Genomic DNA, 144179 nt, shown 5'->3' with positions numbered 1-144179 from the left:
AGTTTGATCCAGTGAGTTCCCAGTGTCTTTGCTTCGTTTGAAGGTTTTAAACAGGGACTGAAACACCATCCTAATGCTTGAGGCAGTACCATCATCTCACATCAGGGTCTTATGGTTACAACAGGAGCGCTGTTGGAATAAATATGGGAGCCAGGTGCTGCTACTGATAATCCCCAATAAAGGGCTCCGCAAGGCACACAATGATGTACTACCAGATGAATCAATGCCATCTGGATGTCCAACTCTGGCCAGGAGGGCAGTAAAGTTATGGTGCTCAGTATTTAATGTTAATTTCCCCTGAATAACCCAGAGTGAATTTTGTAATTTGCAATATTGTAAATTTTGTCAACATGTGGGGAACTAAAACGCTGTTTATCCTGTACACTCTGGCTAATCATACCCTGGCTGTCTTTCTGATTGCTGATTCATTTTGTTCATACTTAAAAGGGAATAAATGTATCCCAGAGAAAGCACTCATCTGGACGAGCTCTGAGATAGAAGCAAAGGCTGAACTATGGAGGATAATTGGGTTCAGAGCTGAAAAGTGATGCTTCCAGGGAAGAGTGAGTCTATCGATACTGAAGGAGTTAGGTTCTCAGGTATAATTGGGATCAGCACATAAATCTTGGAGTAAAATTCACCTTCCCAGACTCCCTGATCATTCAAGCCACTTGCTTGTCCAATGGTAAAAATATAACCCCTCTTACCAAAATTCTGTCAGCTAGAGAACTTTTAGTCAGAAATCTCTGTTGTTGGTGCTTTGCTAGTATAATTTGATATATACTATATGTAATGTATATGTAATTACATGGCATATAATCATATAGTATGGGCATGTTATATCATATAGTTATATATCATATGCTATATCAACTGCATTTATAATATGTAACTATTGGTGTAAAGTTGAGTATGTAATAAGTAATATGTAATACAAATAGTCATAATAAAGAACTTGTGGTTCAGTTAAACTACAAAGCATAGCTCTAATAACCAAAGAAATTCATTCATCATTCACCAAAGATTTAAGAAACTTCTGTATGCAAAATAAAACCTGGAATTTCAAACTCTGTTCAGTTAGTTCCCATGTTAAGAATATTTTATTGTATTTTAATTATCAAAGATTTGAATGCACATACAGGATCAGATTTGGTTTTTCATTTCTTAGTTCTTGAAGGCTGTACATTGAATGATCATATATGGTTTGATATATTATAATCTGTACAAGGTACATCTGCTGCTTTTGTCTGCCCGGCATGTCTTCTTCCTCATTGTGAATTGTGTCCCAATTCATCTTTGGAGAACTACCCTACCCCATTGCAAGCAGTGATATAATATATATTTAAAGGATAAATATATAATCAAATAGCCTCCACGAACAATTAACTTACTTTTCCTTTTGGATTATTTGCAGGTCAGGTGGTTCCCTTTTGTCTCCTTCCCAATACATTCCTTCTTCCCCACAAACCAATGAAACTGAGGCTGCTTGGGCAATCTTTTTCTCAGGTTCATAATCCAAGTGTTTCTTTTCTTCTCTATCTGCCTCACTCTCCCCCTCACCCCCACTTCTGACAGCTCATTATTTCCACTGAGTTTCCTTTACTTGCGTCTCTGTGACCTTCACTCTCCTCAATCAGAAAAGTAAAGAACAAAGGAAGTTGATAATAGCACGAGACACTTCAGCCTATTGAACAGGGATGTCCCTGAGGCTCCCGCTTCAGAAATTTTCTGATAGGTTTGGGGATATACCTGAGCTATCAGTCCTCCCTGAGCTGGGAGATCCAATCACCAGGTTAGGCTGAAAGACCTCATTATACAGTGTCACCTGTAACCCAAGCCTGCAGCCTGGACCCCAGAACTGTGTCCTAGGAGGAGGTGGCAGCATCATTCACCCAACTGGAGAAGCTTGATGCTTTAATATTTGCTCACTACACTGCAAGTTTTACATCCCAGTGACTTTTCGGAGATTAATTACCGTTTTCTCTAAAAGCAAATTGTGAAACTCAGCAGCTCACTTTACTTGGCTGCAAGAATAATTCTCATTTGGCTAAAATTAAGAATTTAAACAGGTGCCTTTGGAGCCCAGGTAGTTTAAGAACTCCCTGGGTCCTCTTTGCTGCTGCTACTGCTAAGTCGCTTCATTCGTGTCCGACTCTGTGCGACCCCATAGACGGCAGCCCACCAGGCTCCCCCGTCCCTGGGGTTCTCCAGGCAAGAACACTGGAGTGGGTTGCCATTTCCTTCTCCAATGCATGAAAGTGAAAAGTGAAAGTGAAGTTGCTCAGTCATGTCTCACTCAACGACACCATGAACTGCAGCCTTCCAGGCTCCTCCGTCCATGGGATTTTCCTCTTTACAGCTGAGCTATGCTCTGGAAAGTCCTGGTAGAGGAGCTACCTGTGACCGAAATGCCACGGAGACTGCTTCTTTAAGACACTTTATCAAGACTTCTCTCCCCAACTTCCCAGTAAAAACCCAGCAGTTGGGCGGCCTGTATTATTAGGGGACAGAGTCATCCCTGTTTAGGGACTCTACTTGATGGGTCCTCATTCATCTGCAAATAAACCCTTTTCCTCTCAATTTTCCTGTTGTGACACACTCATCTCTCTAATTCTCTCCTGCTCTCATTTACATATTCCCCACATTAGTATAGAAGATCTCTGAAAACAGAGAGGGCAAACATGAGCAGTTGCCTTGTCTGAATGTCTGGTTTGGATTAGAAAAGAAACACCTCCCCACCGTCCTATACCCTACTGAGTCTTACTGGGAGGGGCTCTGAAACTTGCAATAATTTGGTGGCTCTGGGAGAGAAGTCAGTATTTTACATCATCTACATCTAGACAAAATCCTTCTTTGTGTCTATTGTACTACATCATCAGTAAATCCTCAAAATAAATATTAGCTAAATTTTTAGTAAAGATCTAATGATTTAAATTCTCTGTGTTTTATAAATAAGCCACTTCAGTTCAGTTCAGTTCAGTCGCTCAGTTGTGTCCGACTCTTTGCGACCCCATGAATTGCAGCATGCCAGGCCTCCCTGTCCATCACCAACTCCCAGAGTTCACTCAGATTCACGTCCATCGAGTCAGTGATGCTATCCAGCCATCTCATCCTCTGTCATCCCCTTCTCCTCCTGCCCCCAATCCCTCCCAGAATCAAAGCCACTTGCTAATTGTGTAACCTTGGGCAGGCTGTTTCTCTCTCTGTTCCCCAGTTTTCTGTAAAATGGAAAGTAATGATAAGGGTACCAATCTCCTAGGGTGATTATGAGGATTCAGTGAGGCAGTTTGTGTGTTTACCCACCTGCTGCTGTATGTAGTAAGAGCTCAATTAATGTTAAGTATTTAACTGCTATGGGAGAGACCTTGTAATTGGATTCCCATCCCTGAGTCAAATATGCAACAGGCATCTACTATCCAAGCTTTTCTTGTCTCTGAGCTATTAGCAATGAATAAATTACAGTGCCTATTCTCAGAGAGCAAGTAGTTAGACCAGGGCAGAGCTACCTTTATGTAGCCTACAATATGGTTGGAGATAGTAATAACCTTAACATTTATTGAGTCCTTAATACTATGCTGGGCATTTTACATGGATTGCTTTATTTAATCGTTTCAGAAACTCATGTGGTAGACATAAGCTCTTGAAGAAACTTAAGAAACTTGTATTTATTGTTCAGATGAAGAAATTAAGGCTTTGAAGGATTAAGTAACTTCACATCTGTCAGACTTCAGAAACTATGCTTCTTACCATTTTCCTTTACTGAGTGCTGGAGATACAAATATGTACCATGTGCTAAGAGAGCCCACATACAGTGGAAATCATTGTGTTTTCAGAACCTGTGGACAGGAGGTGGCACATGAGCAGAGTCTTGACAGAAGAAGGAAAACAGCCAAAGAATGAAGGGGAGGGGGAAGCATTCAAAACCAGGCAGGCGTGGCCGTGACCAGATAGGACTGTGGGTGCAGAGAGGGGGCAGGGATGACGGGAATGGGCAGGCCTGTTGGGAATGGCCTGGGGCACAATGGGACAGAATTTGAATTCTGGTTGTTTGTTCAAGAGAGGTTTCTAAGAAGATATAACACAAAATGCCAAAATCAGGTGATCAAAACTCAAGCAAGCAAAAACTTTGCCAATATCAAGCAGGCTAGGTCTCAAGCCAAAACTCAAGAATGAAATGAAAGTCAGGGATCTTTCCACACGGAGAGCAGAGGAGCTCAGGCAGGTGAGTAGCACATTTATCTGTGTGTTTATTTGGCAACTTTCTGTCTCCCCCAACAGATTGCTGAGCTTATCAATGCAGCGACAAGGCTAATTTTGCTCACTATCTTAATTTTAAAACCTAACACTGTCCTAGTCCTTAGCAGATATCCTATAAATATACTTTGCCTGAAATTTTGGAGTCACTAAAAGCTCAGAAGAGGGGCTCCAGATATTGTGCATGGTCAAGAAATCAAAACAAGGCGATCCTTGTGCCGAGCCTTGAAGGATGATTGGACATCAACAGGCCAATGGTGGGAGAGGGGGACGCATTGGAGAGCAAAGGTCACTGGGCAAAAAAAAATGGAGCACAAGAGAGGGCAGTTGGTCTGGCTAGAGCAGGGTTTCTCAGCCTCAGCACTATGGACATTTTGGCTGATTCTTTGTCGTGTGTAGCTGTTCTATGCATTGCAGGATATTTAGCAGCACCCGAGGCCTCTGTCCAGTAGATAACAGAGGCAATTCCCTCTTTCGCCCCTAACCGTGACCATCAAAGATGCCCCCAGATTTGGCAAAGAATCTCCCTCTGCCAATTCAGACCCACTGCCAGGGTTTTTCCAGTGAAGAGAAAAAAAAAAAAAAAATACGGGGACATAACACAAGATGCTGCTAGAGGAAAAAGCAGAGGGAAAAGTTCAAAAGACATGTGTGTCATGGCCAAAGTGGATGGGCTTAACCTGAGCTCAGTGGGAAAATCCCTGAGGGATTGAAACCGAGCAGGGCCACGAACGCAGCCTCGTGTTTTGGGCAAATCACTCGGCAGAGTGGTTCGCAGAGGGTTAGGCATGTCTGCAAGGAGAACAGGCTGTTTCAGCCCTCCATGCAAGAAGACAAGAGAGCCAGAACTGAGACCACGGGCAGCAGAAGTGGGAGGGCAGAGAGAGCTTCTCAGGAGGTTAAACCCACAGTGTTTGGCTCTGAAGAAAGATGATATCAGCCGAGATGTGATGAAAGTAACCCCTTCAAGGATGGAGGGGAAGCTAAGCAAGAGAGGCTTGCTGGAAGCTAAACAGTTAATATCGGAGAAGGATGCTAATCAAATGAGCAAGTGTGAAGTGAAAATGCCAACTCAAGAGAAGAAATCCTGCCAAAGGTGGTGCAGACACACAGAGGAAATGTGAGCTGTGCTGGTGAGATGGTCCTGAACGTGGAGTCAAACTGCATGAGAGGATTCAGGCAGAGGGAAACAGATGGTCCTTGCGATGTCCTCAGTCACTTGACAAGCTGGATAAATAATTGTTGCCAGGGAAGAAATAATAAAAGCAGGATTCTGCCAGCATGAGCTGCTGCGGCTGCCATGGCCTTTGGTTCAGAGCATGCTTCTGGAGGCGAGGGGAAGGAAAATAAATATGGAATGACGGAGGGAAATCAATTAGCCCCTCACAGATGGCCTCCCACATCCAAGAGACAGTTACTGTCACTAACATGAAAGGTCGAATAAGGTAGGAAGAGAAATAACACGGAGAAGGCTGTGTCCAGGGCTTCGTGAGATAACCTCACAGAAGCAGGGGTGCCCACAGGGCTCACAGGACAGCTGTGGAGGACGGGACCCGGGCCAAGCCCGGCCAGGCCAGTGCCTGAGAGCTCAGGCCAAGCTTCCCTGACGGGGCAGAAACTCAGGCTTGCAGAACCGGACTGCGGCAGTTATGGACCCTGACAATTCTACTGACTGCAGAAACCCACAGGGTGTGGCAGGGTGGGGGGGTGCTTTGGTGGGAGGAAGAGATGGACTTCCCATTAAATATATTACATTTTGAAGTAAACAGCACAACAGGCTAGCTCATGAAATGGAAAGAGCGCTGAAAAGAGAATAATACATAATTAAAGCGAGCAATTGTATAACGTCCTTAAGCTAGACTCTGACCTCATGTGATGCTCAACAAATTAAGATGGGGGAGGAAAAGGGGAAGGGAGAAATGGCGGGAGGAGGAGGAAAGAAAAAGAAAAGAAAAGGGGAAGAGAAAGAAGAGGAACAGGGAAAAGAAATTTGTGAGCAAAACCGTCACACTGTATTATTTTTCTCCACCAGAAGCATGTTTATCAAGTTCGAACCTGGGGTAATAATCTGAGGTTTTGCTCATGTTTCTCTTTTATCATTCATAAATGAAACGTTATTGACATTTCTTGGGCATCTGAAGATGAGCCTAATTTATTTTCATCTTTTCTGAATCTGATATCAATAATATTCATGAAGCCACACAATGCCTAAATGAGGCCTCAAAAGCTGTTACTCTAAATAAAGAAATTCTTGCAGTTTTATAGTTCTTTACATGATTTTATTGGATCCTGACAACAACCCTGTGTGAGGGGCAAAAGGAGGTATTATTATCTTCTCTTTTTTTTCAGTAGAGGAAATGACAACCCACTCCAGTATTCTTGCCTGGAGAATCTGCTTGGATGGAGGAGCCTGGCAGGCTACAGTCCATGAGGTCGCAGAGTTGGACATGACTGAGTGACTAACACACACACACTAATATAGATTTACAAAGTCTAATGAGCTTTCCAGGGGCTTCCCTGGTGGCTCAGTGGTAAAGAATCTGCATGCAATGCAGGAAACCTGAGTTCGATCCCTGGGTCAGGAAAATCCCCTGGAGGAGGGCATGGCAACCCACTCCAGTATTCTTGCCTAGAGAATCCCATGGATACAGGAGCCTGGTGGGTTACAGTCCATAGTGTCACAAAGAGTCAGACACGACTGAAGCCACTTAGCATGCACACATGCACACAACGAGTTTTCTGAGCTTTCCTAGCTCATTGTATGAAACTTAGGGTTGAAAATCATGTCTTTGATTCTCCATTTAATGCTCATGGGATCTTAGTTCCCTTACTGGGAATTGAACCTGGGCCCTTGACAGTGAGAGTAGAATCCTAATCACTGGATCATCAGGGAATTCCCCTAACCACATCTTTTGATAGCAATAAATACAAAGCCCCTTTTCTCACTCTATCAATTTGCCTCTGAAAGCAAGGCCACTCCTGCCCCTACTGTGCCCTGACTTTTCCCATTAGCCCATAACTCTATTTTAAGACCAGGAAAGTTCACTTCTTCTAGAAAATTCTCCTTGATTAATTCTATCTTAATTAACCCTACTTTTAGACTAACAGGTTCTTAATTCTTCAGTTCAGTTCAGTCGCTCAGTCAAGTCCAACTCTTTGCGACCCCATGAATTGCAGCATGCCAGGCCTCCCTGTCCATCACCAACTTCTGGAGTTCACCCAAACTCATGTCCATCGAGTCAGTGATGCCATCCAGCCATCTCATCCTCAGTTGTCCCCTTCTCCTCCTGCCCCCAATCCCTCCCAGCATCAGAGTCTTTTCCAATGAGTGAACTCTTCGCATGAGGTGGCCAAAGTATTGGAGTTTCAGCTTTAGCATCAGTCCTTTCAATGAATGCCCAGGACTGGTCTCATTTAGGATGGACTGGTTGGATCTCCTTGCAGTCCAAGGGACTCTCAAGAGTCTTCTCCAACACCACAGTTAAAAAGTATCAATTCTTCAGTGCTCAGCTTTCTTCACAGTCCAACTCTCATATCCATACTTGACCACTGGAAAAACCACAGTCTTGACTAGATGGACCTTTGTTGGCAAAGTAATATCTCTGCTTTTTAATATGTTATCTAGGTTGGTCATAGTTTGCACATGTTGGGTTGCATTTTTTAAAACTAGTGATTTTATTACAGCTACTATAGTGAAGGCTTTTGAATACACCTTCATGTAGTAGGAAATGGTTTTTAAAATATTAAACAGTTTAGAATCAATATCTTGTAAGTAGAAAGGGCTGAATATCAGCAATTTAATATGAATCAGCTCAATCTTAACCATCATTTTTGTAGAGATTGCTTTTCCCCAGTTTTCACATCCTCTCATTCAAGAAACTGTGCTGGTCTGAGCTAACTGCTTGCCTCAGTTCCCAAAATAAAAGGTGTTAACAGAAAGCAGAAGATAAAGAACATTTTCTGCCTTTTTAGGTCTCAAAGGGTGAACCTTTAAGGGAAAAAATAAACTTAAGGAACAGGTAAAAGTTTGCAGAAAAATATTTTAGGCACAAGCAAAAACAAAACAAAACAAAACACTCTCTGGCACTTCCCTGGTGGTCCAGAGGCTAAGACTCTGAGCACCCAATGCAGGGGGCCATGGTTCAATCCCTAGTCAGGGAACTAGATGCCACATGCTGCAAAGAAAGTTCCCGCACGCTACAACTAAGACTCGGCACAACCAAATAAATAAATCAAGCCCTCTCTTAGCAGGGAGGGGAAAAAAGATTCACTGGGCCCAGGAAAAAGTGGGAGAGGACCAGAGCTAAAGGGATTAGAGTCAACTTCATGTATATGAGTATAGATGGTCTGAGCCAACAAGGCTGGATCTGCAGGAAGCACAGGTTGTGAGAAGATCCAGACGTGCAGGTCACCAGGCCCCTCTCAAGAGCGCACCGCCCATCATCCATAGATAAAAGCCCTTGGGCGGCTGAGGTGACACATGAGGTCCACTGGGATGGTCAGCTCCCAAGGGCTGCTGGCTCAAAGCTGCATTTCCTGTCCTTTGACGGTCAATAGCATGTTGCTCCTTGATCACCCCAAAAGGAGTCAAAAGGAATGTCTCCACTCTCTGCCCTGATTCTCTGCCTGGCCCCTGTCTACTTCTTCCCTATTCGCCTCCTCCCCTTGGCATCCAGAACCCCAGCCCCAGGCATTGTCTACTTCGTACTTCTGCAACATGCTTGATCAATTCACCCAAGGCAGAAATGTCTTTCAGGTGCACACGTCCCATATTATACTTGCATATAAACTTCCAACACTCACAGCACTTTTCTAACCAACCTTTCTTTAGATTTTTCCAACAGATTTTTCAAGTAAGTAAGAGAGAAAAAAAGCTAAGAATTAAATTCTCTCTTTTTATTGATTCACTGAGTTTTCATCAAGGCCTACTTCTCACCTGCTAGGACATACAACGTACCCCCCACCCCACATTTTAATGTTGTGTTCAGAAAAGGGAAGAGCCACAAAAACTCCATTATTGAGTTACTTGTGTTCCAGGGGCTTGCAAAAGATGAGTCTGACATTGGTGTGCAAGACAGATGAAGCAGAGAGAAAAAATGTATAGGGAGGGTTTGCTGGAATCCAGGAATGATGTGACATGCTCAGAGATGCTTATTGTACTGTGCTTTAAAAATGATAATAATAATTCTTTTAGTGATTTGTTACCTAAAACCTGGGCTAGTCACTAAAACAGATAAATTATTTATTCATTCATTGTTCATTCCTTGGTGCCCCAAAGTTACTGGGCCAGAAAAGATTTATGGGACGCCTTTAAAAGCCCAAGACAGACCATTGAAAGAAGGGAGATCAAGTTCCTGGAAACTGTCATTAACAATCTCCTGCCTCTTTAAACTCTTTCCCATGTGGCATCTTAGCAGCCGGTCAGAACCCACATCGGAATAGGAATTGTAAAAGATTCCGGCTTCATAGCTATTTGTGATAAAACAAAAATTGACTTTCAACTGAAGTTAGCATGGGGGAAGTCAAACATGAAAGACGGTGTAAAACCTCCAGCATTTTCATGGGCTTGGAAGGTACACTGCTGTTCAGAAACTGCTCAAGACTGAATGGGTCCCTGCTCAGATATCAGTGGGCTGTGCGTATAACTCCACTTATAAAGCACCTGGGCATTGTTTATCTTGAACTTTATTTGCCTCTTTATTGCCCAGTTGCTCAAGCCAGAAATAGGACATTATCCTCCTTTCTCTTCTTCTTCAGTGCAAACATCCAATCAATCACCCATTCCCACAGCTCAGTGGCTCAAATTTTAGCATGCATCAGAATCACCTAGTGGGCGGATTGTTGGGCCCAGCTTTAGAGTTCCTCGGATGAGGCCTGAGCATCTGGGTTTGTGACACATTTCCAGGGGATGCTTTAATTTGGAGACCACACATTGAGAACCACTGCTGGAGACTGGGTCCTGAGCCTCTATCACATTCATCCATTTTTGCTATTCCCATCCTGAGTATTTTAATCCAGGTCACCCATTGTACATCAACTGTTTTATGGCAGGGATCTTTTTTAAGACACAAATCTGATCATTTAGACCCCTGCTGAAAACTTCAGTGACTCTCTAGGACCCAAAAGATGATGTTCATCTCCTCTCTTTGCCTTCTTCAGAGGCAAAATTTTAATCCTTTATCTGATTATTTTGTTATTTAACTCCATATTTCAAAATAACATCCTTGAATTGCCATTCCTTACAATTTTAGTTTTATGCTTTACTATTGAATTACCACTGTAAGACATTCAGTTCTCTCTAGATATTTAATCCTTCATGAACCCTACACATTCTCCCATTTTCTCATACCATCCTTTTGTCAGCATTAACGGTAACTGCTTACATATTGTGACTATGCAAAGGATACTCACAGCTCAGCCATTTATGATCACTTTTTGTTTTGCCTATAGTGAATAATGAGTTTGGTCTTATTTGCTTATCTTTTATATACTTGTTATAGATTGTATATATATGTATGTATGTATGTATATATACTTTTATATCCTTTCCATGCTGATCTTCTGTATCTGGTGTGTTCTTTACCCCGGATTTTCTCCATAGAGTTTGTGAAACATATCCTCCAGTAGTTTTCAAAGCAACGTTGCATGAGAAATAAGTCTCTTGAAATTTTGTATGTCTTAAAATATTTTTAGTCTATCCTGATGTTTAATTGACAGTTTGGCTCAACTTCAAACTTGAAGTCGAAAATAATTTCCCTTTAGATTTTTGAAGGTACTTGTCCATCACCTTCTAGTTACCAGCCTTTCTTTTGATAAAATTTTTTAACTGTGACTTTTTATGTCCTTCTGGAAATTTATAGGATGTTCTCTGTCCCCAGCATTCTCAAATTTCTCTATAAAGCACTGTGGTGTGGGTCTGTTATGTCCATTGTGTCAGACACTTGATGACCCTTTTAAACAAAAAACTGATATATTTCAGTTGTGGAAATTTTCTTCACTATTATTTTAATTTTTCCTACTTTCCATGTTTCAAACTTATCTTTTGTGCACCTTATATATATTTATGCTGGACCATTTCTTTCACTATTATATAATAATTTTCTTTATTTCTAACACTGATTTTAAAGCAATATTCTAATAATAGAGTCATATCAGCTTTATTTAGGTTAGTATTTTATATTTATAAAATAGTTTATATTTTTATATTTAAAAATAGTTTATTTCAATATTTGGAGGTCATTATATTTAACTGTGTCTCTAAAAGAATATAGATCTCTCTATATGCATTTATAATTGTCACTGATCAATACAAGTTTATTTCTCAAATCACATTTTAGGCTTTTTTTAAAAAAACTTTTTTTTCTCTTTTTTCTGCCTTCTATTAGACTGTTTCATTTTCTTTATCCACTTATTTCCCTCCTCTAATGACTTAGAAGTTTCATAATTTATAATGCATTTCTATTTAGATTGTAGGGTTTTCACCTTGAGCAAGTTTGCTCATCTTTCTGTATATTTGAATTTCCCTATCTGTAGAAAGGAGTTGATAGTGAAATATTCCTTAACGGAGTTACTGTTGAAATTTAATCAGATAATAAATCTAATACATTCAGATATTTAGCATGTTGTGTAGCTCACAATAAACACCCCATAAAAAGTAGGTGGTGATTATTACTAATGTTTTGTATATTTAACTTTAAGTGACCTGAAAATCTTTCCAGACACTCCACTAACTCAAAACTTCTGAGAAGCAGATTGTATATTCAAGTGCAATAGTGTAGTCTACCTGTGTGCCGGGAGTCTAATTATCTACCTTCCTGCTAATGCCTTTAGTGGGAAGTCAGACTATCAGCACTGTGGGAAATTGATTGATTAACTCAATCAAGATCATCCTCAAAGATGACTCCAAAAATATCTCTGACGGCTTGTGGTTGAGAAAATCAGTCAGCATTTTGGGGGGGGAGGAGGAGGAGTCAGGCAGAGGGATCACTTTCACTGAATTATGAGTCCTGTACAAGACAAATGTTATGTGATAACCCCATGTGAAAAACTCTTCCTGTTACCTGCAGAGTTTGGAAAATAACTCTTCAAAATTCACTCGAAGAAGATTTGTGCTTCAGCTTCTGGGGCTTGGGGTATTTATTTGCCCTTCAGACAATATTTCTAATATATAATATATGCCATAGAATAAACAGTAACTTTTATGACACTGTACTATACTGAGTGATTTGGAGAAGGAAATGGCAACCCACTTCAGTATTCTTGACTGAAAAATCCCATGGACAGGGGAGCCGGGGGCGCTCCAGTGGGTCACAAAGAGTCAGACATGGCTGAGTGACTAAGAACGCAGAGTGGCCATTTTGAGGTACTGCTTCCTGCATAAGGAAGCATTTGTTTCAAGTAACCAGATACTAGGGACGCAAACCAACTGCCTGCATTTCTCAGTCCTGAAAGAAAGACACATACATTTAGATCAGGGCTGAAAGACTTAGATGGTGCGCATCCTTCTTTCTCCCCAACACATGTGACTAAATGGCTTTTCTAGTCAGGCTGATTAAAAGCAGAATTGAGAAGAGAACACATTTGTTTTCACTAGGACTCCATCCGCTAGATCTAGCAAACATGTGCCTGTACACACACACACACGTGCACACGTGCGTGTGCATACACCTACACACACCCACACACTCCTCCTTTCCATCTCTTACTTCTCTTTCTACTGCCATTGTCAAGAATCAAGTGGCATTTTCAAAAGTCAGCTCACTCCATTAGAGCTTGGGTACCTGTAACCATTAAAACGATCAAACTCTAACTCAGACATTCAAAATCTTAGCAAGATCTAACAACGTGTGTCGTCAGTCTTTTATCGTTATGCCTTCTGTGGGTTCACAGACGAGGTCTTGAGAAAATCTTGGATGGGATATATCATAATTCAGAGCAGAGCTGGTAATGGACCTCTGAAGACATCTCTGTTAATCGATACTCTGGATACAGTCATTCTAAAAAGCTCAACTTACGTTTCAGCACTTCTGCTTGAACCATTTCAGTGGCTCCCGCCATCTTCCCTTGTGTAACTGAAGTGTGTTCTATGAACTAGAGTTGGACTGCAAGCTGTTAATTTCCTTAAAAATATTTTTTTATTGAGGTATAGCTGATTTATAATGTTGTGTTTATTTCTGCTGTACAGCAAAGTGAATCAATTATACATGTACATATACCTACTCTTCTTTAGATTCTTTTCTCATATAGGTCATTACAGAGTATTGCATAGAGTCACTGTGCTACACAGGAGGTCCTTATTAGTTATCCATTTTGTATATAATAGAGTGTGTATGTCAATCCCAATCCCCTAATTCATGCCTCCTCCCCTTTACCTCCCAGTGACTCTAAGTTTGTTTTCTACAATTGTAACTCTATTTCTATTTTGTAGATAAATTAATCTGCAGCCTTTTTAAAAAATATTCCACATATAAACCATATCATATGGTATCTATCCTTCTCTAACTTACTCCACTCAGTGTGATAAGGTGCTTACTTGCAGTCTGCATCAAGGTTAGTACAGAAATTGAGAATAAGTATAGTTAGTGGAAAGAGTGATTTTATGTCAGTTGAATCTCATAATTAAAGATTTGGCTAGTATTTTGTGTCTTTCTTTTTTTCTAATTATTCATTTTACTGTGTTTCACAAATATATTTGATTGGTCAGTGATAGAATAAAAATTTAAGAAATAAAAATGGGTCTCTGGCCAAAAAAGTTTGAGAAGTGTTGATTGACAGGATAAAGTCCCAGCTCTTTGTAGGATCTGCAAGGTCACAGGTGCCCCGACCCCTGCACGACTCTGCAGCTCTTCAGCTTCACCACCTGCCACTCCCCTCCCTTCACAGCACTATGTTCTCGCCATATAAAATCACAGGCGCTGTCCTTTTACAAATGCTGGCCCTCCTGCCCGGAATGCTTTTTATATTCTCAGTCGGCTGCTAAATTTCTACACATCAATCAAGTCTAACCTTTCTAGATGAGTCAGGACCCTTAGCTGCAAGTGACAGACATGTAACGAATCATTTAAACAGAAAGGGATTTAGGAACAGAGGTGGAGCAATCTTGAGACTCAGTAACATTCACAGACGAGAATGATTTCAGCTAGCTTTCTCTCTTTCTTCCTCCACCCCTATTTCTCTTATCCCTGACATTCTCTTGGTATTACTTCTCTTTTACCGCAGATGGGCTTGTTCTATATAGCAGCAGACACGGCACAACCAGACTCTGTTGACCCAACTTAGCAAAGCAAGAGGATACAGAAGACACCTCTCTTAGCTTCAGAATAAAACCATCCCCAAAATGATTCGTATTTTCATCAAGTATCCACAGTGACCTCTGGACCAATTAATGTGGGCAGAGAGAAGGGATAGTCTACGTAGTCCAACTTCTACCCTTTTATCAGAAAAAAATTATTCTAAAATATGATTACAAGTACATCTTTCCTCATTTTAAAGACCTTCCCTTCCCTTCATCTGCAGAAGAGAATTCAGGATGTTTCATCCTTCATAAGCAAAGTTTAGTGGTTCCCTCTACTTTTACCACTGGGGTGAAAGATACAACGATTTCCAGAACCTATGCTGTTCACAGGCTGAAGCCCTCCCCTAACAGTCCAGGAAGGAATCCCTATGCATCTCACAACAGAAACAGGTGTTGCTTCACTTAGTAAGTCTTCTCGAGTCATCTCTAAATATACTCACTATCGTTGAGATACACTTCATGGACTTGCAATACTCTTATGTCTTTCTTTCCTCATGCATTTTCTACTAAACTCTCTGAGTTTATTCACATTGTCTGACATATGTTTGGCACACAGTAGATGCCCAAATTGATGTTTGCTGAAACAAACTATCACATTGGTCCTCTTGTATTACAGTTGTATACTTACTTATCTTCCTTTCATACTAAAGTTTGATCTCTTTGAATGTGACGAGTCCTTCACTGCATCTTCAGAAACTAGCATAGTGCTTAACACATAGTAAGTGATAAATGAGTGTTGAGGACGAATAATTAAGCGAATAAATTAAGGGGAAATGACTATATATGGAGCACACTGGGTGACTTTACCAAGACTTAATTTGCTAATGAGAATTGACTGGTTACTGTGGGGTTACACAGTGCATGTCTTTGAGCCTCCCTTCTTTACAACTAATCTCATGACGAGTAGGGTGCAAGACAGATGAGAGAGGCTGTTTACCTTACAAAGACAAAATTCATTTCTGGCTCTGGGTCATAGCTGAGGGTCATGGCTACTTCCTAGTTCCACTCAGTGTTTATTCAATCACTCTCAGATCAACTCACATCCCTCTTAATACTTGAGGTTCAGAAGGCAGGTATCTTCTGCTCTGTACTCCTGATAACTACAAAGAAGCATTCATCACTGAGAGAGTCTTCCATATAGATTCTCACTAGGCATAAACAGCAGCTAGTGATCTGGTTCTACAGAGATGCTCATAGCAGGAAATGAGGTCTATCTACATAGGGTTGGGGTAGGCAGTAAGGAAGGGTGGGGGGATGGCTGCAACTTACCAATGTAAATGACAAAGTCAGGTCATGATAACCATTGCCTTGGCGACGAGTCATTTCTACCTCTCTAGCACGCACATAGTTTGTCATCTGTCATCATCTCCCCAGTGTCAGGTTGACATAACGTGAGAAGCTATTAACATCTAAAAATTGCAGGCCCAGGAGAGTGATACCTTGGTTGTTTATTTCTAAGCGAGACCCAAGAACAATATCTGGGTCCTTATTTGCAGAAATTTTGTATCACACTGGGAGACTGGAAAGCATATACATTTGACTTATGGCCTTGAAGTGTCTTGTTTGAAAAGATACCACAATCTGATTAGAAATATTCACTTCCAAAGGGGCTTTGTTATTTGTAAGAGGGTTTTTGCTATTACTGAACATTCTACATCTTATAAAAACACTTGGTAATTATTTTATTGGTCTTCTGTGAAACCCTCTGGAGAAGGTACCTATTGAGTTCACTCTTAGCTTAGTACCTACATAAGCACAGGGCTGTCTCAAAGTATATTTATTGTGCTAGAATTGATGTGTCCTGGAAAGTGCTAGGTTGATTTTGACCTGTAAAACAGAATCACATAAACTTTGTGTAAAACTTTGAAAAATTATTTTTATGATTATTACTCATTTAACTGTTAGACAATAATTATGAGATTTAACTATACATATGGGACCAATACTTTGGCCACCTGATGCAAAGAATTGACTCATTGGAAAAGATTCTGATGCTGGGAAAGATTGCAGGCAGGAGGAGAAGGGGACGACAGAGGATGAGGTGGTTGGACAGCATCACCAACTCCATGGACATGAGTTTGAGCAAGTTCCGGGAGTTGGTGATGGACAGGGAAGCATGGCGTGCTGCAGTCCATGGGGTTGCAAAGAGCCAGACATGACTGAGCGACTGAAATGAACTGAATGGGACCAAACTTTCTTCATTGCCTAACACATAGCAGATACTCAAAGATAATTGCTGAATAAGTAAATGAGTTAACAATTGCAGACCTGCCGGTATGTGTATTATTATAAACATAGTGACTAAGGTAAAATCCTGCAAAACACACAGTAAGAGTCAATGCAGTATCCAAACTCAAATGTTTGTTCTTTTCCAAATACTTAAGGCTGTCGAACCTCTAACGTCTACCTTTGTTCCTTCTGCTTTGAGCATCCTTCTCCACTTTGTCCATAAGATAAACTCTTCAAAAAATTTTTTTAATTAATTAATTTATTTATTTTACTTTACAATATTGTATTGGTTTTGCCATACACTGACTTGAATCCACCACGGGTGTACACGTGTTCCCCATCCTGAACCCCCCTCCCACCTGCCTCCCCATCCCATCCCTCTGGGTCACTCCAGTGCACCAGCCCTGAGCACCCTTATCATGCATCGAACCTGGACTGGCTCTTATAGTCATTCCTGATCTTGCTTCTCCCCAGCCCTAGCCCTTCCCACTGACCTCTCATAATGACAGAATTGGCTAAGCTCCCCTACATGCCACAGGCTTCCCAGGTGGCGTTAGTGGTAAAGAACCCGCCTGCCAATTCAGGCGACATAACAGATGCAGGCTCAGTCCCTGGGTCAGGAAGATCCTCTGGAGGGCATGGCAACCCGCTCCAGTATTCTTGCCTGGAGAATTCCATGGACAGAGGAGTCTGGCGGGCTACAGTCCAAGGGGTCACAAAGAGTCATGACTGAAGCAACTGAGCACACACGTACACACACGTACACACGCCACACTGCAAATTGTGAATTCCTGTCAGTGTCAGTTCCACTAACCACACTGGACCACAATGATCTTTTTCAAGGTCAGAAGCATCTCACTTAGCTTTGTATTTCCGGTGCCTGGGTAGAGACAAGGACGCAATAAAAGTTGGTTGAAAAAAAATAATTTTGGTGTACATGGGAACAAGATTCAAGTGCAGCTAAAATTTATACACTAGAAGAATAGTACATTGATTCAAATCTAACTATTTACAGGCCCATAGCATGTAAGTGGTAAGCCTCTGAAGACTCCCAAGATCTGAACCTGACTCCGTCTGATGCCAGTATCCATGTTCTTTTCCCTCATGTCTTGAAGGACACCCAAGGGCTCCGGGAGTACACTGGATCAAGGAGGGAAGGTTCCTGAGGGAAGTATTTGAATTTCACAACTGCAAGTGCTAGGGAAGAAGCTGATGTAGGGGAATGATAATAGAAGCTGGAGAAACAGAACTAGGATTCCGTTCCTTTAGATGTAACTAGGCACTAACAGTGGAGAAGCCAATGGCACCCCACTCCAGTACTCTTGCCTGGAAAATCCCATGGACGGAGGAGCCTGGTAGGCTGCAGTCCATGGGGTCGCGAAGAGTCGGACATGACTGAGCGACTTCACTCTGACTTTTCACTTTCATGCATTGGAGAAGGAAATGGCAACCCATTCCAGTGTTCTTGCCTGGAGAATCCCAGGGACGGGCGAGCCGGGTAGCCTGCTATTTATGGGGTCGCACAGAGTTGGACATGACTGAAGCGACTTAGCAGCAGCAGCAGCAGCAGCAGCAGCAGCAGCAGGCACTAACATGCCAGGCAAGGAATCCTATGGCATTTCATCACCCTCCACAGCTGGAGCGAGAAGGCAAAGGCACCTTCACTGTTCTGAAATTAGACTGTAGACTCCATGAGGGAAATTCAATTTTTGCTTCCCTCCAACTATGGGCACATAGCAGGCAGTGAATAAGTACTTCATCTTATCCCCAACCTTTTATGAAAAGGCATTTTCCAAGAGGTCCCTTAAATACTTCAGATCTCCAGGCAGTAGTACTTCAGTGTCTTTTAAAATATGAAAAGCTTTTCCCCCCTCAATCTTTCGCTTGGCTCTCTCTCCAGGGTGGCTGGCTGAACGGCACAGCAGCAGCTCAGCTGCACCTGTGTTTGATCTTGCACACGCTGAACTGCAGTCCTTGGGTCTTGGACTGCAGACAACTTCCAACACGTACATGAAAGTCTACCTGGCGCCCTCTGCCAAGGACGTGGGAGACCTTTTTTTTTTTTTTTTTTTTGGTCAAAGAAACAAATACATGCCGTTTCCAGAGGTAGCATGAGGCAAGGCCACGTTTCTTTTTTTCTTCCTTACCTGTTCTTTTTACTCTGTCTCAGGCTGAGAAGTAGCTAATTATCTACCAGGGCTTAAGGGAGCAGCCACAAGAATCACAGCCTCACATGGACACTACGCTAGAAGGAAATCTAGGTCAGGCTTGCCTTCCAGAGATGCAGATTGAAATAGCCTCTGCCTGCGTGTCAGGGCGAACAAGCTTTCAAACGTGGTGGCAGGGGAGGAAATGTCGTTCGCGGGCTCACAATTGGTAAAAACGTACTCTTTGATCGTCTGGCGATAGAAATTGATTTTCTGAGCCTTTGTGCATTGTCCCCAAATGCCTTCACTGTTAAATCTCTGAAGTGTCTACATGAAACAAGAAGATCTGGGTGCCAGGATCGAACTTTCTTTGTTCTTGAAGATGATCTGAGCGTCTGGTTTTCTACCAGGAGCATCAGAGTCAGGCCTGGCCTAGGAGCTGTCTCAGTACACGCCAGACGCAGCTGAGCAAACTTTGTTATCAGATTTAATTCCCGGTCAACATCTAAGATACAAAAACATTTGTCTGGTAGAATTTAGTACAGCCTGTGTGGAATCCAGTTCACATAGGAATGAATATAAACAGAGAAATCATCAGTGGCCTCTTTTCCACTTACTGACATCTGGAGATTTTTGCCTTGCCTGATATTTGAGGTCATCCCATCTTGGTAGGATTTTCTCTGATCTTATATTTCAAATTGCCTACTTTTTAAAGAACTATTTATTTTGCAGATGCCCAAACTCTACTAAGCATTTTACAAATATTTCAATATTTGTACCTTTACGAATATTACAACTTTACAAAACACTACAAATATTTCATGTACTTCATTCAAAAAATATTTTTAGAGCACCTACTATGTGTAGGCATTGTTCTAGGTAGGCCCCAGTGCTAACACTTCAGAGAGAGCTTACAGGCTAGTGCAGGCACAGACAATGTTAATACGTAACTTATTAATTCATTTCAGAAAATAGATGATAATGAGAAAATAAACTCAGGTGAGGGTAATGAGACACCAGGAAAGGCATTTAGTTTAGGGTGCTTCTATGAACACTCTAACTAAAACCCCTCCTTATGCTCTAATTGAATTATCAAAGATGTGAGCCATGCGAAAAGCCAGGAGACCAAAAGCCCTGGGCTCAGATCTTAGTGCATTCGAGAAACTTCTGGAAACAATAGGGGGAAAAAATCAACAAGAGTTGAGGTCAAACAGAAGGGGACCTGATCATGTAGGGCTTTGGAGGCCAGGGTAACAAGTTTGTCTATCTGTGAGTTAATCGCTCTGTCATGTCTGACTCTTTGTGACCCAATGAACTGTAGCCTGCCAGGCTCCTCTGTCCATGGGATTTCCCAGGCAAGAATACTGGAGTGGGTTGCCATTTTGCTCTCCAGGGTCTTCCCAACCCAGGGATAAAACCTGAGTCTCCTTCATTGCAGACAGATTCTTTACCATCTGAGCCATTTGCTTCTATTTTCAAATTAATATTTAAAAATGATGTTAGATCATTCTTTAACACCATGCACAAAAATAAGCTCAAAATGGATTAAAGACCTAAATGTGAGACTGGACACTATAAAACTCATAAAGCAAAGCACAGTCAGAACATTCTCTGACATAAATCACAGAAATATCTTTTTCGATCCATCTCCCAGAACAATGGAAATAAAAACAATTGGGACCTACTTGAACTCAAAAGCTTTTGTACAGCAAAGGGAAATGATAAACAAAATGAAAAGGCAACTCTCAGATTGGGAGAAAATATTTTCAAATGATGTGACCGACAAGGGATCAGTCTTCAAAATGTACAAACAGTACATGACACATAACAGCATCAAAATGAACAACTCAATCAAAAAATGAGCAGAAGACCTAAATAGACATTTCTCCAAAGAAGATATACCGATGGCCAAGAGGCACAAGAAAAAGATGTTCAATACTGCTAATTATTAAAGAAATGCAAATCAAAGCTACAATGAGATATCACCTCACATCAGCCAGAATGGCTATCATGAAAAAATCCACAAACAATAAATGCTGGAGAGGATGTGGAGAGAAGGGAACCCTCCTACACTGTTGCTGGGAATGTAAATTGGTACACCCACTATAGAGAACAGTATGGAGGTTCCTTACAAAACTAAAAACAGAGCTACCATATGACCCTGCAATCCCATTCCTGTATAGGAGAATTTCATTTCTCCTGTATATCTGGAGAAAAACATAATCTGAAAGGATACATGCACCTGAATATTCATTGCAGCACTGTTTACAATAACCAAGAAGCAACCTAAATATGCATCAGCAGAAAAATGGAAGATGCAGTACATGTATACAATGGAATACTACTATAGACTACATACAATGGAACACTACTTAGACATTAAAAAGAGGGAAATAATGCCATTTGCAGCAACATGGATGGACCTAGAGACTGTCATACCGAGTGAAGAAAGTCAGACAGAAAAGGAGAAATATCATATGACATCCCTTATATGTGGAATGTAAAAAGAAATGACAGAAATGAACTTACAAAACAGAAAGAGACTCATAGGCTTACAGAATGAATTCACGATTGCTAGGGGAAAAAGATGAGGGGAAGTGATAGTTAAGGAGTATGGGAGGGACAAGTACACACTGCTGTATTTAAAATGGATAACCAACACAGACCTACTATATAGCACATGGAATTCTATTCAATGTTATGTGGCAGCCTGGACAAGAGAGGAGTTTGGGGGAGAATGGATACATGTATAAACACGGCTGCTTCCCTTGTGGCTCAGCTGGTAAAGAATCTGCCTGCGATACAGGAGACCTGGGTTTGATCCCTGGGTTGGGAAGATATCCTGGAGAAGGAAATGGCAACCCACTCCAGTATTCTTGCCTGGAGAGTTCCATGGACGGAGGAGCCTGGCAGGCTACAGTCCATGCGGTCGCAAAGAGTTGGACTTGAGTGAGCCACTTTCACTTTCACTTTCACAAGTATGGCTGAGTCCCTTGGCTGTTCACCTGAAACTATCACAACATTGTTAATCAGCTGTACCCCAATATAAAATAAAAAGTCTAAAAAATAAATAAAATAGAAATAATAGGGAGACACTATATAATTTAAATATCATTGCATCAGCAGCTGAGTGAAGAACAGATGGTAACAGGCAGGAGTAGCAAGAGACAGGCGGGCTTCCCTGGTGGCTCAGTGGTAAAGAATCAGCTTGCCAATGCAGGATATGCAGGTTCAATCCCTGGGTCAGGAAGATCCCCTGGAGAAGGAAATGCAACCCACTCCAGTATTCTTGCCTGGAGAATTCCGTGGACAGAGGAGCCTGGCATGCTACAGAGGGTCACAAAAGAGTTGGGCATAGCTTAGTGACTTAACAACAACAGAAAGAGACAGACAGGAGGCTTGAGCGGAAGGGGAGATGACAGTGGTATAGGCTTGTGGTGGTGGCGGGGAGCAGTGGGATGGCTTGGGGATAGAGGCATAGCCAGGACAGGCTCATTTGCTCAGACAACAGTTCTAAGAAATGAAGAAGCTGAGATGGTAGATGGAACTGTGATACAGTGGATTAGCCAAAAGGTTCGTTCGGGTTTTTCCAGAAGATAGTACAGAAAAACCCAAACAAACTTTTTGGCCAACCCAATATCTGAGAGTGGCTATGATAGGAATTAGCCTTATAATGATCCAGAGAGGTGAAAAACAGAGCTGAGAGGGAAGGCAGTCTCTAGTGAAGATTCAAGAGCAGAATGAGGGCAGTTAGAGAACTGAGGCTAAAGCAACCCACAACCATTTTTTCCAATTGTTATCTGGAAATTTCCAAAGGATCTTTTTCATTTTGGCATTCTTGCACCTCATCATTCCTTTACTTGATGTGTTTCTGCACTGAGAAAGACTCAGAAGCTCCACAGTTTGTTTCTTCCTTATTTAGGTGGTTCATGTTACCATTTGATGTTTGTGTCTCTCATTCTGCAGATGAGCCACCAGAAATAAAAACCCACAAAACTGCTTTTGCGAACTTCCAGAGCTTGCCTTTGTTGCTCTGTGTTGACAAGAAAGAGAACGCTGTTGGCAAAATCTGATGCAGCTGGCTGTTTGTTTTCTTGGAGGATGCAAAGGTGAATATAAATAATTTAAAATAGCTTTAGAAAAAATGATCTGTTTCTGCATGACAAAATTAAAGGAATAATACCAAGACTGAAGAGAGAGACATATAAAAAATATTTGAAGGAAAACATAAAATTTGATTTGGCCTAACAAATATTTATTGAGCAGTCACAGTGTACAAAAATACAAAGACTATATAATTGCTGAGTACTTGGTTCCCACGTACACTAGAATCCTGCAAAGACACAGTGTCCTAGGTACAATTTTTATCATTTTATAGATGAAGAAATAAAGAGGTCTAGAGACATGAGGGAAACTGCTCTTAACTCTTATATCTGGAATACAGCAGAGTGGACCCCCACCTATGCACCTGCCTGTTCTAAAGGTCAGGTTCTCAGTGAGGATGTGGATTGCTTCTCAATTAAGGGGCTCATCAAGCATTCACCATCTAGTGGTGTGGGATGGGGACAGACTGTTAACAGCCAGAAGTGATTCAAGGTCATCAAGAGAGGTTACGGAGGAACTGTCATTTATGCTGGGAGTATGGAGGAAGTACCTGATTTAAACAGAAAGACGGGGTGTCTCCTCAGGCTTCAATAATGGGAAAAAATGAGGAATCCAGGTTATCGCCTAGTAACTTCTCTCTTGATTGCCAAGCAACATTTTTGTTGCATACCTACTCCCTTTAATGATAATGCCTATGTATAATAATATAATACAATGCATTATAAGTAACATTGTGATGTTACTTACAATATTGCAAGTAAACTAATATCTTTTATATATCACATAATGCTATAAATAATTTGATATGAATGTATAACTTTACATAGACCTTTAACATATATATTCATAATACTTACACACATATTATGATATATAAATATCAGTATATCTCAATATGTATATTGTATTTTTTTCACGTGTACTCAGTTGTATCCGACTCTTGTGAACCCATAGGCTGTAGCCTGCAGACTCCTCTGCCCTTGGAATTCTCCAAGCAAGAATACTGGAATGGGTTACCATTCCCTCCCCGAGGGGATCTTCCCAACCCAGGGATCAAACCCAGGTCTCCCTCATTGCAGGCGGATTCTTTAATGTCTGAGCCATCAGGGAATCTCAGACGGTATTTTTTTTTAGACCTGACTAATTGACTTGGTTTCAATCTGTGTAACAAAGAAAGAACTAGATTGGAAGTCTGAAGATGTGTTTCCCTATTTTTTTCAAGCCCCTTAATTTCTCAGGTTTGAATGGTCTTCCTTCAGATAATTAAAGGGTTGTATTAAATATTTCTAGGGTCCCTGACAGTTTGAAAGTTCTTGGTTTTGGACATGAAAACCCAGCTCACATGCTCTACTACTTGGTGACTGTCCTCGGTGTTGGTGCTGGGTGTGTATATGACCTTGTTGTACCGACTTGCTTGTGTGCCTGTCAGTCCTTCCAGACTGTGAGCCCCCTGGGGCCAGGGATGATGTATTATCCTCCTTTAACTGAAGCAGCTAGCCTGCGGTCAGTGCCCAGTGCCTATTGCTTTTCTTGTGCATTTTGCTTTCAATGATTCTATATCATTTGTTATTAGGAAATACCACTCCAATTTCCTGATGCTGGGTAAGATTGAAAGCGGGAGGAGAAGCAGGAGACAGAGGATGAGGTGGTTGGATGGGATCACCAATTCAATGGACATGAGTTTAAGAAAACTCCGAGAGACAGCAGAGGACAGGGAAGCCTGGTGTGCTGCAGTCCATGGGGTCACAAAGAGCTGGTCATGACTTGGTGACGGAACAACAACAACTCACTCCAACTATGCTTCATCCTTCACTATTTCAAAGTAGTTCATTTCCAGCCTGAGACAAATAAACAGTTCCTGTCCTTTGGGGTTTACTTTGGAATCCCTCATCAGAATGTTGCTAAAAAGGGTTCATAATTACTACATATTTATCCTTTCGATAAGAGATCTCAAAACAATTTACTAAGAAGGTTATTACTTTGTCATTCAGACTGAGGTACAAAGAGATCAGCAACTTATTAAAGGTTAATAAATTATTCACTGATTGGGACTTGAGCTTCTGATACCCAGAATCACAAGTTTCTATTTAAACCCCAAAGAGCAGGCAAAGGAAACATTCAGTGGTGCTCCGTACACAGCGTGCTTAGCATAATCAGTTTACCAGTGTCAATTTCATTATCGTTTATAAACAGAGATGCTGCCTCGTGGGAAAAGAAAAGCTCTCCTACTCTTTTTCCACCTCCAAATGGGGTAATTCACCATTCAAATCTATTGTGAAAGGGGCACAGAGTTTATTTCAGCAGGCTTGGAGAAAGGACGCAGCTTGCTGCAGAAGCCCCTCTGGGATTCGACTGGGGTTGAGAGACTCCAAGCTTAGATGTTGTGTCCCTAGACCACTCATTCTGGATGCCTTCTTCATCAGAACCTTATTTGAAAATCCTCTTATCCTCCTTTGACCCTGAAAGGCTGTTACCCAAAGGAATATATACTCTAATCCTCCTCAGCCTGTCTGAGGAGATTTAGCTCTCAGTCAAAGTAGTTTCAAAGAAAAGATTTTCAGCAGCCCTCCTGGAAGGGAGATGTGTTGTTGACTATAAAGAAATGGGTCACGTTTACATGTTTTTGTGAGTGACTTGGAGATGTTTCTGGAAATTCAGAAACCTGTGTGTGTGAGTGTGTGTGTGTTTAGAAACAAATGTGTGTGTGTGTGTGTGTGTGTGTGTGTGTGATGATCACTTCAATATCTGAGAGAGAAAAGAATCAAAATTTTGTATAAATTTGAATAAGGCTCCCTGAATATTCTGGAAGAGTTTGAATTAAGGACTATTCAGCACCAAAGAAATGTCCTTTTGTTACTTCCCAGCACAAAATTAATTCAGACTAAGAAAACTGTGCCTAATGAAAGTCTTAAGGGAACTGGTTTTTAGGGGTAAAAAAGGATTGCTTAAAATTAGATTAACTTCCGAGTAATATAGGACATGTTTTCTCGGGGGTACTTTAACAATGTGACTCATGCTTTGTCTCACTGTTGTTTAAAACTACTTCTTCTACAAACTTATTTACACTTTTCAACTGCACAAAATTTGTGTCTAAGAAAATAGTATCGGGGGACTTCCCTGGTGGTCCAGCGGTTAAGAATCCGTGCTTCCACTGTTCAGTCCTGGTTGGGGAACTAAGATCCCATATGCTGTCAGGGGAGGGAGGGAAGGATGGAGTGGAGGAAGGGAGGGAGGGAGGGAAGATGAAGGGAAGAAGGAAGGAAGGAAGGAAGAAAATAGTGCGGAGAGATGGAAATTGTGTCCTGGAAATCAGACACACTTTGGAATCTCACCTGGTTCCAATTCCAACTTTGCCCCTGCCTGATTGGGTGGAATCTGGGATGTTCCTTAAACTCTCTGAAGCCTCAGATTCCTCTTCTGGAGAAACGATGACAAAATACTCTCCGTGAGAGATTGTTGTGTGAATGGGATAATGTATTCACAGAACCTAACAGCTGGTGGAAATTTTTAAGATGTTATTTTCCATTTATAAGCTCAGTCTTGTCCCAGTTTTCCTAAATGCCGAAACAACTGAGATTGAACAAGCAGGTATTTACTCTGTGTTATCTGTGTTTATCTCTTTGCTGTGCTGACTTATCTCTTTCCCCATGGTTTAGGCATTTTATATATCTCCCACCATGTTTCTCCAATAAATATTTTAAAAATGTGACCTGTGAAAAGGATAATTAGTTTTCGTTTTCCTTTGGGAAAGAATATGTCAAGTGACAACACTGGAAAAGCAGTCAACTTTCCCTAACTCTAACCTATTGCCAGTTTACAGATATTCAAACTCATAGCTATGTAATTTAAATGGCAGATATGTGAATCTGGGGATTAATGTGATGGAATAACACATACTAAATTTTTCCATCTTAATAAACTCTTTGTTTAGTTATCAATGAGATGTGTGACTTGGAATTAAACTCCTGAATTCTATGAGAATCTAGTTCCTCAGCAACAACAACAACAACAACAAATTAGAAAGTATTATTATAGAGATTAAAACCCAGTTGGATATGATATTATGTTGGCAACTAATTAAAATTTTTTCTTAAAAAAGTGGTCCAACCAGCGGCCTTCACTTTGATGATCTTTTTAGTTTCCTCCTGCTAGGATTCATCGGAAATGGGCTTTGTCTATGATAAATGACGTTAATAGACTCCCTTTCACAGAGCCCTATTTGCCTATTATTGCTGATGTTTTGTAAGAATCAAAAATTCCTACAGTTTCTGAACATGGGAGATCATCAGAGACACAGCCTATCTACACTACAGCCTAAGAGGAAGAGTGATGAATGGAACGTCTCTAAAAGGTCATTTTAAGACCATGAACCATGTTTATTGCTTTCAAGGAGGAAACTAGAACTCCATGGTATTGATGACTCCCTGGAATTCTTCCCTGGACTTAGGAAACTCAGCATCTCACATGCAAATAGCCAACTTGTCTTGATCCTCCTTTTCCACCTGCATTGGATGTTATGATATTTGCTTCTTTACATGAGAAAATGTACACGTATTTGAATATATAATTAACTGCCCTATTTTCTGCACTAAAAAAACAGGCAGAACCTGTATTTTTTCTTTTTTATTGGTATCATCACTCCCAATGATACTGTATTTTAAGTGGTTTTTTTAAAGTGAGTACTTGACCTTTAGTGATTAACTTAAAACCTATGAGTCTTAACTGTGAATTTTGTCTACATGCATATAAGTACTCATATCCAGTGACATAAAAGCCTACAGGAAACAAAATACACTGATCTATTCTACCTCTATCACTCTAAACAAATAGCCGACTTGGAATCACTGTTTTAACTGATACAGCACTGTAATATAACTGCTGAACACAGTCTGTTTAGCACAATAAGGCAGGAAAATGCACGTTTGAAGGATGATTATTGGTGGTGACTAAGAGAGTATCTAAGAAACTAATAAAGCCTCGATACAGCAACAAGCATTTTATTATTAGATGTTAAAGAAACTCAAGGAAGATTTATATGTTCTTTGAACTTCAAGCTCAGACACTTTTCAATTCAATTGCTGGGTTGTTTTAGAGGAAAGCAGAAGTTCAAGAGGAGAATATCTTTCAATGGGCTGATAATGATTTAGAGTAAGTTTTAATCATTTTCTGCTATCTCCAGGAAGATTACTGACATGACTAAAGCAGAATATACACTAATTTCATCCCCAGAGAAGAGGGGAGATGTTAAAAGCTCATTATGAACAAATATGCATTTGCATGCAGCCTGTTTCTCATTCAGAGGGAGCAGAGATTCACAACATAGAATTCGAACCAGAGCATTTAGAATGTAAAACATGGTGCGGCTCCTAACAAATAAACAGAATTCCTATAGCCTCAAGGCGTTTAGCGTAAATGAGCTCTAACTGCAAACTTAATACCCACCTTAAGTAAATTTAAAATCTGCATGTGTATCTGAATGAAAAGCTTTTCAATGAAAAAACGGTAGATCCCCTGCCTGTCTGGGAATTTATTTGAGATGTTTTGTTTTCTGAGTATAGTCCTTCATCTTAGACTCCTCCACTTCTCACACCCTACTTTCCAGCCAAGGGAAACGATCTCAAATTCCCTATATTCTGAATGTGCTTCACCTCCACTTTGAGCCATTGATAATGGCTGCTCAGGAATGTTCTTCCCACCCATTTTTGCATGCATAAGTCCTAACTATCCTTCCCGGCCCAATTCAAACATTACCTCCTTCAGAAAACCTTCTCTGTATCCCCAAATGGAAGCAGAAGTCTGCTTCTGAACTCCTGTAGCTTTAACATGTGCATAATGACACCACATTCTATGTTACACAATGGCCGCATACGCATCACGTTCCTTGTTTCCTCTGCTGGTTCCTCAAAGGCAGGACTGAGCTCTAATTCAACTTTGTATCTCTCACAGGACCTAAAATAGCCTTTTGCCCTTAGTAGATTTTCCCTTAATGGCTGATTCATGTTGACATTTGGTATAAACCTATGCAATACTGTGAAGCAATTATCCTTCAATTAAAAATAAACAAATAAATCAAGTTGAGGAACCTAAAATTTCAATCACTGATATTCCTAGGAAAAATGCTATGTGATGGTCAGTTTTCATTTATTTATTCCACAGATATTTATTGGATACCATCTGCATGTCCAACAGTGTCCTAGATATGGGGAATGAATAGATAATGAGATCACTCATCTTCTGGTGAGCAAATAAACAAGAAAAAATATATAGTCATCAACGGTATATCACAATTAAGATAACGTGATAGTGAATGGGCTGCACAAAGGAGTGCTACTTAAGCTGCAAGCCAAATGACTTTTAATCACTTGCGTTATGTGAAGATAGAGAAAAAAAAAAAAAACATTCCAAGAGAAAGGCCAGACAGAGTGAAGTTTTAAGACAATAAAGATCGACATACGTATCACAGTCAGCACTTGGACAGGAGAGAAAAAAATCATTCTAGGTATTTAAAGAAAAGTGATTTAATACAGAGAATAAGAGGCTTTCTATTCGACAGAGGATGAGATGGTTGGATGGCATTACCAACTCAATGGACATGACTTTAAGCAAACTCCTGGAGAGAGTGAAGCACAGGGAAGCCTGGCATGCTGCAGTCCATGGGGGTTGCGAAGAGTCAGACACGACTCAGCGGCTGAACAACAATGTTTACTTTTGGATCCCCTCCTGAGAATTATTAGACATCTTGCTGGCAATTGTCTTTGCTTCCTCCATGTGTACACTTTCCAAATGCTACATGGGAAAAACACACATGGAGGAAGCAAAGAAAACTGCTAACAAAATGTGTAACTCTCAGGAGGACATACACAAGCAAATATAGGTGATCTTACAATAGGTGTGCATGCTGATGGAAATCATTCAGGAGACAGGAATAAATTGAGAATGCTGAGGGAAAGTGTAAAATTTCAGATATATTGTCCTTGCAGAATCTATAGGAAATGGGACCTGGCGCACAAGTGGAGGGTTTGGCTTTTGATGGCAGTGAAAGCATTTCTTTCAGAGTGAAGAAAAGGGAAGGAAGAGGTCATAGGAACAGAAGCAAGTGGCACTGTAGCTGCTGAGGTAGGAAAAAGACAGTGTTCCTCTCTAGCAGCTCCTCTGTTTTTCAATGATGTAAAGACAGTAGCTGAGAGTGTGATTTTGGCAAGAAGAGGTCAAAGGATTTCAGGTGAAAAAAGAAGCCATCAAATAGCCATCTTGGAAACGAGAAAAGCTAGGTAAGTGATGTAAAGTTGAACAGCAGTGTTGAATACCCCATGTGATTTGGAACCATGAGTTTCAGATGAAAGCAGTCATCAGCAAATTCGTTTTTTTTCTGCAAATGTTACTTAGTACAAGCAAAAATAGGTAGATAGTTTGATTTAATTAGACTTGAGACTTTGCCAAGTAAGCACAACATAGGAAGAGAGGAAAGAGCTGCCAAGAAGTTAAAGTATTTGCAAGGATGTGATGGTAATAATGAACAATTGAAGCTAGGGAGGAGAGCTGTGAAAATATGAGAACGTTACAGGAACAGGCGGTGATCGAGATTAGATATTTCATTAAGATCTGAAATTGGCAGTTAGAATCTTGGTACAAGGGTGTTGGAAGTACCAGAGGAAGTGGTCAGAAAGTGAGTGAGAGATTGGGCATTTAGTAAGGATGAGGTCAAGGGCATGTCCCTGAAAAAGTTTCAAGTTGCTCAATCTTTGTGAAGCTATTGGGGTAAAAAGATCCAGCCCTCTCATGTTGTGAGTCAAGATTTCCATATGGCATCTGATATTAGTGTGTTTTTTTGCTTACCTACTTAAATGAATCAAGATTTAAGAGTAAGTTAAAAATTAACAGAAAAGAAATAAAAGCTAGCATGAGATACCAGATAAGATGAATTCTAACTTTTTAAAGTACCGATAGGGACCCTTTACCTGAACTTAAAGACCTGAGATAAATTAACAATGCCCCGTGCAATAGCAAGCTGAGTCTTGGCTCCAGGAAAAAAAAAATCCACAAGAAACTGGGTCACAACCAAGATTAACAGAATCACATGCAGAGGACCCTTAGCCCTGCACCTTAGGCAGGAGTTTGAATTATAATAACAGCAATAATTTAAAAGGCGGTGACACTGGTGCTGACGACAGCACCAACTAGGAGTGTGTCAAGCACTTCATATCAGATTGTTTTTCCATTTAATTGTCTGAATAATCTATTTTACAGGTGAAGAAAATGGAACTTAGAGAAGTCAAATAATTTGCCCAAGTAAACAAAGTAAGTTTGAAACTCTAGGCATTTTGACTTCTTGATGACTTCAGTGACCTATCGCCTACTCCACTGTGTCCCTCTGTGAGAAAAACAAGAGCAATCGATTCATCTAAACTCCAGGTCAAGCCAGTCTGTTGTGATAATTAACCGAAGACTGACAGGTCAGGGGTTATGATGGAAAAAGCAAAGCCACAGTCTTCACACAGACCGGAACAGGAATTATAGACTAGCCACATATTCACCATGTGATTTGGGGCAATCTACTTGATCTCTTAAGTAGCTTCTTGTCTGTAAAGATGAAAAAAATATTGATGCCTTACTAGTGTTAAATGGAAAGACTAAATGAGATAAGACTAAATCATATCTATACGGTTCATGGTAGATTTCTTACTTTCTCGGAGTGAAGGGTATGGATTCTACTCATCTTTATTTTCTTTTATTGGAGTCTAGTTGCTTGGAAAATCCCATGGATGGAGGAGCCTGGTGGGCTGCAGTCCATGGGGTTGTTGAGAGTTGGACACGACTCAGTGACTTCACTTCCATACATTGGAGAAGGAAATGGCAACCCACTCCAGTGTTCTTGCCTGGAGAATCCCAGGGACGGCGGAGCCTGTTGGGCTGCCATCTATGGGATAGCACAGAGTCAGACACGACTGAAGCGACTTAGCAGCAGCAGTTGCTTTACAATGGCTGTGTTAGTTTCTACTGTGCAACAAAGTAAATCAGCTACATGAATACATATGTCCCCTCCCTCCCATCCCATCCATCCAAGTAATCACAGAGCACGCGCTGAGTTCCCTGTGCTATATAGCAGCCGCCCACTAGCCATCCATTTGACACATGGTAGTGAATATATGTCAATCCCAAGCTCCCAATTCATCCCACCCTCCCCTTTCCCCTGTGTCCACCTATCTCTTCTCTCTGTCTGCATCTCTACTCCTGACCTGCAAATAGGTTCATTCTGTACCATTTTTAAAAATGGTACCTAAGTTATCTAGTAAGTGCCCAGGGTTTAAGGAAGACAAGACAATGAATGGATTGATGGATGACAAGCTTGAGGTGATGGTGGATAAAAGAGAAAGGGGACTTCCTTGGTGGTCCAGTGGTTAAGAATCCACCTGTCAGTGCAGGGGACATGAGTTCAATCCCTGGTCCGGGAAGATTCCACATGATAAGGAGCAACTAAGTCCATTTGTCACAACTACTGAAGCACAAGTGCCTACAGCCCGTGTTCCACAACAAGAGAAACCACCACAATGAGAATCCCATGCACCACAACAAGAAGTAGGCCCTGCTTGCCACCACTAGAGAAAGCCCTCACACGGCAACAGAGACCCAGAACAGCCAAAAGTAAATAAATTAAAAAAAAAAAAAAGAAGAAGTGTAAGAAAGAAATGTAAGATATATCACTCATTGACTCTCTCTGCCCTCAGACCCACATTTCTCAGCCCTTTTGCAGTTCAGCAGCGTTGTATAACTAGATATGGCCAGTAGCTATGAGCAGAAGTGATGTATGTGACTTCGGGCCCAAAGCATTTAACAGCCAGAGTCACTGAATGACTTTCTCATCCTTTCTTGCTCTGTGGCAACAACTTGAGGACCTATGTTGAGACAGAAGAGCCGTAGGGTGGGAGGATCCAGGAACGCCGAGTCTTTCCGGGGCAGAAACCTGCCCTGGAGTTACAGGACTCACACCAGACTGTGAATAAACTATGATTGTATTGAGTTAACTTGTTTCTGCAGCATAACCAAGCATACTCTGCCCCTTGTAACACAAATATTTGAGGCCAGAAAATCATCTTTCTGGCATACAAAATTGTTGACTTTATAAGCAGCCTCAAACTACTTAGAAGCAACGTCAAAAACAAGAAAAAACACTTGGAACAGAGAAAATGCTTTGGATAAAATTTGGTAATGTCAAGTTTCATAGAACAAGCCATTGATGCTATATAAAAACACAATTAGAAGCACATCTAATTGAAATTATGAGATTCATATTTCAGAGGGTTTGGATACTTTCTAGAGCTCATTTCCTCACAGACCTCAGAAGCTTAGGTATAAAGCAATCACAAAGGTCATCAAGAATGACCTCCTAACTTTACTAATGAAAAATATGGGGTTCGCAGCAGTAAGCTGATTTTCCCATGGTGTTTTAGCAACTCAAGGCAGAACTAATGTTAAACACCCCATCCATCAAGCTTCAGCCCAGTATCTTTCTAACCCTGCTCTTAAGAGGCTTTTTGTGTTATTACCACTGCCTGGTGATACCCGTATGCTGGGAAAGAGTTAATGTATCTTGCGAAGGGTTGTTTTTCTCTAAGTTCTGAAGAAAGCCAAACTGAATAAAAGCCATTTGATCCTTCTTGAGGGTGTTCATCCAGAAAATGTTAGAAGATGGAAGTTATCCAGAGAGCATCTTGGTAAAAATACTTACAAGGAAAAAAAAAAAAAAAGAATTCTAGCTACCCAATTGAAAATTTACATAAGTCTTTAGAGGATTGATGCCAGTGAAGTCAGCAGTTCCCCGGGAGGATAATGGGATCATGCCTTAATTCTCTTCATTTTTCATTTTTGAAGTTCTACCACTAGGTAGATCTGAATGAGTCAGCAGAAAGTGAATCTCGTTAAAGAGCTGCTCTGTGAAATGCATGGTGTTTATCACAGTGATTACTTATCTGTTGCTAGCAGTTCTCAAAGTTCTCTGCTGTGCCCAACTTTTTCTCTTTCCTGGTTTTCTCTGCTTCCTAAAGAAAATGGGTCTGAGGTCCCTACCTAAAGTACATTCTTATCTTCCTTCCAAAAATTCAAGAGATTTTGTTATTCAGAATAACATGAACAAGTGCCAATCTCACATTCTCCTCACACTTCATTAGATTTTCAGAACCTCCTGATTAACTTAGGTCTCTAGGATAGCAAATGTCTTGTGAATAGAAATAAAGCAAAACAAAAAATAAAGATCTAACAGAAAACAGCCTATGGTAACAAATGCTCTTTCCATGATGATGTACTGTGCGGAGGAAGCAATCACAATAGACAGAATGGAGTAAGCATTCTGAAGGTATTTTGAGTTCGTGTTTTGTTTCAGCTTTCTGATGTGGTTTATTGTGAGCTTTATTAATGAAGCAATATCAATTAAGTGAGGAGGAAAAAGAAAAAGGAACATGGCTCTTTCAGTAAGTTTGAAAATCACTGCAATCTGCCATCTGCCTCATTTCTGAGATTTTGATGGAGGTCTCTGCAATCTCTGATTCAAACAAGAATATGCCTTTTATTTCCTATCAAACTTTTAGATACTTTCAATTAAACAGTTGGTGTTATCTCAAAGCTTTAATTTGCATTACTTTGATTACCAGTGATACTAAGCATTTTTAAATATTGCTTACTGGTCACTGTATTTAAATATTTGCCTTTTCTTAATTTACTTCTTGAAAGTTGGACTACAAAGAAAGCTGAGGGCTGAAGAATTGTTGCTTTTGAATTGCGGTGTTGGAGAAGACTCTTGAGAGTTCCTTGGACTGCAAGGAGATCCAACCAGTCCATCCTAAAGGAGATCAGTCTTGGGTGTTCACTGGAAAGACTGATGTTAAAGCTGAAACTCCAATACTTTGGCCACCTGATGCGAAGAGCTGACTCGTTTGAAAGGACCCTGATGCTGGGAAAGATTGAGGGCAGGAGGAGAAGGGGACGATAGAGGATGAGATGGCTGGATGGCATCACTGATTCAACAGACATGGGTTTGGGTGGACTCCGGGAGTTAGTGATGGACAGGGAGGCCTGGTGTGCTGTGGTTCATGGGGTTGCAAAGAGTCAGACACGACTGAGCGACTGAACTGAACTGAACTGAGTTTACCTCTTCACTCTTTAGTTGATGAATTTTTTTTCATTGATTTATAGAATTCCTATAAATATCATTAACCTCTTGTATGTTAAGTATATAGCAAATATTTTTCTCCAGGTAGGTCATTACACATTAAGTTTGTATGCGGCTTCTTTGAACATACAAAGGTTTTTATTTGCATGATAGCCATATATGCCAGTATTTTCTTTCATGGCTTTGAGGTTTGGTCCATGCTTAGGAAATCCTGCCCTATTCCAACATATAAAAAATATCCTCCCAAATTTTCTTCTGGAAGTTTCTCAGTTCCCTCTGACGCCAACCCTCTGCATGTAGCCATAAAACCGTATTACATACTGTAAACCATATTGGTTAAGACCACAAACTCCAAAGCCAGTTGCCTTGGTTCATATTCCAGCATCACATATTACCAACTATATGACTAACATCTGGCAAAAGCAATAATAATAGTTTATATGAAGCTGTTCTTAATTCATTCCCATGAAGTATTTAGGATGGTGTTCCATGAATATTAGCTATGTGAGGGCACCAAACATCATTTATCTCTGTGAGCTTACCCTGAGCACAATTCCTGGCCTACAGTTCACACTCTACAAATAAAAAGTCAATTCACTCAAAATACATTTTTCCCATTTTGCTTTTTCATAACTTATTTATTACTGAATCTGTCTGGCCACAGTGTCCATAATCATTGCAGCAACTCAGCATAAATAGTTGTTTTGATTCTCGGTCAATCTTGAGGCTCTTAAATGCAAGAAGTTAAATAGCTTTGCCGTAAGATTTAAACCAATCTGTCGTCTTTCCTCACCAGCACCTGATCATGACCACAGTTCTTTGGAAGGCAACGAACATTTGTTAGCCTGAAGGTATAAATAAGATCCTTGCATCTTTTTCCTTCAGGGTTTACTGATGTGTTTTCATCTCAAGCCTCGACCTGGTAATTCAATGATGATTTGCGTGGCTATTGGAAACAGCTTCCCACTCTCTGGCACCAATAAATCAGAAACCAAACTATGGGATGTTGGAAGTGTTTCTTTTCCCTGAAGTATCTTATAGCTTTACAAGAAGGAAGAGAATGAAATTGAAAAGACAAAACCCCTAAGCTTTATCTATGTGATGGAGTTGCTTAAATGATTCAGAGAACTGAACCTGGGAAGCAGGGAAGTATATGCCTCGATTTATCAGACACCCTCCTTTCAACCCATGTCTTAACTGTAGAGCCTCAATGGATTGCTTTAGCTTCAGCTACCATTCATCTCTCAGGAGCCACTAGAGCCAAAAAAGATGGGCTTTTCCTTCTTTCACTGTTACACATTCTTTACAGACAGAGTCTCAAACCTCATGGCTTGGCCATCACAGAAGACACTTCACACAGCTTTGGGGCTTTGATTTTCTTATTAAAAAAATAGAACTAGAGGAATTTTGAAAACTCTGTATTTCTCAGAAAACCTAGTCGCAAGTTTTCTCCCTCCTGATAGTACTATCTGAAGTGTCAGAAGTTCAAGAGACTTCCCTGGTGGTCCCGTGGCTGAGACTCTGTGCTGCCAATTCAGGGGGCCCAGTTTTGATCCCTGGTCAGGGAACTAGATCCCACATGCCACAACTAAGGGACTGAATGCTGCCACTGAAGATCCAACATGCCGCAATGAAGATCAAAGATCCTGCATTCATCAACTAAAATCTGGCACAGTGAAATAAACAAATATTAAAAAAAAAAATCAGAAGTTCAGCATTACCTTGTTCCTTCTCAGTTCCCCCCAGTGGTAACGATGTGATTTCTTCCTGGTGGATGGATGCCTCAGTCCCACTAGGGAAAGGCCCATGAACCTGAAGAAGCAAAGGAGAAAAGCACATTAATATTTTCCCAGAACCTTATCCTAACTGAAAATGAATAATGGCTTTGAGGCCACCATCAGGCATGCTGTTTGAAATGGACCATAGGTAAGTTTGCTTGGCTAGAAGATAAGAGGAACAAGCAGGGGAGGGGAGTGTGGTAGGAAAACCATTTGGGTGAGGACCTTGAAGCCTACAAGACAACATTGGAGTTGCCTTTGATGGAGAACCAGAAGATTTTGTTCCCTTCCATGAAGACAGGTATTATGACTGAAATGACACTTTGGGACAGGAATCTTGTTGAGGATGAGAAGGGAAGAGAGGAAAGGGAAGTAGAGTACCTCAGAGTGTACTGAAATCATTCTGGGGGGAAAAAAGGCTCAGACCTCAACAAGGTTTGCAGACCATATGGAAGAAGAGATGTCAGGTGTCGCAGTCACCTAGGCACCCCTGGAGAAACAGTAACCAGTAAAATCTAATGTTTAGCTCAAAGTCCATGTCTCTGTAACAGACTTGTTGAACTTAGAGAACTGAAGCCAGGAGAGTGGTGTGATTCTCAGTTCATCAGATACCTTCTCCATCTTTATCTCATGCATGTGTTTTTTAGTGATCAGTAAAGGGCAGTGATCCTATGATGTAGGTGCTCTGATCATTTCTGTTCTACCAATACACAGATGAAGCTCAAGGAGCATGACCAGGGTCACAGAATTAGAAAATGGTAAAGCCAGGATTTGACCCCAACCCCACTGACTCTGGGGCTTCCTAGGTGACGTTGTGATAAAGAATCTGCCTGGCAATGTAAGAGACACAGGTTCGATCCCTGGGTCAGCAAGATCCCCTACAGTAGGAGATGGCAACCCACTCCAGTATTCTTGCCTGGAAAATTCCATTGACAGAGGCACCTGGTAGGCTACAATTCATGGGGTAGCAAAGAGTCAGGCATGACTGAGCGTGCACATACTCCACTGACTCTGGAGCCCTTAGGTCTCTGTAGAGACCCTGTGTGACCAAAGAGGAAACGAGGGACTTGGGGGAACTGACTGCAATAGCCAACAAGAAAAAGGATTTAAGATCATTTCAAAATTACTCATTGAACATGATTACCAATGGTGGTAAAACAAGGTGAAGGGAATTGGTAGTTTCACAGGAGAAATATTTAGGCTCTTCAGTCCTTCAACAATAATTGAAGACAAATGTATCTACCAGGCCCTGGTAGGTGCAGGTTTCTGGAGAGGTGAAGGAGAAGAGCCCTGACCTTCAAGGAGATCAAACTAGCAGGGGAGTTACATTCTTTATTTCTTACCATTAAGAATCCGCTTACATTTCATATAATATGCAAACTCCACAGCTCACGGTAAACATCCAGGGTATTATAGGATCTCAGAGGAAGGTATCTACTTGAAACAGGGATCAAGAAGGCTTCTGAGAGGGGTGCACACCTGGGATGTAGTGGGTAATAAACGGCATTAGTTGGCGAGGCAGTTACATGGCGGTGAGCAGAGAGACACAGCCCCAGTGAGGACAGCGTGGACAAAGGCACATGGACAAGAGGGGATAAGAGTCACCACCAGCTTGGTTCTTGGGCTTCACTTTCAGGGCACTGAGTGGCATCACAGTTTTGAGTAAGTGGGGCTCATGATGAGTTATGTGCTTTGGCCAGATCTCTTTCAGTGGCATAATCTAAAACGCAGGAAGACACACTGGGAGGCTTGTATAACTCCACATAAGAGACATCAGAAGCTCAAAATAAAAAAAGGGACCAGTGAATTTGGAGAAAGAAGGCCAGATACTAGAAATGGTCTGATATGCGGTTTGATAATTGACTGCATGACGAAGAAGAAGGGTGGGGGTGAGGTTGAGGAAAACAAGCTGAATTGTCTACATAAATAGTGGTGTTGTAAGTTAGAAAATATGGTCAAAGAAACATTCAGAGAGGTCAATGAGTTTAGCGTGGGGCACTAGAATAGTTTCCTAGGGATGTCACAATGAATTACTAAAAATCAGGGAGCTTAAAGCGAGAGAAATTTATATTCTTATAGTTGGGCAAATCCAAAATCAAGGTGATGTCAGGGTTAATGCTTTTGGGAGGCTCTCAGGGAGAATTTGTTCTATGTCTCTTTCCTAGCTTCTGGCTGCCAATAATTCTTGGTGTTTCTTGGCTTGGAGGTTCGTAACTCCAATCTGCGCCTCTGTCTTCACATGGATTTCTCTCCCACATCTCTGTGTGTCTTCTTCATTTCTGTTTATTGTAAGGACACCTGCTATTGGATTTAGCACCTGCTCTAATCCAGGATGATCTGATCTCAAGAGTTTTACCATAATTACCTCTGGAAAGATCCTATTTCCAAGTAAGGTCACATTTGGAGTTTCTGTGGGCATTTCTTTGGGGGGACTATTCTTTAACCCATACAGATACTTTGGGAATACCCAAGGGGTAAGTCAGAAGCCGGGATCTGAGTAAGCTGAGAAAAATCAGCATTTGAGTGTAATTGAAACCAAGATAATGAATGAGAAACATAGAAGGAAGGGTGTCAGGAAGCCAAGAACAAAACCTGGGGATATAAATACTTACTTGGTTAACAGCAGTGGAAAAGGTGCCTACCAGGGCAATAAGGAGATATGGATGTTTCAAAGAAAATCAAAGCATTGTTTCATGGTATCTAAATGTCTTGAGAGTCCCTTGGACAGCAAGGAGATCAAACCAGTCAATCCTAACGGAAATCAAAGGACTGATGCTGAAGCTCCATTATTTTGGCCACCTGATGCGAAGAGCTGACTTACTGGAAAACACCCTGATGCTGGAAAAGATTGAGGGCAGGAGGAGAAGGGGGCAACAGGGATGACATGGTCGGATGGCATCACCGACTCAATGGACATGAGTTTGAGCAAACTCCGAGAGACAGTGAAGGACAGGAAAACCTGGTGTGCTGCAGTCCATGGGGTCACAAAAAGTTGGACTTGACTGAGAGACTGAACAACAACATATATTTATAAATGTCAGATGACTTACTGTGTTCCAGGCATTATAGCAGTTCTTTATACTTAGTTCCCCAAACAGGTATTCACAACAGGTAATCTTATTTCCACTTTATAGATCGACTAAGGCTTGGGAATGTTAAATAACTTGAACAAGATCCAAGAGCTAATTAGCAATGAACTGAGAACTGAACATCTGTCTGATCCCCAAGTTTCAGCTCCTTTGCCTCACTATGCTTTTGTAACATTTCAAAAGTGCTAACTTTGTAGAAAAAATGATTTACGATACCATGGTAGTGACTGCGTTGTTTATTCATCTTTTCCCTTTCTAACAGAATCCTGGTGTTTTGGAGAAAGCAATGTGCCAAGTTTCAGAAGAATTGTCTCTTGTCTTTCCTTGGAGATACCACTGCCCTTACGACAGAATGGTGAGCAATGAGATAAGAAGAAATTGTTGGGTCTAGGGACTATCCTTCAAAGGAGGACTCCCTAAGCTGTAAGATGTCCTTTTGATACTCCACCCCTTTCTTTTTTCCTACTCTCAGGCATGCGGACATGCCGGCTGTGACCACTCTGATCAAGAGGCATCTCTTTGGAAGGGAGTCGAGTGCCAAGCAAAGAAGAATAGAAAGATCAAAGGGGCCTGGGCCATTGGTGCCACTACAGGGTGTCTGTACCAGACCGAGAATGTCTGTTCCTAATCTTGGTAACATGAGGGGAAAGAAAGCCCTAAGTTGTTTAAGCCGTTGCTTTATTGTACTCTATTTGAACAGCCAAAGAAGTGCCCAATGTACTGCTCCTTCCCACAGGGTCTGAAATGAAGGGAGAGGATCAGAAGATGGAAGTGGATATCAATAAGTTATGGGGAGGGAGGGGGGCTGTTAAAGTAGATTAAACTTGATGGCTTCAACTTTTAGGATGAAGAAAGAGGCAATGTCTGCTGAAACTGGGTGTAGTAGGGCTTGGAGAAAAGAGATTTGTAATCGCTTTAATGGTGTGCTAAAATAAAATACTGTGCTAACTCCTAACCTAATGTATCTTGCCTACTTTGTGCTATAACCTGTCTTCGAAAAAAATTGGAGAGCATTTCTCCCTTTTTGAACATAAATTACATTTGGTTTTTGTGGTTGTGCAGACTAATTCCATTTTGAAAGTTCATCGTGAACCTTTTCAATTTTTCAGTGGTAATAATAATAACCTGCAAGCTGGTTCAACCTGAAGAACATTCTTCCTTTTTTGTACTTCAAAAGAACTACTAAAACCTTACTTGACCTCAGAAAAACCTTCAAAGTGAATCTGGAGGCAGTCAGACAACAAGTGAAACTTTTGGGGTAAACATTAGCACTTTCCTGAAAGAGTCTTTTCAACATAAGCTTACAAGAAAGTGGTTGAGATAAGATGATTTCAAGGAAAAAACTCTAGGTCTGCTTTTTTCTTCTTCATGGCCTTTCTGGGATGTTTAATTAATTTTCTTAAGTCAGTTTTTCAGTCTACCTGGAATAATCAGTATTCTCAGAGTTTTATCACTAGTTTTTGGCTACAGTCCTTAAGTTCACTGCATCTTGATTTATGCTCAAGCCTGGTAGCCACGAGGTGAATTTGTATATCTGTTAGGACTATATTTAATTATAGGATCCCATGATATTTTCATTTTCCTAGCAAGGATCATATTCTTCTTAGGAACACACTCCTTAAAGAGGAAATGTTTTTATTCTCTCAAGTACTTTGCTAGTGATAATTCAACTTGAGATCTTACCAAATTTTAACTAATTATGCATTGAAATAATAATTCCAGAGAGAGAGAATATCATTGCAAAATCTGCAACATCACTATCAAACAAGATAACATACATATACACATATGCTGAAACTAAAAACAATAGATGATTAAGATTATTGGGTCTATCTTAATTTTAATTTTTCAATATCACTTATTTAAGTGTTTGTTCTTCCTTGTCCCCTGTGAGCTACCAGACAGCGAGGACGGTGTGTCTCTTCATCTTTGTCTCCTCAGTATCAAGTAAGCACAGTTCGAATAACAAAGCAAGTCTTCCATAAATGGGTGCTGGGTGAATTGTTAGATAATTGATTAGACAAAAGACATCTAACCCAATTCCTTTGATAAGCATTCCTTTGACATATATCCCATGTACATTATGTCGCTGGCTATGGCATTCAGTTCAGTTCAGTTCAGTTGCTCAGTTGTGTCAGACTCTTTGCAACCCCAGAGACTGCAGCACACCAGGCCTCCCTGTCCATCACCAACTCCTGGAGCTTGCTCAAATTTATGACCATCCAGTTGGTGATGCCATCCAACCATCTCATCCTCTGTCGTCCCCTTCTCCTCCCACATTCAATCTTTCCCAGCATCAGGGTCTTTTCCAATGAGGCAGTTCTTCCCATCAGGTGGCCAAGGTATTGGAACTTCAGCTTCAGCATCAGTCCTTCCAATGAATATTCAGGACTGATTTCCTTTAGGATTGACTGGTTTGATTTCCTTGCAGTTCAAGGGACTCTCAAGAGTCTTCATTTAGACACTGGGAATGGAATCAAAGATTAAGAAGCCACAGGCTACCCAGAACTCATACACACATGTTAATGCATGTAACACTACATGATTAGAGTGTCAATACAAGTAAATACCAAATGCAAAGGACAGTGTTGGAAACAAATGGAAGTCAAACTGCTAAACCTGGACGGTGAAGAGTTACGGAAGTGCATGCATGCCAAGTCACTTTAGTCATGTCCAAGTCTTTGCTAGTCTGTGGACTGCAGCCCACCAGGCTCCTCTGTCCATGGAATTCTCCAGACAAGAATACTGGGGTGAGTTGCCACGCCCCCCTCCAGGGGATCTTCCTAACCCAGGAACTGAACTTGCATCTCGGTGTCTCCTGAATTTGTAGGTGGGTTCTTTACCTCTAGTACCACCTGGGAAGCCTCAGTTAAGGAAGTATAGGAAGAATAAAGAACCTAGAAGGAGGCTGTGAGGTTGGTAGCTTGGTAATGACTGGTGGTACCATCAGCCAAGATATGGAATACAGAAGGAAATGCAAGTCTAAGAGAAAGGACACATTGGGTCATTTTTTTTCTTTTCTCTTTTAAAATAAAAATTGTTTACATTTCAGGTATATAACATGATGTTTTCATACATATAGTGAAAGATTAGTATAGTCCAGTGAATTAAATCTCTGTACACAGTTGTGTGTGTGTGTGTGTGTGCGTGTGTGTGTGTGTGTGTGTGAGGGGGTGGTGAGAGCACCTGAGATCTATTCTCTTAGCAAATTTCCAATATATGACATAATATTATTAACAAGAGTCACCACGCTGTATATGAGATCTCCAGAACTTACTCATCCTATGCAACTCTGCACCCTTTGATTCATATCTCCCATCTCCCCTGCCTCCTCACCCCTGGTAACCACCATCCAACTCCTTGATTCTGTGATTCCACATATAAATGACATTTTTAGATTTCACATAGAAATGAGATTATATATATTTTTTCCTTTATGTTTCTGGCTTATTTCATTTAGCATAATGTCTTCCAGTTTCATCTACATTGTTGCAAAGGGCAAAATCTCCTTTTTAAAAATATTTACCACAATTTCTTTATTCATTTACGCATCGATGGACACTCAGGTTGTTTCCATATTTTGATTCTTGTGGATAATGCTGCAATGAACATGTGAGCCCAGATGTCTCTCTGAAGTACTGACTTAATTTCCTTTGGATATATACCCAGAAGAGGGATTGCTAGATCATGCAATGGTTCTAGTTTAAATTTTTTGAAGAACCTCCAAACTGTTTTCCATAATGGCTGTTCTATTAAAATTTTTATGGTAGTAATGTACACTGGGAAGGAGAATGTGAGTCTGCTCCAGAGAGAGGCCCGGAATATAGGAATGTAAAGTAGGACATCATGAGAACATATAAAAAGTATTTGAAATGGTACCAATAAAAGTGATAACCCTGGAGGAGCAGGTAGAAACTGGAGAAAAAGCAAGGATGACATAGCGCCAATTACTCAGCCCTTTTCTATTTTCAGGTCAGAGGGTTATTCATTTCTTTAAGACCTAAACCATATCCCAGCTTCTCAATGACACCCACATAACTGCCAACACCCATGCTACTCCCTCCTCTCAGGATGCAGTACATGCACCATTTTGTCACCAGATTTTTTTAAGGAACATAAAGCAAATATTTATTAAATGAATGAATGAATAAAATAGATGCTGGGAGAAAATTAAGGGTAGTATTTATGGTACTACTATTATATTAGGTTTAGTTATAATGTGCATTGGTATATTGGATATACTGGAAAGTCATTTTCTCAGTAATTCTAGTTTGTTATGTACCTCCCCCCACCCCATGAAATATGTGGGTTTATGCCATTTTAGGTCCGTCTAGTCAAGGCTATGGTTTTTCCTGTGGTCATGTATGGATGTGAGAGTTGGACTGTGAAGAAGGCTGAGCGCCGAAGAATTGATGCTTCTGAACTGTGATGTTGGAGAAGACTCTTGAGAGTCCCTTGGACTGCAAGGAGATCCAGCCAGTCCATTCTGAAGGAGATCAGCCCTGGGATTTCTTTGGAAGGAATGATGCTGAAGCTGAAACTCCAGTACTTTGGCCACCTCATGCGAAGAGTTGACTCATTGGAAAAGACTCTGATGCTGGGAGGGATTGAGGGCAGGAGGAGAAGGGGACAACCGAGGATGAGATGGCTGGATGGCATCACGGACTCGATGGACGTGAGTGTGAGTGAACTCCGGGAGTTGGTGATGGACAGGGAGGCCTGGCGTGCTGCGATTCATGGGGTCGCAAAGAGTCGGATACAACTGAGCGACTGAACTGAACTGATGCCATTTTAGTGTACTTAGAAACACTTGTAACTCCTACCCTTTTCATATAGCTATTGAAGGGAGAAGAGAATCAAGAAAAATATTTGCTTCCAAATGATTTAGATTTCTTAAAGATTGGGAGCAGATTTCTTTCTGCCTTTGTATCTCACCCAAGGCTTTGCATGGATCTGTACTCAATAAATATTTGCGGATAATTGATGACTACCTGTTTTGACCATTAGATAATGCAAGCTTGTAACAGACGAGGAGCTTTAGCAAATGTAACAACCTAGATCACTGGCATCCCTAACACTTTGTTTATTAAGAAACAAAAAGTGTTGAAAAATATCCAAGCTCTGACTTTATCCACAGCAGCAGAGACCACATAAAAGAAACCAAACATTCTTATATACATTTTTATGACCAATTTTATAAAAGTTCCCAGCCAGGAAGCAGGTTTTTCCCTTAAGGCAGTTTCTGTTATACAAATCCAAATGCTGCATGGAAATTCTGCAAGTGAAACTTTCTGGTTATACTTATTCGACTATCCAAACTTAATTAAATCCTCAATCACCTTCCTGGGAACTGAAATGATGAGATGAGATCCAATGACCCGAAATTTCTGGAATCTCCTTTTATTTCCCCCACCCCTTTTCCCTGGTGAGTGAAGCATTAACAATTTTTTCTTCTAAGCTTCGAGAGTTGCTGTAAAGGACATCTTGTGTCTCGACTGGCAGTACCACTGTATCACAGTTTCTTTCCTTCAAGAATTCTCAGATGAATACCAGAGGAGACTAGGGATTTATTGTATCTGAGTTCCTTAAAGTTAGTCAGGAACTGAATCCTTAGAGACTAAGACACACTCGAATTTCCTATCAGGTTTCCTATAAAGACTATTTGAGTTAAAGAAATATAAAGATTCCAGCCTCTACTCATGGTGTTAGAACATGGTATCAAACATAGTTTTTTTCCCCCAAATGTGGCTTCTCCCGGGATCTTTGGCCACCTTTTACAAAAATAAAATATCAGACAACATAATTTTAATGACATATTTTACATTCCCATATTATTTTAGGATCCAAATGACCTTTCTCAGAGTTCAGACTCCTGTCCATTGTTCAGATGCTACTCTGGAAGCTGGTGAGAAAGTCTGACTTGGGGAGCACTCAGTCCCAGAACACTGCAGGGCTCCAGGACTTTTCCAGTAATGGCAACTATGCTTTGCATACATTGGATAATGGAGTGGACAGGTATTTTGCTATTTGTAATTAGCCATTCACCTTTCTTCTGGAAATAACACCTCAGTGTGAGAGGGCAACCCCTTTTCTACTTGTAGTTCATAGAGTTCAGATGACCCCAGGAGTTAATACATCCTGAGATGGACCAAACAAAGCACTGCCTCACCCTGGCCACATCAACTGATTTAGGGATGTGCATGTTATCCAGGCCAGACTAACACTCTCAGTCTTGGTTCCTCGTCGGCAAATTTTCTACACAGCCTCCAGAATGATCTTTCTAAAAAGTGACATTGTATTTCTTGGCTGTCCTCATTTCCAGGATTACATCCAAACACCTACCATGGCCTATAAAGCCCCTGCAATCTAGCTCCTGCCTATCTCACATATCTGATCATCTGCTATTGCTTCACATTCATTTCACTTGAATTAGAGGCCATGCCGATTCCCATTTTACAAGCTGCGCCTCTACTCTTCTTTCTCCACGCAATATTCTTTCCCTAGATCACCTGGTTGCCTGTTCTCATAATAGCTCATGTCTTAAGTCAAATGCCCCTTAAGATGATAGGAATCCCGGGATAATGAAACAAAAATAGCCGCTATATTTATGTTCTACCACATTTGCTCACTCACTCGCTTAGTCACCAGTCGTGTTTGACTCTTTGCAACCCTATGGATTGTAGCCCGCCAGGCTCCTCTGTCCGTGGGATTCTAGACAAGGGTACTGAAGTAGGTTGTCATGCCCTCCCCCAGAGGATCTTCCTGAACTAGGAATCGCACCCACGTCTCCTTTGTATCCTGTATTCAGGTGGATTCTTTACCCCCTGAGTCATCTGTGAAGCCCTCTACCACATTACCCTGTATTATTTTTTCATATTAATGACCCGAGCCCAAATGATTTTGTTTGTTTACTCATTTATTCTCTCTCATAGGATCAGAATGTAAGCTCTCTGAGGGCAAGAACATTAATGATCTAGTTGGTCACGGCCTGCATCTCCTATTTCATATATATATCAGGCTCTCACTAACTGTGTGTTGGCTGAGGACTCTCTCTGGCTGGGTTTGCTAAGTTGGCAGGATATAAGCCAGGAGCTGCTAGTGTCAAACTGTCAGCTAAAAAGCCAACAAGAGAAGTGAGAGCTGAGAAATGGAGAGGGACAGATTCCCAATAGTATAACCAAAGCCAGATACCCCAGGATGTCGGTTACACAATCCAATAAATTCTCCTTTATGCTTAATTCACTTTGGGTTAGATTTCTGTCACTCGTAACCAACAGAGTGCTTACAGAGAAGCGTGTGAAAGAACTTAGAAAGTACAAAGTGCCACTGTGTTATACAAACTCCATTTCCTTTTTCACTATACATCTTTTTCTTTTTCTGTCTTTGGTTAGAATTTTAGTTATCTGAAAGGATTGGAAACCGTATCTGAGGATATTCAGGTAATTCAGCAGTAGAAAAAATATTTTTTTTTTGCAATTTATCTGTAAAACACAACTTACATAATTAACTTAATTGGGGAAAACATTTTACAATGTGTATATATATTTTTTAAAAAATCACCCTGTATATCTTAAACACATACAATGTCTGTGAATCATACCTTAAGAAATCTGGGAAAAGTGTTTTAAAAAGAAAATACAAGTTACAGAATAACTGACTATAGTACAGTCTATGGTATTTTTATTGATGTGCTTTAGTGAATTATTTGGGTATCTCTCCTTCCAGGCATAATAGAGTAGCTGTACTAATTTTCTCTCACAACAAATGGGGCTACAAATTAGGAAATTAAAATCAATAATGAATAAAAATATATAATATATGCGATACTTCTGTTTTTTGGGTGTTTTTTCTTAATTGAACAAGGAGTAGTGCAGTATTGCAATCCTCATGAGTAGGGATATACACAAGAGAGGTATCAAGGTTATACCATGATCACCCAGACTTTCCCCCTTCTGCAGATTAGGGAGAAGTAGCCTGTGTGGGGAGAAGGAAATGGTAACCCACTCCAGTGTTCTTGCCTGGAGAATCCCAGGGATGGAGGAGCCTGGTGGGCTGCCGTCTATGGGGTCACACAGAGTCGGACACGACTGAAGTGACTTAGCAGCAGCAGAAGCAGCAGCCTGTTGGGGGTAGGGATTTCACTGGGCTAGTAAAGGAGGCAGAGATTGGAAGTGCCAGTTTCTGAAGTGGCTGAAATTTGTAGGACAGGATACCTGATAAGAGAGAGCTGCAAGGAAATGGGGGTGGGAGCGGCACAGGGATTCCGTAGTCACATAAAATAAAAATGGATTAAATAAAAAGCAGAGATTTTCCCCGAAAAAGAAAAGACCTAAGCATTTCTTTCTAAAAAAAAAATCCACTTTGGATACAAAGACAAAAAGAACTTAAAAATGAAAGGGGAGAAAAACAGATATTAGGCAAACAGTAAAGGAGTCCGTCAAGGCTGTATATTGCCACCCTCCTTATTTAACTTATATGTAGAGTACATCATGAGAAACACTGGACTGGAAGAAACACAAGCTGGAATCAAGATTGCCGGGAGAAATATCAATAACCTCAGATATGCAGATGACACCACCCTTATGGCAGAAAGTGAAGAGGAGCTAAAAAGCCTCTTGATGAAAGTGAAAGAGGAGAGTGAAAAAGTTGGCTTAAAGCTCAACATTCAGAAAACGAAGATCATGGCATCTGGTCCCATCACTTGATGGGAAATAGATGGTGAAACAGTAGAAACAGTGTCAGACTTTATTTTTTTGGGCTCCAAAATCACTGCAGATGGTGATTGCAGCCACGAAATTAAAAGACGCTTACTCCTTGGAAGAAAAGTTATGACCAACCTAGATAGTATATTCAAAAGCAGAGACATTACTTTGCCGACTAAGGTCCGTCTAGTCAAGGCTATGGTTTTTCTGTGGTCATGTATGGATGTGAGAGTTGGACTGTGAAGAAGGCTGAGTGCCGAAGAATTGATGCGTTTGAACTGTGATGTTGGAGAAGACTCTTGAGAGTCCCTTGGACTGCAAGGAGATCCAACCAGTCCATTCTGAAGGAGATCAACCCTGGGATTTCTTTGGAAGGAATGATGCTAAAGTTGAAGCTCCAGTACTTTGGCCACCTCACGGGAAGAGTTGACTCACTGGAAAAGACTCTGATGCTGGGAGGGATTGGGGGCAGGAGGAGAAGGGGACGACCGAGGATGAGACGGCTGGATGGCATCATGGACTGGATGGACGTGAGTCTGAGTGAACTCCGGGAGTTGGTGATGGACAGGAAGGCCTGGCGTGCTGCGATTCATGGGGTTGCAAAGAGTCGGACACGACTGAGAGACTGAACTGAACTGAACTGAACTGACTGAACTGAAGCATCAGAAAGCTAGCGTGGCCATCTTAATATTAGACAAAACACACTTTGAGACAAGGAGTATCTGTAAATTTAAAACCATGAATTTATACTGAAATGTTAAATTTCAATCCAAATCCACAAGTTACCTTCCATTCTTCTTGATTTCCACATTTCTAATTCCCTTCCAAAAGAGTGAGAAACCTGGCTTTCATTTCCCACCAAATACTACTCATTTGATTAAACCTAAAGAATCTGCCTGACAATCCAGGAGATAAAAGTTCAATACCTGGGTCAGGAAGATCCCCTGGAGAAGGAAATGGCAACGCACTCCAGTATTCTTGCCTGGGAAATCCCATGGATAGAGGAGGCTGGTGGGCTACACAGTCCATGGGGTCTCAAAGAGTGGGACGTGACTTAGTGACTAACAACATAGAATATAATTTCAAAAGGACTAACAAATATCGTTATGAAAAGCAAGCCTGACGGGGCAGAAAATACACAAAATGAGCTTTGAATATTGGTGGTGCCAGAAAATAAGAAGTGCTCAAAAACAAACAAAAACCACATTTATAACAGTATGCCAAATGGACAGAGGGGCCAACTGCTGGTGCTCACAGTGACCAAGACTGAGCAACAAAATAGTGTTGGATTATAACCCAAAGCACAAAATAAATATTCATGAGGCCATGCACATATAAATAAGTAAGTAAAAGGAAAAGAGACATACCTCTCACAAAACAATTTCAAATAATTTATGTAGATACTGCAGGGTCAAGAAGCAGAAGCAATGTGGGCTTTAGGCAGAGACTTTCTTTCAACAAGTACAGTATACAAGGGGTGGAAAGATAACATTATTATGGAGAAACTTTTTTTGCAAGGTAATCAAAGTCAACATCAACAGTGAAAAATGATATTGCTAGTATGTACCCTTAATATGATATGATGAAAATGGACCTCTGAGGTCATTCTCTAAAAACACATGCAATCCAAGTCTATTCATAAGGTAAAAAGACAAGTGCTAATAGAGGAGCATCCTATGAAATAGGGGACTAGTCGAACTCAAAACTGTCAAGATCATAAAAAATAAAAAGAAAAAAGAAAAGTTTGCGAAACCACCAAAGTCAAGAGGAGCATAAAATGAAACGATAACTAAAATGCAATATGATATTTTGGATGGGACTCTAAAACATAAAAAGAACACTAGGTAAAGCTAAGGAAATCTGAATAAACTACTCATTTTAATTAGCAATGATGTATCCACATTAGTCCATTAATTGTAGCAAGCACTACAGTAATGTAAGATGTTAATAATAGGGAAAATGGGCATGGAGCACAAGGGAACTCTGTACTATCTTCCCAAATCTTAGTTTTTCTGTAAATCTAAAATTGTTCTAACAAAATATGGTCTATTAAACAAAATAGATTTAGTTATGATTGCTGAATAAAGCTAGTTCAGCATGAAGAAAATGGTTCTAAATCTTATTTTTTCTGCAAAGTGGAAATAAATATCCACCCATTTTCTAAAATCAAACAAAGCTACTAGTTGTTGAAACAAAGGAATACATGTGTGTACTTGTATATTATATCCTAGCTCTCTACTGAGAAGTCACAAAAGTAATAACACTCCAAAAGCAATAAGCGTATCTAGTGACTGGTTTCTAATTACATTCTCCTCTAAAAAGTAACAAGTCTCCTTGGAGAAAAGGTGGATTCCAGGGCTCAAGTGCAAGACAAGCCTGGAATATTTTTCTACACCTAAAAATACGGAAGATGATGAGAATGTGTAAACAGAACATGGGAGTGAGCTTGAAAGGACTCCACTGGCCAAACCGGAGTCAAACTGAGCCTCAACATAAATGAGGCTATAAACAGTTTATAGTATTAATACACTGAATAAAAAGAATATAATTTCATAGTAATATAAATAAATAACCCAGTTTTTTTTACAGTAGAATGCTAACTAATAAATAGAAAATGAATGACTTAAAAAAGTCATCATTGGATACTAAAATTTGTTTGATGAGGAACAGATATATATAAAAATCAAAAAAACTCCCCACAAATTACTTACAAAGAGGAAGGCAGACATTTTGCAGGAGAGAAACATGGAAAACACCACTGTAGGCAGATGATCAAAGCAAACATCACCAACACGGGGAGGAACTGGTGTCACAAGCCTTCTGATGTGATTATATTGCATCTATGCTATTCCTGCTATCAAGAAAAAAATCAGAAAAATCCAAACTGAGAAGCATTCTATAAAGTAACTGGTCTTTAAAAGATGTCAGTATCAAGAAAGATAAAGAGAGACTTCCCTGGTGGTCCAGTGGTTAAGACTGAGCTTCCAATGCAAGCCGTACAAGTTAGATCCCTTGTCAGGGAACCAAGATCCCACATACCATGTGGCATGGCCAAAAATAAATAAATAAACAAATTTTAAAACTAAAATAAAGATAGATCTTACACCCAAGAATTATTACCTTAGAGAGAATGCTGCAACCTCAAAATCTGTAAAGCCTTAAAAAAATTGATAAGTTGAGGAAATAATAATACAGATGAAAAGAAACTACAGGACGTGACAACCACATGCAATGTCTGATTCTGAGTAGGATCCTGAAGCAGAAGAAGATAGTTATAATAGACTTATCAGCAGAAAGGAAATAATTTGACTATTACTGCAGATGATGTCATAATATTTTCATCAACATTTAATTTCCTGATTTTGATAATTGCACAGCGGTTATATAAGAGAAGCAATGGCATCCCACTCCAGTACTCTTGCCTGGAAAATCCCATGGATGGAGTAGCCTGGTAGGCTGCAGTCCATGGGGTCGCTAAGTCGGACATGACTGAGTGACTTCACTTTCACCTTTCACTTTCATGCATTGGAGAAGGAAATGGCAACCCACTCCAGTGTTCTTGCCTGGAGAATCTCAGGGACGAGGGAGCCTGGTGGGCTGCCGTCTATGGGGTCGCACAGAGTCGGACACGATTGAAGTGACTTAGCAATAGCAATAGCAATATATAAGAGAATGTCTTTGTTCTGAAATCTGTCAACAACCTAAATGAATTTGGAAGTGGACTTCTCCCCAGAGCCTTCAGGTAAGAGGCTGGCCCATTGGAATACTCTGAACTCAGTCTTATTAAATCCTAATCAGAGAACCTAGCTTAGTCAGCTTGGACTTCTGACCTTCACAACTGTGAGCTATAAATGAGTGATTTTTAAAAAAAATTATTAATTTTTAACTGGAGGATAATTGCTTTACATTGTATTGGTTTCTGCCATACATCAATATGAATCAGCCATGAGTGTATATATATATATATGTATACCTGGGGGTGTTCTTTGAAATCATTAAGATTGTGGACATTTGTTAGGGAGTAATAAAAACTGAATACAACCCTCTACCTACCCATACAAACACACACATGTACATAAATTCACACACATACACTGTCTCACACATAGCCTACTGACAGGTATAAATTTCTCTCCTACAATGCGTTGAAATCAAGAAATAGTTACGGATAAAAGTCAAACAGGCTCAAACAGATTAAAAAAAAAAAATCAGGGTGGTAAAAAGATTGTCCCCTCCAAGACTGACTGTTTCGGACACCTTCAACTCAAGGTGGAATTTCTGATAAAAGATAATGATAAACGATAGTCCTCAAAAAACAAGAGCCAGAGTATACATCTCTTCTTGATCCCAAACACACAAAATAAGACCCCTGAGCACACATTCAAAACTATGCTTGGAACCAAAGGGTTTCAGGGAAGGCAGGAGAGGTGGGCATAAGAAAGCCTGAACCCAAATGAGAGGCTAAGTTAATGCTATGCTCAAGTTAGTCGAGTGAAGGAGATTTTGATTTATAGTGCATTCTCTTCCCAGGGGTGCCAAATTCTTTCATAGCTGTGACTGCATTTACCCTCACAATGACCCATTCAGTCCTTCATTTCTCCTTACAAAGCTAACTTTTAAAATGTTGGTTCTGCCTTGACCATGGGATAAAATCCAAAACTCTTTCCAGGGCAAAGAGATTTATACCAACTTACCTCTCTAGTCTTATATTCCTGCCCCTACCCACCCTCACCCTGTAGATGAACACCACAGGACAAATCCTCCAGTAATTACCTTGATGGTTAATGTCCTCCTGCCTTTGTGCATGTGTGTGTGTGTGTGTGTGTGTGTGTGTGTAGATTATAGCTCAGCTTCAAATGCACTTTTCAATTTTATCATCATGGTAAAGCCTCATGTATCCTTCATGACAGGAAATAAGGGCCCTGATTTGCATCAAGTCTCCTGGAGAGGGATGGTTCCAAGTATAGAATGAGTTCCTCCTTGCTCCCAGTTTATTATGCCCTCCATTCTAGATTAGATTACTACTCACCGTGGGACAGTTAACACAATAGCTGTTAGAAAACTAATTTTAACATACTTTGAAACTTGCTAGCAAAAGTGAATAAGTAAATAAGTGAATCAAATAAGAAAAGAATATTGGGGTTAAAAACCTGGTGGTAAGTTGAGTTTTGATCATTGAATCTTCTAGGACATTTACAGTTGACACTGAAAAGGTAAGAATTCTTCCCAGCCTCATTTTTGGTCACTCCTTAATGTCATATGGGGCTTCCCTGGTAGCTCAGCTGGTAAAGAATCTGCCTGCAATGCAGGAGACCCCGGTTTGATTCCTGGGTCAGGAAGATCCGCTGGAGAAGGAATAGGCCACCCACTTCAGTGTTCTTGGGCTTCCTTGGTGGCTCAGCTGGTAAAGAATCCACCTGAAAAGGGAGAGATCTGGGTTCAATTGCTGGGTTGGAAAGACCCCTAGAAGAAGGGAACAACTAACCACTCCAGTGTTCTGGCCTTGAGAATCCCATGGACTCTAGAGTCCATGGGGTCACAGAGTCAGACACGACTGAGTGACTTTCACTTTAATGTATTTTCCATCAGGATGACTTCCTGTCTGTCAATTCCCTTTTTAGAAATAGAGTTATTGAGATATAGTTCATATACCATAATTCATTCACTTGCCATGTATAATTCAATGATTTTTAGTATATTCACAGAGTTGTGCAATGTCACCACAATCTAATTGTAGACGACTAATTCCCTGCTGTGCTTACTTTGATCTTACTCTTTACTATTCATTTATTTATTTATTCAATCATTCAACATGTATTTAGCCAGACAGTGTTCATTCTAGAGAAACTTTGATATGTAAAGAAGCAGTTAAAATACCTGGTGATAAGTCCGATAATGGGGGAAGAAATAAAACGTATCTATGGCAGGATATATACAGTGGTACCCAACTCACTGATGACGGAAGGTCAGAGGCGCTATTCTAGAAAGAAGTGAGGCTTTTGTAGAGACAGGAAAAGTAAAATGGTACTGGTCGCATGAAAGTTGGAAGGCAGAGGAGGCATTCAGAGAAGAGCGTTCTAGGCCTGGAAAATGGCATCTGCTAAGGCCCAGAGAAAGATGGAAATGATGGACGCAAGGGTCTAAAAAGAGTCTAGCCTTTTCTGCTTATAAAACCTGGATGCTTAAAAAAAAACCCACTTTTTTAACATAAATATTCATAGTAGCCTTATTGTCAATATTCAAGAACTGACCGTAGCTCAAATGCCTATCACAGGTGAATAGATGAATTAACTGTGGCATACTCATGCAATTCAATACTATCTAGCGATATACAGGAAGAAACTACTGGTGCCCACAACAACTTGGAGTGAATAAACAAAGCCTGACAAAAACCAGTAAACACTGCACAGTTCCATCAATATACAACTCTCAAAAATGAAAACGAACCCCTAGGGACAGAAAGCAGATGAGGGGTTGCCTGGAGACAGAGGTGAGTGGTGGGTGGGGATTATAAAAAAGCATGAGAAAACTTTCAGGGGTCATAGTATTACTTTGTGGTTAATTGCTTCAAGGGTGAATACATAAATCAAAATTTATTAAATTCTATATTCTAATACATAGGTTATTGTATATATCAACAATATCTCAGGAGAATTGTTTTTAAAAAAGACGCCTCTGGTTGGTGATAAATTATTAGCTCTCCCTATTAATAAAGGACCTGACATCTAGGGAGTGCTTAATTAGTGCTGGGTATTAGTTTTACTGCTAGTGTTAAAATGTTAGTGTTATTCTACCTGCCACAGTCATGAAGGCAACAAAAATGAAGCTGGTTCTGATGTGCAGACATCAGATTAGAGACAGTAGGTCTGGTTGGGCAGTTGGCAGGGGGGAAGCGGGGGGTGGTCGAGTGGCTGTGGAGACAGTACAGGCAGGGTTAAGATCTTAAAGGTTTTTTGGGTGGGGTGGAGTGATCATAATGGTTAAAATTCTAGCTCTGCCATTGACAAGCCCAACTCATATGTCACTTCCCCTCAGAAGCCTGATCTGTTTCCTCCACTCAAAATTAACCATCTCCTTTTCTTCATTCAGTTAGCATTTTGTGAACATCTCAGTACAGCATTTCCCTTGTCAGAGAATACAACATTCTTCAATCAGACAGCCACTGTCCACCAAACTTTGATTAATCTTCACAGACAGTAAGATAATGTTAGGCAATAATATACTTAGGTGGAAAAGAAAAAAAAAACTCTATTCAACGTGAAGTGGCAAGCAATACAAAGAATGAATAAAAACCATGAGAAATGATTTCTATTTTACCTCTTTAGCTCAAGAATATATACTTAAGTTGTATTGTTTTTATTACAAAAACAATGTCTACCTGTTATACAGTTATAAATATTACAGAAACATTTAATATAAAAATTTTACAAGGACGCTTCCTGTATATGCCTAGCTGCTGCTGCTAAGTTGCATTAGTCGTGTCTGACTCTGTGCGACCCCATAAACGGCAGCCCACCAGGCTCCTCTGTCCCTCGGATTCTCCAGGCAAGAATACTGGAGTGGGTTTCCATTTCCTTCTCCCCTATGTGCCTACAGTGTGGGGGTAAATAACTTTTTACATCTTAAAGGTAGCTCATTCCCCAACAAGAAGGTCATGTTCCAAACAGAAATGATCTGGAAAAGGGAGGGCTCAACTATATTATAAGAAAAGGAATGGCTGTGCTACTTATGACAAATAATTTAAGCAAATGTTACGTTACACTGAAGTCATTTCAAATGGCATATAACACCTTTCTTGAGTTAACAATGCTGAAATTAGGAAAGATTTTTCTAATTACTGTCATCTTTGAAAAGCTCACTGTTTTCAGTTCAATAAAAAACTTTTAAGATAACATCAGTATCTTCTAAACCTGGAGTCAAACTTTTCAACACTTTTGAAAGAACTTCCTGCAGGTTTATAGGTGAGCCACTCCACCAGGAAGTTGGCCTGCATTCTTTTAGGAGATACAATAAGTCAGTTCATTTTACTGATGTGGCTATCTCCATGTTTTCAAAAGTCCTTAGAATATAAAATTTTAAAGTATAGAAGAAACCCTGCATATTATTTTGTCCCAATTTTTTACTTTAGAGATGAGAAAAGTAGGTCCTAGAGAGAGAGCGATGTGACCAGACTCGCAGAGCAATGAGTAGCAGTATGTGGTCTAAAACCCTAGATTCCTAATATCCAATATCGGTGCCTCTTCTTGATAAGAAACCTGAAACTTGAGCTAAGTGTTTTTGCACAAGGCCATCTTTGATTGGGAAATTGGTTTAAACACAGCTGGATACCAACTCAGGTTTGGTGTCTTTTCTTTTTTAAATGATTTTTATCATTGCTGCATGACAAATTGCCCTGTAAAGTAGTGGCATAAAACAATTACCATTTTCTTTTGCTCAAGGTGTTGCAGCCAAGAATTTGGGATGGGTTTGTCTGAATAGGTGGTACCTGGAGTCTCTCATACAGCTGCAGTCAAATACTGGCTGGAGTTGCAGCCATCTGAAGGTCTACTGTGCAGATCCTTCAAGAGGGCTCACTCACATGAGTGGCAGTGGGTACAGAGATCTTCTGGGGGCTCAGCTGAGGCTGCTAGCTAGAGGATCTGCACACGGCCCCTCCTGCATGCTCATGCTCATCTCAGATGCTCTCTCGTGGAGACTGGCTTCCTTTAGAGCAAGGATGGTGAGTTATCCAGGCAGAAGGTACAAGCACTTTTCAGAATTATGCAACATCACTTTTGTAAAGTTATGCACTCTTACTTCTATTGCTTCTCCTACAAGCAAATTACTAAGGCCCACTTAGATACAAGGGACGAAAGGAAACCCTCTTCTTGGTATGAATAGTTTTAGATAACTTGTAGACATATTTTAAAACTACCAGAGGCTCACAGAGGGCTTGTCAGGTAGTTCAAATGGTAAAGAATCTACCTGCAATGCAGGAGACCAGGTTCAATCCCTGGGTTGGGAAGATTCCCTGGAGAAGGGCATGGCAACCCAAGCCAGTATTCTTGCCCGGAGAATCCCATGGACAGAGAAGCCTGGCAGGCTATGGTAAATGGAGCTGCAAAGATTTGGACACGACTAAGCAACTAACACACACACATAGGGTCACAGACAGTGACATCTCAGGTAAGTTAGGAGATACGATATAAAACTAGGAGAACTGATCAGTTGCCTACACCCACCAAAGAAACTGGAAACTAGGACATGAGTCTTCCATTTGTTTATCATACATTTGTTTCCTTACAATAAGAAATGTAATTGAGTGATTAATTCAGCTTTGCCTAGTTTCCAAGACAATGGGATTGACAGTCAGCATAAAGTTCTAAAAAGGATATGACATAGAAGGCAAAATAATAATATTCAAGGTCAGGAACTTGAGCTGCAAATCAAGTGTTTCACATTTGAGTTTATAAAAGACCAAAGAGACCTTTTATCACTCCACTCATGAGTCTGTTGAATTAAATTTTATGGAATGTCTTGGAGAGTGGTGGTTCTGTCTTTTTAATTTAACTTGTATGGCATTCCATAGAGCCCAATGTGGAGGTTAGTGCTTAACAAATTTCAGATAGATGATTTAATTGGAACAGAGTAGTCAGTAAATACTTTGGTCCATAAAAACACCAAGGAGCCTGTACTATAGACTTCTATGAGTCCAAGATTTGAGATGAATAAGGGAATATTTTCAAGCATTTGTGATTTCAGAAACTGGAAAACTGGAACAATTGCTAATGGTACTGATAAGGATCAAAAACACCTTTTGGCATGTTAAACTATGTCAAAAAAAGGAGAAAAGAATCAGACACACATTAGGGAATCAATCAGGATGCTGAATTTAAAAATCCTTTTCATTTTTGACATCTGATGGTATTCAGAAATAGCTTAGAAAACATAACGGGTAAGAGTTCTCATACCATGAGGAAGGGAGCTATTTGCAGAAGTCATAAAGTGATTTTCCCTCTTTCAAACTTCACCCTGGTCAGTAGAGAGGTAAAATGCCTCAATTCCAGAAGGTTGATTTAATTTACTGTGAAAATTATTTAATTTAGGATTTGAGGTCTTCATAGCCCACCACCCAAAAACTCAAGTTAAAAATCAATAAAAGGGACTTTCCTGGTGGTCCAGTGGTTAAGACTCCATGCTCCCAAAGCAAGGGGCCTGAGTTCTATCCTTGGCCAGGGAACTAGATTTCACATGCTACTACTAAGAGAGCCTGCATACCACAACGAAGACCCAGCACAACCAAATAAATACATTAAAAAAAAAAAATCAATGGCATATCATTCCTTGTAATTCTTTTGCTGATCTCAGCTGGGCTCATTGACATGCCTGCTTTCTGGGCTGCACTAGAAAAGCCAAGAGGGCCTCTCACTCCCATATCTGGTACTTTGGTGCTGGCTGTGGGATGGAGCTCCTTGGTTCTCCTGTACTTGGCTTTTGCGGTAGACAGAATAATGGTCCCCAAAAGACATCTAAATTCTAATCCTCAAAACCTGTGAATATGGATACGTTACTTTCCAGGAGAAAGGGGATTTTGCAGGTGTGATTAAGATAAAGATCTTGAGATGGGAAGATTATCCTGGATTATTCCCAATCTAGTTATAAGAGTTATTTTAAGAAGGGGGGCAGGAGAGTCAGAGGAGATGTGATGAAGATAAAATGGTCACAGGGATGCAAGGAAGAGGTTAACCAGCTACAGAATGCAAGTGGATTCTAAAAACTGGAAAAGGCAAGGAGATGAATTCTCCCATAGATACTCCAGGAGAAATTCAACACTGCTGACCCATGATAGATTTCTGACCTTGAAAATTATAAGACAATAGATTTGTGGGGTCTTTTAGATCACTGAGTTTGTGGTACTCTGTTAGAACAGCAATAGGAAACTAACACAGCTTCTTCTCTATAAGCTGTATTATGTCTTGAGTGGTGTTTCCAGAGAGGCCGAGAAACTGCACATAATACTTCCAAAGCTCCTCCTTGTGTGAAATCCCTTTTGCCAGAACACGTCACATGGTCAAGCCCAAAGTCAACGTGAGAGGGACTTTGACTCCACTTCTTGAAGGGAAAGGTGGTGAAGTCTCAAGCTTGCACGTTGGGATGGCAGGAAATTGTGGCTATTAAATAAATCTGTCTCAGGGGAGATAATATGTTCTACGTGAGTAACTTGGCTTCTGTTTTAAAAAAATCTTAATGTTTTGATTCAGTCTCTTAGCCTAGTGCTTAAAGTTTCGATCTTCCTCTGTCAAATATTCCATAATGTCTAAGTCAGTCACCACTCTGTTACGGCTAAAATTCAGATTACGACTTTTTTTCTTTTCTGCTCTGTCTTTGGCCTTCTCCCAACTTCTCCTCTTCCCATTCTTTTCCATCTGAGCACTACTTCCAAGTGAACTTCTCAGACTGCTGAGCCACTGGACCATGAGGGCTTTACAGACTCTACATGTTTTCAAGCCTTCTTTTCCCTTAAGGAAGTTAGTATCCATGCACTTTTATGTGGCAAATAGTTCTGTGACTCAATCCTGAGATATTCATTTGCAAGAAATACAATGCCAGCTGTCAAGGCCTAGCATTGTTATTAGCCATTTTTTTTTTCTGTGTATTTAACCTGAAGGGTAGCACTTGTTGGAGGCATTTTAAAAGGCAGAAAGAAAACTCCTTCAGTGTTCTTCAAATTTGCATTTTGCTTCATCTTTTAAGCCAGAAATAAAATACATTAGAACTCTCACATCATTAACAGAATGTGTGGGTAAACTTAAAATTTGCATTTAAACACATTCAAAAACAAAAATTTCTGCGAAACTTGCAAGTAGATCAGGGGAAGATGCCAGTGGAAAGAAAACGGTACTCCCTTGCCAAAAATCATCAAAACTGAATTTATATATGCTTTAATTGTCACATTTATTTTTAAAGAGTATATTGGTTCAAAATAGAACTATGAGTTTCTTGAATAATTTATTGTTGTTATCAGTTTTCTGCACGGGTTATAGAAGTTTTACAAATTAGCTGATTTGGCTAACTGATAAAACTTTATGGGGCTTTCATCAAAGTCAAAAGAAAGGCATTTTCCAGGGAATGCATGTGGCCATACCAAGCTGGCCAACAAACCTTAGAACATAACCTTAGAATGAATTTACTATAACCAGGGGCCTAATCCTCAGGCTTATAATTCCAGAGAGCAGATCTTAGCTGTTTCTAATAATGCCCTGGTGGCTCAGTGGTAAAGAATCCACCTGCCAGTGCAGGATACTCGGATTTGATCCCTGGATTGGGAAGATCCCCTGGAAAAGGAAGTGGCAACCCATTCGGACAGAAGAGCCTGGTTGGCGACAGTTCACGGGGTGGTAAAAGAGTCAGATATACCTTATCAACTAAACAATTAAAAAATTAACCTAAACTTCTTAGGACTATCTTCCTTTCTGGTATTTGCAAGATTGATGGATGAATCCAAAGGCCCTCCTGAGCACAGTATTTGAGCAAAGAAAAGCAGACTCTCTAGGGTCTCAGTGCCATGATGAAGGCTAATCAAATATGACCGACATTTAGCAGCCTTCACTCTGACCATCTGAGCCTCCCAGATTCTGAAATGAGCAGTTTCTACCCAAAGCTCCTTCTCTGAACCCCGTGTTTCTACACGGCACATTCTAATCTCTCTGTGCCTTCTTTTTCGAGATACGTCAATATTATTGATTAAGCCATGAGGAATGCGCCAATAGACACCGTGTGTCACCACTCTCCCTTCCTGAGCAAGCATTCATTTGGAAACAACCCCCTTCCCCTGAAATCCTGCTCAGCGGGGCCCTCCAGGCAGCCACTTCCAGTTTGAATTGATACACGAGATTCAGCCTAGCATCTTTGCCATCTCTGGTGCAGAGGCTCTTTCTAAAGACTTAGAAGATTCCCTGTCTCTTCTTATTAGCTGCTTATTCCATTTGACCATGAATTCAGCCAAAAATCTAGCTCAGTAACAATGACCAAGGCAATGGAGTCAGGTCCTCAGAATCCAGTCAGCTTTTCCCTGTCTCCTAAGTGTAACTGCACATTTCCTCCACGATGTTGTCTCGAGGGAGACAAAGCTCGGAGAGTTATCACAGGTTCATATTATTACAGGAATACACTGCCCATGTGTTTTCTCACTTACAGTCTGTTGTCCTCATGAGATCTCAAGCTCCGGAGAAAGTCTGTGCCTATTGTGTCACAGTGCTGACACGCAGGAGCTCAGCAAATGTTCTCATGACACCTTTTCCACGATGATACTAATGGCAGGAGTGTTCCAAACTGTGTGTCAAAAATAGCTTTAGGAATTAAAGCTACATTACTTCATTTGACCAAAATTTTCGATTTTGTGTGTGTGTGTGTGTGTGAAACAATTAAGGTTTTGGTTGCTGGCCTGCCTCCAAACAGTTTTTAGTCTAGGTAAAGCAATGACAGTTACATCATAATGATTGTTAAAATAACACAATTCGTATTCAAAGAGTATAATAGTAGCAGTAAACATGACAGGAAAAACACTTTCAGAAGGAAAAAAACATGTTCTCTAAATTTAAGATTGGAAAATATCACTTTTGTTCACGCTGATATACACAAGACATGGCGTAATCCCTTACGTAGACTGGATGAGCCACGAATATTGTTTGAATAAATGAACTGATCAGTGAGTACTAAATAATTATAGTTTCATGCTATTCTTTGCACATTGTTAGGGTTTAGTATGAACTTTATCCCCAGTACTACGACTGACTCATGGTGATACAGTCTCTGAAGTTACCCCAGAGAAAGGCTAAAGGATTATTACTGAGTCCACTGCTCCTTGCCCCCACACATGTAGGGGGACATCTTTTCTACTCTCCTAATAATGCTAACCATTCACTTTCTCCTCTATACCTTGCCACTACCTTTTGACTCTCAGAAATGCTCGCCTTAACTTGCTCTCCTTTGCCTCCCTCCTATCCATCTTCTAAGTGCCACCAGAATGACCCATCTAAGAGCATATATGATCAAGATACTGCCTTTTAACATAATTTTCCATGGCTTCTCATTGATGTAAATTCCTTGGTATGGCACACAAGACCCTTCTTAATCTGGTACGTGCTTGCCTTATTCCTCCACTGTCATCATCCCACTCTAAATTTCAGCCAGACAGCTTCTTAAGTGGCCAAGTGACAGCTCTCTCTCCCATAGCAGTTGGGTTAGCATCCTCTTTCCGCTAGTTTAGACTCCATCTGGCTCCCCCTGGCTCATTTCTAATTGGCCTTGAGATCTCCCCTTTGTCTCCACTCCCAGCAGAAAATGCTAAAGGGTTCTGTAGTCATTCTTATTGTAGCAACCATCACCTGTCTTAATCTCCTATTAACTGCCTAGGTTTCTCTCATAACTGAAGTACAGGTTTCTTGCCTAACCTGAATTTATCTTATTTACAGTTGTATCTTTAGCACCTGGGGCTTCCCAGGTGGCTCAGTGGTAAAGAATCCACCTGCCAGGGCAGGAGATGCAGGTTCAATCCCTGGGTTGGGAAGATCCCCTGGAGGAGGAAATGGCAAGCCATTCCAGTATTCTTGCCTAGATAATACCATGGACAGAGAAGCCTGGCAGGCTACAGTCCATGGAGGTGGGTCACAAAGGAATCGAATGAGACACAGCACTCAGGCTCACATCCTTAGTGCCTAGCTCATGGTAGGAATTAATTATATATTTAAGGAAGGAGAAGAATGAAGGGTGGCAAAGAACAAGTTATTTGTTCGAATTAGCCTTATCGACCTATTGCATTCTTCCCAGAAGCAGCTAAGAATCCTCATCTCAGGCATTTTTAGGACCTTTTCCAAACAGTTGCCAGGACCACACTGCTAGGGATGCTGAGGAACGTTAACAAGACTTTCAGGCCACCTTAAACTAAAGCTGCAGTGTTGTCTAGCAGATCTGCTTGCAGCGGATGGTCTCAGAGCCATCCATCCCAATAGTGTGTTTGAGAAGCTATAGGAGAAGAGCACCCAGGACTGCAGTTAGAGTCGGAGGAGAGAAGAGGGAGATGGGGGTCCGTGGATCAGTCAATAATCAGTGCACCTTCCTCCCCACCCCCCTCCCCGCCAGCATCCAGGGGTAGGCTGCAGCGATGGCTCCTCTGATTTTAGGCAGTACACTTCTGCCATCTAGTGGTTCCCTACACTTTCCAAAATGCCTTGAGCAGAAATGGATCTCCTGTACTGAAAACCCAGCAGAAGCAGAACCAAACCAGGAAGCCAGACTTAAAATAACTCACAAGTACCACCAACATCGAAACAGAAAACCACACTGTTATTTCTGTCCCTTTGTCCTTTGAGATCTTTTGAAAAGAGATCATCCTGACCAGTGTTCCATGGAATACAAGGTTTAATTTAAGGCTGTGTCACAACTGAGGTCAGAGTGAAATCACATTTGGAACTAGCTTTTATTTCACTGGGAAACAAGAGATGATTTTAGCTTATTGGTGAGTTGACTATGCTTTTCTCCCTTCTCGCAAATGGTTCCAAATAAGTTGCAAATATTGCCTAGAAATCATTTTTCCCCAACATTGAACTAGAGAATTTCAAAACTGAAAGAAAAAAGGCCAAGAAAGTGTCTGTTACTTTTGGCACACAAATGCTGAAAACAACCAAAGATGACAGTGCTGAGATTTAACAAGGAAAACAGTTCAGGGAGCAGGACTGGCAATGGATGAAATGCTCCTGGTTTTAGTCCTGGAGGGAAGCTGACGCTCTTACTGTTCTTTTTTTTCCCCCATGATGCCCCTAAGGTAACTCATTAAAATATTAATAGTCTCACTTTGCTCTTGGGTGGTAAACTGGGACAGATTCAGCTGCACAGAATCACATCCACACGAGAGACACACGGGTCTTGTCTGCACATACTCTATACCAGAGAAGATCGAGCCTGGAGCGATTCTTCAGACGACAGAGCAGCAGCTGGCCTAGAGACACACAGAAGGGACAAGAGTCTTCACCACCAGCTGGGGGAAAGCAGAATTTCTCAGGCAGAAAACAGATTTCTACTTTTACAGAAAACTTACATCCTGCCTCTACAAAAAACCAATACCCAGAGCAGCGATGGGGGCACAGATAAATGAACTCAGGAGAGACTGCAGCTGATTTAAAAACTGTTTTTTTCTTTCCCAGTGCTCCTCATTGTATGCATAGCACAGCTTCCAACAGTGCAGAGACCCACAGCGGAAACCCACTAACAGCTGACTCAGTTACAGGTCCCACTTGGTCGTTTCATGAGATTCCCATTTCCTGTATAGTCTCTACCGAAACAAGTTTGCTGTTTGTTTAGTAAAACATATAAAGAGGATGGGCCCTGCCTGAAAGAAACAACAATAATTAAATTGAGTTTAAAAATAGACATGTTTCTAAGAAAAAAAAATATCAGCTCATCCAAGTGTTTGATATCCTATAGAATCAATTCATTGCTCATCAAAAAAATTTAAATAAGCTGTCTGACCATGTTGACATTGCCTATGTTATAAAGAACTACTGAGAAATGGAATATTTTCTGCCACATCAGTAAACAAAGAATGTCACAGTCATCAGCTATTGCAGCCCTCCAACAGAAGCCAGTCCATGAGATGAGTTCTGAGGAAACTCAGGAAGCTAAGAATACCTGCCATCTAGCAGCTGTCAGACTGTTTCTACATGAGCCTTGAGGGAACTCAGGATGTGAAAACACAGGGTACTGGCCCCAGAGAGCTGAGGTGCATATCAAAGGTGAGCCCAGACTCTTGCATCTTTCCATCCACAGAAAAGTGCCAAATTCTATAACAGGATATCTAGTTTTCTTTAAACAGTTCTTTTGATGTTCTGACTACCTGCCCTTGGTTTCAAAACTCCTAAGTACCCTAGCTGCCCCCTGCACCTCCTCAGAGCAGTTTCTCAGAGCTCTCTGAAACGCCGTCTCCTGGGCTGTAGTCCTCATTTTGCCCCAAATAAAGTTTAACTTGCCACTCTCACACTGTGCATTTTTTTAGTCAACACTGTCTTTGGGTTGGCAACTGCCTGAGGGTGCTGCAGTAAAAGGAAAATAGAAGAACGAGTTTTTCTCTTTCCCTTTCCTGAAAGAAAGAAGATAAAGAGAACAGTGAGCAGTCCTGAACATTTCCCAGTTTTTTTCTTTTACCTTTACTGCTCCTAACTCTGCATGTCTGTAACTAAGTTTGCTTTTCTGCCCCCTAACTCTGCAGGAGATACAATTCACATTTTCTCCTTTGACTCTCTGCTAAATACACCCCGTATCTGGTGTCTACCCTGACAACACCCTTCCCCTTGTAGTTACATGTCAGAAAGAAGACCACAGAGCCACGAACTGCCGGCCTCCATCACTGGATTACGGGTGCCAGTTTATGTCTGTCGTTGGAACAACGCAAGAGGAAGGAATCATGATCCTATCACCTTCGTTCCTCATCACTGACTCCGACTTTGATCCCTTGCCTTATATAAGCCCCTAGACTCTTCATGGAGCAAGGGCACAGTTCTTGAGGCAGGAGCTTACTGTGTTCCCCTCTCTGCTGGCTGAGAATAAAAGCCACCTTATTATTTCCTCCAGACTCTATTTTTCATTTGGCTTTGGTAGGCAGAGAAGGCCAAGATTTTGGCTGGCAACAAGAGATATTTCCATTTTGTATAAAAACCACTCTTTTGGAGCCAGCTGGTGACTGCAGCCATGAAATTAAAAGACACTTACTTCTTGGAAGAAAAGTTATGACCAACCTAGATAGCATATTCAAAAGCAGAGACATTATTTTGCCAACTAAGGTCCGTCTAGTCAAGGCTATGGTTTTTCTTGTGGTCATGTATGGATGTGAGAGTTGGACTGTGAAGAAGGCTGAGCGCCAAAGAATTGATGCTTCTGAACTGTGGTGTTGAAGACTCTTGAGAGTCCCTTGGACTGCAAGGAGATCCAACCAGTCCATTCTGAAGGAGAGCAACCCTGGGATTTCTTTGGAAGGACTGATGCTAAAGCTGAAACTCCAGTACTTTGGCCACCTCATGGGAAGAGTTGACTCATTGGAAAAGACTCTGATGCTAGGAGGGATTGGGGGCAGGAGGAGAAGGGGAGGACAGAGGATGAGATGGCTGGATGGCATCACTGACTCGATGGACGTGAGTCTGAGTGAACTCTGGGAATTGGTGATGGACAGGGAGGCCTGGAGTGCTGTGATTCATGGGGTTGCAAAGAGTCGGACACGACTGAGAGACTGAACTGAACTGAACATCTTCTTAGTCTGGGAAAGTCATTCAGCTAGGTAAGGACATATGATTATAGGACAAATGATCAACTTTATCTTTCTAGACAAATAAAAGATGATTGCTGATGTCCAGTTTGTAAAAGCACTCATATTCACAAGACACCTTAGAGGAAGTTTCATTTTTAAAAGGATAAATCAACCAACCATTTATCTCATGGACAGACAGCCTTACTCTTAGAGAGTGGTAGGTATTCCTTGCCACAAAACAGGAAATTCAGAAGGAAATTCCAGTAAGGATATAAAGATTGGATTAAGGTTTTCTGAGAAATGCAAAAGGGATCAAAATGCTGCTTAAATAACAAACTCCAAGTTGCAAAAGCTTTAGGCTTCTCCATTAATTCTGTGATGGCAGGTAAGGAACAAGTGGCTTAAAATACAGTTACATTAGCATGACATTTTCAGTGAACAGGCTGTCAGGCAAGATGTCTGATTTTCTTTTGCAGGGATGGCTGTGGTCATCAAAGAGTCAGTGATATTCTTCTGCTGAGACTAGCCACTCCACCCCTCCCCTATGACACCCTTAAGGGTTTGGTCACAGGGTGTCCAGCCTCCAGGTCAAGCATAGCAACTAACCATGGATAACCTAGTCAGGCCTATTTAGATTTGAATCTCAGTTCCATTACCTATTAGCTATTTGCCTTTGGGCAAATTACTGACATTTTTTTCAGCCGGTTTTCCTTATTTGTAAAAATAAAAATAATTATTAGGCTAGAAAATGCAATTTTTGTAAGGCAGGAACAGTTGAATGTCAGCAGTTTATTAGTTCTACCTAGTAAGTTGCAGCTGTCATCAACCTGGGAAGCAATGGAGCAAGCTGACTGTGACCGTGACCTTACTGTCCATTTCTAAGCAGCTGATGGACAAACTGTGGGAAAAGTTTACTCAAAAAGGTCTCCACAAGAAAGGTTCACAACCAGTTTATCTGTCGGGATCTTTGTCAGCTATGTCAAAGAGCTATGTAAGTACACAAATATGTGAATTTTTTATCTTACACTGGAAGGGTGAAAAAAAATAGTGCATGTAAGAAATCAGGAATTCTTTTTGAGAACATCTTTTAGTAAATAGAGGGGTAGAGTTGGAATAAAAATAGATAAAACCCCTAATCTGCAGCAAACTAGCTGTGCGACCTTGACATGTGGGCTAAGCTCTTATTTTCTGCTTCCTCTTTTATATGATGGGAATAATAACTGGAACTCTAAAAGTCACACCGGTAGTGATACTACCATTTATTCAGTGCTTTATGCCAGGCACCTTACACGATCCCATTTATTCCTCAAAACAGCCGTATGAGAAAAGTTGCTAAAATCCCCAGTTTATAAATGGGAAAACTGGGGATCAACACAGTTAGTGCAAGACCACACAGAAACTAAAAGGTAGAACTGAGACGAGAACCCCAGCAGTTTCATTCTAGAACTTACTACCCTACCACATGCTTCACAGCTTTTAATCAGAAGGCTTCAGTGCTAGTCTACGTTCTATTACTCATTGGCTTCACTGGACGTTCATGTCCTCTTTAGCTCTAGGTAGGGATGAATCAGGTTCCAAATGGTTCATCTCAAATGCCCACCCTAATCACTTTTGTTAGAGGTTTCCAGGAGCATAGTCCACAAAAAGACTGCAAAAGCCAAATCTTGTTCAGTGGGAAATAATGCTGTGATTGACTAGTGATGTCTGCCAAGGGCAGATAGGTGCGGCACTTGTAACATTCCTGCCATACCACTTAGGGGAGGGGCGTCCCAAGCGGAGCTAGTGGTAAAGAACCCCCCTGCCAAAGCCGGAGACGAAAGAGAGGTGGGTTCGATCCCTGAGTCAGGAAGATCCCCTGGAGGAGGGCATGGCAACCCATTCCAGTATTCTTGCCTGGAGAATCCCATGGACAGAGGAGCCTGGTGGGCTGCAGTCCATAGAAGCGAGTCAGACACGACTGAAGTAACTTAGCATGCACGAATTTCATTATTCTATCCTGCATCTCCTCTCTGTAGCTGCTGAGAGAGTAACCAAGGGTGGCCTGGACAAACATGGGCTACTTGACAGGTCACCAGATAGAACAGGGCCGACTAACAGAATTTTCTGCCAACATGAAAACATCTACTACCGTGGCTACCAGGCACATGTGGCTTTTGAGTACTTGAAATATAGCCGAATAGATTATTTTTAACTTATAAACGTGTTTTTAATTAATAAAAACATAAACTTAACATAAACACCACTTGCAGCTGGTGGCCACAACATTGATCAGGGCAGTTGAGGAACAAAGGTCACTTGGCTATGGATGAATGCCTTGGACATGAAACCTGAGGGGAATTCACCCAGGAAGCTGAAAGTCAGGGCAACGTAAAGTTTGATCAAAGGGGATGATGAGGAAGGAATCTGAATGTCAAAGCAAATACGTGATGCCAAATTTAGAGGAAGGCATGGAGAGCAAGTGATTGGGGAGGGATAGGAGGCAAGAGTTACATGACCCGATTTCTCAGCTGTATAAATCCTGGTCTGGGGGCTTCCTACTAATCCTGCAATGGGCAGGGCATGGGCTTCAGTCATTTGAATGCCAACTGCCATGCTGTGCTTGGAGACCCTAGCCTCCTTACCCATTCCCATCTATCCCCGGGAATGTTCCCAGATCTTCACCATCCCTTAGCATCCTCCTAATAACCAAAGTCTACCCATTGTTTACAAGAAATAGTCCCGACGACTGACACCAGGTGAACTGTTCGCATGTTTAGTAGATAGTTCAATAGTTTGGGCTCTTTGGTACCAAAATTCAAATTCACTTAATCAAAATGAGGAATTAACAGGAAACACTGGAGCATCTCATATCAGTTTCGGATCCTCGAGTCACAGGAGTGGATACTGCTAGATTTCTACAGGATGTGAGGTTCAATCAGGACGGCCTGCCTTTCATTTTGAGTTTTCTCTTTCTTCTCTTTCTATACATATAGCTTCCCTTGCCTGGCCGTTCACCTGGCAGGAAACATGCCTTTCAAGAACTTCACCCAAGCTTACATCTTTCTGTCTGTTTCCAAGATTTAAAATATCAGGAAAAGAACTCTGACCCATCCTGGGTCTAGTGCCACTCCTGGAGTTATAGCGGGGATGATAGGAGTAGGATCATGACTGAGTACGGGCATTCCTAATTGAAAATCACAATACCGGAAGTGAGGGGAGGAGAAGTGCTCCCAGAAAAGGGGACAGTGGTGGTGTTGCCCCAGGAAAAAAGGAAGAGAAGCTAGGAAAACAAAACAGGTTTTTATGGAAGAAAGTGTGACGACATAACACAGACAACATATACGCATTAGCAAAGGCTTTTCTTTCTTATAAAGCAGATCAAGCACGACATGGAACTTTGCCAACTGCAAAACCAGGATGATTTTTTTTCCCTTATTAAAAATCAAAAGGAAAGCAACCCAGATGCCTTAATTACTTTGATTGTGGAGGTGAAGGAGAGCCTTGCTTTTAAACGAACATTGTATTTATCCATTAATTGTACCAGGAAATTGAAGAGACACTTTGGTTTTTATATGTGATTATCTTGATACCTATTGAATAAAAAAAGTAGTTTTGCCTCATTAGCAGTAAAGTATATAGGGATAATGATGGATCAGTCTAAGTATTATTTCCTTATTTCTGGTTCTAATCACTATATTTAATAAGGAAGAGCCAGGTTCAATAAAGGATGCATCTGGCTTCAAATGATTAATCAATTTTTATAGAACTCACATGCTGGCAATTTCTTTGAGAAACTAGACAAGACACCGTGAATCACAACTCACAGCACACATTCCTCAGCCCTCTCTAGCAGCTTTGCTTTTGCTAATCAGCTTCAATTGTCTATCTTGGGGCATTTTTTTAAAAAAGGTGCATCCTTTCTCTCTCACTTCCTGAATTAATGCTGTAGGTAATTAGCTCTTGGCGTTGAGGTCTCTTTCATCTGCATGCAAGTCAACTAAAAGAATTCCCTCTGCTGCTTGAAATAGGAATTTCTTCCTTTCGTTCCCTCTTTGACTCTTCTTCAAGCTTACTTTAATTAGGATGTCAAATTGTATCATACTTCAGGGAGCTAAACTTTTTGAGATTGTTCCAGGATAGACTTTTATTGAGTTGGGGGGACAATTTTTCTTTGTAATGTCAATTTTTCTTTCCAATTTCTGTGGGCAGGAGATGAACTAGTCTTGTGCATTAACCACAAGGAGGAAGGTAACATGACAGGCTGCAGAGGCTGTAGATTGAGATGAGAATGTGGAATCGTAGGAGACAAAAACAGGTGTATGCCAAGATGGGCAGAGCTTGAGTGACAGAGGACAGTTCTCAGAAAAGGAACATAAGCAAACAAACAAAAAAAAATTAAAGTCCTGTGAATTCCAGTTGCCGGGCATTTTGGCTATTTAAAAAATACGCATGTGTGTTATTTATTGCTGTATCTCTGGGGACTGGAAAAGGGACCGCAAATACCTGGTGAGTCTGCTGCCACTCCTGCCTTTTCCTTCCCCGCTAGCTGACATTACTAATCACTCACGACATCTTCCTGCTGAGCCCACATGTAGACGCAGACTGCTCCAGACAGTAACCGCCAATTGATCAGAGCTGGCACACAAGATGGAATCTATTTGCAATCCCTGTTCTAGAACATTGTAAGCGTTGAATAAATATGTGTTGAAATGCACAAATAAATGAAGACATACTTCTAGAGATTACGGGACTTCATTGGTCCCCTTCCCCCTTACATTTAGAGTCTTTTTTTAAAAATTATTTATGTTTTCTCAGATGGATTCCAAGGAATCAGATCCAATATTGTTCTTTAATTTAGATGCATCATACTACCCACCAGCATTATCTAAAGCAGGGATAAAAATATGTTACCCTCAAGCTGGGTTTATCCTAGCATTCAGGACATCTGGACACGTCTGGAGGACTGGTGGAGTGGGTCTCAGAACTGCATTCCAAAGCATGTAATCTGAGTACAGGAGTTTGGATCTAAGACAATGAGTCAAAATAGAAAGGAATGTATACGTTTCAAAGTTACATTTTTCAACTGGTCCCACCCTCTCCTTCCCCAACTGTGTCCACAAATCTGTTCTCCACCTCTGCAGCTCTATTCCTGAGCTACAAATAGGCTCATCAATTGAGAGGATGGCATTGAAATACATACACTACCATGTTTAAAAATGGGGCTTTCCAGGTGGCACTAGTGGTAAGAAATGCACCTAAAAATGTAGGAGACGCAAGAGATTTGGTTTCGATCCCCGGGTTGAGAAGATCCCCTAGAAAGGAAATGGCAACCCACTCCAGTGTTCTTGCCTGGGAAATCCCATGGACAGAGGTGCATGGTGGGTCACAAAGAATCAGACACAACTGAGCAACTGAGGACAGAGAGATATTTAAATTAGATAGCTAGTGGGAAGTTGTTACATAACACAGGGGTCTCAGGCTGGTGCTCTGTGATGACCTAGAGGGGTGGGATTCGAGGGTGAGAGGGAGGCTCAAGAGAAAGGAGATACATGGATACTTATGGCTAATTCACATTGTTGTATGGCAGGAATCAACACAACATTGTAAAGCAATTATCCTCCAATTAAAAATAATTGAAAAAATAAAAGAATAGAAGGGAGGTAAGATCATGAATACTAAATTCATCACTCTGATAATTCATCAGTCCAGTCTGACCTGCCACCTTCTAAGTGCAAGTGGGCTACAATGGAAGACCCAGTAAAAACTACAAAAAAGCTAATCCGAGAAAACAATCATGATATGATGCAAGTATCAAGCACTGGGGTCCCTTATTCACATGGTCAGTGAGGCTCTTTGGCAGTATGGGTGGAGACCAGAGATTGAAAGTGAAAGTTGTTTCCACCTCTTTGCGACCCCATGGACTATAGCCCACCAGGCTCCTCTGTCCATGGGATTCTCCAGGCAAGAATACTGGAATGGGTTGCCATTCCCTTCTCCAGGGGATCTTCCAGACCCAGGGATCAAACCCAGGTCTCTTGCATTGCAGGCAGATTTTGAGCCACCAGGGAGCAAAAGCTGTTTTGAAACCTTTTATCCTTTTCCTAAACAGGCACCATTGACTCAGCTGCTGCTTTGGGATTGACTCCACTGGGAGATGTCACTGCAGGAACCAGGAGTAGGACAAGAGAGCCAAATAAAAGGCAGACCCACAGGGCACAGAAGGGAACAAGGTTAATCACTCACAAGTGAAACACCAGTTGAGAACTCACAGCAGTACTTGGGAGAAATACTGGGATTGTGTGCAGGAATTTCTGGGAAGCATTTGGGGAGAGCTGAGAAGAAATGCCATTATGTTAGTGTGATATATCTTATCTTATATGGATGGAGAAAATAAGGTTGCAGGCATTTTGAAGATTTTATTAACTTGGGGATATTCACCTATAGGACCCCCCCCCCCCCGCCTCAGTGAAACATATACCTCCACAAAGTATATTTCAAAAAAGAAACAGTATTTTCTTCAGGGCAGCTTAATCATCAAAATGCACTAATTGAATAACTGATGGCTTACAGCATTTGGCTTCCTGCAAAGGGAACACCACAGAATTCAGCCTCAGCCCTCTAGGAGTGTGTACAAATTTAAAATACCTGTACACCTCCTAACAGCCATATAGAAACCTCAAAGCAATGCACGGATTGTTGGCACATTTCTGTCACATACAGGTCATTTTGCTAAGAGGATTGCAAGCTGCTTTTAAGCACATGAATATATTATCCAATTTTCTTGATAGAAATAAAAGCTAAGAAATTCAAAATGACAGGAGCCAGGTCTGTGTGGCTGTAGGGGAATCAAAGCAGTCTAGAAAATTTGATTAACTCAATTTGCCCCAGTTCCTTAGGGAAGCTTCCGAAATCAAAATTACTGTTTAATAGTCCAAATAGTCAGTTTGAATTGAAAAGACCTCTCTGACCTTTCTGTGCTTGTTTTTGAGACATGATCTTACCTGAAGGGTTGGAGCCAACAGAAGGAGAGACATAATAGCAATACTGAGCCTTCACAATACAAAGAAATTTCTATCGCCTCAGAACACTCAGGCCAAAGTAAGAAAGCAATGAAATCAAAGATTTCAACAGGAAACTTGGATGTCCGTGTGCTGTGTGCGCAGGCCCTCACTCGTGTCTGACTCTGAGGCCCTATGGGCTGCAGGCTCCTCTGCTGATGAGGATTCTTCAGGCCAGAATACTAGAGTGGGTTGCCATGCCCTCCTCCAGGGATCCTCCCAACCCAGGGATTGAACCCAAATCTCCTGCATTGTAGGCGGATTCCTCACTGTCTGAGCCACGAGGGAAGCCCAAAGTCCAAGAATATCAGAGTCGGTAGCCTAGCTCTTCTCCAGAGGATCTTCCTGACCCAGGAATTGAACCAGGGTCTCCTGCACTGCAGGCAGATTCTTTATCAGCTGAGCTACCAGGGAAGCCCCCTGGATTAGCCCTAATCCTCCCTGATTTCTCTAAAGAATGAAATCATATGAGCAGTGTGGCATAAAGCCATTCTCAACCTTACAGTTCATCAGGACTAACCGAAAAATCTGTTATAACAGAATTCCTGGACCCTACCCCCAGAGTTTTTGATTTGTAAGTCTGGGCTAGTGACCAACATTTTTCATTTCTAAGAAATTCTCAGATGATGCTTAAAGGAGGGTGCAATTTGAAAGCCACTTGTGAGCTGATTGATTACTACTTTCTGTCTGAATCAGTCATTTCACTGGGTTTGTAAAATGATGACTTCTAATTTTATCCTTTGGTTTGCATTTGTCTGCAGAAATTATTCTGTGTAGAAGAACTTTCCTTTATCCATGAAAGCTATGTGTTACCTTCTGAAATATACCTCAAACCAGAAAGGCAAGATAATTGTTTAATGCTCTTGCTTTGGTATGTATATATAATGGAATATTACTCAGCCATGAAAAGAAGGAAATTGGGACATTTGCAGAGATGTGTGTGGACCTAGAGACAGTCATACAGAATGAATTAAGTCAGAAAGAGAAAAACAAATATTGTATATTAATGCATGTATGTGGAATTTAGAAAAATTATATAGACGGTCTTAATTGAAAAACAGAAATAGAAACACAGATTTAGAGAACAAACATATGAATACCAAGGGGGAAGGGAAGGTGGGATGAATTTGGAGACTGGGATATACACTAGCAATACTATGTATAAAACAGATAACTAATGAGAATGTACTATATACACAGGGAACTCTACTCACTGCTCTGTGGCCAACTAAATGGGAAAGAAATCCAAAAGAGAGGGGAAACGTATATACATCTCTCATTCACTTTGCTGTACAGAAGAAACTAACATTGTGAAACAACTATACTTCAATAAAACATTTTAAAATGAATATCTTAGAGCAACTCTGAATTCTGATGTGAGTATCCAAGGAGCTTGGTGTTTTGTTTTATTAAACAATTTACCTGGACTCAAACTACAAAGTTTGTATCACCCAGAAGGTGTCCTTTTAGTAGTAGGTTTGTGATTTATCTCATTTCAGGAGGGTTTTTTTTTTTTTTTTTTGGTTTGTTCGCTTTGTTTTTTTACATACTGCTGTAAATGTTGTTCTCACTTAGGATCTCCAGTAGCACGTATGTTGGTTCTATTCTGCCTATCTTTCATATTTTCTTGAATATTTTTTGACTCTATTTCCACTTCATTATTTTCACTTCTTTTCCCTGGAACATATAGGTCCCACATTAAGCTTTCTTTGTCTACTTGCTTTTGCCTTCCTTCTAACTCAGTATTTTTTTTTCTGAAACAGTTCACACAATTTCTTTCATCTCTTTTTAAAAAAAAATCTCCTGCTGTTCAGCTACCTTATTTCTGAAATGCTTTAAGTCTTGTTTCTGTTTTTCTTACACTGTTTAGGTGATATCTAAGTTTATTTTTATTGAATTTGAAATATCTAGTTTCAATTTTACTATTCTTTGTGGACAAAAAATGTGTATTTTTTCCCAGTGTTTTTTATGTGCATGGAGGTCTGTGGTTCATCTTCATCTTTTGCCTTATAGTATCTTTTTGTAATTCTTTCTTTTTCCTTGGTTAAAAAACACTATTAGGAGGAAGTTCTTTTGCCAAAGTTGAAGGTGGGCCAGGGAGGCATTCTCAGATTCACAGCTCAAGGGAGCACTCATCTATGGTTTTTCAAAAATGGCATTTAAAAAATCTGTTTCTCGGCCTCTCTAGGCTCAGCCTAGTTCAGCAAACTTCCTGTTTCTCTCATCTTCTTTTCTAAAGCTTTGTCTTCTGCAGTGCCATCCTCACCTGTGCCAGCTTATACAGTTCTGTTTTGGACTATGCCCTCTGGATCTCTCTGTCTCACAAGTATTTGAACCTGCATTATCACTGGGATTAATGGTGTTCCCACCTTAAGCAACATGAATTTGGTTCCAGGTAGGTTTTTTCAGCATAGGTCTATGTCCTACTGATAGGATGTTCTGGGATTCTTGAAGCACTGTTTGAATTTCCTGTGGTTTCTATAATAGTTTTCCACAGTTTTTTTTTTTTTTTTTTTACTCATGAAAAAAGGAACCCTCTGAAGACTGTTCTAATTTTTCCCCAGTTCTTTTCAGATTTATTTACTTAGGTTTTTACTTACTATGCAGTTTTCACCTTTGGGAACACACTGACAATTTCTGTGTTAAGGCCAAGGGTTCCTTCCAGCCTGCTCTTTCTCTGTCACTGATGCTGCAGTGTTGCTGGTCCCTAAAGACACTGATCTCTTGGATTGAAAATTAACTCATTTCTTGACAGGCAGTCAGGAAAGGTTGCAACTGGATTCTATCACATAGAATTTTCTGAGGCAAGTCACATGACATGCATAGGACAAGTGGGAGAAAAAACTCCAAACATTCAAATGTTTGCTTATGTTTCTTTATGTAAATTCCTATCCATCTTTCAGGGTTCACTGCAAATGTTCCTTCAGGAAATCTTCTGTGGTCCTTGAGATTCCTGTCCACTGATCTTTCATTTATTTTCACAGTGCATATTTTTGTTAACCTATTTGTACACCTTTATTATGGACATTTTCATGTTTTATTATAATGCGTTACTTACATAATGATTCCTGACTAGATTTCAAAATACTCCAAGATATGTCTATATTTCAAATGTCTTTTTTCATATACCCAAAGCCTACTAGGCATCCAAGTGTTTAATTAAATTCATTATCAAATATTTATAGGACTTCCCTGGTGGCTCAGTGGTAAAGAATCCACCTGCCAAGCAGAAGATGCAGATTCCATCCCTGGGTCCTGAATATCCCCTGTAGAAGGAAATGGCAACTCACTTCACTCTAGTATTCTTGCCTGGGAAATCTCATGGACAGAGGAACTGGTGGGCTACAGACCATGGGGTCGCAAAAGAGTCAGACACGACTTAGTGACTAAACAAAATCAAATATAAAGTATTTGGATGGCACCCCACTCCAGTACTCTTGCCTGGAAAATCCCATGGACAGAGAGAGGAGCCTGGTAGGCTGCAGTCCATGGGGTCGCGAAGAGTCGAACATAACTGAGCGACTTCCCTTTCACTTTTCACTTTCATGCATTGGAGAAGGAAATGGCAACCCACTCCAGTGTTCTTGCCTGGAGAATCCCAGGGACAGGGGAGCCTGGTGGGCTGCCATTTATGGGGTCACACAGAGTCGGACACGACTGAAGTGACTTAGCAGCAACAGTAGCAGCAGCAGCAGGCACTGTTAAGGATGTTGAAAATTCAAAAATCAATTAAAAATGTATCTATTTGACAAACGTGGAGCAGTTACTATATTCTCCTAAAGTTTCTACTAATATACAAGAAAAAAAATGTCTTTGTGCTTTCTGTCTGTTTGTCTGATTGTGGCAGACAAGACTGAATGAGGAAAGACAGGGGAAAATCATAATAACACAGGGAAAAACAAGGAGGGGGAAGTTTTGCAATTCAGAAATAAACTTGTAAACAGTAAAGAGCCTTTTGCTTCCAAAAAAGAATAGAAAATTTGGGTTTAAAAAAAAAAAGTGAGTTGGAGTAGAGATGAAGATGCCAGAGTGGGAAGATGCAGACAGCAACTCCCTCCAGGAACATATCAAAAATACGTCTACACGTGGATCAGTTCTGACTGAAAACGAACTGGAGACTGGCAGAAAGGAAAATGGCACAGATGAAGTTGTTTGCAAAACAGAAATAGAGACACGGACATGGCTAACAAATTTACAGATACCAAAGGTGGAAGGGAGGGTGGGATGAACTGCGGGATTGGGATTGACATGTACACTGCTAGGTATAAAATTTATAACGCACGAAAACCTACCAAATAACATAGGGAACTCTACTCACCACTCTGTGGTGACCTAAATAGGAAGAAAAACCCCAAATGAGGGGATATATGTAAGCATACAGTTGATTCACTTTGCTGTACAGCAGAAACTAATACAAAATTGTAAAGCAACTATACTTCAATAAAAAAGGAAGAGATAAATAGAATTGCCAGGCCAGATAAACAAATTGCCTTTAGCCAGGCTCATTAAGAAAAAAAGAGAAAGGACCAAAATAAACAAAAAAAGAAATGAAAGAGGAAACATTAAAACTGAATCCCAGAGCTACAAAAACACATAAGAAAATACCATATTCAGTTACACTCTAACAAACTGGACAATCTAAAAGAAATGGACATATCTCTAGAAACATACAATCTTTCAAGACTGATTCAGGAAGAAATAGACAATTTAACAGACTGGTAACTAGTAGTGAAAGTGAACTACTAATCAAAAAATTCCCAGCAAACAAAAGTGCAGGACTGGATAGTTTCACAGGGGAATTCTAACAAACACATAAACAAGAGCTAATAACCTATCTTTCCCAAACTATTCCAAAAGGTGAAGCGGAGGTGACATTTTGAAATTCTTTCTATGGGGCTACCATTACCCTGACACCAAAACCAAACAAAGAAACCACAAAAAAGAAAATCACTGCATGGCACTGCACAATTTTTACACATTTCTTATTCTGTTTATTTCTTCCTAAATTATTTCAAATGCCTACATACCTACTAGTGTACACTCAATTCTCCTAAACTGTGTAGAAGAGGAAAACAAAGGTCATAGCCTATAAAAATGAAAAAAGGTATATATTATTGAATTATTTTTCAGCAAATATTCACCCTTCCTCTCCCTTGGAGTGAAGTATATTTTTCCCAGTCCACTGATACAAGGTTACACTATGTGCTTTGTCCAAAGGAATATGAGCAAAAGTGATGCTGTACCTATTCCAAACTGAGGTTTTAAAAAGTATATATAGTAAGTTTCTGCAGCCTTGAAGTGTTCCTGGATTTTGCCATGGGAAGAGCATACCCAGGTAGGTGCTGCCCCATGATCCTGGATCCTGGAAAGAAAGGTGCAAGGAACTGATATGAACCTGACCTTTAACCTGAAGAGAAGCTGGGCTCAACTCACCTGCAGTCTGTAAGCAAAAACTAATTTACATATTCACGAGTAAGAAAGTACTTCAGAGTATTTGCTATGTTTGTTGTTGTAAGCCATTGATAAATGGAGATTTCCTTTTATACAGTGTTATTGCAACCAGGCTTCCTCAGTGGCTCAGTGGTAAAGAATCCACCTGCCAGTGCAGGCGATACAGGTTTGATCCCTGGGTTGGGAAGAGCTCTTGGAGAAGGAAATGGAAACCCACTTCAGTAGGTCTTGCCTGGAAAATTCCATGAACAAAGGAGCCTGGCGGGCTACAGTCTATAGGGTCACAGAAGAGTCGGACAGAACTTAGCGATCAAACAACAGCAAAGACTGTAAGAGCTGTTGACTAACACTACAGATGTGTAGCATTTAAAGTTCTATGAATCTCTGCTCAGTGCTCTCAGAGATCCTTAGCTTGACCAAATCTTTCCCACTTGAGCAATGGATTCATATGGCTGAGAACAGATTTGCTTATTTTGAGTTCAAGACCTTCAGAGGAGTCAAGACTGATGGAAGGCCAGAGAATGGTCCAAGATGCAGGTGGCCATGCTTACGTATAAGGGGATGCATCATTAACTTCAACAGCAATAAATTAAAGTGATTTTTTCACTTGATTATCATATCCTAAATGAAATAAAATTAACTTTCTAATAATTAGCCTCAAATTTCTAATGTGTTTATTTTTACCATATGCTTCCCAGTTCTGCTAAGTTGAAAGCCTCAAATCTATCAACCAATAAATCGTTCCTTGGGTTTCACTTCAGGGACCAATTAAAACTATCAACATGTTTTCTTCCATTACACTGGGACTTTTACCTCCAGCTGTTGGGATCTGGGCTTCTAAAAGTATGAAGCATGATTATCCAGGGAGAAGGCACTTGAGACAATTGGAGGGAAACAGTCTGTTGAAAGCTGGTGTACGCAAGCGCAGTGGTTCTGCCCTCCCTGCTTTATTCCGAGGGCACATGCTTTACTGAACATTTGGTACATAATACAGCTGGCACTGCGGCAGGAAAGGTGCTGCTCCTAAAGCTGGAGGGAGAGCTCCTGGCAGATAATCCAAGGGCTGGTAATTTATCACTTACACAGGCAGAGCTCCTTTGGAGGGTCTGCTTTTGCATCCCCTGTTCTGTAAAACTTTCCACTCAAGACTTGGGTAAATGTTTTCCAGATGGTATCTATCATGGTGTTACCTACTAATAGGATTCAAAGCACAGTAACTGAATTAATTAGCAAGTCAAAAAGGAAAGGAAGCAGGACTCTGTATGAAAGAAGAAAAAGAAGGAACCTCAGAGCTCTCTAATCAGGAGTCAAGGTCATTGAGCAAAAAAGACAAACATTGTATGATACTGCTTATACTTGGAATCTAAAATAAAATGACACAAATGAACTTATTTACAAAACAAAAACAGACTCACAGACTTAGAGAAGTACTTACGGTTTCTGGAGGAAACGGGAGAAGAGGGGGCTAAGGATAGTCAGGGAGTTTGGGACTGACATGTACACACTGCTATATTTTAAATGGATGACCAATAAGGACCTATCTTATAGCACAGTGAACTCTGCTCAATATTATGGAACAACCTAAATGGGAAAAGAATTTGAAAAATCCCTGGGTTGGGAAGATCCCCTGGAAAAGGGAAAGGCTACCCAATCTAGTATTCTGGCCTGGAGAATTCTGTGGACTGTATAGTCCATGGGGTCCCAAAGAGTCAGACACAACTGAGCGACTTTCACTTTCACTTTCAGATACATGTATATATATAAATGAATCACTTTGCTGTACATCTGAAGCTAACACAACATTATTAATCAACTGTACTGCAACATCGGAGAAGGCGATGGCACCCCACTCCAGTACTCTTGCCTGGAAAATCCCATGGATGGAGGAGCCTGGTAGGCTGCAGTCCATGGGGTCGCAAAGAGTCAGACATGACTGAGCAACTTCACTTTGACTTTTCACTTCCATGCATTGGAGAAGGAAATGACAACCCACTCCAGTGTTCTTGCCTGGAGAATCCCAGGGACGGGGGAGCCTGGTGGGTTGTTGTCTCTGGGGTCGCACATAGTTGGACACGACTGAAGTGACTTAGCAGCAGTACTGCAACATAAAATTTTAAATTTTGAAAGGGTGAGGGTCATTTAGGAAAAACGGACTTGATTGGTCAATAAACCTGAGATCTGGCCATATCATGCTTCCTCCAGATCACAAGACTTGCATTCCAACAGACATAGGTTGAAATCTCAAATCCACTGTACACAATAGGCATGTCACTTGACTTCTCTGAGCCTCAGTTTCCCTACATGCTGACAAAAGAGGTAAAATAATGTGAACTGTACGCAAAACACTGCTTTACAGACTTTAGGTGCACAGGTGTTAACAACCTAGCACAGTATCAGGCTACTAGTAGGCATTCAAAAAAAAAAAGTCCATTTCCATCTGTGGTCAGTTGGATAATTGGTCCGAATTCTTCATGCTGCCTGAATTCACTGCATCTTTGGTAGAGTACATTTTCCTGCCCCTTGCTTTGGGGTTGAATGCATGACTTATTTTGACCAATAAATGTGGGCAGATGTAACAGAGACTTCTGAGATAAAGACTTAATGGGCCCTGGTGCATTACATGTTTCTAGTTGCCGTCTGCACCTCCATCTACCCTGTAGTAAAATACACTGGCTTCCCCACTGGGTCCAAGAAGGAATGAGAGACATGGAGCGGGGCTGTCCTAGCCCATCTGCAGAGCCACCAAGTCAAGCAAGCCCAGAGCATTCAAACTCCATCCAACATCTTTAAAGACATGAGTGAGAATAATGAATGTTTGTAACCACTGAGTTTTGAGGTCAGTTAGTTTAGGTTGCAATATCTCACAAGCATATGATCTCACATTCCCTCTCTGAGTTGTAACTGCATCTCTACCCAGGGGGCCTCCCAGGTGGCACTAGTGGTAAAGAATCTGCCTATCAGTGAAGGAGAGACACAGAGACATGGGCTCTATCCCTGGGTCGGGAAGATCCCCTGGAGGAGGGTGCAGCAACCCACTCCAGTATTCTTGCCTGGAGAATCCCATGAGCAGAGGAGCCTGGAGGGCTACAGTCCACAGGGTCACAAACAGTCAGACACAACTGAAGCAAATCAGCATGCAGGCACATGCATGCTCTACCCAGGACTTACTGAATGAATCTTTTGCAGTGCTAATATTACAGATGAGGCTCAGAAAATAGTAATCTTAAATGAAACCTCTGTTGTACAATAGTTTTGAAATCTTAATTTCTGAATTCAGGTGTGCAAGAAAAGCAGCTTTGTTATGATGAGACCTATTTTGTGCCACTTTTATTATAAATCCCCTATTATAATAAATCCCCTATTCTGCTGGGTAGCAGAACTATCCTTAGATCAGTGCCGGATTTCTTCTCCCTCTAGAGGAGGAGGAGCCAGGGGTTGGGAGGGACCACCTGGACCTCATTGTTCCCGTTGTCAATCTCTTCCAGTCTCTGCTGCAATGTCTTGGTCTAGGATCTTGAGCAAGGATCCAGGATCTGATTTCTTTTCAGCTAACCTCCTTCTGGAAGCCTAAGATTATTCTTAACTGAAGGGGGCTCGGAGCTGCTCACAGACATTCAAGGATTGTTCTACAGTAACTGCAGTTCACGCGGGTGAAGGGGAATACGACGCGCTGGTCTTGGACGTGTCTATCTGGCAGTTCCAGGTGGACATTTCCACCCCAGGCTCTCAGAAGAGGGAGCAGAATCTGCATGCAGATTCTCTAGACTTTCTGAGACCCCTGCCTGGACTGAGCATGGACTATAGCGGGATGAGTGTCCCGTTTCTTAGCAACCCAAATAACTCAAAATGTTTTCTTCTAGCTCTCCTCATTTCTTTGACTCTGGGGGGCTTTTTCTAACAGAGCTGAAGAGCTTTGCTGTTGTGCTGAGAGATCTAGACTTTTGAAACTCAAAAGCTGAGACCAACTTTTATTTACTCTCTTTGACATGGATCTTTACTACCTTGAAACACTGAGTATGCAAAATCCTAACTGTGGCCTAAGTTGGTTAAAGTGTCAAAGGGCAACAGGCAATTCCAAGAAAAACAACCACAAACCTTCATTAGTTGATATTTCAAAATTATTTTCCTTTTCAACTGTATGTACTTGTTCCTTGGATTGCAAAATAGTGAAAAAGGTGCAAGTGCTAGTCGGGAAAGAGTGGAACTGGTAGTCGTTCAGCTGTGTCCAGCTCTTTGGCACCCGTGGGATTCTCCAGGCAAGAATACTGGGGTGGGGTGCTGTTTCCTTATCCAGGGGATCTCCCCAACCCAGGGATGGAACCCTGGTCTCCAGCATTTCAGGTGGATTCTTCAGTATCTGAGCCACCAGGAAAGCCTAGGATTGCAAGATACAACATTGCTTAATACTACTTTATGTATTCATCATGACAGGCTTTTCATACATTCTACTGTTTTCTACCATTATACACTATTTACTCAAAGAGATGTTATGTAAATGAATTCATAAACTGGAACTTCTATATCAACTCTTGGTTCCAGTTATGTTTTGGGCTTTTTCGTTCATTTTGGATTTTTGTTGTTTTTGGATGTCCTTTCTCTGGCCCAGTTTCCCTTGCCTAGATTAACCAGAAAAGTTACCAGCTGTGATTTGCAGGTGTGTTCCAGTTCCACAATGCCAGAAAAAATCAATTATGCACACTAAGGGTCAGCTCTATAAAGCATGACCATAATGACACTTTACAGTGACTAGTGACTATCAGAACACTCAGCCAGGAGCAGATTGTACCTGCTTATAAAGGCCAAAAATAACCAGGTGTGAAACCTGTATTTTACTTATATTTACAGCCAAATCGAAGTAGGCAATGATCCAAACAATAGGTTGGCATTCAGCCCATTTCAGGCTAAGCAAGGGTGATTTCATGCTGCAAAGTGTGAACAAAAATGCAAGCCATTATGACATGTATTAAGAGTTCAAACAGAATAGAACCTCTCAGAGAAAGTGAATACCAAAGTGAAAAAGATGGCTTCTGAGTACTTACGTCAACTTGCAAATGGGTATCTGGGATAAGATAGGCTTGTCACAGGTAGTGGCATCCTATGAGGCATTCTCTGGAGAGCTACTTCCGGGCTGTTATGTTCCTCAAGCTATCACTACCCATCAAGTATTTAAGGAATTTTACATTTGGTTGTGATTGTGTATGAGGGAGAGGATTTCCTCTGTTATCTTAAAAAAACTAAAAAAACATAGAAATAATGGTTTCTCACAAAAGGGAACGGGGGTGGGGTGGGAGGAATTGGGAGATTGGGATTGATGCTTATACACTATAGATGCTTTGTATAAAATAGATTGCTAATGAGAATATGGCTTCCCTGATAGCTCAGATGGTAAAGAATCTGCCTGTAATGCAGGAGACCTGGGTTTGATTCCTGAGTTGGCAAGATCCCCTGGAGGTGGGAATGGCAACCCACTCCAGTATTCTTGCCTGGAGAATCCCATGGACAGAGGAGTTTGGTGTCATAGAGTTGGACATGACTGAACAACACAGCCTCAATGAGAACATATTGTGTAGCACAGGGAACTCTGTTTAATGCACAGTGGGGGCCTGAGTGGGAAGGAAGATCAAAAGGGGGGGATATTTGTATACCCTTGGACTGCAAGGAAATCCAACCAGTCCATCCTAAAGGAGATCAGTCTTGGGTGTTCATTGGAAGGACTGATGTTGAGGCTAAAACTCCAATACTTTGGCCACCTGATGAGAAGAGCTGACTCATTGGAAAAGATCCTGATGCTGGGAAAGATTGAGGGCAGGAGGAGAAGGGGACAACAGAAGATGAGATGGTTGGATGGCATCGTCGACTCGATGGACATGGGTTTGGGTGGACTCCAGGAGTTGGTGATGGACAGGGAGGCCTGGCGTGCCTGTGGGGTCACAAAGAGTTGGACACGACTGAGCGACTAAACTGAACTGAAAAGACGCTCACTCCTTGGAAAAAAAGTTATGACTAACCTAGACCGCATATTAAAAAGCAGAGACATGACTTTGCCAACAAAGGTCTGTCTAGTCAAAGCTATGGTTTTTCCAGTGGTCACATATGGATGTGAGAGTTGGACCATAAAAGAAGGCTGAGCACCAAAGAATTGATGCTTTCAAACTATGGTGCTAGAGAAGACTCTTGAGAGTCTCTTGGACTGAAAGGAGATCAAACCGGTCAACCCTAAAGGAAATCAACCCTGAATATTCACTGGAAGGACTGACGCTGAAGCTGAAGCTCCAATACTTTGGCCACCTCATGCGAAGAGCTGACCCACTGGAAAACACCCTGATGCTGGGAAAGATTGAAGGCAGGAGGAGAAGGGGACATCAGGAAATGGGATGGTTAGATAGAACCACTGACTCAGTGGACATGGATTTGAGCAAACTCCAGGAGATAATAGAGGACAGAGGAGCCTGACATGCTGAAGTGGGGTGATAGAAAGATATGTGAAGAAAAAAATATATCAAAATTTTTCCAAATTTGATGAGAACTGTAAGTTCACAGATGTAAGAATCCCATTGACCCCAACCATAATAAAACTACTCCAAGGCACATCAACTGCAGCCACAAAATTAAAAGACACTTGCTCCTTGGAAGAAAAGCTTTGACAAACCTAGACAGGGTATTAAAAAGCAGAGACATCATTTTTGCCAACAAAGGTCTGTGTAGTCAAAGCTACGGTTTTTCCATTAGTCATATATGGGTGTGAGAGTTGGACCATAAAGAAGGCTGAGCACTGAAGAACTGATGCTTTCAAATGGTGGTACTGCAGAAGACTCTTGACAGTCCCTTGGACTGCAAGGAGATCAAATCAGTCAATCCTAAAGGAAATCAATCCTGAATATTCATTGGAAGGACTGGTGATGGAGCTGAAATTCTAATACTTTGGCCACCTGATGTGAAGGGCTGGGTTATTGGAAAAGACCCTGATGCTGGGAAAGATTGAAGGCAGGAGAAAGGGGTGACAGAGGATGACATGGTTGGATGGCATCACCAGCTCAATAGACATGAGTTCGAGCAAACTCTGGGAGACAGTGAAGGACAGGGAAACCTGGTGTGCTGAAGTCCACGGGGTCACAAAGAGCTGGATATGACTTTATGACTGAACAATGACAACAACAGGGACATCAAAATAAAATAAAGTCAGTGATTAACATAAAATATTAAAAACAGAGAATATTAGACATATCTTAAATAAAAATAAAGAAAAAATGATTTTGGACTTCGTACTGGAAAGAATGCAAGCCTGACAATAGCAGGGTAACATCTTCAAAGACTTGAAAAACATTTTCAACTTAGAGCTCCATTCCCTGTGAAAATATCTTTCAAAACTAAAGATGAAATAAAATTTTTGTGAAAGACCTTGGGAGAGAAGAAGATGATGCCAGATAGAAATCTGGATCTACACAAAGATGCGGGAAACCAGAAAACCATATAAAAACATCTGAGGATTTCACCAAAAACCTGTTCATCCCAAGTATTAACAGAGGAATTGAGTAAGATTTTAGAATGGAAGATTAATACACAAATATCAATTGTATTTTTGCATACTGAAAACACCCAAAGTAAAATTAAACACAGTGTCATCAGAATATAGGAAATACTTGGAACAAATCTGACAAAAGATATGTACAACCTGTACACTGCGTACTATAAAACACTGAAAGAGAAATTAAAGAATGACATTTTATCATGTATTTTTAAAATATCAATTTTTCCCAAACTGATTTGTAGATTTAATGCAATCTCAATCAAAACTGTAGGAGCCTGGTAGGCTGCAGTCCATGGGGTCACTAAGCGTTGGACACGACTGAGGACATCACTTTCACTTTTCACTTTCATGCATTGGAGAAGGAAATGGCAACCCACTCCAGTGTTCTCGCCTGGAGAATCCCAGGGATGGGGGAGCCTGATGGGCTGCCGTCTATGGAGTCACGCAGAGTCGGACTCGACTGAAGCAACTTAGCAGCAGCAGCAGCAGCAGCAGCAGCAATCAAAACTGTAGCAGGCTGTGTGTGTGTGTGTGTGTGTGTGTGTGTGTGTGTGTGCGTGTGTGCAAACTAGCAAGCTGTTTCTAAAACTTAAGTGGAAATGTTAAAAGACCTAGATTACTCAATAACAAAAGAACAGAGTCCAGATATAGACCCATGTATATATGGTTAATTGACTTTCAACAAATGTGCTGAATTAATTAATGGGGGAAAGCTAATCATTTCAATAATATGATGTTGGGACAATCAGGTAGCCACCTGCAAATAAAGAAACCTTAACCTTTACCTCCCTATCTGTATTAAAATTTCCTCAAAATGAGTCACTGACCTAAATGTAAGAGCTAAAATTATAAAACTTTCAGTAGAAATCACAGGGGGGCATCTTAGTTTCCTTGAATTTGGCAAAACTTTATTAAGTAGGACATCAAAAGCACAAACTATGAAAGTAAAGCATCAATAAATTGGACTTAATCAAAATTAAATATGTTTGCTTTTCAGGAGAATATATAAACATTCATATACCTCAATAAGAAGAGAGAGGCAACCTAATAAAAAGAGAGGCAAGTAGAAAGTTCTCTGATGAGCTAGTGATTGGGATTTGGTACTTTCACTGCTGTGGCCCAGGTTCAATCCCTGGTTGGGAAATGAGATCCTGCAAGCCAAGTGGCATGGCGGAAAAAAAAAAAAAAAAAAGAATTGAATAAACATATTCAGATGGCAAAATAGCCCATGAAGTATTCTCAGCAAATATTCTGTAAATTAAACGAAAACCACAATGACACACCACAACACACATACTTAGATTGACTTGATTTAAAAGAATTTACCATCCCAAGAGCTGATGAGAATACAGAACAGCTAAATTCTCATACATTGCTGATGCAAATGTAAAATGGCCAGGAAACACATATATGTGTGTCTTTAAAAATTAAAGGTAACTTCCTGTGACCCGCCATTCCATTCTTGGGTATTTACTCAAAAGAATTAGAGTAGAAGTCCAACCCAGAGGTTATAGGCAAATGTTCATAGCAGCTTTATTTGTAATAGTAAAGAACAGACAAACATTCACTCAGTTCAGTTCAGTTCAGTCGCTCAGTCGTGTCCGACTCTTTGCAACCCCATGAATCGCATCATGCCAGGCCTCTCTGTCCATCACCAACTCCTGGAGTTCACTCAAACTCATGTCCATCAAGTTGGTGATGCCATCCAGCCATCTCATCCTCTGTCGTCCACTTTTCCTCCTGCGCCCAGTCCCTCCCAGCATCAGGGTCTTTTCCAACGAGTCAACTCTTCGCGTGAGGTGGCCAAAGTACTAGAGTTTCAGCTTCAGCATCATTCCTTCCAATGAACACCCAGGACTGATGTCCTTTAGGATGGACTGGTTGGATCTCCTTGCAGTCCAAGGGGCTCTCAAGAGTCTTCTCCAACACCACAGTTCAAAAGCGTCAATTCTTTGGTGCTCAGCCTTCTTCACAGTCCAACTCTGACATTCATACATGACCACTGGAAAAACCATAGCCTTGACTAGACGGACCTTTGTTGGCAAAGTAATGTCTCTGCTTTTCAATATGCTACCTAAGTTGTCATAACTTTCCTTCCAAGGAGTAAGCGTCTTTTAATTTCATGGCTGCAATCACCATCTGCAGTGATTTTGGAGCCCCCAAAAATAAAGTCTGACACTGTTTCCACTGTTTCCCCATCTATTTGCGATAAAGTGATGGGATCGGATGCCATGATCTTAGTTTTCTGAATGCTGAGCTTTAAGCCAACTTTTTACTCTCCTTTTTCTCTTTCATGAAGAGGTTTTTTGCGTATCTGAGGTTATTGATATTTCTCCCGGAAATCTTGATTCTAGCTTGTGCTTCTTCCAGCCCAGCGTTTCTCATGATGTACTCTGCATATAAGTTAAATAAGCAAGGTGACAATATACAGCCTTGATGAACTCCTTTTCCTATTTGGAACTAGCAAATGAATAGAGACTTCCTTGGTGGTCCAGTGGCTAAGAATCTGTGTTCCCATTACAGAGAGCCCAGGTTCAATCCCTGGTTAGGGAACTAGATCCCAAATGCCACAACTAAGGATGCTGCTTGTGCCTAATAAAGATTCCCCCATGACAGACGGGGAGCCTGGGGGGCTGCTGTCTCTGGGGTCACACAGAGTCAGACACGACTGAAGCGACTTAGCAGCAGCAGCAGCAGCATGCCAGAACAAAGACTGAAGATATAGAGTCCTGAACCCTGACTGACCCGCCATAGCCAAATAAAGAAATAATTAAAAGCCACACATTAATAGATAACTAAATTGTGACATATGGATATAACAGAATATTACTCAGCAACAAAAGGAAACAATGAATATATACAGCAACAAGGCTAAATCTCAAAATAATTATACTCCATGAATAATCATACACAAAAAGTGTGCTCTATTATTCCATTTATATAAAATTCTAGAAAACACAAACTAATTTAGACTGAGAGAAGACAGATCAATGGGGAAGAATTGGATTACAAAGGGGCACAAGGAACATATTGAGATGACAGACATGCTCACTTTCTTGATGGTGTTGATGGTTTCACATATGTCTCAGGCTTATAAAATTGTAAATATATTTACATATATTTATATTACCTTATACATATGTATGTGTCACACATATTTACATTACACACATACATTATATATAATAAATATATTAAATATATTTACATGTATATTTAGATATATTTGCATATATCTAAATATATACAGTTTATTTTATGGTGTGTAGGTGGCGCTAGTGGTAAAGAACCCACTTGCCAATGCAGGAGACATAAGAGACATGGGTTCGATACCTGATCGGGAAGTTTCCTTGGAGCAAAGTACGGCAACCCACTGCAGTATTCCTGCCTGGAGGATCCCATGGACAGAGAAGCCTGGTGGGCTACAGCCTATGGGGTTGCAGAGTTGTACACGACTAAAGAGACTTAGCATGAATGCACATACCTCAACAAAGTTGTTTAGAAAAAAAACCAACAGTGTTTTATGGGGAAAAAACACCAGTTTGATTGGTCTAAACAACCATGATCACCAAAACCCACTTTTTCTCCCGACTGCATACACAATCAGTCAATCAGTCTGCATGTCTGCACCTCCACGCTTACAGCTCTCTGTAGCCAAGTCACTGAGTTCTCCTGATGAAATCAATGAAATATGGCAGAAAAGATGGTTATCACTTCCAGACTGAGCCAAAAAAACCTTTCTGAATATGTATACACTCTGTCTTTTGAACTACATTTTGACAAAGTGGCGATTCCTCAGAGAATTCTAAGTATGACAGACTCATAAAATGGACTACGCCTTAAATCCTGGATCACTGTTGGAAGCATAACATGTGACTAGATCCACCCTCTTTGGACTGTTGCAGGAAGGAAAGATAAATCTTTGTTAAGGAATTAAGGGTTGGAAGTCTTTTTTTCTGTTACAGCAGCTGGCATTATCTTAACTAATAGAGAAGTTCACTCCTTGATTTTGGATCTTGCAATGACAAAAAAAAAAAAATGTACAAACAACAAAAGCCCTCTGTGACTGGCAATACTGGTCCAGTTTTACAAAGTGAGATGCTGTACATTTTCACAATTTGTCCAGATTTATGCAGCTAGTTCACCAGCTCTGCTGAGATGTGAATAGGTGCCATCTGATTCCAAGGGATTCCAGTGCTGTATTACCAGCCTTCCACTTCTGCAAGGGGCCCTGTGTGTATCTATAGACTATGTAGGAACATATGTTAAATGGACATAAAGGCTCTCATTTACCTACCTTTATTTGCAATTAAATTTTGTAATTAATTTGTTTTTAATTGGAGTATAATTGCTTTACAATGTTATGTTTCTGCTGTACAACAAACTGAGTCAGCCATAAGTATACACGTATACTTATGAGCCTCTTGAGCCTCCTTTCTAACCCCAATCCCACCCCTCAAGGTCATCAAAGAGCACCAGGCTGAGCTCCCTCTGTTATACAGCAGATTCCCACTAGCTATCTGTTTCACACATGGTAGTGTATATATATCAATCCTACTCATAAATGACGTATAACATTATATTAGTTTCAATTGTATAACGTAATGAATGGATCTTTGTATATTGCAAAATGATCACCACAATAAGTCTAGTTAACATTCATCACTATACCTAGCTACAAAATTTTTTAAATTTGCAATCATTAAGAAAAATGTTGCTTGTTGATCAAAAATACTTGCAATACAATAGAACAAAGCAGAAAATGTGTTACCAGCATCTTTCACAAAGAAAGGGTGTGCTCTCTAAGGATTTCTAAATATTCCTTGATTTCATGAGAAGGCAGCCTGTCTCAGAAAACTGCTGTCAACAGTGATGACAAATATTACCAGGTGAGATAAACAGATCTGAAAAATACAACCTATTAAGAATAACTTCACAATATAGACTTATACACCTTTCAATTTCAGAACACTTAACAGCGAAAAATTCTGCAGTTCTCTTTCGAGATTTAAAGAGGTGAAGAAAAAACAAAATAGACCAGGTAAAGTGAACTGTGAGGCAACAGCGCCTCCTACAGTATATGAGGTTTCCTTTTCTTTACTTGCTTTCAGGTCTCAATCCCAATTCAAATATGTTGGGTCTCCTCCCACTTCAACAAGAAGCCTCTCCTTTTATCAGAAACTACTGTCAAGATTAGATTTTAAACTCACACTAAGTGGAAAGTGTGATATCAAGGGAACATTTCACGCAAGATATCAAGAAAACATTTCATGCAAGGATGGGCAATATAAAGGATAAAAATGGTAAGGACTTAGTATAAAGGATAGAAATGGTAAGGACCTAACAGAAGCAGAAGAGATTAAGAAGTGCCAAGAATACACAGAAGTACTATACAAAAAATGGTCTTAATAACCTGAATAACCACAATGGTGTGGTCACTTACCTAGAGCCAGACATCCTAGAATGTGAAATCAAGGGGCCTTCAGTCAGTAAGTTAGTTCCATCGCTCAGTCATGTCCAACTCTTTGTGACCCCATGGACTGCAGCATGCCAGGCCTCCCTGTCCATCACCAACTCCCAGAGTTTACTCAAACTCATGACCATTGAGATGGTGATGCCATCCAACCATCTCATCCGGTCGTCCTCTTCTCCTCCTACCTTCAATCTTTCCCAGAATCAGGGTCTTTTCCAAAGAATCAGTTCTTTGCATCAGGTGGCCAAAATATTGGCGTTTCAGCTTCAGCATCAGTCCTTCCAATGAATATTCAGGACTGATCTCCTTTAGGATGGACTGATTGGATCTCCTTATGGTCCAAGGGACTCTCAAGGGTCTTCTTCAACACCGCATTTCAAAAGCATCATTTCTTTGGCACTCAGCTTTCTTTATAGTCCAACTCTCACATCCATACATGACTACTGGAAAAACCATAGCTTTGGCTAGATGGACCTTTGTTGGCAAAGTAACGTCTCTGCTTTTTAATATGCTATCTAGGTTAGTCATAACTTTTCTTCCAAGGAGTAAGCATCTTTTAATTTCATGGCTGCAATCACCATCTGCAGTGATTTTGGAGCCCCCCAAAATAAAGTCTGTCACTATTTCCACTGTTTCCCCATCTATTTGTCATGAAGTGATGGGACCAGATGCCATGATCTTAGTTTTCTGAATGCTGAGTTTTAAGCCAACTTTTTTATTCTCCTCTTTCACTTTCATCAAGAGGCTCTTTAGTTCTTTGCTTTCTGCCATAAGGGTGGTATCATCTGCATATCTGAGATTATTGATAGTTCTCCCACCAAGGGGCCTTAGGAAGCCTACTACAGACAAAGCTAGTGGAGGCTGAAAGGTCCGTATAGTCAAAGCCATGTTTTTTTTCAGTAGTAATGTATGGATGTGACAGTTGTACCATAAAAAAGGGTGAGTGTCAAAGAATTGATGCTTTCAAATTGTGGTGCTGGAGAAGATTCTTGAGAGTCCCTTGGACTGCAAGGAGATCAAACCAGTCATTCCTAAAGGAAATCAACTCTGAATATTCATTGGAAGGACTAATGCTGAAGCTGAAGCTCCAATATTTTAGCCACCTGATGTGAAGAGCTGATTTACTGGAAAAGACCCAGATGCTGGAAAAGGTTGAGGGCAGGAGGAGAAGAGGGCAGCAGAGGATGAGATGGTTAGATGGCATCACTGACTCAATGGACATGAATTTGAACAAACTCCAGGCGATAGTGGAGGACAGAGGAGCCTGGTGTGTTGCAGTCCAAGGGGTCGCAGAGTTGGATACGACTTGGTGACTGCACAACAACAAACTGGAAAGGGGCTTTTAAAGCCTAATGAGTAGTTTCCATAGCATAAGTTTAACTTTCTCCTTAATAAACAAGAAAACTTAAACTAATCCGCATAAGTGAAAGACTAGTCCCCAGAATTGGTGAGAAACATCGAGGTTCCCTAGAAAAAGGTCTCAGCCAGGCTATGGAAGGGGTCTCTAACTCAACTGATTCTCCTTAGTACCTGACAAATCAGAGGTACTTCAAATATTTGGCCACTGCGTTTTTGTTGTTTCGAGTTTGTCCAACTCTCTGCCAGCTATTTGTTAATTTTTCATGTGACCACACGATGGCGCTCCTCTACAACTGTTAACTTACTCTAGGCAGGGCCGCAAAGTACCTAGAAGAGCTGCAGGCAAAAAACACAGGGAGTTGTCCCAGGCTTTTTTTCCCCCCTTGGCTGAATGATACCATAAACCAGCCACCTCTGCTTTTATAGGAGGCTTCCCTGGTGGCTCAGAGGGTAATGCAGGAGGCCTGGGTTCGATCCCTGGGTCAGGAAGATCCCCTGGAGAACGAAATGGTAACCCATTCCAGTACTCTTGCCTGGAAAATCCCATGGACGGAGAAGCCTGGTAGACTACAGTCCATGGGATCGCAAAGAGTCGGACACAACTAAGCGACTTCACTTCACTTTCAGACATAAGATAAATAAAATATTCGAATTATGAGTTACTTCATCCTGAATTTTAGTAAATATTTAATCAGATCCTTTAACACATGGCATGCAAAACTTTCACTATCGAAAAGAATATTACTGCAAACCACTTTTATGAAAGATTTTATGCTGTGTTTCTGAGACACTGTTCCTCTGAGTCAAAAGGCAAGCAATGATGCTTTTTCTATTGAGAGAAATTTCTCCAGGCTTGTGCTGATTTTTATTTATTCACATTTCTCTTTGGGGGCTGGGGAGATGAACTGGTTGGCAGAGTTTCTACCACAGCTTTTTAGCAGCGCTTGACTGTGGACTCAGAAAACATACATATACACACTCTCATGCACGTGTACGCAAAGCCCTGCCCTTTGCACAACCTGAATCACAAAGCACTGCGCTTCGTGTCCTGTGGCGGAGGAGACTCCCGCCTGATCCTCCTCTCCCGAAAGCTACTCGAAGGCAAAGGCTGCACCTTTATCCCAGCGAGCTCGGATGCTACTTGGGTACCAGCTTCTGTCTTTAGGACTTCCCAAGTGGTTGAGATGGAAGAATCTGCCTGCAATGCAAAAGACTAGATAGAGTTCGATCCCTGGGTTGGGAAAGTACCCTGGAGAAGGGAAAGGCTACCCACTGCAGTATTCTGGCCTGGAGAATCCCATGGACAAAGAAGCTTGGCGGGCTACAGTACATGGGGTCACAAAGGGTCGGACACGACCAACGACTTTTGCTGTCACTTTCACCTTTTTCTCCTGTCTTTAAGCACATTTGGTAACAGTTACCAGGGCAGCACTTAGAACCTCATTGTAAATGTCGCAGAGAAACTTACAACACACAGTTCAGAAAAACATGCAATTCCAGCTGCTGCTGCTGCTGCTAAGTCGCTTCAGTCGTATCCGACTCTGCGCGACCCCATAGACGGCCTCCCACCAGGCTCCCCCGTCCCTGGGATTCTCCAGGCAAGAACACTGGAGTGGGTTGCCATTTCCTTCTCCAATGCGTGAAAGTGAAAAGTGAAAGTGAAGTCGCTCAGTCCTACTCTTAGCGGCCTCATGGACTGCAGCCTACCAGGCTCCTCCGTCCATGGGATTTTCCAGGCAAGAGTACTGGAGTGGGGTGCCATTGCCTTAGCACACACACACACAAAACCCCCCCAAAAACCCCCACACTTTGCAGGAAGAAGTGCTTTCCTCTGTGGAAAAGGAAGCCGCGCAGAAAGAAGATGGGTCGAGACAGGCTTATTTCTACAGATAGCACTCATTTTCTATCTGTCAGAAAACGGTTCACCAAAGTGGTGACATTTGAGAGGAACAAGCGGTTTTTGCAAGTACACCCCGTCCCCCTCCACAAATCTGCATTTCGTCTCTTTTCTCCTGACCACCTCAGCCTTCTGCTCTCTTCTCGGCTCTGGCATTTGGGCAGGAAGGCAGGCTGGTCCCCGAGCTGGGCGTGGAGCACGAGCTCCGCCTACTGGCAGCTGGGGAGAAAGACAGGCTCTCTCCAACCAGCCAGAGACACCAAATTAAAAGTAGGATTTGGTGCTGGGAAAACTGGTCAACCACTTGTAAAAGAATGAAACTAGATCACTTTCTAACACCACACACAAAAATAAACTCAAAATGGATTAAAGATCTAAACGTAAGACCAGAAACTATAAAACTCCTAGAGGAGAACATAGGCAAAACACTCTCCGACATAAATCACAGCAGGATCCTCTATGATCCACCTCCCAGAATTCTGGAAATAAAAGCAAAAATAAACAAATAGGATCTAATTAAAATTAAAAGCTTCTGCACAACAAAGGAAACTATAAGTAAGGTGAAAAGACAGCCTTCTGAATGGGAGAAAACAATAGCAAATGAAGCAACTGACAAACAACTAATCTCAAAAATATACAAGCAACTTATTCAGCTCAACTCCAGAAAAATAAACGACCCAATCAAAAAATGGGCCAAAGAACTAAATAGACATTTCTCCAAAGAAGACATACGGATGGCTAACAAACACATGAAAAGATGCTCAACATCACTCATTATCAGAGAAATGCAAATCAAAACCACAATGAGGTACCATTTCACACCAGTCAGAATGGCTGCGATCCAAAAGTCTACAAGCAATAAATGCTGGAGAGGATGTGGAGAAAAGGGAACCCTCTTACACTGTTGGTGGGAATGCAAACTAGTACAGCCACTATGGAAAACAGTGTGGAGATTCCTTAAAAAATTGCAAATAGAGCTGCCTTATGACCCAGCAATCCCACTGCTGGGCATACACACCGAGGAAACCAGAATTGAAAGAGACACGTGTACCCCAATGTTCATTGCAGCACTGTTTATAATAGCCAGGGCATGGAAGCAACCTAGATGTCCATCAGCAGATGAATGGATAAGAAAGCTGTGGTACATATACACAATGGAGTATTACTCAGCCATTAAAAAGAATACATTTGAATCAGTTCTAATGAGATGGATGAAACTGGAGCCGATTATACCGAGTGAAGTAAGCCAGAAAGAAAAACACCAATACAGTATAGTGACACATATATACGGAATTTAGAAAGATGGTAATGATGACCCTGTATGCGAGACAGCAAAAGAGACACAGATGTATAGAACAGACTTTTGGACTCTGAGGGAGAGGGAGAGGGTGGGATGATTTGGGAGAATGGCACTGAAACATGTATACTATCATGTAAGAAATGAAGTGCCAATCTATGTTCAATACAGGATACAGGATGCTTGGGGCTGGTGCATGGGGATGATCCAGAGAGATGATGTGGGGTGGGAGATGGGAGGGGGATTCAGGATTGGGAGCTTGTATACACCCATGGTGGATTTGTGTCAATATATGGCAAAACCAATACAGTATTGTAAAGTAAAATAAAGTAAGAATAAAAAATTAAAAAAATAAAAAAAAATAAAAGTAGGATTTTCCTCCTGAATTTAGTCCAAGCTGGAAAAAATTGCTAGACACACACACACACACCCATGAATACAAATAAAATTATACTTTCATGTATCTGGAGGGACTATTTGGTTTAGCCTTCTGCAAAAATATTTTCACCAATGGATTGATTATGTAAATGTATGTCATGGTAAAATCAACTATCAATTTGATGTGTATGTGTTTTTGTTGTTGTTGTTTAGTCACTAAGTCATGTCCAATTCTTTGTGACCCAGTGGACTGTAGCCCTCCAGGCTCTTCTGTCCATGGGATTTTCCAGGCAAGAACACTGGAGTTGGTTGCCATTTCTTTTTCCAACCAATGTGCTGTGTATGTGTTTTTAAGGGTGTTCAAAGATGATTCTGAGACCCAGACATCTCTCTGGCTCTGATCCAGTGAGTGAAATTTCCTGATCCATTCCATAACAGACAGTAAGCACTGGCTTTGTCTTATGTCCACGGTAATGGACCCTCGGAGATTAAGGAATGAGTCCGCATCAGACTCTCAGGCGTCCAGAGGCAGCTTGGGAGTGACAGGCCAGGATCTGGAGGGACCCGCATAGTAAAGTGGGATTTTATTTTTACCCCTGCTCTATGTTGAGCTGACCCTGGGCCTCTTACTCTCCCTTCTTGCCTTATTATGGATTGATGGTTTTGTTCTAAATTCTTACAGTCTGTGAGACGTGACTCAGAATCAGCCCAACATTCCCTCGTTGTGTGGGACATCCATTTGACAAATGCTTATGTGTCCAACACTGTTCTTAGATGCTCAATTATAAAGACACAAAAGACTTGGTGGCCACCTTCAAAGCTCTCACAGCCTCACAGGCCACGCAGAATAGAATGGAGCTAAGAGAGGAGGGCTTTGCTGGACCAGAGATGCATAGTAACAGGTGACTTAGTAACTGGATAGTAACAAAGTTATGTGTGCTTTTGGGTTTTGGATGACACTCTTTTCTCTTGGGGATTCAACCAGCCTATGGCTGCCACCCACCCATTTTGGACTTGTCAGAAGTATTTTCCCTATTGTCAGCTCTGGAGTTTCCATACATCAGGCACAATTAAATCATATCTAGGTAACTTTTTCACTTTTTAGCCATTCCTTGATTTCTCAAAAGCAAGTGAAGATCTGGTCTCATCATGGTCAGAGGCCATCATGCACGATGCTAAGTCGTTCCAACTCTTTGCGAGCCCATGGACTGTAGCCTACCAGGCTCCTCTGTCCATGGGATTCTCCAGGCGAGAACACTGGAGTGGGTTGCCATGCCCTCCTCCAGGGAATCTTTCCAACCCAGGGATCAAACTCTCGTCTCTGTCTTTTGCAATGGCAGGTGGGTTCTTTACCACTCCTGCCACCTGGGCCGCCCAGAGGTCATCATGTCTTTCGTCATATTGAGTTGGTGGATTCTCAACCCCTGAGAAATGCCCGACTACAGGATAAAATCCAGCAGATACACAAACCAGGGGCCCTCTGGGGACACCCAGCACAGGGCACTAGTGACCAAGAAGGACCTGGGACCTCTTGGTGCAAGCCTTCCTAGAGGACAGGACCCTGCACCAGAGGTCATGGTGTCCTCCTGCTCAGCTGAAGGTATTCAGCCCAAGCCTGCACCCAGATGATGCCTTCAGAGGAGGAAGCAGAAGGACACCCCCGAAAGGGGTGAACAGTTCTGATATGGAGTTTCAACTTGAGACTGAATATATATATATACTTACATATATTTACATACATACATATACACATACACTGTTGTCCCTTGCTATCTAAGGAGGTAGATACCAAAATGAGGATACTCAAGTTCCTTAAACAAAATAGTGTAATATTTACACATAACCTCCACACATCCTCCTCTATACTTTAAATCATCTCTAGATTACTTATAACACCTAATACAATGCAAATGCTATTAAGTGGTTGTAAATACTATGTCAATAGTTGTAAATGCTCTGTAAATAGTTACTGCTACTGCTACTGCCAAGTCACTTCAGTCGTGTCCGACTCTGTGCAACCCCATAGACAGCAGCCCACCAGGCTCCCCCGTCCCTGGGATCCTCCAGGCAAGAATCCTGGAGTAGGTTGCCATTTCCTTCTCCAATGCATGAAAGTGAAAAGTGAAAGTGAAGTCGCTCAGTTGTGTCCAACCCTCAGCGACCCCATGGAATGCAGCCTTCTAGGCTCCTCCGTCCATGGGATTTTCCAGGCAAGAGTACTGGAGTGGGGTGCCATACTGGTGGGCAGCAATTCGAGTTTTGCTTTTGGAACTTTCTAGCATTCTTTTTCTGAATACTTTCAGTCTACAATTGGTTCAACTAGATATGGAGGGCCATTGGTCCACATATGTGTGTGTTATGCTGCTGCTGTTAAAATTGCTTCAATCGTGTCCGACCCTATATATATATATATCTATATATGTATATATATATACACTAAATATATATTTAAACGTTGTTTTACATATACATATATACATACATTTGTGTGTTTATTTATTTATTGTGATTGTGGAGCCAATATACACTGGCTAGTGAAAGCGAATTGGAAACATTTTCTCCCAGCTACACATTTAGCAACATCACATTGATAGCTTGAAACTGGCCACAGTGGGGGTATTTACACCACAGAGACTGGTAAATGGTACAAATCAGAAATGCCCCCTGCAAAAGATGATTGTTAAACATGGGTCAGTACACCATATATACAACATTCACTGTATGTGTGTATATATAATATGTGTGCTGTATGCATGTGCTAATTTTCATCAGAGAGAATGTTTTAAACCAGGAGAGAGTAAGTTACGTTTATTAAATATTCCCTCCCATATCTCATCCTTCAACTACACACCACACACACGCACATACACACACAATCATCAGAATTCAGAGCCATATGAGGCCTGTTATTCAAAAGAAAAAAGTTACAGTTTCTGTACATGTCAGACAGGAAGGGTGCATTTCAGCCCCGTGATGCTTTCTAAGGAGAAATGTATCTTTGGGGTCGATATCAGAAATAGCAGAAGGAAAAAGGGGAAAGGGACGACAGAGGATGAGATGGTTGGATGGCTTCACCGACTCAATGGACATGAACTTCCGCAAACTCCAGGAGACGGTGGAGGACAGGGGGGACTGGCGTGCTGCAGTCCATGGGGTCGCAGAGAGACGTACGTGACTTAGTGACTCAACAACAACAACAAATCAGACGCATCATCTACTCCTGCCTCACCATAACGCGGTTGAGGAGGAAACCTGCATCTGCTCTTAGCTCCATCTCTTACTCTGCGATCCTGCAGACGTTTTCCACCTCTCCATTTCCATCTCCTCTTCTGTAAAATGGAGGCAAAACATCCCTGTCCAGTAGGAAAGCTGAGAAGAGGAGAGCAATGCAAGTGCCTGTCAACATTAGCTTAATAAACAATGACCACTGATAAAGGATAAGGCCTCAGTTCAATTACAACCTACTTCTTTCATTCATCCACTGATGGGCTTTAGAGAGCCATTAGGAATGGGTGAGGGGAACAGTCTGCTACAAAAAACAAAGTAAGGCATCACCCCAAACTTTAAGAATCAGCATAGGGAGCCTCCAGATGATTTTGTGGCCCGAGTGCTCCCCCAGAGGATCTGGGAGCCTCAGGGCAGAGTGGCAGATGGACCTATGCTGCTGCCAAGTCGCTTCAGTCGTGTCCAACTCTGTGCGACCCCATAGATGGCAGCCCACCAGGCTCCCCATCCCTGGGATTCTCCAGACAAGAACACTGGAGTGGGTTGCCATTTCCTCTCCAGTGCATGAAAGTGAAAAGTGAAAGTGAAGTCGCTCAGTTGTGTCCGACTCTTAGCGACCCCATGGACTGCAGCCTACCAGGCTCCTCCGTCCATGGGATTTTCCAGGCAAGAATACTGGAGTGGGTTGCCATTCCTTCTCCAGATGGACCTATAAGACCTGATTAAAACATGTGCTGCCTCCTATTCTCCAGCAGCAAAATCCTAAGGCTGGGCATGTGAGGAGCTTTCTTAAAACAAAAGCGAAAGGCACACACAGGCCCTCAAGTGCAAAATATTTATGTGGCAGGAAGATAGAGCAAGGCCAGCCAGTACCGAGGGGGCCCAGCAGGGCTGACACAGCATCGCAGACATGGCATTGCACGCCTCCTCCAGGAAATGAAATGCGAGGTATGAAAACCAGAGAGGTGAATGAGAGCATGAAAGGGCTTTTTTCCTTCCCAATTAAATGTGGCATTCCAGGATGTGATCCCCATGAAAGGAAACCTGGTGGCTGATGGCAGGGAGGCAGAGAGGAGAGCGCGGGCTGGCGTTTTAATATCGGCAGTCTTTGCAGAGAAGCACGATGTTGGATAATTGCCCAAACCTCATAACCTTTAATTACCCACATCCCGGAGGACAAATTAGAGAATGTGCCAATAATACCGGAAACCAAGGTGAGAGGTTCGAGAACTATCAGCCGGCAGTTCCTTAGAAATGGAGGAATTTTCCTTGATATTTTCATGCCTCTGCGTAACAGTGGTGCGTGGGGGGAGGAGGGGCAGAGGAAAGGATTTAAGCATCTTGAGGGGCTTGCTGCACTGTCTGGCCTCTCTCTCAACATCTCCTCCTCCCCAGCCCCCAGCCCACCCCACTCCCAGCTCCCCCATCTCAGTGCCAATCTCATAAACAGCTCAGGCTGTGAAGTCACCGGCACAACATTAATACAAAAAACGGGGAGGGGGGAGGGGCTCAAGTCACAGCTGCCTGGCAGTCACGCTCACAATCTATTTTAGAGGATCAAACGGAAGAATAGTTGCAATGACCAGCCATTCTCCCCTTCACAGTCTTCCTTTCTGTGATCTCTTTGAAGACGGACACGGTCTTCAAAGACGGGCCTCCTTTAGTTGAGGTTTCCAGAGGCGCTGGCGAAGGTGTCGATACCAGAGCTGATGTATAAACACGAGGAATGGGAGCTGGCAGATCAGACTGAAATGGGACGGAGGGCAGAGGAAGAGATGGGACAGTGCAGGGTATGAGCGGCTCGAGGATGCGCTGGAACCACAACAGAGGATCTGGACCCTCATTCTTACCACCCGGACCCTCGTCTGCCTCGGAGCAGCATGAGCAGGCTGGGCTTCAGGCTGTCTGTCACTGGGCTGCAAGGGCCTGTGCGTCTCCCAGAACCAGGAAGGATGCCTTTGTTTACAGTGGGGAGTTAGGAAATGGATCAGAATGTTAAAAAGTACCAAAGCAGAACTTCCCCTATTATTACTTATGCAAAAACCTGCTGTTATTGGTACCTCCATTTAGTCAATCCATCTACTCATATTTATGGGCACCTGCCTTGTTTCAGGGTTGTGCTGGGCATAGTAAGGTTTCAGGAGATGAAGGCATAAAGTCCAGTGTAAAGATGAACTGCTTATCAACAGCAAAGTCCCACAGATGGTGAAAAGCTAGTGTTAGTTGCTCAGTCGTGACTCTGTGCCCCCGTGGACTGTAGTCTGCCAGGCTCCTCTGTCCATGGGATTCTCCAGGCAAGAATACTGGAGTGGGTTGCCATACCCTCCTCCAGGGGATCTTCCCGACTGAGAGATGGAACCTGGGTCTCCTGCATTGCAGGCAGGTTCTTTACCATCTGAGTCACCAAGGAAACCCATGAAATGCTATATACATCAATTAATAAATTCATGGAACATAATGAATCCCCCCAAAGTGGTTGTTTATTCTTCTGTAAATTCCTTGAGAACAGGGAAGATAATTTGACTCTTCAGTGCATCTTCAGCCCCCAGTGTAACACCACATGCAAAGTAAGAATCCCATAAATGTAGGCAGAGTCAACTACTGCTCCCTGTTGTAAGGGATAAAGGACACCAGGGATGTTCCTGCCACAGACTCCTTTCCTCAGTGCAGGAGACAGCACTCAGGAGCAGAGAGAGAAGAGGTGTTCAGCTCAGAACACTTCGTCCCAGGTCTCTCCACACTACTGCTTACTGTGTGTCCTTCAACAAGATGCTTTAACTCTCTCCGCCTTAGTTTTTTCATCTGTAAAATAGGGATACATATAACTCATATCAAGCTCTATTGTGAGGATAAAAGGAGAGAATGCAAGTAAAAGAGCAACATTGAAAAGGGGACAAATAATGACTTAGTGACTACGATAGTGATCTGCTTTACCGCCTCCGGGCTAAGCACTACTGAAGAGGAAAAGTTATAATTTTACATAACCTCCTGCTCCTTCTGCCTCTGTCACTCAGCATGCTCCTTGCAAAGTCTGGATCACATATGTCTCAGAAAGTGGGAACTCACAATACTAGGAACTGGAGCTTATCTCACTCACCCTTGTCCTGCTCTTTGCAATAGCCAGCCCCTGCAGACCTGCAAACCTGCTTAATCATGCCTGTCTGTGTATAAAAACTCTGTAACCCCTTTGTTTGGGGCTCAGAGCTTGTAGTGTTAACTCCTCTGGGCCCGCTGGCGTAATAAACCTGAGTTCTCCAACTCTCCGAGTGTGGTACTGGGTTTCTCGAGCATGGTTTCTGCAACACTACTTCCAAACCACGTTGGAAAACAGAAACACGCAGTGCTCCCATCACCCCCATGTGAATGAGGGCCACACGTTTTCTCTGGTAGTTAAAGGGATCCAGTGTAAGGGAGTCTGGGTACTGAAGCCTTCAGAGACTTATCTACAGCCTTCCTGCATCAAGTTTAGATTTAGGAAAAAAGAAGTGGCCTTCAAGTGGGAAGAAAAATCCTTGTAGCACTTGCGGCAACCTCAATCTCTCTGTCAAGTGGTAGGGAAGGGACTTTGAGACAATGCTTCAAAACCAAGACATCCAAGACCAACAGGAAGGCCAGCAACAACCATCCTGGCAAATTGCTGGCATGTTTCATGTCAGCCTCTTTTTACTCTCTCTGTGGCAGGAGTGCCCAAGGAGAACTTGAACTTGGGCAGAGTGAGAGGGCATTATAAGAAGAAAAAGGGGAGCAGTTCTTTCATCCGTGAACACACATCTGTCCTCTGTAAACCTTAGCTCCAGGGTGTCAGACAGAAGGCTGTCCCGTCTCATTTTTCCTCTTCAGCTCTTTCATTCTAGGCAAGGCCGGATGATCAAGGTACCTGGGGTCAAAGTGCGGGCTTCCCTGATGGCTCATGCTGTAAAGGATCCACCTGTAATGCAGGAGATTCAGGAGACCCAGGTCCGATCCCTGGGCCGGGAAGATCCCCTAGAGAAGGAAATGGCAACCCACTCCAGCATTCTCGCCTGGAGAATCCCATGGACAGAGGAGCGAGATGGGTTACAGTTCATGGGGTCACAAAGAGTCAGACATGGCTGAGCATGCACGCAGGATGAAGACAGGACCAAAGTGTGAGGAGGCCCTCCCTCACCCTCAAGGTCGTACATTTGCAAGGTGAAGGTTCATAGGAAAGGAACATCAAAGGTCATTGTAAATAAGGAAAGAAATGCAGAGGGTCAGCAGTCAGCCTGAGGCTAGGGATGAAGAAACACCCGGAGCTAGGGAAGCCACCTTCTCCTGGTGAGAGGCGCATTATATGTAAGATTCAGATCCCTGAAGCACCAGCTTATTGAGTTACCACCTCCCCTTCCACTGTCTGTCCCTACAGACCCACAGGATCCCAGCCCTGTTAGGGTAAGAACAACGGTTCCACATTCTTGTCTTTTTCTTTTCTTATTTTTAGATTTTTCATCTACATTTTACTTTTTATTACTTTAATTGAAGTATAGGTGTTGTATAATATTATATAAATTACAGCTGTAAAATATACTGATTCATAATTTTTAAATGCTGTGCTCCATGTATAGTTATTACAAAATATTAGCTATGCTCTCCATGTTGTACAATATATCCTTGTAGCTTTCTTAAAAATTTAATTTATTTATTGGCTGCACTGGGTCTTCATCGCCGTGCACAGGCTTCCTCCAGTTGTGGCGAGCGGGGGCTACTCTCAAGTCGTGGTGTGCACGTCTCACAGTGGTAGCTTCCCTTGCTGCAGAGCACAGGGTTTAGGATGCACGGACTTCAGCAGCTGCAGCACACCGACTCAGGAGTTGTAGCACACGGGCTTAGTTGCCCCGCAGCATGTGGACTCTTCCTGGACCAGGCATCAGACCCGTGTTCCCTGCACTGGCAGGCAGATTCTTAACCACTGGACCATCCAGGGAACTTCCCCTTGTAGCTTATTTTATACATTATAGTTTGTACCTCTTATTCCCCTACACCTGCATTTTCCCTCCCTCTTTCCCTCTCCCTACTGGTAACCACTAGTTTGTACTCTCTACTTTCTGTCTCTCTCTTTTTTTGTTATATCCACTAGCTTGTTGTGTTTTTTAGATTCCACATATATAGTATTTGCCTTTCACTGATGTCTTTCTCTGACTTATTTCATTTAGCATAACTTCCTCCAAGTCCATCCATGTTGTTGAAAGAAAGTGAAAGTGAAGTCGCTCAGTCGTGTCCGATTCTTTGCGACCCGTGGACTGTAGCCCACCAAGCTCCTCCATCCATGGGATTCTCCAGGCAAGAATACTGGAGTGGGTTGCCATTTCCTTCTCCAGGGGATCCTCCTGACCCAGGGATCGAACCCAGGCCTCCCACATTGCAGGCAGACGCTTTAACCCCTGCACCACCAGGGAAAAGTTACAAATGGCAAATTTTCATCTTATGTCTGAGTAGTATTCCATTTTGTGTGTCTGTATACCACATCTTCTTTATCCAATCATCTATGTCTCAAAGTGCTCAGGAGAGTTATCCTGCTATTAATAGTGGTTCTATCCTATGTCCTCAGGATATTATATACCTGTATCTTAGTTACCTTAAACAGAGAGAATCTACTTTTCAGGGCACACTGATACTGTTTAATATCTTGTGAGAATGACTCAGATACACTTCCAAACACATCTACTGAGGGAATATTATCACTCTTGCCTTTGGTGGAGGGAAACAGCTTCTTAACCCTCTCTTTTTGATTTTTCATTAGCTAATGTTCTTGGAGGGGCTTCCCTGGTGGCTCAGTGATAGAGAATTTGCCTGCTAATGCAGGATACATGAGTTCGATCCCTGGGTCAAGAAGATCCCCTGGAGAAAGGAATGGCAGCCCACTCCAGTATCTCTTGCCTGGGAAATCCTGTGGACAGAGGAGCCTGGCAGGCTACAGTCCACGGTGTCACAAAGCGTCAGACACGACAGAGCAGCTAAACAACAACAAAGCTCTTGGAGGAAACTTTTCCAAAGAAGACAGAATACACTTAAGAATACAGACTAGAATTACTTTTTATTTTAAAAAATAGGGAAAAGAAGGGAAAAAATGGGCATACACAGAAGGGCCAACAAAGGTGTGAGAAGGAAATTCTGCAAGAGTCACACAATCTAAGCCAGGAATTATCTTGACGTCAATTGGCTGGCTGAAGTTTCCAGGCTGGCTGATATTTAAGGAATTAGCTGAGGTTAAAACACCAAATAAAAAACAAAACGAAACAGTTTTGCCTTCTGGGAAGAAAATTTGCTTGACTCTTAAGGTGACAATATTGGAGAGGGAACCCTTTCCACCACAAATCTCAGAAAGTCAGTGCTGAAATAGCTGGTATTCTGTTCCTACCCTGAACCTACACCTGGATGAGGAGGTGTTAATGAGGAATCCATGAATGGGTTTTAAGACCCCAGAACTCCCTGAAAGTATCTGCAAATTGTAAGAAGGCAAACATATACTGTGGCCATGAGGGTATTTGCTGAAGGAGGACCATAGTTTGGTCAGATGCCAAAGTTTAAGATCCACTGTGCCACATTTAAGCTTTAAAAAAAAAATCTGTCAAATGAATATCACAATTTTATAGTGGAAAGAATATTATCTGGGAGCCACAAGATCAGTAACTTTGCTGACGCTCACAAGAGAGACTAATAACAAAGTTAATCAGGTACTTTGAAGCTCCGCTTTCTGAAGTATTTTAAGAATTTTTAAAGTATTACCATCAGGTGATAGAGAAAGAGCCCCATACTGAAGGAGGATATTGACAACAATTAACAATTTTCCCCTTAGTCTCGAATAAAGAACTAGTTAATGTACAGTTCAATTCCAGAGTCCAAATGTGCTGTCTTTGTAAGTGAAATACAGTGAAGGAAATGTGCGTTCCTTGGTATAAATCCTTAAGAATGTTCTATCTACTGTTGCCAACACTGACACTTCTCCAAGGAGCCTTTGAAATAGTGTAAAAATTTGACAAGACAGTTATCTGGAGACTCACATTTTCTTCTCTTAGAAATAAATTAAAAAGTCTAGATAAAGATAAGTTGAAGGTTTAAAACCTGCAGCCCAAGGACTTTACATCCCACCCTCTAAAATATACTCAGATTAAGAAAGTGGCCCAAAACTAGGTGGTGAAAAGAGACGTGATGCACTCTCTGTTTTTGGATAAAACTAAGGATTAGGCAACTATAGAAAACTTCAGCATGAGATAATTACATCAACTTCTTTTATAGACTAAGAGTGACTAAAAACTGACAGAATTTGGTGTGCTAAGACGGAATCTGTTTACATTTCAGAGCGCACAAAAGATTAAAAACATGATGGTTATAAAGATAAGAAAAATAGGACTTATAGGTTTTGCTCTATAGAAAAAAAATCTTTCTATTCCCTTTCTCTTGGGCTTCCCAGGTGGTGTTAGTGGTAAAGAAACTGCCTGCCAATGCAGGAGATGTAAGAGAGGCGAGTTCAGTCCCTGGGTCGGGACGATCCCCTGGAGGAGGGCATGGCAACCCACTCCAGTATTCTTGCCTGGAGAATCCCACGGGCAGAGGAGCCTGGCAGGCTATAGCCCATAGGGTCATTGCAAAGAGTCGGACATGACTGAAGCTACCTAGCACATATACGCACGCACTCCCTTTCTCTCATTTTCAGAACATTAGAAGAAGATACTCAGCTTAAATATTTGATCTGGGACAAGGTAAGCTTAAAAACAAAAACAAAATTTCAAACTTTCTGCTGATTCACTGTGCTCTTCAGGATGGGGAGATGAGGTGTATGGTGATTTGGCTGATAAACACAATTGCAAAGTCTTTCCAGCTGAGAAAGACAGCCCTATGGGTACAATATCCAGCAGTGGTTCTCAACTGAAAATCACTAGAGAATCTTTAAAAGTAGAACACAGATGCCCAGGATTCACCAGGAAATTCTAAAGTTGTTGGGCTTGGATAAGACCTAGGAAGCAGAATCTACATTTCTATCTTCTAGTGATTTTTGAAGAGCTGCCAGAATTGAAAAGCGCTGGTCTAGAAGGACAAGTTTAAGGAGAAAAATCTGCACTGTTCTACTCAAGGAATACTTGGTTTGGGATTGATAACTTGAGAGACCAGGGCTAGGAATTATGGAATTGGATAAAGAGAAAATATAGCCATAGGGATTATATACGGAAAATGAGTGAATCTCAAGGAATGGCTCAGACTGAGGCCTCTGTGGGGCAGATGTACAGAAAGAAATTTCCTGCAAAGTACAGCCAGGGTAGAGTCAGGGTAGAGTCAGGGTAGAGTCAAGTATCTTCAAGACTGTGGATGTCACATATTCTAAGCATCTGCTTGTCATCTGGAATAGTGTATTGTTGCTCTGTTAACCAGTATTCAGTAATATACTGTCACACACAATGGACTTGTATTGGTGATCTTTTGGGAATTGGACGAAAGAAAAGGCATTAAGAGAGATCAAAATATTCCTCGGGGTGGGCGGGGCGGGGGGGGAACATTCCTCAGGAGTGAAGGAAAGTAGATAAGGAACCAAGAAAATAAGTAGACTCCCCAGAAAAATGGAAATTTGGGATAAAGTACTACACTTACTCTAGATCATGAAATGAGAACTTGAGGGTCTTCATTCAACAATTATGCTGAGTACATTGCTTTTGACTATGATGAAAAGACTGGACTACCCATTCCACCATCTAGTCCACTAGAAAACTGGACTACATTCATGAAACAAACAAACAAAAAACCCAATATTCAGCGACAGTAGGCAAAGAATAGCACAGCCCTGTAATTTCCAAAGGAAAGACTGGACTGCTTATTCCACCAACAATAACCAGAAAACTGGACTAAATTCATGAAACAAAAAAACAATATTCAGACACTAGACAAAGAACAATAAAGTCGTGTAATTTCCAAACAAAGGAAAACAAATGAAGTGCACCCTAACTGTAAAACAAACAACTAATTCGGTTTGCACAAGGCTGAGAAATTTAGAGTTTTGACCAAGAAGAGTTGGGAGACCTCACTGAACACTCGAGGCATTTAACAGGAAGATGCCATAACGACAGCTCATTCAGAACAGTGTTTTGCTAGCCAAAGACCTGACACTTCGCTAAACAAGCCCTGGTAAAGCTTAAAAACAAGCCTTGAGAGGATCAAGTTGACCTAGAAGCAAAATAACTGGCTACAGAACAAAAGATGACAGTCTTTTTAGGATAAAAGCAAAATGCAAGTACTCAACTAGGTAAGAATCATAATACTAGTATCTAATTAAAAATTACTAGGTGCATAAACAAGCAGAAAATCAGGATCCATAAACAGAAGAAAAGTCAATAAAAAGAGCTTAAGAAATGACAGAGATTATGGAAATATTAATGACTTTAAAACTGTTATTTTAAATATGTTCAGTGATGTAGAGAGAAACATGAACACAGTAAAGAGACAAGTGAAAAACTATAAAAAGAATGAAAGAAAATTTATAGAATGGAAAACACAATACTGAATTGGAAAATTCATTGAATGTATGTAAGATTCTACTGCAGAAGAAAAGGTTATTAGACTTCAGGTCATAGTGAAAGAAATCGTCTAAATTGAAGCACAGAGATACAAGGGCAGAACAAAATTCATACAGCCTCACTACCCATGGAACAATAGCAAGTGATCTAACATGAATAGAATCAGCTATTCAGTCTTGTGCTGGTGGTCTGGGTCAGTCTAATAAGGCAATAAAAAACAATAAACAACCAAATTGGAAAGAAAAAAGTAAAACTATCTTCATTACAGACAACAGAAAATCGCAAGTAACGTACAAAATGCTACTAGAACCACTTGGTGAGTTACTGAACAAAGGTGACTATATGTACAAAATAATCATATTTCCACATACTAGCAACGGGCACTTGGAACCCTATGAGGTTCCTAGGAAGAAATTTGACAAATGTTACACAAGACCTCTCGGAGAAGGCGATGGCACCCCACTTCAGTGCTCTTGCCTGGAAAATCCCATGGATGGAGGAGCCTGGTAGGCTGCTGTCCATGGGGTCGCTAAGAGTCAGACATGACTGAGCGACTTTGCTTTCAAGCACTGGAGAAGGAAATGGCAACCCACTCCAGTGTTCTTGCCTGGAGAATCCCAGGGACGGGGGAGCCTGGTGGGCTGCCGTCTATGGGGTTGCACAGAGTCGGACACGACTGAAGCGACTTAGCAGCAGCACACAAGACATCTAAACTGAATACAATAGAACACTGCTAAGAGATATTAATAAAGACTTAAGTAAATGAAGAAATAGACCACATTCCTGGATCAGACAATTCAGTACGTCAAAATGTCAATTCTACCCAAATTGACGTCTAAATTCAATATAATGTCCATCAAAATCCTAGCAGACTTTTTCTGAAATTGACAAGCTAATTATAACATTTGAATAGCTGTGGGAAAAAAATGTAGAAAAATTAAAATAACTTTGAAAAAGTGAGACAACGTTGGAGGACTCCCTGTTCCTAAGTTCAAGATACATTACAAAGCTGTAGAAGTTAGAAGACTGCAGTATGGACAGAGGCACAGCAATCCAGGTCAGTGGACAGGAAGACTGATTTGGGAGAAAGTTTGTAAGTTAATTCAATGGAAAAAGAATACTTCTTTCCATAAGCTGTATTGAAACAACTGGATAACAATATAGGAAAAGACAAAAAAAACCCAGACCACAGTTATCTCAAACAACAATAACAACTTAAAATTGATGACCTCTGGATTTTAAAAAGTGATATAATTCCTAGAAGAAAACATAAGAGAAAATCTTTTGTGACCTTTGGGTTCAGTTCAGTCGCTCAGTTGTGTCCAACTCTTTGCGACCCCATGAACCGCAGCACACCAGGCCTCCCTCTCCATCACCAACTCCCAGAGTTTACCCAAACCCATGTCCATTGATTCGGTGATGCCATCCAACCATCTCATCCTCTGTCATCCCCTTCTCCCCCTGCCCTCAATCTTTCCCAGCATCAGGATCTTTTCAAATGTAGGCAAGGCTTTTTTGATTATAAAAATCACTCACAATGGAAGGAAGACATTGATAAATAGAGCTTCATCTAAGTTAAAACTTTCTCTTTAAAAGACACTGTCTAGAAAACGAAAAGGGAAGCTGAAAGCTGAGAAAAGACATTTGCAACCTGATGTGGCAATAGACATTTTCAAAATATGTAAAGTTTACATCTCAGTAATAAGATGAGCAAGCCAATAAAAAGTTGGCAAAAGATTGAACATACACTTCATAAAATAATATATTTAAAGAGCCAATAAGCATAAGAAAATAAGTGTTCAACCTCATTACTCATTAAGGAATGCAATCACAATGATACTACACACTCTGTGGAATAACTGAAAGTTTAAAAGACTGACACGATTACACGTGGACAAGGCCTGAACTTTCATACATTGTCAATGGAAGTGTTAAACGCATAATTACTTTGGGAAACAACTTGGCAGTTTCTTCTATAGTTAAACATATACTTACGCATGACCCAGAAATTCCACTCCAAGGGAAATGCAAACACTTGCCTACTCATAGTGTTCACAACAGCTTTATTCATAATAGGCACAAACTGGAAGCAACACACACATGTATCAAGAAGTGGTATATTCATTCAACAAGCTATTCTCCAGCAATTACAGAAGTATGCTAATATACACAACAAAGATGAATCTCCAGGGCTTCCCAGGTGGTGCAAGTGGTAAAGAATCCACCTGCTAATGCAGGAGATGCAGAGATGCAGTTTCCATTCCTGGGTTGGGAAGATCCCCTGGAGAAGGAAATGGTAACCCACTCCAGTATTTCTTGCCTGGAAAATTCCTTGAACAGAGGAGCCTGCTGGGTTACAGTCCCTGGGGCTACAAAGAGTCAGACATGATTGAGCACAGACACACAACACAGATGAATCTCAAAAATAGCATGCTGAGTTAGATACAACAGTATTGTGCAAGTCTTTATATGAAGCTAATTTTTATATACAGAAAAGGTGGTCTGAATTGGGTTTTGAGAAGAGAGTCGACTGCAAAGAGGCATGAGGGAAAAATTAAGGGTAATGAAAATATTTTTTATGTTTATTGTGCTGGAAATAACCAAACACATTTCTCAAACCTCATTAAACTGTACAAGTAAATTTGGATTATTTTACTGTGTACAAATTTTACCTCAATAAAATTGATAAGATAAAACAATTATGGGGAGAGATTTTGTCTATAAACCGAGAGAGTAAAAAGTAATACACAACCCATATCTAAAGCTGCTTAGAAATTCAGTGAGATAATTTGCATCATGAGCAAAAGAAATATTTATTAATCTGACTTTGTGTTCTTATTGTAAAATAGGGATCATATAAGAATCTCTTTCACAGGATTGCTCTGAAGATCAAATTAGTCAATACATGTAAAGCACTTAGAATAAATCTGAAATATTAAACATTCAAGAAAGGTGAGTTATAGTTAACACTGTTAATACCAAGAGTCAAAAACTATACTAGGCATGGGGAGGGATACAATGATAAGCAACACAGATGCCCCCATCTACAGAGGGGTGTTCTGGGAGACTGACTCACACAAGCCCCTTTACAGACATGGGAGCTCCCCAACCTTTGTCCCATGGATATTTATTTTCTGCCTTTCTCTTGGACGACAAATAGGTGGAACTGGCAAATTGTGACTGTTGACCTATTATTGTTAACATAATTTGTATTATAATCTGTATGCACCTTTCCCAGAGAATAATTTCTGCAAACCAAAGCAAAAGGAATATGTATTGCTTGGTAACCGGTTTGATATTTTCAGTTCAGTTCAGTTCAGTTGCTCAGTCGTGTCCATCTCTTTGCATGCCCATTGATTGCAGCACGCCAGGTTTCCCTGTCCATCAGCAGCTCCCAGAGCTTGCTCACATTCATGTCCATTGAACTGGTGATGCCATCCAGCTCTCATCCTTTGTCATCCCCTTCTCCTCCTGCCTTCAATCTTGCCCAGTATCAGGGTCTTTCCTAATGAGTCAGTTCTTCACATCGGGTGGCCAAATTATCAGAGTTTCAGCTTCAGCATCAGTCCTTCCAATGAATATTCAGGACTGATTTCCCTTGGGATGTCCTGGTTGGATCTCCTTGCTGTGCAAGGGACTCTCAAGAGTCTTCTCCAACACCACAGTTCAAAAACATCACTTGCTTTCTATTGTTAAGTTGCTCTTAGAGAAAAGTGAGAGAATGGCCTTCAAAAGATGGAACAAAATTAATGACTGGATATTAATTGTGGCTCATCACGTCAGCCTCAGGACATGTGTTAAAAGAGTCAGGACTCTGACTTTGAGAAAGTCACCTGAGTGTGCCCACTGGTCATAGACAAATGTTTCTGTGTACACCTTCTAAGACCAATGTGCCATGCTGGATTAATTGCCTGTCTGTGCCTATGCTTAGTCTCTCAGTCATGTCCAACTCTTTGCAACCCCATGGACTGTAGCCTGCCAGGCTTCTCTGTCCATAGGATTTTTTTCCAGGCAAGAATACTGCAGTGGGTTGTCATTTCCTTCTCTAAGGGATGTTCCTGACCCAGGGATTGAACCTGCCTCTCTTGCATCTCCCGCACTGGCAGGCAGATTCTTTAATGCTGCATCACTGGGGAAGCCCCTGTAACTGGGGTGAAAAAACAGTTGCCACAAACTAGGTGGTATAGAATACCTTTATTCTCTTGCAGTTTTGGAAACCAGAAATCCTAAATTAAGGCATGAGCTGGGCCACATCTCTCTAGAGGTTCTAGGAAGAGAATGCATTTCATGTTCCTCTCCTAACTTCTCATGGCTTCTGGTAATCTCTGGCACTGTCTGGCGTATTGCTGCATCACTATAAGCTGCATACAGCAATCTCTGTATCCGTCTTCACACTGCCTCCTTCTCTGAGCCTTCTCCTTTATATCTTCTAAGGACATGTGTCATAGGATTTAGGCTTACCTGGATAATCCAAGAGGATCACATCTCAAGATCCTTAATTATATCTTTGGGAATTATATCTTAATTATATATTTGGGAAAATTATATGTGTTTCCAAATTTATGTACATATATATAATTAAGTTATATAAATATACAAAATTATACATTTTCCCAAATAAGGTCGTGTTCACCAGTTCCAGGGATTTGGACACGGACATATCTTTTGGGGAGTCACCATGTAACCCGCTACACATGCCATCTTCCTACCGTGCTTGGAATTTTGAGATAAAGCCCATGTTCAGAAGAGAACAGAAAAGTAATTCTGGGATGACTGAACATTACTTAGCATTGCCAGAATAAGTGGATAAAGGAAACAGGGGAAGGATTGAATTGAAGATTCATGAGCGGAAACACTGTGTGTGTTATTCACTCTTATTCCACAGTGCCCAGCATACAGGAGACTTTTTATGGATGCTTATTAGTTCTAAGAATGAATAGATAACTCATGAACTGGTCTTTGTTGTAACTTGGTGTCCTGGGAGAATCCAATTTGGCCTCTCTTAATTACTGAAATTTTGGTAAGGTCCCCAAGCAAATAGACTATAACCAGAACACCTGAAGCTGAGTCTTGGAGTCCTGAGCTGGCAGAACTGCTCCCGGGGACCCAAGTGGGTTGGGTTTGATTGGGACAGTGAATCTCGTGGTGGGAGGACAGCTGTGGGGGCCAGAAGACACGACAGGCTTCATTCTGGGTTCTGGGAAAATGAGTCTCCCTCTCCCCCTGTCAGAAATACATCTCTCCCATGAGTTTCAGTAGCTCCTTTTACAATAAAGGTCGCAGTGGAGAATGAGAGATTATGTCCTTTTCAAAGCTGCTAATGACCATAACTTTAAAAATGTAAAACAACAACAAAAACTAAGGGACTTTGAGAAGCATCCATTCTTCAGGCTGAGAATTCCCTGGGTTTGCCCGGAGACTCTCTGATTAGCAGGCTTTCATCAGGAGCTATGAGCTACAGGGAAACCTAGTGAATGGGGCAAACAGGTAACAGTGGAGGATTTCTCTGAGTGACACTCTTTATGGCCTTACAAGAGACACTTGGCCACTTTGCATCTCAGTTATTGGCAAATCGGGGACAGTGGTAGCATTGCTTGCTTGTCCTACAGGGATGCTAGAAGAGCCAATTAGCTGTGGGCAGCATCACTGGAGATTGAAGGATGAGTGCCATTACGTCATTACAAAGCATTATTACTGTAGCGTGAGTGGAGAATGGAAAGTGGAGGGTTAGCAAGGAAATTCATGGTCTGCCTTGTGGCAGTTTCCTGATAAATTGCCAATAGAGTCTTTCTAATTAATCTCATTCTGCCTGCATGGTGACTTGTATCTAACAGTCTGCCAGAGAGGAAGAACAAGGAAGGCAAGTCAGGTACAAAACATTGACAACGTGAAATCAGGCGCTGCCGAAGAGGTTCCTTCTGAAGCTGAACTGTCATCATCTTTTTGCATTATATCGAGAATGTGGATTGAGCAAAGGCTATAGGAGGAGTCTGGCATGAAGCTGAAGAGGACGGGATATATTTTGAAGATGCCTTTCACCTACAATCAATTGGTAGTGATCTTTGGGGTTTAAACTGGTGTTGGTCAACTTGACTTCAGATCCCTGATAAAAAAAAAAAAAAAAGTGAGACAAAACTGAGCTGCAAGACCAAACAGACAGTTTAGACTAATGGCTCTGTATGAACATTTTAATAGTGTCTGAAGCCCATTTGCACTATACTGAAAGGTTACATTAAGAACTGAAATACAAATATCTAAGCAATGACAGAGCTGCAGGGTCAGTAGTTGAGGGAAAGGCCTGGGAAAATTAAAGACTGTCATCAGATCCAAGCCAGTATGCCAAACTCTACCAGGGAACCTTGGCCCGATGCCAGCACTGATGAGCTCCCAGGGGTGGGCAGAAGAGAAAAAAATCTACTTGCATAAGAAAATAAAGAGAGGTCCTCAAGCACTGAAAGAACTTAGACTATGGGACAAAAAACACCTGCTCAGCAGAAATCGGATTCTGCCAGTTGCCCAAGGAGATTTAGGGATTTAGGAGAAAATCCAAAAATATGCAATAGCCCAGAGTTCTGGAAAATGTTGAAGATTACTGAAGATTGAAAAACCATTTGGGCAACGGAGAATAGGGATACAGGGTGTGAGAGGTGATAATCCTCACTGTTGTTTTGATATCATTCCTCCCTTCTGCCTTTATAATCGTTATGGTTACTGAGCTCTTAGACACTGTGCTAAAAGGGTTAGATACGTCATCATACTTAAGTGTTGCAACAGATCTATAAATTAGAGACTAAAATTATTCCCACTTGAGGCATGAGCAAGCTGAGGCTCAGAAGGATTAGGGAATTTTCTCACAATCACAGAGTTAATGAGTGGTCAATCTCAAACCCTGAGATTTTTACCCAAAAGTCCTTGTTTAAATACTAATATTGTTCTCTTTCCTGAAGCACCTTTCTGGGCAAGAAAGCAATTTATGAAGTAAAGAGAATTTAAACTCCTACCCAGATTTATTGCTCAGCTTAAACAAGAGAATTGCCCTAAACACTCTCTTAAGAAGACACTATGGGATTTTATTGAAAGAAGTGGTAAATTCTATTGGACTGAAGGAAATGGATGAGGCAAAACACAAGAGAGGAAAGGCTGCCTGGAGGAAGAGAGAAATTTTTTCTGGTCTTTTCAGCATAAAGTAATTGCCATCTCATAAGTGTCAGTAAAGTGAGACTTGTGCCATGTCTAGGGTTTGCACAGGAATAAAAGGAGAGATATTTGAGATGAAAGAGATAGTGAGCTTGAAGATGCAGAGGGGGGAAAGTGCAGAGTGTTTCTGGAAAACTATATAGTCTCTCTAATTTTGATGAATGGGCTTCCCTGGTGGCTCAGCGGTAAAGAATCCATTTGCTAATGCAGGAGATTCCAGTTCAACCCCTGGGTCAGAAAGATCCCCTAGAGGAGGGCATGGCAACTTACTTCAGTATTCTTGCCTGGAAAATCCCATGGACAGAGGAGCCTGGTGGTCTATAGTCCATGGGGTCGTAAAAGTGTTGGACATGACTTAGCAACTAATCAACAACAATTTAGATAAATGTGAAGGGTCAGAAGAGGCTGGGAAAGAAGGGCTTTTTTCGTCTTTATTTTAATCTCTGTTCTGCATTTCTTGATGTCTTTGAGGCCATTTGAATATTTTATTAGAATCTCATTTTAATTTTTCTACTGGATTATTAGTTATGTCTCTTTGTAATTTTTAAAAAGTTGATACTCTGTGAATGCAATATACATCCTTAACTTTTCAGCATCTGAGTTACTATTGTCCCCTTCTTGTAAAATGTAAAAAGCTTAAAATTCTGTAGACCCATCACCCACTCCTGAGAGCTCACCCTGATAGTTCAATTGGTAAAGAATCTGCCTGCAATGCAGGAGACCCCAGTTTGATTCCTGGGTCAGGAAGATCTGCTGGAGAAGGGATAGGCTACCCATTCCAGTATTCTTGGGCTTCCCTTGTGGCTCAGCTGCTAAAGAATCTGCTTGAAATGCGGGAGAGCTGGGTTTAATCCCTGGGTTGGGAAGATCCCCTGGAGAAGGGAAAGGCTACCCACTCCAGTATTCTGGCCTGGAGAATTCCATGGACTGCAGAGTCCATGGGGTCACAAAGAGTCGGACATGACTGAATGACTTTTACTTTCATTGCCCACTCCACTCTATTCTTTATGCTATAGATACCATATGTATTACCTATGTTTATATTCTAAAAACTGATAATAAAATCTTATAACTGCTTTCAATAATAAAATCTAATTTAAAAAATTTATTAAGAAAAAAATGTAGAATATTTATGCTTTTTGCTTGTTATAAAAGTTCTGAGTATCCTCCAGGTATCATTTTCCTACAGCCTGGAGAATGTTTTTTCACATTCCCTGCAGTCTGTGTCTGCTGTCAATGAATACTCTTAGCCTTATCTCATCCAAAAATGTCTTTATTTTGCCTTTTTTTTTGAAAGTAGATTTCTGGATTGACAATTTTGTTTTTCTTTCAAGTTGTAAAGATGTCTTCCTACTGTCTTCTTAGTTTTTGATGAAAATCCATTTTTTGGCTTGCTGCTTTCCTGAACATTTTGAATTCCTTTTCTCTAGCTGCTTTTTGAGATTTATTTCCATCTTTGGTTCTCAGTAGTTTGAATATGATTCATAGGCATGGTTTACTTCATAATTATTCTCCTAAGGGTTCATTGGACTTCTTAAATTACCATATTTAAGTTTTTGACAAAATTTGGGAAAATGTCCACCATCTTTTCTTGAAATTTATATCAAGGCAAAATTTACATAATGCTAAAACTGACTCGATGGATGTGAGTCTGAGTGAACTCCGGGAGTTGGTGATGGACAGGGAGACCTGGCGTGCTGCAATTCATGGGGTCGCAAAGAGTTGGACACAACTGAGTGACTGAACTGAACTATTTTAAAGTGTACCCTTTGATGGCATTTAGTCTGTTCTCAGTGTTTTGCAGCCATCACCTCTATCTAGTTCCAAAGTACTTTCATCACCCCAAAGGAGATCCTGTTCCCATTATGCAACCCGTCCCCAGGCTTCCCTCTACCCAACCCCTGACAACCACTAACTTGGCTTATATCTCTATGGATTAGATTATTTATTCTGGATATGTCATATAAATGAAATTGTACAACAACTGACCTTTTTGCCTGGATTCTTTCACTAAGCATAATATGCTTTTGAGGTTCTTTCATATTACAGCATGCATCAGTACTTCGTTATTTTTATGGCTGAATGTTGCGTTAGACAGCTATACCACATTTTGTTTGTCCGTGTATTCACTGGTGGACATTTAGTTTGTTTCTACCATTTTCCTATTGTGACTAGGACTTCTATGAGCATCCATGTATCAGAATTGGTTGGGATACCTCTTCCTTGAATATGTTTTCACAGTAGCTGCACCATTAGACATTGCCATCAGCAATGCACTTGGGTTCCAATTTTTCCATATCCTCACCAACATGTGTTTTCTATTTTTATAGCCATCCTCTTGGGTGTGAAAGGTTATTACAATTTTGATTTGCAATTCTCTAATAACAAAATATATTGAACATCTCTCTATATGCTTTTTGGCCATTTGTATATCTTCTTTTGTGGACTTCCCAGGTGGTACAGTTGGTAAAGAACCCACCTGCAATGCAGGAGACACAGGAGACGTGGGTTCAGCTCCTGGGTTGGGAAGATCCCCTGGAGGAGGAAATGGTAACCTACTCCAGTATTCTTGTCTGGAAAATCCCATGGACAGAGGAGCCTGGTGGGCAACAAACAGTCCAGGGGGTCACAAAGAGTCAGACATGACTGAGTGAGCGCACGCGCGCACACATACACACATGCACACACACACACACACCCCTTCTTTGGAGAACTATTTAAGTTCTTTGTTCATTTAAAAACTGGGTTATTTGCCTTTCTGTTGTGAGTTATAAGAGTTATTTATATATTCTGGATTTTAAACCCTTATCAAATATATGATTTGCAACCTATATATTCTTTCCCACCCTATAGGCTGGCTCTTCACTTCCTCGACAGTGCCCTTTGATATACAAGCTTTTAATTTTGATGTGGTCTATTTTATCTTTTTGTTTGCTCTTTCATGTCTTCAATTTTTTTTATTCCTTGTATCTTTTATCCTCTGCAATTCCAGTTACGCATGAATTAGATTTTTGGCATTGTCCCTCAGGCCTCAAGGCTCTCTCTTTTGCAGACTGTTTCCTTTGTATTCTCCATTTTGTTGTGAAGCCTACACAGGATTTTCAAAATTTTCCTCTATATCATTATACATAGGTGCTTTGCTGTCATGTAGATAGAGACTTCCTGAGATGAAACAGAGAGAGAAAGAGAGAGACAAACTTGATGGGATAGTTTAACTCGGGAATTTTATCTTGGTCACCAAATTATGAGTCATGAATAAACATGAGAAAAGGTTTGAGTAGGGTTTCTAACCTAACATCTGTATCACTGAACTCTCTATACCTAGCATGGTAGAGGTGCCTACAAAAGATAGATGGCAAATGCTTAGATGATCAATGAATCACTGACAGTAGGTAGATTGCATATTATTATTGAAAAAGAGTGGCCACTGAGTGAGCATGGCATAGGCACCTAAGATATCAAATGAGTCACAGACGGGGAAATCAAACTAACAAGCTTATCTTTCAGTATGGTTCAGAGCTGACCTAACCCTGGTTGGGAAACCAAGTCACCTTTTTCACCTCTGCCAACCTCTGGCCTGTGATGAAACAGACACTCAATGTTTACAGATAGCCTCGTTGTGAATTGGCTCACCTTCAACAGTGAAAATAAATTGGTGATGTGTGTGTCTGTTTATGCTTTATTGCTGCTCCTAAGTGTTCCATTTAGATAGGAAAGCAATGTGCCAGTGTTTCTGCCCTCTTTCCTAGTATCTTCACCTTGGCACGTTTCACTCTGCCTATCAGACCCGTGAGAGGATGGTTGTAGCTGCATGATGTGTTGTTCACAGTGTGGGAAGCCTCACTCACAGGGGTTGTGTTCAGTGGCACTTAGAACGCAGGGAGCATCATAGCCAGCTGAGTTCGTGAAAGCTCTCTTCTTATATCTTGCCAAGAATTCAATCTGTTTCTGGTTCCTGCAGACTAACAAAAGCTGTTGCTATGTTATCACTCTAAAAGACGAAGCCACATAGTCATACATAAGTTTCCCTTTAAATGGTAAAATGTCACCCACTGATAGACCAAGAACTTAGAGAACTACATCTGAACGGTTAGCATGCCTGTCAGCATCACGCTGACAGTCTTCAGAACAGGCTGAATGTCTGATTGGTGATCCCTAACCTATATCCTTCCACTGATATCAGCAATACCTTCCCAGACATTTCAACTGCTTTGATCAATCCAAGATGCATCTAATATAGCAGAAACTATAGAAATGCAATTTTAAGGGAAATAAAAATTGGGTTTAAAATTGCAACTATGGTATGATGAACAAGTGTTTCTAATATAAAAGGAGCCTGTAAAAATTAGTAAAAGCAATCCACTAAGGACTTTAGAAAAAGAGTATTTAAATGGTTTGAAGATAAAAATTCTAGAAGAGGAAAAGAGAAATGGCATCTACATGAAAAATGTGCAACTTAACAAGCAAAGTAATAGAAATCAGGAGATACAATTTACTTACCCATTATATTAGTAAGGATGTGAAAATGTTATTGACAGGATTAGAGTGAGATAAACATTTTATTCTAGGGCTTCCCAAGTGGCAACAGTAGTAAAGAATCCACCTGCCAATGCAGCAGACTCAAGAGACTTGGGTTTGATCCCTGGGCTGGGAAGATTCCCCTGGAGTAGGAAATGGCAACCCACTCCAGTATTTTCTCCTGGAAAATTCCATAGACAGAGAAGCCTGGCAGGCTACAGTCCATAGGGTTGCATAGTCGGACCTGGCTGAGCACCTTCGCACCACAAACATTTTTTTTTTATTATATTAGGTGTGCACGCAAATACATAACCTTTCTGGAAAAAAATGGCATATTTTGTTTTCTGTATACTCATACACTAATTTGTTCCAGAAAAAAATGTTCAAGTTGATTTAAAGGATATACAAATATAAAAAGGAGGGAGAAGGAGAAGCAGGAGGAGGAAGAGGAAGAGGATGACAGGGAGGAAGAACAGGAAAGGCAGTGGAGGAGGGGAGAAGAGGAAAAGGAGAGGATGGCAGTGACAGCACTGGGGACAAGGTGCAGCTGAGAATCAATCTGGAAATGAATGCCTTGAAGAGCTTCACCAAGCACCAAGTGTTTAAACTTATCTACAAGTCAATGCACAAGGGAAATCATTGTGAAGAACTGTTTTCCTTCCCAGCACAGTTCACTGGATCCCGTTCTTGAAATCGTATGCAGGTGCCTCAGCACAACCTGATGGAAATTACCTGGCTCGCTTTTCAGAACTTCAGAGGTGAATACCGTGACTGTCTCTCAGAGATGCACACAGTAACTGTTGGAACTTTGCATCTCCTCACTTTATTGGGACGGGGAGAGCGTCTTGTTTGTATAAAGAGAGAGTTGCATCTTCTTCCATGGACGCATAAAGCTCTTTTATTATTGTACTGAAATCTAAATATGCATTCAAGGGTGTATATATATATTGCAAATGGCTAAAGGGGTAGAGTTTGTTGATTATTATTATTGGAGTGTGTTGATTAATGAGAGTCATCTCTCAGCTGCTCTACTCTGTTACCTGAGGCTGGAGTTAGAACTGTAAGAGCCACGTGTCTCCTCTGCAGGCTGGATCTCCATCGTGCTCTCCACCTGGGGATGCCAGAGGGCAGATTCGCAGACAGGAAGAGGAAGACGCACCTACTCCTTCCCGCTGTGTTTCCTGTTCCTGTCTTGTCCCTGCAGCAACGGCTCCTCAGTAGCAGTCTGTGCAGGAGCATTGCTTCCAGGGTGCAGTTCTCCGGGCTCCTAGAATCAGCTGAGCATACTTTTTCAAGACTAGAATGCAAATACAACCAGAAACAGCATCCCCTTACAGATGTCTGGTCTCAATCCCCAAGGCCCTTCCTTCAAACTCTTCAGTTTAAATAATTCCAGCTTTTTCCATTCTCCTCTAAGTTTAGCCTTAGAGGTACGCTTACTGTGATAAATCAGTGTCACTTTTTTTGTCACTTGTATTAAAATTTGTTTCTCTGTCAAAATAAGTAACTCTACTGATTGAATCCAGACTGAGATAATGGGGACAACAGTAACACTCATAAAACTGTTTGTATGTGTGTGTAAAATACATATGCTCTATATTTATATGCTCCAAACACTTCTCTATATAATTATGTCTTATATATATTACCATATAAATATATTTTTATATGAAGTGCTTAGAATAGTATATGGCATATAGTATATGTTCAATAAATATTGGCTATTTTTATTAACAGTAATACTATCAATAGCACTGCTTAGAACTGGCATCTTGATGTAGAAAAGTTTTGGCTGACTATGGCTAACAAGTACATCCGAATTGCAAATTTCAAGGCATCAAAAAAGTGAGAGCTATATAAGGAAGAAGGAGTTAAATCTACCTACATATTCTGAAATGAGAAATATCAAAGACTTAAAAAAAGTTATTTTCAAAATAATTTTTCAAAGACCTTTTTAAAACTGAACAATCATTCATAATCATCCTCTTTAGACTGTATAGAATATGGAGGTCCAGAATGTTTATAAGCCAGGAGAGAGAGGAAATCAAGAGAAGAGAAACTACTATGTGTAGACTTCTTACCATATTATCAGGTAACTTCCAGTGTTGCTCCATGCACCCCTACCATCAGTCTAAGGAGTTAGGTATTATTATTCCCATTTTTATAGATGGAGCAACAGAGACTTGGAGGTTAAACTGCTTATCTTGGATTACTTAAGTTAGAAAAGGCAGAGACAGGATGCAAAACAAGATTGTTTCTACAAAAATACAAACATTATTAGAAAGCAAACTGCAGGGTGCATGTGTGTGTAGGAGATAGCAAGAAACATAAGGAGTTAGGAGTTAAAGCTCACACTGTGTTAAAGACTTTACAGTTCAGTAAGAAAATCTCTAGGTAGCTCAAGAAAGAAATTGACCAAGGTCACAGAGCAACACTGTGCTAGAATCAGTCCTATAACCTGCAACTGAGAAGTAGGCCACTGTTCTTTCCTCTAAGCCATGCTATGTCACAAAATTACCATCCATACCATTCACTTGAAAGAGTGACCCAACTCCAGTCATGAAATCCACTGGCATAAAAATTGCGAATTCCATAAGATTTTTAAAAATCACTTTCATCTACAAAAATAATTAAACACAAGATTTACTAAGGGTGTTTGTGACAAGTGGACACATCATGACTTTTTCATATGAAGAAAGAAGAAAAAAGATTTAATTCTGGACAGCATGGAATGAAGCTGCCAGAGAGGTGTAGTCAGGAGGACTGTTAATGGTCTTTGTGTGCAAGGAAAATATTACTGTGTCTTCCTAGAAGAAGGTTTATCCCCAAAGGTTTCTAATTCTAAGGATAATGTCATTGGGATTGGCATATATACACTATGAATGAAATAGATGGCTAATGAGAAACCGCTGCATAGCACAGGGAACTCCACTGTGGTGGTAATCTAAGTGGGAAGGGAGTTCAAAAACGAGAGGATATATGTAAATGTGTGGCTGACTCACTTGCTGTACAGTAGAAACTAGCACAGTGTTGTAAAGAAATTCAACTCCAACACATTAAAAATACAAAACAAAGTAAAGAAACTCCATGCAGGTGAGTGTTACAGCAAATACGCTATATAATGCTGACGGGCTTGCTGGTGAGGTTGTCAGAGAAACACGCTGATGCTAAGTATGAGGAAATGCTCCTGTGTGAGACCAGGTTGTTGTTGTTGTTGTTGTTAAGTCGCCTCAGTCATGTTCGACTCTGTGCGACCCCATAGACGGCAGCCCACCAGGCTCTCCTGTCCCTGGGATCCTCCAGGCAAGAACACTGGAGTGGGTTGCCATTTCCTTCTCCAATGCATGAAATCGAAAAGTGAAAGTCAAGTCACTCAGTCATGTCCAACTCTTTGCGACCCCATGGACTGCAGCCTACCAGGCTCCTCCATCCATGGGATTTTCCAGTCAAGAGTACTGGAGTGGGTTGCCATTGCTTTCTCTGGTGGGACCAGGTTGGGGGCCCATTATCACAAGCACTTCGCATTCTAGAGGTTCAGGGAAATATTTACTCTTAGATTTCATAGAACACTGTATTAAGATAAGTTAGGTTATTCTGTGATAGCAGATAAACCTATGATTCCAGAAGCTAAGGATATCAAGGCTTTATTTCCTGCTTATGCAAAGTCTCCTCTGGACTTCTCAGTTTTCCAACCATCTTAACCTCATGGCACTGTCATAGGTATCTCTGCCCAGGAAAAGGCAGATGGGAAAGCCTGGCACCAGCAATTAAGTATTTCTCCTTAGAAGTGACACACATTATTTACACTCATATTTCACTGACCATTTTCACATAACTGCTCCTAGTTTCAAGGGCCTGGGGAAGTGATAAAGTTCCCTATGCCTAGAAATAGAAAACCAGATAATAGCGAAGAGTAGCCATGCCTACCTGAAGCCTTCTACTTACATTTCTCATTTAAACTTTCCACCACTCTGTGAAGCAAGCACCATATCACTTTCTTTTTACAAATAAAGAACTTCGGTCTTAGTCACTAAACAAATTTCCCAGTGTTACATACCTACAAAAGTGGCAGAGCTAAGATTCAAACACAGGTCCCCAAACATGTGCTTCTAATCACAACACCATTCTACCTCCTTTGATGTGCACAGGCATCGGAATGGATATCTCCATTCCTCCAAGACTGTGTCTCTCAGGAAACATTCCCCCAAGAATAAAGACTCAGAAAAGTCTAAGGTAACTTTGAGTCTCTTACATTAGCATGCGTGCTAAGTCGCTTCAGTCAGGTCCGACTCTGCGATCCTATGGACTGTAGCATCCCAGGCTCCTCTGTCCATGGGATTCCTCTGGCAAGAATACTGGAGTGGGTTGCCATGTCCTCCTCCAGGGGAGCCTCCTGACACAGGGATCAAACCTGGGCCTGGCTCCTTTGTCTCCTGCATTGCGGGCACATTCTTTACCACTGAGCCACCAGGGAAGCCCCTTAACTTTAGCATGAGAAGAACAACCCATCAGGGATTGCACTAAAACGTATACAACAGACTACTTAAGCTTTTTATTTTCTTCACGTTTTGTTTTATATCCCCTGTATTCTCCAAAATAAGGACCTTTACAGGCAAAAGATACTATGAGCCTGTCTTTGGGTGCATCAAAGAGGATAATGTCATTGGGACTGGCTCATATACACTACTATGTATAAAATAGACTAATGAGAACCAACTGTATTGCACAGGTCACTCTACTCGGTGCTCCGTGGTGCCCTAAATGGTAAGGAAACCCCAAAAAAGGGGACACGTGTATACATGTGACTGATTTACTACTTTGCTGTAGTAAAAACTAGCACATCGTTGTAAGACAATTATACTCCAGCACATAAGACAACACAAATCAAAAACAAAAAAAGAGGATAGTGTTTAGGGAGATGACCTCTTTCTTGTGAAATAAGAACCCCAAAAGATAAAATGGGCGGTGGGAGCACTAAAGAAGAGAGAGCAGATTATGTTCCCTGTGTGCTGCAGGGAAGAGAAACAGCCCCTCCTGGACTGAGAAAAGTGAAAGAAAAAGTGAAAGTGTTAGTCGCTCAGTTGTGTCCAACTCTTTGCGACCCCAAGGACTGTAGCCCACCAGGTTCCTCTGTCCATGGAATTCTCCAGGCAAGATATTGGAGTGAGTAGCCATTCCCTTCTCCAGGGATCAAACCTGGGACTTCCTCATTGCAGGCAGACTTTTACCATCTGAGCCACCAGGGAAAGCCCCCTGAAGAAGAACAAGAACTTGCTGTCCTGCCCCGTCACACATTAGGACTTGGCTTTGTTTTCTTGGCATTGACCTTGGAGGGTGAGGTTACCTGCTGCTGTCCCACTGCCTGTGTGACTCAACTGCTGAACACAAGCCAGGATCTTCAGCATCATTTCAAGGCATTAGATAGTCAAAGTCAGCATTGGCTTTAAAGACTTTACAACCTAGTAAAGCAGATCAGGTGGGAGCACAAATGGGAGGACAGACCACCATTTCAGGAGAGGCCCAAGCAAAGGCAACGAGGAGAAGCTGATTTCAACAGAGGAGAAGAAGACTTGGAAGAATTTATAAAAAGCATCTAAACTTAAGGAGGGTTTGTAGATAAGGACAGGAATCATACTGATAGAGATAATAAAGTAAAAACATATACAATAGAGCAAAAGACATTAAAAATGGATATGAAAAGCCTAGGACAGATTTGAGAAAAAGTCAGTAATCCACTTTGGTACCATTCCATTCATAAAAGATTTACAGGATAAGGTAGGAAAGCTATGTTGAGACTAAGGCAGACGGGTTTTCCGAAAATTTTTCCTGTTGAGAATCTAACCGATGCCTTCAGTGAGCACATTAAGTCCTAGGTCCCTGCAGTGAAAATATACAAATATTTGGTTGCCAAAGAAAAGAAATTATGTTGTGGGGTCAGATAACCTGGGTTTGAATGATAAGTCTACCATTTAATCACTATATCACTGTGAGAAAATTATTTAAATTCTCTGCTCTTCATTTTCTCACATTTGAAATGGGGGTTATGTTAATTAGAGGTCATTGAGGATTCAGCTGTATAAGACATGCAAAGAGTTTGAAACAGTATCTAGTATAATGGAATCAAAATCAGTCAATTATGTAAAGCAATTATCCTCCAATTAAAAATAAAATTTTAAAACTCAGTCAATTAATGCTAATTATTATTAACTGCTTATATGCTATGACACATACTACCTTCTTCTGTGTTAGGGATGCGGCAGTAACTGCCACAATATTAATTTTTCTACAGGAAGGGTTGGTGTTCAGCAGAAACGTTAAGTTCACTAACAATTCCCTAAATTATCACGCTGTCTCAAATCTGCCGAAGATATAGAAATCATCTAAAGGCTAGAAATGAGCAAAGATGGTCAGCAAGAAATCAATATGAGGACTTGAAACACAATGCTGTTCACCGAAGCGGCTGTGTCTCCGAGTGATTTTATTCTTATTTCACAGTGTCCTAACACACATAATGATAAACTGTCTCTACAGCGCTCGTGGCTGCCTGGAGCATCTTTGAGGTAGAAAAAGGCATTAAATAATTATTGTTGTCACAGGTGTTTTGATTGGGTGAAAGGGCTGGCTATAGATTTTGACACTCACGTGTGGACATGCACACACACAGGCACATTCTCTCCTCCCTTTTCATTATGAGCCAGAGTCCAGGAATAGCATCTTTTTTTCTGGGCTTATCTCATAATATACTTTTATAGATCCTCAGTGACCTCAGTTTAGGAGAAGGCATGAAAAGGTACTTACATTATTTGAATATAAATTTAGACAATACATTTTATTGTTGTTATTTAGAAAAAAGAGATGGTTTGCTCAGTTTTCCTAAATGCTGCACCCTTAGCCAACGCTAATCTACTTGAAATGTAGCAACTTGGGCAATTTATTTAATTTCAATTTTGGCTCCAAAAAATATCAGTTGTCTAAAGGCTGAAAACTCTGTCTTAATTTTTTTTTATTATGAAATTTCACAGCAATGAGGAAACAAATGTGGCTCAGGATAGAAGAGAATAATACGAGTAGTGGAAACCTGGAAGAATATCTAAAAGGAATTATTTAGTTAAAGGGGAGAAGGCTGAGAGACAGCATAGTGATCATTCCTAGTATTTTTTTCTTTTTGTGACAAAGTACCATTTTTTGGACTTTATAATAATATTTATTAAGTGGAAAAATCAGGAAGCAATTATCCACAGCTATAATTACAATTGAATAAAAACATATACACAGAGGCTAGAAAAGAATATGTAAAGTTGAAAATAGTTTTCAGATTGGCGGTAGGATGGGTAACACCCACTTCCCACCCCATTTCTCGAGTTTCTTACAGCTGTTATAGGAGAAAGGCCATAAGCCAAGTGAGAAAGTAACATTTATTGAGTTTCTAATATATTTTATGTACTGTACCCTGGGCATTACACATATTCTTTCATGTTATCATCATAAGAACCATAGTTAATAAAAGAGGCGGGACTTCCCTGGTGGTCCAGAGGCTAAGGTTCTGCATTCCCAGAGCATGAGGCCCAGATTCGATCCCTGGTCAGGGAACTAGATCCTGCATGCCACAGCTAAGAGTTCGCATGCCACAGCTAAAAGAAAAAAAAAAACAAAATCCCACATGCCACAACTAAAAGATTCTGCATGCCCCGCAACAAGGATCTAAGATCCTTCATGCTGCAATGAAGACCTGGTGTGGCCAAATGATAAGTGAATAAACATCTCATATAAAACAAAAACAAAAGAAGGAACGGAGTTTGGAGAAGTTAAATCACTTATCCGAATTAGTCACTTAGAAGATGGCAAATACAGAACTTGGTTGATTAAATGGGTTATCGTAAAAGAAAATATATTTGATTTAAAAGTGATACTACAAAAAATTGGTTGCTCCTTGTATGTATTTGTAAAAGTATCTGACAGTGATAAAACCAAACAGAACAGAATGAAAAACTTCTTTTATCATGACATTTAAATTAGCCATAAATATATCAAGAGGTAAGATGAAGTCTGGAAAATGTTTTTAAAATATCATCTCATGATATAAAGTTGTATTTGTGGGACAAGAATCTCAAGCCCTGAAATAACACAGGGGGCTAACAACTGTTATTAAGATTGTTCCCCACATGATGCTTGAAGAGATTTTTCCATTGAAATGTCAAAATCATTGTTGTCTGGGCCACTCTCTGTTTTGAATCTTTCCAATTTTATATTTACGAGGCAAACACATCACTTAAAACCAAAACAGTAAAAATCCACTCTCCGTGCGTTTGTGACATTTAATTTCTTCTGTTCCCACCACCACATTCCCAAATGCCTGAACCACAGAATGGAGGAAGGGCCTTTCTGAGCTTTCCTATCAGTAGGAATAATTTTATGACTAGAGTTCAGCTAAACCAAGCTGATCGTTCACAGGCATTGAAGTGCACTCAGTCATGTCTGACTCTGTGGCCCCATGGACTATAGCCTGTCATGCTCGTCTGTCCGTGGGATTCTCCAGGCAAGAATACTGCAGTGGGTTGTCATTTCCTCCTCCAGGGCATCTTCCCGATCCAGGAATTGAACGTATATCTCTTACATCTGCCTGCACTGGCAAGCAGGCTCTTTCACCACTATTAGCATTAGTATAGTCATTCTTTCTTACGTGCTTCTTAAGATTAGTTTTGAACTCTGACCCATAGTCACAACCATTGTTCACTTGTTCATCTGGCCTTCCTGGTCATGGAGGCAAACTCTGTCTTAGAAGCATTTCAATGTAACACACACTAGTAGAGAACCTTCTACAGGCCAGGGGCTGTGCTAGACACTGAGGAGAGTGAGGATCAAGAAATAGACCTTCTTCTCAAGGAGCTTACAGTCTCTCAGCAGGAAAAGAAATCATTATGGTACCTGGTGATACATGTAACAAGAGAAAGTAGTCTAGAAAGAGGAGAAAGCTGGCATCTTGGGAGATGGATCTGGAGACTGAGGGATTTTTAAAAGAAATCATATTATGGGATTGATAGCAGAGGAAGCAATTTGCTAATCTGCAGAAGAAAGGCTCAAATGTCCACCTTTAGGGTAGACTTAGCTTGTAAGGTCTGTAGATTCCTATTCTGGGAAAATTTTTAAACCTCCAAATGAGATTTATGACTAATTAAATCATAACTTGAGGCAGCAGTAACAGAAGACATATTTTAACTTATAAAATGTTTCTCTAGACATTGATTTGGTGAAAGTGTGAAAAATCAGACAGATTTTCAACTTATAAAAGGAACAGCCCTTTGTATGTGTTATTTTAATAGTGTGATTTGGCATGCATACCTGCGATACCAGATGGACCTTATAGAAGAGAGCAAGGCTCATGGAAACACTCTTTCCTTTCTCTTTCAAAAAAAAAAAAAATTAAAAAACAGCTTCCAAATAAATATTAATACATCCTAAAAGGACCACCTGGCCATCAACAAGATCCTCCTTCTCTTGCCCTTGGCTGGAGGACCCTGTACCAAACTCATTCATTTTCTTCAGTTATAATTAAGCAGCTACTTTTCTTTAGGAACATCACCTCCAACTTTCTAATTAAGTTTATGCCTCAAGATCTTCCTTTCAATGGGGTGGAGTTGGGCTGTCTTCTAAAGGAGGAAATCAGGAAGCAGAGGAGAACAAAGAGGAAATGTGACAGAAATGCTTCAAACCATGAAGTCACTTTGGGTTGAGGTCAGCCTCAATGGGAGTGAGGTTCCCTGAATATGAATCCACCTTTATTATTTATTGCTTAGTTGATCATGTATCACTCCTTTCTCATCTGAGTGGTCCTAATTAAAAGATAATACCTACTCTATGGAGCTTCCTAGGTGGCGCTAGTGGTCAGGAATCTGGCCACCAATGCAGGAGACAGAAAAGACTCAGGTTCGATCCTGGGGTAGGAAATGGCAACCCACTCCAGTATTCTTGCCTAAGAAATCCCATGGACAAAGGAGCAGCCTGGTGGGCTGCAGTCCATGGGCTGCAAAGAGTCAGACACAACTGAGCACATACAGTTCACACCTACCCTATAGAGTTGTCATGAAAAACAAATGAGAAAAACACCACCATAAAACTGAGTACAGTGCCTGGCACAAAGTAAATGCTAAGTGTTAATTTTTCTTTTCTTACTTCAAAACAGCCCAATGTTCATACTGAATGTCTTTGGATGAATAAATCTCTCTCTTCAAAGCAGAAGGACTGGTGAAGTTTCTTCACACCTTTAGCACATGCAAGCTTCTTCCCCAACCTGCCAATTTTCCTGTTCTCATCTCCTGTAATGGTTCATTCTTTAATGATTATTTTTTATGTTTAATTTGGATTTACTTAGAAAACACGTGTGCTCAGTTGCTCAGTCGTGTCCAACTCCTTGAGACCCCATGGATTGTAGCCCACCAGGCTCCTCTGTCCATGGAATTTTTCAGGGAAAAATACTAGAATGGGTTGCCATTTCCTTCTCCAGGGGGTCTTCCTGACCCAGGGATCAAACCCCTGACTCCTGTATTGCAGGCAGATTTTTTACCATGGAACCACCTGAGGAGCCTTTGGAAAACACAGGTTTTGTTATAGAGGGGGGCACTATTTTTCTTAGATTAAAGTAGTAAAAACTGTCAAGGAATAAAAAACTATTCCTAGAGTCTTTGTAGATTAATGCAGGGCGCTAGGCTATTTATCAAAGATACAGTTTACATATGTAAATCTGGAAAAGCAGAAATATTCCTAGCACAGGATATATGGCTTAAGCAAAAGTGATGAGGTGCAGTTGTAGAATTTTAGGCTTTGAAGTAATCTTAAAGAGTACCAAGTCCAATGTCTTCATTTCAGAGTCCAGAAAGCTAAAATTCAGAAAGTCCAGTAACTCTTAAGGATACAAAGTCAGTTAATGGGCCACAGGACTTTCACACAAATCCTCTGATGTGCGGTGGAGGGGACTTTCTGCTGGCCCTTGAATGCGCTAATAAAATTTCAAATAGTCCCAGCATCTTAGACAAAACAGAATCACAGAGGAATAAGGGCAGTGTTTCTGAGGCCTAGAAATAGAAACCTCTGAAACAATGAAGAGGTTGGGACTGGGCTACCATCCCCTCATTCCAAGTGGTGCTGGCTCAACTGTAATCTGAATGCATAGACTTGGAGACCCAAATCTGTTCACAATGAACAGTCCAAGAACACAGGATCCATTAGGGACCAATTAAATTTGGGACAGACTGCCTCTCTTTTCTCAATAACATGAACAACAATGATGTCTGCCTGGGGGACTGCCTATGGAAAAATTTTCCTTCACATAGAGAGAGTCTGTCCATAGGAGAGAGAAAGACGCCAACAGGCTTAAAGGCAAAAATTGGTAAGCAGAGCTAGAAGATGGTAACACTATATCAACTGACGAAATTTAACACCTGGATTTCACCGCACCGGAAGCCCATATGACCTTGGACTTTCCAGCCCCTAAACTAATAAATTACCTTTCAGCTTAAAATATGTCTGTGTGTGCTAAGTCACTTCAGTCATGTCCAACTCTGCAACCCTATGGACTGTAGGACCTGCCAGGCTCCTCTGTCCATGGGGTTCTCCCGGCAAGAATACCAGAAAGGGTTGCCATGCCCTCCTCAGTGGATCTTCCCAACCCAGGGATCAAACCCGCATCTCTTAGTCTCCTGCATTAGCAGGCAGGTTCTTTAACACTAGTACCACCTGGGAAGCCCAAATAGGTCTAAGGTAGGTTATTTATATTTGCAAAAAAAAGGTCCCAATGTAAATACTCATTCTTAAATATCTGGATCCAACACTGAATTAAGAGTGTCTTAACATCAAAGCCATGGATTTTACATAGGAAAGGCTCATATGATAGGTAAATGAAACTGTAAATAGATCTGTAAATCATTTACAAGGAGAAATTATAAAATGACACATTTTATAAATGTAAAAAAAAAAAGTATATTTGTTTTCCCATTTTTTGATGTAGAAGGCATGATTTTTGAGGACAGGTTTAACTATTGGTCATTCTGCTTTCCCTAAACTTATGTGCAGCAATGGTATGTATTAAGTAAGAATTGCATTCATCTGCCAGAAATGAAAAGAGCAGAAATAACAGTGTTTAAACAAATTAAGTATTTATTCGCTCATACAACTTGAGGTCCCAGATTTTAGCCCCAGGATATACATAGTCATGCATGAAATTTCAGAAGCCAAGCCCTTCTTCTATTATATTATATACTTTATATTATTGTATTATATACTTTCTGCTTTATTATCCTAGAGCATACTTTCCAATTTCAAAGCTACCTCATGGATCAAGTGGCTGCTAGAGCTCCAACCATCAGAACCAAATACCAGATTGCAGGGAGGAGAAAGGTGAATTAAATGGGCATATTTGCAAATGAGTTAACTTTTCGAAACCTTATCTAGCTTCATGCAACTTTTTTGTTTCCATGTAATGGTCACACTTAGCAAAAAATGCATAGGCTGGGAAATGTTTTCTTTCAGCCAGAATCGTTGACATTGAAATAAAACTTGGATTCTGTTACTAAGGAAAGAAGCTAAAGGAATTTGAGGGCCCACCAACTCCTTTCTTACACAGAAAGATACTAGCTAAATTGCATGAAACACCAAATTCTTCATAAGGATGCCAGATTAACATAAATCAAGCCATTTAAAAATATGTAAATGTTAATTTAGAGGAAAGGAAATTCAACCAGGAAGAATATTGCCCCTTAACATGACGCAGAGAATCAAATGGGCACAGAATAATGAAAGATTCCATAAAACCTCATTATCATTGTTATTATCTTATGCATTTTAGAAGTGTCTTCAGTTTCATGCATGCTTCATGCATAGAGCTTTCATGTATGTTTCAATTAAAAATTTAAAGTTGAGAAGCAACCTTAGTCTGAAAGGCAAGGTACAAATAAATGGTTTGGGATGACATGATGCCCACATCATGATATGTTTCTCAAACTTGACTGCAATGGCAGCCCCATGATGTGTGGCACCCCCATGATGTGTGAATTTCTGACCTATTCATACTTCATATGGCCCGGAGAATACAATTCCAAACCTTCTAAACAAATTGGAGCTTTCAGGAGTAATAGGCACTATGTTTGTCTCACTTTCTTCCTCCCTTCGACAGCTCTTCTCCTTGTTAATAAGCTTTTTTTTTTTTTTAATTCTTAACCTCACAACAAGCTTGTTTCTCAGATCACTAATTATTACTCCCTCTCTGCTGTTACATGCTCAACAAACAGCTCCATCTCGGATCCTGAAAAACTTGTGAAAATGAAACAACACCAGATTTTCTCACTGACATCATCCCGCTTCTAGTGACAGATCTGAAATGCCTGTGCATGTTAAATTTGGTGTTAAAAAAATTTAGTTGGTGTTTAAACTGTCAGAAATTCTGTGGAGGGCCCTGACTTGTAAGAAGATGTGGTTTCTTGTTTTGACAATTCTGGTTTTTCCTCCTTTTAAAACCTTCAGGGTTTAAAAAACACGGATGATGTTAGGAGTAGAAGCTGTCTCATCCTCCCTTTGGACCCACAATTCCCACCTTTAGGGCAGTCTCCTTCTGCTTTATTCTGAGACACACCTTGACTTTCACCTTCTGAAGATGTTATATGGCAGGAATTTATTGTTTCAATTTCAATTAATTCTGTTTTGACAATCTCTTGACACTGCTTTACGGCTGAAGACACTCTGGAGCATGGCAAAACTGGGGCTGTGAATTATCCTCTATGTTCAAAGAAATTGGAGTTGTCCTTTTATGAGAAGACCCAGGTGGAAAAAATAGGTGGCATTTTGAGGCGACAAATTCTCCACAAGACCCCAAATTGGTTATTAACTCTGCTTGCATAAATGGAAGAGAAAATTGTAGCCTATGAAGAGTGATGTAAAGGTCTGGAGAAACTCAGAATTCTTGGCTATTTCTCACTTTTAAAAGAATATTTCATTCCCTTTTTCATGATAAAAATGAAGGGAAGGAAGAAAAAAAAATGTTTCCAAATTGTAAACAGTGTTTGGTGGGGCATGGCAGGGACATCTATAACATCTATTGAGCTGGCCAAAACATTCGTTTGGGTTTTTCATAAGAAACCCCAAATGAACTTTTTGTCAAACCCAATATAATCTCAGTGGCTTCTCACATGGCTCAGTGGTAAAGAATCCGCGGGCCCTGGGTCATGAAGATCCCCTGGAGAAGGAAATGGCAACCCACTCTAGTATTCTTGCCTAGAAAATTCCATGGACAGAGAAGCATGGAGAGCTACAGTTCATAGCGTTGCAAAGAGTCAGACAGGACTGAACAACTGAGCATGGGCACAAGCACTCAATACAATCTCAAGGCTACATAGTGCAGTACAGAGAAGAGTTTTTAAAACTTCCTCTCAGGACCCCCTAGGCAAGCAGAATATGTCAGGGGCTTTAAGGGAGAGGCTACCATGCTGACCTGAACCAGAGAATACATATCTGTATCTATATCTATAGAGAGAGAGAGAAAGAGAGAGAGCGATTTATATTTATGATATGTAGGGTGTAGTCCATGGGGTTGCAAAGAGTTGGACACAACTGAGCAACTAACACTTTCACTTTTTCACACAGAAAGAACATAAAACTATGAGTTGAGAAACTTTGGTTTTACTACTCCTTCCGCCATTAACCAGCTCTATAACTACAGGCAAGTGAATGTATGTGTGTCGAATGAGAAGGCTAGCTGATTGCAATGTACCTTTGATTCCTAAAGTCTATGCTTCAGTGACTCATAGAGTTTTAGGTATCTCTAGAGAAGAGGAAATGAACAGGCTTTTGAATTCCCAGACTTGAAATGATCTTGGACAAAAGCAGGCAGTCCTTCACTATCAAAATACTTCTCTAAAAGACAATTAAAGATCAGTTAAACACAATTAAAGATCAAGTGAGTGAAGGCAGAAAACTAGGTTATATGAATTTTATTCTGCTTCTATCTTACGAGAAAAATTCCTTCTTCAGACTTTGGGGGTAGATATGCTCTTTCCAGTCTGCTTTGTATAGAGAAGATATCATCATTTGTATGTCCCCAGTAGGACATGGCTGGAGACAAGAATAGAAAGATCATCTGAAAGATCATCTGAGAGTTCTCTCAGCAAAATGTTCTGTGCCTCCAGGCTCTGAGGGAGGTATGGTCAACATTTATGTCCAAGAGGCCCTGACGCTAAGGCTGCAAGTGGAGGAAACTGTTCTTTAGGGACCAATAACTCTCCACAATAATAATAATAATAATAATAAAATTAAGGTTGACCATTTCCCATTGACTAGACCCATGCAGAGTGCAGGCTAGAGCAGTTACATTCTAGTAACTGCTCGAGCAGTTATGTTCATTTTTTTTTCCATCAATTCATTCCACCAATGTTTATTGAGCATTTACTAAATGTCAGCCTCTGTGAGAGACACCGGGGAAATACAGATGAAGACAGAATCGTGATGTATTCACACCTTACAGGGGAAGACACATGCATGAGCAGAATAACATGTCAAGTTCAGTGACGGGGATGCGCATGGTTTGCTCTACTTGCACAGAGAAAAGACCCATAATCCAGTTTGTAGGAAGTCATGGAAGCCTGCTTAAAAGAGCTGGTACTTAAAAAGAATCTCAAAGTGAATAAAAATATTCTCATTGAAAGGGCCTGAGAAAATCTGGGTCAGTATTAGCCTGGGAAGAGAAAAACTGAACACGTGAGAAACTGCACAGTCAGGCGTGAGCATAACAGAAGTAATGTTACTCATGAAAACCCTTCCAGTGATTGATTCTCTGCCTTACCCTCTGAGCCAGGGTGAGGTTAAGAAGGCTTTGGTGAGTAAGAGTGGCTGCCCTGGAGGACTGCTTGTACCTGAGCTCATTTTCTTTTTCTTTATCGGAAAGGTGCAAACAGGTAGTCAAACACATTTCTGAGCCCTGTCAAAAGCTTTATCATTTCTTGTCCTACTTCTGACATGCTTTTGCTTAAATTGTAATCGTCTGGTCTTTCTGGTTTGACATAGAATAATGCTGGCCTCCGAAATCTGATTCTCTTCCCCCAAAACTCATCTGGCTAGATAAGAACAGCAAATTAAACTAACCTAATCTATGCTTTATGCACATCTAAATGATGGAAAACATATAACACCATGAACTTAAAATATTGATAAGTGGGAAATTTTCTAAAAAATCCTATTTTGGGGAAGAGCCAGGCACAGGTATTAAAGCGATCCAAAGAAAAAGGAGCAAGGGCTATAGGGAGAAAGAATCCAAATAACAATTGTCCTAAAATAATTCCCACCATGAAAGCCCTGTCAAGGACTGGAAAACAGTGAGAATACATTTAAAATCTGGTAGATCAGAGTGCTGGTTACAAATAAATCAAAAGGAAGGATTTAAATGTTAGCAGAACCCAAAGCAGCAGTGTTGGAAAGCAAGGAGAACGGGCAACTTGAGAGGGAGACATGGCCCTCGGGGATTTGGTGGTGAAGAGAAAAGGAAACACACTTCTGTGTGTGTGTGCGCACGAGCATGCACACATGCGCACATGCAGATGAGAGAGAGATGAATGACAAATCAGAACAAACATGAATTCTTTCCACTCCAAAATAGAAAAATCAATTAGAAAAAAGCATTTTACCATGGCAACAGAAGAGGATAGTTTTGAACTAAGGAATTCAGTAAGTCCCTCAAAACTATCCCTTTGGTCTATATACAACTGCCACTGCTGATATGAGAAATTAGATATTCAAAATAAACAGAAAAAGTAGATGAATTTACATACAAAGCTAAAAGAAACAAAATGGAAAAACGAAAATCTAATTATATCACTGTTGAAAAATATCCTCAAAATGTCAACTCTGGAGTAGAATAGTGCAACATAATATTCTCACCTGAATTAGATACCTGAAGACAAAAACTTACACATGTGAAATAAATACTTCAAATGAGAAATTAAAAACTCCTAACCAATATGAGCAAAAACCCCCAGAAAGAGGTAAAATGACTGAACTCAGGGAAGAAATAATAGAAAATGCCAAATTCACCTTAGTGAAAACATTACAAATTGCCAGAGCAAGAAAACATTGAATTGAACTTTAACAAAGACAAGTAGGCAAGTAAGAGAATAAAATTAGCAGAGAATGAAAATGAAATAAAGAAGTCAATAAAATCAAGAAAAAGCATTGGTAGAGGGAAAGAAGAGGTAATATACATATAATTGGAGTCTCTGAAGAAGAAAATCAAAACAATGTAACAGAACACCACTTCAACTATAATCCAATAAATTATTCTAAAAGTAAAAGAAGGCCTATTTTCATATACTGAAAGGACTGTGTAGAGAAAACTGATCTGATCTAGAATAGTCATATCTGAGCTATATCCTAATAAGGCTTTACAAAGATTCATGGCCTACAGCTGAAAAACAAAATCACCAAGAAAAACTAATAAATAAGCAACAATATGTCATTTACAATGGAAAGACAATCAATTTGGCATAAGATTTACCTACAGGAATAGGCAAAGACAGACAACAGTAGAGTAACATTTTCTAAAATCTCAAGGAAAGAAAGGATTTCATACATAGACAAGCAGTCCTTCAACTATCAAGGTTACAGAAATATATTTTTAGACATGCAAGAATAACGGGATACCAAATAGGTGCCCTTTGTAAAGAATTTTCTGGAGAACAAATTCATCCAACTAAGAAATAAAAGGGGAAACTTAAAAAAAAATCATAGAAGTGAAAAATTAGGTGGGAGTGAATGTGGACCAGTTACAACTCAGAAACCTTTTTCATGCAGATATCATTTTCCCAATATCATTGATTGAAGAGACTATCATGTCTGTATTATGTATTCCCGGTGTCCTCAAAGATCGGTTGTGCGAATATGCATGGGTTTACTTCTGGGCTCTCTATGCCATTTTATCTGCATTTACAGATGATGAAAAGAGGCACAGATAAGTTAAATAAGTTCCCCAGGATCACTCAGCCAGTAAGTAGCAGAATTTGAATGCAAGGAATCTGATGCAACAGTAGACCATCTTATCATCATTTTTACTACATTTCTCAGTGTGACAGTGTGCCAGGAACTAGTCTAGCCACTTTGCATTCAAAGAAAAATAAGATATCTGTCTTTGAATTATCAAATAAGATCTATTGTCTTGTCAAATAAGATCTATATATTTGCCTTTATGTCCATATCATTCTGTTTGACTATTATAGTTTTGCAATGTATTTTGAAATCAGTAATTGTAATGCCTCCAGCTTTGTTCACCTTTATCAAGATTGCTTGGGTTATTCTGGTCCTTCTGCTGTTCTAAATATATAAGGAATTCCTACAACTTAATAGCAATAAATAAATAAACAATTTGATTAAAAAAGAGAAAAGGACTTGAATGGACATTTCTTCAAAGAAAACATAGGACTTGCTGACAAGGATGGGTATGTTAAAAGGTGTTCAATATCATTAATCATAGAAAAGTCCAATTCAAAATCACAATGAGGTACCACCTCATATCAGTAAGGTTGACTATTATCAATAAGACAAAAGATAGGAAGGGTTATGGAAAAGAAGTAACTCTTGTACACTGTTGATAGATATGTAAATGACACAGCCGCTATGGAAAACAATACGGAGATTGCTCAAAATATTAAAAATAGAGCTACCATATGAACCAAAAATACCACTCTTGGGTTTATATTCAAAAGACTTAAAATCAGGATTTCAAAGTGATATCTGCAGTATATTCACAACAGCCAAGATTTCTGGAAACAAATGAAATGTTCATAGACAGATGAATGGATTTTTAAAAATGTGGCATATCCATGCATATAATGGAATATTATTCAGACTTGAAAAAGAAGGAAATTCTGTCATTTCTGACAATACAAATGGACATTATGCTAAGGAAGTGAGTCACAGAAGGACAAATAATCCATGACTGCACTTATATGAGGTATCAAAAATAGTCAAACTGATAGAAGTAGATAACAGAATGATGGTTGCCAAGAGATGAAGGGAGGGGAAAATTGGGGAGTTATTATTCATTGGGTATAAAGTTATAGACGATGGCTAAGTTCTGTTGAACTGTTGCACAACACAGTGAATATAGTTTTCAACACTGTACTGTGCATTTAAAAATTTGTTAAGAGAATAGATCTCATGTTAAGTGCTTTTACCACAAAAAGCAAGAGGACACAAAAAATATTTCAGAAGCAATGTCTATATTTATTACCTCGTGTGTAGTGATAGTATCACAGTTATATTGATATGTTCAAATTCATCAAAATGTATATATTAAGTATGTACAACTTTTTGCATAGTAAGTATATTCAATAAAAAAAATTTAAAACTAAAGGATGGAGGGAATATCTTATTTGTCTTTGAATGCAAAGAGGCTAGAATAATTCCTGGCACACTGTCACACTGAAAAATGTAGTACAAAATGATGATATGACAGTCCACTGCTGTATCAGATTCCTTGCATTCAAATTCTACCACTTACTAGCTGGGTAATCTTGGGAAACTTAACTTCTGTGCCTCTTTTCATAATCTTGTAAATACAGATAAAATACTAAAGGTTGCTATAAGACAACAGTCAATATCCATAAAGCTATTCAAACAGTACATGGTATATAGCAGGGATTCACTAAATATCAAACAGTTTACACTGGAAGTATTTGATTACTCACTTTCCTCCTCCTCTTACACTTTGCCTTTTCTCTAGACTATGTTCTCCTTGAGGTCAAGCTTTCCACCTAAAAGTGTTCTATATGAGATATCATGGAAGGACCTGGAGTCCTACTGATTTGAATGTGAATCTCAATTTTGTTACTTATTAGAAGTCACTTGGGGTTTCCCAGGGCACGCAATGGTAAAGAATCCAACTGCCAATACAGGAAACGCAAGAGACACAGTGATCTCTGGGTCAAGAAGATCCCCTAGAGTAGGAAATGGCAACCCACTCCAGTATTCTTGCCTGGGAAATTCCAAGGACAGAGGAGCCTGGTGGGCTACAGCTCATGCAGGCTCAGTCAGACACGATTGAGTGCACACACATACAGACATACAGAAGTTACTTAATTTCTGTTAACCTTAGACTCTGCATTCATTTATTCACTCATCAAACATTTATCTCTCCTACTACAGTATAAGGTCTATAAAGGCAAGACCACATCCACCTGGCACTTCATCCCTGGGGGCCAATTTAGTGCCTGGTTTATGGTGAACTAGTGATTTTTTAAAAATAAACACATGTATAAATAAATAAGCACCTACTATAAGGGCTTCCCTCGTGGCTCAGCTGGTAAAGAATCTGCCTGCAATGCAAGAGATCTGGGTTCGATCCCTGGGTTGGGAAGATCCCCTGGAGAAGGGAACAGCTACCCATTCCAGTATTCTTGCCTGGAGAATTCCATGCACAGAGGAGGCTGGCAGGCTACAGTCCAGGGGTCACAAAGAGTCGGACAGGACTGAGCGACTTACACTTTCACATTTGCCAGGCGTAAATGTGACTAGGTGTAGTCATCTAGGACAGGATGGGGAACAGGGCAATGATATTACCCTAGCCAGAACTTCTAATAAAGAAACAAGGAATAACGAAGACTTCTCACAAGATTACTGTACAAATCAAGAGACTCCTATACGAACAGCTGAGCAGAGAACTGGGTACTTAATAAGATGGTTGTGGTTGGGATCTCAACAATGACTCAATAAAAAGCACATATATTTCATATTTTAAAAAGCCACATTATTAGTATAATGCATAAGAAAGATGTAAGAGGCAGAAACTCATCATTTAGTTTGTATACCCAGTTTTAGACAAAATGGTAAATCAAGTAATATGTGAATAATGTAAGAAGTGAAAGGTTCTGGAGTTGTTTCATGGTGAACTCTGATGGAAAGAGTAAATGAGTGTGTAAAAGGTGAATGAAAAAGTGAATGAAGGTATGAATAAGTGAATGGATGCAAAGTTGCAATGGCTGAACACAGCAGCCAAAAAAGAGCTGGTGTTGCAGGTTCAGCAATGCTTTCTCAGCTAAAGCTAAATCATTTTCATCATTTGCACAGCTTGTACCTCAGCCAGAAACAAGTTTCCCTGGAGGGCTCACAGCCTCTGAGAGCAGAAAGTCTCAAAGGAACGAAGATGATTCATGAGATGACTCTTGGGGAGACTGTCAGGAATAAAACCTCTCAGGGAAAAAAAAAAGAGAGACCAACAGAGAGGGATCAAAGTGATTCATCAGGTTTATTTGCTGTTGATCTTTCATCTGGTGCTATTTCTAGGGAATATATAGTTTAAAGAGAGGTAAACTGATGTTGGATGCAAAATTTACAAAGTTGGTTAGCTGAGCACACTGAACTTGAATTTGTCTCGAGATGATACACGGGAAGTTCATTTGGTTTCGATAATCCTTGAGGGTTTGAGTTTGGGCCCTTCTAGCATCTTCCTCTTGGCAAACTGCTGTAGCTGCACTATTTAAAGAGGTCTGTGTCATCTCCTTTTGAATCACCCAATAGATTTTTTTTTAACAGCATCACAGTTTAGTCCTGAATGGGTAAGATGGCCCTTTCTTATCCAGGTGTGAATCACAGAAACTAAAAACATGCTATCTGGTTGAAAGAATCACAGAATTGCAGAATTTCAGAGCTTAAAGAGTCCTAAAGGTCGTGTAGTCCTTGTTCTGCTTTGAGCATGGTGGAGAATGAGGAATGTTATGTGTTTCTGAACCTGTGAGAATCTTACGACAGGCCAGGGGAATAGCTTTAGGCTGATAGAGATGCTTACTAGCCAGGTGGTTAACTGGTTAAATATTAAGTCTATAATAATGAGTTAACTACTGGGTGACTTTAGCAGCAGGTATTTTAGAAAATGCATGAGTTATCTACTAAACTTAGTGGCACTTTTGCTGCAAATTTGTTTTTCAAATTCCAAGCAGAAGCCTTTACTAAGAGTAGATCCAATATCCTGTCTTTGCTTCTCGGGCCAGCATTTTTCAAAATATGTCAGCGATGTTAAAACTTTATTCTAGGGTGGAACATAGATCTCTTCCCACCCATGCAAAGCCCAGAGAACAAATAGAGTTGGCCAGGCACTGAGTGTGAAGGCTTGTCTGTGTGCTTCTGACTTCTGTACAACTGTCATTTCTCCAACAATTTAGAGCTTCAGAAATCTCACTTTGTAATGAGCCACTGTTAGACTCAGGTGAGGTCAAGGGTAATGTGGAGAGGGTATGCATCA

Source organism: Capricornis sumatraensis, chromosome 11, assembly GCF_032405125.1.
Source record: "Capricornis sumatraensis isolate serow.1 chromosome 11, serow.2, whole genome shotgun sequence".
Lineage (NCBI taxonomy): Eukaryota > Metazoa > Chordata > Mammalia > Artiodactyla > Bovidae > Capricornis > Capricornis sumatraensis.
The sequence above is the reverse complement of the archived record's forward strand: the minus strand, read 5'-3'. Positions refer to the sequence as shown.